General features: G+C 39.0%; 2 protein-coding genes and 1 long non-coding RNA gene across 3 annotated transcripts; all 3 read right to left on the reverse strand.

The window, feature by feature from the left end:
* Window positions 1-6,111: 6,111 nt before the first annotated feature.
* LOC115438993 (uncharacterized) lies at window positions 6,112-31,460 on the reverse strand. Its single transcript, XM_030162887.1, has 3 exons — window positions 31,202-31,460; window positions 18,719-18,770; window positions 6,112-7,502 (listed from the first exon to the last, which is right to left on the reverse strand). The coding sequence occupies exons 2-3, from the start codon at window positions 18,748-18,750 to the stop codon at window positions 6,761-6,763; spliced, it is 774 nt and encodes a 257-aa protein (XP_030018747.1). The 5' UTR covers window positions 18,751-18,770; window positions 31,202-31,460; the 3' UTR covers window positions 6,112-6,760.
* A 9,635-nt stretch (window positions 31,461-41,095) lies between these two features.
* On the reverse strand, window positions 41,096-43,800 carry LOC115438223 (uncharacterized). The gene is made up of 2 exons (XR_003938050.1): window positions 43,136-43,800; window positions 41,096-43,094 (listed from the first exon to the last, which is right to left on the reverse strand). It is a non-coding gene; the product is annotated as an uncharacterized LOC115438223 (long non-coding RNA).
* A 1,940-nt stretch (window positions 43,801-45,740) lies between these two features.
* Window positions 45,741-117,340, reverse strand: nwd2 (NACHT and WD repeat domain containing 2). The gene is given in 9 exon segments (XM_030162519.1): window positions 45,741-50,255; window positions 52,420-53,009; window positions 54,097-54,220; window positions 54,222-54,248; window positions 54,485-54,688; window positions 63,791-63,907; window positions 86,275-86,363; window positions 113,240-113,411; window positions 116,964-117,340. Coding segments are annotated over 9 exon segments (5,235 nt in total). The 5' UTR covers window positions 116,979-117,340; the 3' UTR covers window positions 45,741-46,358.
* Between the last annotated feature and the right edge of the window lie 26,839 nt (window positions 117,341-144,179).

Raw genomic sequence — 144,179 nt, forward strand, 5'->3', positions numbered from 1 at the left:
GGCCCCCCAGGGGAGGCGTGAAGACTTGCCGGGGGTCATGGGATCACTCCTGGGTGTTTTTTTTTCCTTCAGGTTAGAACATGTAGCAGGTGGAACTAATGTTTTAGTGTTGGAGCACCCTGGGCTCATTTTAGGGATGCACAACAAACCAATCTGCTGCCATGGTGATCTGTGACTAAACAGAGTTTTGGTTTGGAGAATAGACGAGGATTTGACTGAAGTGTTTGTGCACAGTTTGTACAGTTTGCACTTTAATGTTCTGAGATGTGCAGTGGAAATGGGCTCACTGCAGCCGCTGACATTGTTCAAATCTGTTACCAAAATTAGTTTGTTGGTCTAAAAAAAGTTACTTTATTGTCAAAGTTGTAAGATAATTGCATATTTCCTATTTTTATTTGGACAAATATTGCCTCGGGGCAGTCTGGTTGAGTTTATTTATATTATTCAAGCGAAAATCGAAGTTATTTTTAATTTGCACAACAAATTATTCAAGGAAAAGCAAAAAGTATGTTTACGATATTGGTGTTTCTTTCAATAAAAGCTGTAATTGCACCACTGTTACAATGCTGGGGTCGAGGGGGGCCTGGAGATTTTTCATCCTCCAGAGGGGGGCCTGACAGAAAAAGACTGAGAACCACTGGTCTAAATGGAGTCTTCATGTAAACAACCCCCCAGCGCTGACTCTGTCCTGTGGACAGGTTAAACCAGCCTGTCCGTCCCTTTGGACCCCTGTACAGTCTGATCCACCTGGTCTGGTCCTCCTGGATCACAGCTCCAGGTGAACACACCTCAGCGCCGCCGTCGTGTCCCAAAGGCAGCGGACCGTCCCATTTGGAGGCGTTTTACCGTACGCGACATGAAAGTGTCGCAGGATGGGTTTGGGGTGGTGTTTGGAACTCCACACATGAATCCAGTGTGACGGAGAACAGATGCAGCAGCTGCAGCAGGAGCTCATTCCACTGATTTGGACCAAAGACTCCAACAAAAGTGGGAGCTCCATCCGACTGAAGGTTCAGGCCTGAAAACGACAACAAGCCTGTAACTGAGACAAAAACGGAGAGCAATTACAGAGACGAGGTGGGGGTGGGGGTGGGGGGGTGTAATGACCCGGTAAACGTCCACAGTCCACCTCCTGCAGAGACACAGGACAGACCGACAGTCCATCAGGAGGGACGGACACAGTTTCCAGGACGCCGTCACAAGCGTCGGCGTCGCAGTAGGAAGTGAAGCCCTGAGGGGTTCATTAGCACCGACTTCAGCTGATGAGATCCAAACGGTCCCACAGAGATCGCATTTATCTGCGAAGACGTCAACAACACCTCCACTTTGACCCCGAACTGAAGACCGACTGGAGAACCAAAACTGGAATTAATGAAATATAAGGTATCTGTGGACGCACAGGGGTCTGGGATCACAAAAAAAATAAGGACTAATGTCAGAATAGAGTTTATTATGGGATACATCTATAATAAATGGTTCTAAATGACTGAAGTGTCCACAGGAGTAGTTCTAGGTCTTTCAGGGTTAAGGTTCATCATAATCAGAGTTAATATGAAGTAAAAACCCCAGAATGAACTGGTTTAAATGGGTGTTTCTGCAGATCTTCAGCTGGTTTCAGTTTAAATGTCACCACCAGGTGTCACTCAAACCCACACACTGACCCTTTAAAACTGACTCACACAAACAAACTCTGTCCAGTTCCATTTCTTTCATACATTCTTTTATTTTACAATACAAATATAATGCGGAGAAATGATTTGGCAGGAAAACTAGCTTAGAAAGGGTTCACTTAGCGCTAACGCACTCTTCCATAAAATATTCCATAAAACATGTGCTTTGTGCGGTCGTCTTCATCCAGCCTCAGTTCGTTCATTTTCAGGGTTCGAACTAACGTCACAGGCCTGACACCCACACAAATACAGTTACCACGGCGACCAGGGCGGAGCCACGGCCCCAGGGGGGTTTGGCCTCGGACACGGCATCAGTAGACGAAGGTCAGGGGTGTCGAACTCAGACCTTCAGACCAGTACCATCTGAACTGGACCGGTTCAAGAAGAACAGGGAAATGAATGAAGTTTATTAAAAACAAAGGGGTGGGGTTACGGGATAATGGGTGGGGTTAGACCCTTTGGTGGGTGGGATTGGACCATTTGGTTTTGGTAGGTGGGACTGGACCCTTTCGTGGGTGGGATCAGATTCTTTGATAGGTGGGACTGGACCCTTTGGTTTTGGTGGGTGGGACCAAACCCTTCGGTGGGTGGGGTCGGACACTTTGGTAGGCGGGGCTAGACCCTTTGGTGGGTGGGGCTTTGGTGTCTGGTTCTGGCCCACAGGCCGTATGTTTGACACCCCTGACGCAGGTCAAACCTTCAGCTTTAATGACACGTCCTTCCAGGCAGACGCCTTCACTTCCTGCTTCGCTAACAGATGACAGTATCTTCTCCTGCTTCGCTAACAGATGACAGTATCTTCTCCTGCTTCGCTAACAGATGACAGTATCTTCTGCTTCGCTAACAGATGACAGTATCTTCTCCTGCTTCGCTAACAGATGACAGTATCTTCTCCTGCTTCGCTAACAGATGACAGTATCTTCTCCTGCTTTGCTAACAGATGACAGTATCTTCTCCTGCTTCGCTAACAGATGCGGCCTCCGTCAGGATCTTTTCATTTCCAGTGATTTCAGGAACAGGGTGTAAACTAATGCTTCTACTTTTACAAACACATTCAGGTTCATGGTGTAAAAATCAGCGCCGACACATGAGAAGAAAACGCTATAAATAGAAGCTCCAGTCTTTGGAATGTTCTGTTGACATCAAACCCAAGAAGAATCCAAGAGACGGTTTTATAAATAACAAGACAACACAGACATAAAAACATAGAAGGTGTAAAAAAACAAAAACCAGGCGATGACCTTTTCATGGAGCGAAGGCGGACGCTGAGGGAAATGTCTGTTCCATACGCAGACAAGCAGCGAGCGGGGGGGTGGGGGGGTGACTAATACCTGGATGAGCTGTGAAGCCAAGGTGAAGCGGTGCAGGGTCCTGGAGGCGGGGTCAGGTCCTGGGGGCGGGGTCAGATCCCACGGCATTTCATTTGCAAACGTCGCCTCCTTCATCACAATAAAAAAATATACACGCTCAAAAATAAATGTTTTTGTCATGGTTGTAAACAGTTCATTTCCTTCTTATTCCGTTAAAAACAGGAGCGGGGTCGATCCGGTCCAAAGTGGGAAAGTCCAGTCGGAACTGGAATTATAGAAAACATCCCAGCAGAAAAAGATTCACATCCTGATTGGTGTGGAAAATATTCAATATAAAATATGGACAAAAGTCTGTGGACGCACTGGGGTCTGGGATCCAAAACAATAAGGACCAATGTTAGAATATAGTTTAATATTATGGGATAGATATCAGTGCATTGGTTCGTTTGGGTTCAATTAATATCTTTGTTTCTGAAATGACTCAGATGGTTTGGACTGAATTATATTCAAGAGGATGGATCTGAGATGAGGAGGACAGAGAGTAAAAAAGACTAAAATAAACAACAAAATGAACAAAACTGAATAAAATAATGAACAAAATAAACAAACAAACAAAAAAACGTCAACAAAATGAACAAAACAATCAAGAAAACGAACAAAATAAACAACAAAATAAACAAAAATGAACAAAATAATGAACAAAAATGGACAAAATAAACCAAACTGAACAAAATAATCCACAAAATTAACGGAACAATTTTAAAAAATGAACAGAAATGGACAAAATGGACAAAAACAAGCAAAATAATTAATGAAATGAACCAAATGGAGAAAAAAAAACAAAATGAACAAAACAATTCAGAAAATCAACAAAATAAACAACAAAATAAACAAAAATGAACAAAATAATCTATAAAATTAATGGAACAATAATTGTTTTTTTTTTTACAGAAATGGACAAAATAAACAAGACTCTGAGATGGTTTGGACTTCAGTTCTAGTCCTAGAGGATGGATCTGAGATGAGGAGGACAGTGAGTAAAAAAGACCAAAATAATCAACAAGTCCAACTCAAAATTAACAACAATGAACAAAATAATCAAAAAAAGGAACAAAATGGAAATAATAATCAATAAAATTAACAAAAATTGAGTAATTAATTAACAAAATGAAATCAACAAAATGAACAAAATAATCAAAAGTTAAAAAAAAAATGAACAAAATAATCAAAAAAGGAACAAAATGGACAAAATAATCAACGAAATTAACAAAAAGTGAGAAATTAATCAACAAAATGAATGTAATAATCAATAAAATGAAAAAATAATCAAAAAAGATTTAAAAAAAAAAAAAAAAGTTGACTAAATGATTTTTAAAAATTAACAGAAATTGACAAAATAACCAACAAAACCGACAAATCAATTTAAATATTGCTGTTTGTAAACTCTGTGGACATAAATATTGGGACACATCATGTCTCCAGCTGTCAGATGTCCTGTTCGTGTCAAGTTCAAGGGTTGATTTTTCTTCCTCAGTCAGATGTGATGACAGTAGATGGTTAGATGTGGAAGAAAATTATTATTTACAGTCAGAGCAGGAAAAATGTTGTAGACATTTAGAGGAAGAACATTTAAAATCAGTCATGGGTTAAAAAAAACAAACAAAATCAATGGTTGGGAGAAATCAAATAAAACATCTTTGTTTCTCAAATTCCTCAGTTGAACCCGAACGAACCAATGCACTGATGTCTATCCCATAATATCCACTTGTATTCTGACATTAGTCCTTATCGTTTCGTCTACCAGACCCCTGTTAGAACACAAACACCTGAATTAGACACGTCCGCAGACTTTTGGACACACAGTGAATTAAATGTTTTTGTGCTTTCACTTTCATTTGACTGATTCATGAAGAGGTTTTTGAAAAAGTGAGTCACAGGTTGAATCGCTTCAGAAAATCCAAGGACGTCGAAGTGAGTCACGACATTTTCCCAGAGTCTGTAGAAAGTCCTTCAACAACGGTTTCCTTCAGACACACCAACGTTTAACGGAAAAAAAAAAGAAAGAGTTCATAATAAAGAGTTCAATCTGATCCAGTGAACTCACAGTTTGAGAAAAATCTGCAGGAAATTCAAGTTCAACTGTTGAAGTGAATCTGAGCTCAGGTTTTTACTGTTGACTTTAGTGTAAATGAAGTTTATGTTTGAACTGTGGACGATAAAGTTCAAACTAACGTGGATGAAATGTCGGTTAAAGTCAGATTCATTGAGCGACTGATGATCAGGTCGATACATTTGGTCGGTTTTCATTTTCATTTTCTAGGTCGTTTTGGTTTTGGTTCAGTTTGAACTCAGGTTTAATCTGATTGAATTTAAGTTTGTGGTGATTCTGTTACGACTGGACAAGAAATCCAATTTGATTCTGATAATTTATAATAATTGCGATTATTGGTCAGTTTCTGCTAAACAAATTTTCTTAAAACAGCAGATTCGTTTTTAATATGTTCCTCTGGTCAGATTTTACAAACAGCTGAAGTAAAGAAAGAGTTTTTGTGAGTCATGTTTCATCCTCACATTTTAGAGAAAAATTTGGCAAAACATTTTTCCAACTCTGTTTTTTTTTTGGTACATTTAATCTTCGCATCCTCGACCTTTATTTGTTTGACTTGTGGATCTTTCGTACTCCACAAGAACAGAGAAACTGGTTTGTTTTCTCAAGGTGGAAAGAACTAGAACGACGTTGGTTCTGTTCAGGACACGTCATACGAGTACAGAACTCCTGGGAAGTCCTCCACTTCACATTAACCACGCCCACTTTGAACTTCTGACCAATCACACAACAGTTGTTGGACACCCCACAGGACGATGAGTTGAGGACGAGCTGGCAGAAAAAACCTGAGGTCATTGTTTGTTCTGGGACGGAACACATTCCTCTGTTCTTGTGGAGTTTGGCAGAACCTTCAAGGTGTTGGAGACTTTTGTCACCAGTTCTTCCTCAGATCTGTCCATCCTCAGTCCTCTCCTCAGTGTCATCAATCTGTTCGTCTGTCATTCCTCAGCTGAATCTCTTCCTCATGCTGAACACTTCCTTAGTTCCATCCACCACAAACATGTGTTTACATTCAGAGCCAGTAGGTCACTCGGGCATCTGAGGGATTTTGTCACGACGTGCATTGTGGGAAACGAAGGCTCGCACAGCCGCCTGACAGCAGCAGCTGGAACAGACACGACTGGAAACGGCAGAAACTCCCTTCCTTCTGTGCATATTCCTCCAGCTGTTTCCACGTTTCTGTTTGTTTCATCCATGTATGGTTGTACCGCCGCTGCCGCTGTCAGGAGGCTGCACGAACCTGCGTTTCCCACAACGCAAGTCGCTACAAAATTCCGAAGATGCCCGAGTGACGTCCCGGGTCAGTTTGTGGTGGATGGAACTGAGAAACTGTTCAGCATGAGGAAGAGACTGAGCTGAGGAACGACAGACAGATGAACAGACCAATGAGACTGAGGAGAGGACTGAGGATGGACAGATCTGAGGACACACTGGTCACAGAAGTCTCCAGCACCTTTAAATCTGCTGCCGACTTCAGGAAGGAGGTCATAAAAGCCTCCGAACATCGACGAGGAAAAGCTCCACCCCTTCATGAATGTGAAAGACCTGAACCCTCCGTCTGAGCGTGGACGTTTGGGTCGAATCCTTTTCCACTCTGTGATGTTTGTAAAGTCTGTTCCGGTTCCTGAACCTCGGCTCCTGATGAGTCTCTGGGTCATGAATGAAGGACGCCGTCATTCAAAGTCCTCTCCGGCCGTGGCGGCCTCCAGAGCGGCCAGGGCTTCGGCCACCATCGAGTCCGTGACGCTCTGCACCTCCTCCTCCTCGTCCTCGCTCTTCGTCACTAAAATGCCGCTCTCCACCGTGGACAGTTCGGGCGTCTTTGGCGGTCGGTGGTTGTCCTTGGTGTCAGCGGAGGACAGGCTGGTGGTGCTGGTGTGGATGTCCACCGACAGGATGCTGCCTTCGTCTCCGGTGTCACAGGGGTACTCCGGGGTCCCGCCCACGCCCTCGTCGGCCGACAGACTTTCGCATCCTGTGACGGAGCCGTCCCAGCCGTTCCTCGTGGTGCGCCGTCCCTGCTCGTTGTACCTCCTGTGGTCCTCGTAGTCCTGGATGTCGGGGTAAACCGGCACCTGGATGGGGTTGGGGTCCTGGGTCACCCATCGCGGCCCCAGGGCTTCGGGCTGGATGATGTAGAGCCCGCCCTCTGCAGGCGGGGCGCTGGCCTGCCTGTGCAGCTCATTGGCCGGCGAATGCAGCCGGTGGTTGACGTGGTTGTTGTCCACTTCCAGTTTGAGGGTGCTGTCGTTGGACTTACTGAAGCCCGGGTTGTGGAAGCCCTGTTTCTGCTTGTGGCCGCTGAGGGGGTCTCCACCGGGGGCCCCTCCCGACAGGTAGTGGGGCTGGTAGAGGGAGCTGCCGGCGGAATCGGACTTCGGACCATCGACGCCCACCGAGGGGTCGTAGATGTAACTGGAAGACAGACGGACACATGGACAAGAGGTTACTATAGCAACGGACAATAAAAACTAGAGGCATGGAGCGTCTGATGGACAGACAGACGTCCGTTCACTGTTAACGCCCATTCATGCTCTGCGTTACAGACACATAAGTACACGGACGGAGCATTCTGTCCACCCTCTACATTCAGGACGTCCATATTTGTGTCCTCTCCTTGGGAACTTTTGAGAAATTTAATTTTTTTAAAAACTGAACAAACTTTGTAGACGTCCCAAAGACGATACAGACAAACAGAACATGTGCATTTTTAATCCCCCTTGGACAAATATCGAGTAAGATTCTGTTGAGCGTTACTGTCCTAGAACTTAGATCAGATGTTCTTTGTGTAAATTTGGTGCCAAAATCTCAATGCATTCTTCAGATAATGCGATTACGTTGTTGAATGTACGGACCGACGATAAAAAGATTACAATATCCCTACGGCCAGAAGTTGTCCAAAGGGTAAAGACTGAAATGAATCTAACCAGTAGATATGTAGGAGAAGATGTTTGAAGAAAATGCTAACAAAGACGACTACGCTGACAAAGACAAACTGCACTACAAAGTGTGTAAATTCCACAGTCCAGGCTGTGGAACTCATGTTAGTGTGGGTTCCACATCCAGACCAACCTGATCTACAGTCCAACTAGAAGCACTCGGAGAGCGCAGACCTCCGCCAAGGCTGATCAGTGGCCCCCCCCCGGGGGGCCCCCCACCCCCAATCACCACCAAAATTAATCATTTCTTCCTTATCCCATTTCCAACAAACCCTGAAAATTTCATCCAAATCTGTCCATAACTTTTTGAGTTATGTCACACACTAACGGACAGACAAACAAACAAACAAACCCTGGCAAAAACAGAACCTCCTTGGCGGAGGCAATAATAACAGCAGAAGAACCCACACAAAAGAACCACTGCAGATTTACTACTGGGTTTGATGGGAAAAAAATTATATGTCTATAAATAATGACCACTTCACATTTTTGTCTTTGTTATAGTGCAAAAAATCCCATTAAATTGTGAAACTCTTTCCATTTCCAAACTCTCCTGTACCAATAAAATGTGACTAACCTGAACAAATGTGCCCAACCTGAAATGTCTGTATTAAATTCAGTCCAGTTTGAACTCTTTTCTTCCTGTTCCTCAGTGTTTAGTGTCTTTGGAGATCTGATCCAGAATGCACATGGACTAATGAGAAGTGGAGGAAGAAGACTGAGAAAATTACACTGATTTTACTGAAGAAATGTCCATTTTTTTCAGGTTATTCACATCTTTTTTGTTTGGGTAGTTTATAAAAGTACGTATTGTCATAATGTAATAGGTGTTTTTTTTTGCACTAAAACAAAGACAAAAGTTGGCAGTTGTCATTCTTTCTGGGTTCTTCTGTTCTTCTTTTCCTGGTTGGGTCCACTGCAGATCAGATCAGACTGAATGTGGAACCTGAAAGAACAGGAGTTTGAGAACCCTGGTTTACATTATTGTTGTTTTTAGTTTAGTGTTTTTTATCTGCTTTTAGAACAGATTTTTATTGTGTTTTCTGTATATTTTTAGTGGATGTTTGGCTGTCAGTTCTATTTTCTGTATTTTCTGCTGCTGCTGTCTGAACCAGGACATTCTGGAAAAGATTGTTTTATTCTCAGCTTTTTGTGGTTAAATAAATGTTAAACTAGAAAAGCACTCAAGGAGAGCTCAGACCCCCGCCAAGGCAGATCAGCCCCACCCCCCCCCCAATCACCACCAAAATTTAATCATTTGTACCTTATGCCAGAATAAACATTTCTGGAAAATTTCACCCAAATCCGTCCATAACTTTTGGAGTTATGTTGCTAACAGACAAACAACTATCACACTTTTGCTACACATGATGAATCCATCTTCAAAATCTTGTAGAACCTGTTTGGAACTTTTTTTTTTTTTTTTTTTTTTTACCAAGCACTCTGACCGTTCACTGTGGAGTTCCACATACATATGTTGAAAATATCCCTACCTCCCTGTGATAAAGAATCTTTTTAAAAATTCCTGGATCCAGACAGTGATCCGGATCATTCCCAAATCTAATTATTTTTTACTCGTCCCATTTTGGACATTTCCTGAAAATTTCATTAAAATCCATCCATAACTTTTTCAGTTATGCTGCTAACTAACCAACAAACAAATCAACAACCAAACCCTGGCAAAAGCAGAACCTCTTTGGTGGAGGTAACAAAAGAAAAGTAAACATTGTGTTACTGCATTTATTCAGTATCTGCAGGTGAAGTCTTTATGGACATTTCAAGGTAAAATGTGAAAATAATCGGTGTTTGTCGTCCATTTTTAGTCTCCTGTCTCCTACCAAACCAGATGAATTAATAATGTGTTTCCACCTCCAGAAAAAGCCTGAGTTCAGAGTCGACTCCCAGGGTTTTAATTGGAGGCGACAGACTGACGGTGCGGACTATTTCAGGGATGCAGGAGTCAGATGTTCAATCGATATAACCCCCCCCACCCCCACATTTACCCAGGAGGACAGTGCACTGAGGTCTGTAAATACCACTGTTACTGGAGGACCATTACCCAGAAGGCACTGGGCCTGGAGGGCTCTGAATGTCAGCTGGATTTAGACACAAATGTCAGAGGAAAAGCTCATATGAACAGTTCACCTGCTGCTCTGACGGCATTCTGACAAAGAAAACGACCAGGATTCAACCGAGAAAAACGGAAGAAAACAACGATTCAACCGAGAAAAACGGAAGAAAACAACCAGGATTCAACTGAGAAAAATAGAAGAAAACAACGACAATTCAACCGAGAAAACAGAAGAAACAACCAGGATTCAACCAAGAAAAATAGAAGAAAACAACCAGGATTCAACGAGAAAAAATAGAAGAAAACAACAGATTCAACTGAGAACAAAAGAAGAAAACCAACAGGATTCAAACTGAGAAAAAAAGAAGAAAACAACGACGATTCAACCGAGAAAACAGAAGAAACAACCAGGATTCAAAAGAAAAATAGAACCAGGATTTGAGAAAAAAGAAAACAACCAGGATTCAACCGAGAAAAAAAAGAAGAAAACAACAGGATTCAACTGAGAAAAAATAGAAGAAAACAACAGGATTCAACGAGAAAAAAACAGAAGAAACACACCAATTCAACTGAGAAAAAAGAAGAAAACAACCAGGATTCAACTGAGAAAAAAAGAAGAAAACAACCAGGATTCAAAAGAAAAAAGAAGAAAACAACGATTCAACTCGAGAAAAATAGAAGAAAACAACCGGATTCAACTGAGAAAATAGAAGGAGAAACAACCAGGATTCAACTGAGAAAAATAGAAGAAACAACGACAATTTCAACCGAAGCAGAAAAACAGAAGAAAACAACCAGGATTCAACTGAGAAAGAAGAAAACAACCAGGATTCAACTGAGAAAAACGGAGAAAACAACGTTCAACGCAAATACAACCAGGATTATTTTTTTGTTTGTTTTGCCTAATTTCACATTCATTGTCCTAAATTTGCACACCAGCGTCCAAACATGATTGTTTTTAAAACGCCCTTTACTCTAATTATTTAGACAATTTAAAGAACATCCGAAATTCTAAAGCAAATACAATCAAAAAACTGTCAAGTGTATAATCTTATTTAATTTGTAGAATTTCCATTTATACCTCGAGCATTTTTATTTTATTTTATTTATTTTTAAAAAATATTTTCACTTACATGTGTTTCTATATATTTAAAATGTAAAACATACTGTGAATTGTGAAATTTTCTATCTTTTTTGATGTATACTATTATGTATATATGCTGTTCAGTTGTTCATTCTTCAAATAAAAAAAAAAAGATTAAACTAAGATAATATCAGATACTGTAGTTAACCCTTTAAGGACCACATTAGAACAGAATGACAACTATTTATGTGGTTTTGACGTGACGGTAAAACTGAACTGTGATCAGTGGAATAATGAGGCAGATTCATCACAATAGTAAACAAGAGGTTCAAATATTAGTAGTTAATAATTAATAATAAATAATTAACCCTTTAAAGACTCCCATTAGAACAGAACTACAGTTATTAATGTTGTTTTTACAACAGAAGTGTTAAAAAATGTTTTGGTTTTTTTTTCCAAATCTTCCTAGTTCTAAACAGACCTTCTTACGTTAAACGTCATCGGTGTAGACACTTGTCACTCAAACATGTCAGACCAATGGGGAAGCACCCGCCCACTGGAGGATGTTGGAGTCCAAAAGTTTTAATTTAAAAACACAAAGAATGTTCAAATGCAATTTTTTTGGGTCTCAATCTTTCTTTTTTTTTTTTTTTTTTTTTTTTTTACATTCAAACACTTTTTTTTTTACTAAATTTTTTTTTGATTGAGGTAAAGTTTTTCTATTGAAAATATTTTTTAAGTGACATTTTTTTAGGATTGATATGGCCCAAATACAAAAAAGAGGACTTCAATCCAAAAAATTCTTTTCAATCTAAAATTAACTCACGCCAATAAAAAAAACCCCAAAACTTTCAATCAAAGAAAAAAAAAGGTTCAAATGCAATTTTTTGGGTCTCAAATATATATTTTTTGCATTCAAATAATTTTTTTTAAATAAACTTTTTTTTTTTTGATTGAAGTGACATTTTTTGGGGATTGAATAATAAAGACACAAATATCCTACCCTATAATATGGCCCAAATATAAAAAAGATGACTTCAATCCAAAACATTATTTCAATCTAAAAATAACACTTCAATAAAAAAAAACAAAAAACCTTTCAATCAAAGAAAAAAAATGTTCAAATGCAATTTTTTGGGTCTCAAATATTATTTTTGCATTCAAAGACTTTTTTCTGTGATTGAAAAGGTTTTTATTTTTAAATTTAAGTGAAGTTTTTTTTTTAATTGAATTTTTTATTTTTATTTTTTTTGGTTAAAGCATCTTTTCTTTGTTTGAATAATAAAGGAACAAATCTACCTCCATATTTTTCCTCTTGTTGCATCTTTTGCATCAACAACAACAACAACAACAACAACAGTATCGACAAATTTAACAAAAAACAACAACAAATGAACCCAGAAAAGCTAAAATAAGGAACAGGGTTAACATGTACTGATACAAATGAACAAAAGAACCAATGAAAGGAACAAAAATGAACGAAAAAACAACAAAATGAGTAAAATCAGATAAACTGAAGTGAACCTGAACAGAATAAATGGGATCATTTTCATGTCAAAGCAGCTGTTTTGCATCGACTCTGTTCAGAGGACGTTCCTCTGATGGGATTCCCTTTAGTCTCACATTCACTTTGCATCTGGAAGAGTTTTCCATGAAGTTTCCGTGTACGTTTGATCCATTAGACGTTTACGACAGAAACACAACAGTTTAATGCAGGGCTGTCAAACTCATTTAGTTCAGGGTCATATTCAGCTGATGTGAAGTGAACAGTCAAATAAGAACAATAATATATAAAGAATGTCAACTCGAAACTTTTCTCTTTGTTTTAGAGTGAAAAACCTAAAATTACATTGTGAAAATATTTACATCTACAAATAATCCTTTAAAAAAAATGTAAATAACATGAACTATGAACAATTTGAAATTCACAAAGAAAACCAAGTGCAAATTTAACCATATTCTGCCTCATCTTCTCATTTCTACATGTGCAGAAGTGGTGCCAGGTACAACAAACCCCGCCCCTCGCACATGATTGGCCCATTAGAAGTAAATGGAAAGATTTGAAACATTCATAAAAATGTGACCTTTGACCTTCTGTTCCTAAAATGGAATGAGATCCATTCTGGGTCACTGGTAATCTATAAACCACATTTGGTCTGAACTCAACCAATAGATCTGCTGCTACATACATGTGAAATTATACCTATTATAAGTAAATGGGAAAAAAAAAAAAAAATCATAAAAACTTGTAGGTGGGAGGGGTAATGACAGCGACAGATGACAGAGAATCTACAAACACAAAACATTTAAGAACAGGCAGAATACGAGGAAAGTCACATTGAACTTTGCTGAAGAAATGACAGGTTATTCACATTTTTTTGGTGAAATGATAGTTTGTAAGTGTTACCATTTCCATGTAATGTTATTTTTTTAAAACAACAACAAAGACCAAATTTGGAGTTGTCATTATCTGATGGTATTGTCCTGGTCTGAGCCACTGGAGACTGAACTGGGCTGAATGTGGAACCTGAACTCAAAGGACTAATAACTGAAGTGTAAGTTTTCCATTTCACACATTTATCCCAGGGCTCAGACTGGACCCTCTGGTGGGCCGGTTTTGGCCCCCGGACCACATGTTTGACACCTGTGGTTTAATGTCTCAGAACCAGAGGCTCCAGAACATCCCAATAACAACAATAATACCGTCTGTGGGTTTTAACAGTTTTATGATTCGAACCCTAATTCTGTTTTTAATATAAACGAACGTGACAGAGTTGAACTGAAATAAAAATAAACCTGGAGCGGTTCATTCAAAACAAAGGCACGAGGAAATGAAAATATGTTTATTAAACAGAAAAAACCCGTTTGTGTCTGTATTCAAATAAACCCGTGTGAGGTGTGATAATCATCAGACAGGTCAGTTGGATATTATGTTAAATAATAATTATTGTTAATATTAGCAGTCTAATTTACAAAGCTAACAGGCTAAGCTACAAAGCTAATCGACTAAAAGGCCCATTTACAAAAGATTAAGAATAGACTATTAAAGGAAAAGTTACAAAGCTAATAGGCTAAACTGTGGGGCCAACAGGTAAAGCTAATAGGCTAAGGTGTAGGCTAAAATGCTAAGTTAAAAAGCTAATGGGCTATGCTACAGGGCTAAGAGGCAAGTTAGAGTGTTACCAGGCTAAGCTACAAAGCTAATGGACTAAAAGACCCTTTTACAAAACTATAGATTAAGAAAAGACTGTTAAAGGAAAGGTTACAAAGCTAACAGGCTAAACTGTGGGGTTAACAGGTAAAGCTAATGGACTAAGGTGTAGGCTAACATGCTAAGTTACAAAGCTAACAGACTAAGCTGTAGGCTACCATGTTAAGTTACGAAGCTAACAGGGTAAGCTATAGGCTAACATGTTAAATTACAAAGCTAATAGGCTAAGGTGTAGGCTAACATGCTAAGCTAACAGATGGCATTAGCTTCCTGCTAAACCAGCTCCACTATATCTTCATCTTTAAAGTTGAAATAATCTTTCGAATATTCGGACTAAAATCAGACTGGACTGTTGTACTAGTTTCAAATGTTTGGATTCTAACTTTGTCAAATGTTTTTGTCAAATCGAAACAAAAAAAACCCTGAAGATATCAGATCCAATCCCAGAATCATAGATGACGGTGGTTTTCGGTGTAAATCCTGAACAAACGTCTGGTTTCTTTCACATGAATAAAGTGTTAAAACTGAACTGAACAGTTTCCAGTGTCATTAAAGGCTGCAGGTTTACGGTTGTTTTTTTAAAACATCCAGACTTTAAAGGGTTAAAGGTGTTTGTGTCGGATCTGGGTCACATGACACTCATTTAGCTCCTGTGTGTGTTTTCTTTTCCTCGCCTCCTCATTTGTTATTCAGAAAAGGAAACCACCACTCGAGGAAGTCACAGATCTGTGGTCAGTCCAAGGTGTGTCCACCTGACAACGCACACAACCAAGAAAAATACACATAGAACTAGAACAGCCAAAAAAAAAAATACAAAATAGAACTAGAACAGCCAAAAAAACAAAATAGAACTAGAACAGCCAAAAAAAACAAAATACAAAATAGAACTAGAACAGCCAAAAAAACAAAATAGAACTAGAACAGCCAAAAAAACAAAATACAAAATAGAACTAGAACAGCCAAAAAAAACAAAAACAAAATAGAACTAGAACAGCCAAAAACACAAAAACAAAATAGAACTAGAACAGCCAAAAAATAAATAAAAAATAGAATGAGAACAGCCCAAAAATAAAAAATAAAAATAGAACTAGAACAGCCAAAAATAAAAAATAAAAATAGAACTAGAACAGCCAAAAAAAAAATACAAAATAGAACTAGAACAGCCAAAAAAAAAAAATACAAAATAGAACTAGAACAGCCAAAAAAAAAAAATAAAAATAACTAGAACAGCCAAAAAAACAAAATAAAAATAGAACTCAGCCAAAAAAACAAATACAAAACAGAACTAGAACAGCCAAAAAACAAAAACAATAGAACTAGAACAGCCAACAAAAATAAATAAAAAATAGAACGAGAACAGCCCAAAATAAAAAATAAAAATAGAACTAGAACAGCCAAAATAAAAATAAAATAGAACTAGACAGCCAAAAAACAAAAACAAAATAGAACTAAACAGCCAAAAAAATAATAAATAAATAAAAATAGAATGAGAACAGCCCAAAATAAAAAAACAATAGAACTAGAACAGCCCAAAAAAAAAAAAAAACAAAATAGAACTAGAACAGCCAAAAAAATAAATAATAAATAATAAAAAAGAACTAAACAGCCCCCCCCAAAAAATAGAACTAGAACAGCCCAAATAAAAAGAATAAAAATAGAACTAGAAATTTAGAATTTACTGTTAATCTGATCATTTTATTTGAAAAATTTCATACACACAAAATAAATATACAAAAACATCCAAATTTTAAAGTCTTTTTGATCGATTTTCAAACTCCATTAGATCTCACATTCCCCCTCTGGTGGTGTTAAACTACACCTGTATGTGCAGCTGTCCTGGGGCAGACTGACTGAAGCCTGGCTGAAAATCCACACCAACGGCCCCTCCCACCAAACATTCAAACCTGGAAAAACTGTGTTTTTAATATTTTGTGGGAAAATAATTCAAGAAAAACTCACTAATTCCAAGGAAGAAAAATATGTAATTACCTCAATTAATGACCTCAAACTCAAACAATAATGGAAAAAAAATGGGAAGAAAATCTATGAGAAAGAAACTTTAATTTACCAGAAATTTACAAGAAAATCTGATAAATCTGAGGAAAACAAAACAAACAAACAAAAAAACAATTTCCCAGAAAATCTCAAACTAACAAGAAAAACAATTCCTGAAAAATGTGTGAATTTTTATATTTTGTGGGAAAATAATTTGAGAAAAACTCATTAATTTCAAGGAAGAAAAATATGTCAAACTTTCCAGGAAAAAAACAAACAAACAAAAAAAACCCAACAACTCAATTTACAGAAGAATGGAACCAGACACTGTGTCATCAACAGGTTTAAGGGTTACAATTTATAAATTATGACTTTTTATCACACTATTAAACATTTATTTTCAAAATAATACACCTTTAATCTCATAAAATTATATTATTTTCATTAAATTCTGAGTTTGTTTTTTTTAAACTATGACTTCTCCAAATGTTATGACTTTAGTCTCATAATATTACAACTTTAATGTCATAATATTACGACTTTAATCTCATAATATTACGACTTTAATCTCATAATATTACGACTTTAATCTCATAACATTACGACTTTAATGTCATAATATTACGACTTTAATCTCATAATATTACGACTTTAATCTCATAATATTACGACTTTAATCTCATAACATTACGACTTTAATCTCATAACATTACGACTTTAATCTCATAATATTACGACTTTAATCTCAATATTATGACTTTAATCTCATAATATTACGACTTTATCTCATAACATTACGACTTTAATGTCATAATATTACGACTTTAATCTCATAATATTACGACTTTAACTCATAATATTACGACTTTAACTCATAATATTATGACTTTAATCTCATAATATACGACTTTAATCTCATAACATTACGACTTTAATGTCATAATATTACGACTTTAATCTCATAATATTACGACTTTAATCTCATAATATACGACTTTAATCTCATAATATTACGACTTTAATCTCATAATATTATGACTTTAATCTCATAATATTACGACTTTAATCTCATAACATTACGACTTTAATCTCATAATATTACGACTTTAATCTCATAATATTACGACTTTAATCTCATAATATTACGACTACTTTAATGTCATAATATTACGACTTTAATGTCATAATTATGACTTTAATCTCATATATTACGACTTAATCTCATAACATTACGACTTTAATGTCATAATATACGACTTTAATCTCATAATATTACGACTTTATGTCATAATATTACGACTTTAATGTCATAATATTATGACTTTAATCTCATAATATTACGACTTTAATCTCATAACATTACGACTTTAATGTCATAATATACGACTTTAATCTCATAATATTATGACTGTAATCCATAATATTACGACTTTAATCTCATAACATTACGACTTTAATGTCATAATATTACGACTTTAATCTCATAATATACGACTTTAATCTCATAACATTACAACTTTAATCTCATAACATTACGACTTAATCTCATAATATACGACTTAATGTCATAATATTACAATTTTAATCTCATAATATTACGACTTTAATCTCATAACATTACAACTTTAATCTCATAACATTACGACTTTAATCTCATAACATTACGACTTTAATCTCATAATATTAGGACTTTAATCTCATAATATTAGGACTTTAATCTTGCAGTATGAGTGTTTTTATTCTTCCGATGTGGCGCTAATCTGCTGTCGTAACAGAGAATATAAAGAACAAGAGAAAATCAGGAAGTTTGTAATAAATCATAACTGGTTGTAGATGTTATTTTCTTTGATTTATATTAGCCTCTTACTGTCTAATTTATTAACGCAAATGCAAATAATGATATTTACACATCAACACTAATAATATTTGCGCTCCATGTCGTTTGGCTGTGACAGTATTTTGAATGTCACAGAATTAACCTCTTTTTTTTTGCACCATATACACGCACTCACTTATTTTATTTTACCTGTTAATGTTTCTGTGTTATTTTAGTTTAATTGTTTATATTAGTCGTGTGAAGGGAACGGTCAAAGGAACCGTTTCATTGGTCAGTTCTGGTGCCGGCCCACCTGTGTGAACCAGAACCAGAACCAGAACCAGAACCAGGACTGAACAGAACCCACTGACAGGAAGTGACAGGAAAAACACAAGAGGATAAAAAGCCAAACAAACTACAGCGTTAAAGACAGAATAAAGCCCAAACAGTCCAATGTAAAGTATGGACGTTCTAGAAAAGACCTCCACCAGAACCTCCGCTCTGCTTCCACTCACCTTTTGATCATCCGACAGCACTGGCACCCCATTTGTCCAGATTATCTTGGACCTGTGGAGGAAAAACTGGGTCAATATTCAAAGAAAACACCTGTAATGTAAATAAAACAGTAGAAACACACAAACCATCCACTGATAAAACGGTTTAACACCTGCTGGTCCACTAAAACTATCAGGACATGCAAATAATTTATGTCAAATACAGTTCTTCATCTTTTCATGGTCATCAGATATGACCATATTTGGACGTTTAGAGGCTCCGTAGTTACCGTGGAAACACCGTCATCTTCTACAACACTGATTCACCAGTAAAACCCATGGAGTTGGATCAATGACAGTGGAGAAACTGAACAAAACTGAAGGAAAAAAATATATAATGTGTAAAAATTAGCAAAAAACTGAGTAAAATAAAGAAGAAAGTAACAAAATAAGCAACAAAATGAACAAAAACAGCTGAAGTAATGAATAAAAGAAACAAAAATGAACAATAAATCAACAAAGTAATAAGTAATATTAACACTATAAGCCACACACTGAAAAAAATTGAGGAAATAAATAAATAAATAAACAAAAATGAAGGGAGATTAATTAAATGGCCAACAAAATGAACCAGAACAGCCAAAGTAATCAATAAAATAAACAAAATGAATAGATGAAAAAAAAAAAAAAAAAATCCGCAACAACAAAAAAATAAGCCACAAACAAAAACTGAGAAATGTGTTGAAATAATTGATGTCAAATACAGTTCTTCATCTTTTCATGGTCATCAGATATGACCATATTTGGACGGTCAGAGGCTCTGTGGTTACCATGGAAACACTGTCATCTTCTCCAGCATTGTTTCACCAGTTAAACCCATGCAGTTGGATCAGTGACAGTGGACGGACACACTGGGGTTCTGTTTATGTGATACCACAGTACAGGTTACAGCTGTAATCTGAGTATTTAACTAACGCAGTCATGGAATACAGACACAATATTAACTTTAGAAAGAAAAGAAATATGACGTGTCATCAGTAAATAAAAGAACCTGCTCTGAAATAATGAACACAAACTGAACTGTGTTTGTACACTCCATCAGAACAGACTGTGTGTGTGTGTGTGTGTGTGTGTGTGTGTATATATAATTTTTCTGTCTGTATATTTGACCTTTTCTGTCTGTATATATTTATCTGTGTGTGTGTGTATATATATTTATATAATTTTTACTTTCTGTGTGTATTTTTATGTTTGTGTGTGTGTGTATATATATATATATATATATATATATATATATCACAGTAGAGATTGAAATCCAGTGGGATTCCTAATCCTACTAGGACAGATAGGAATTTGAGTTTGTCGTAGGACAAACTGAAATCCTACAAGAAATTCGGATCTGAACTAGGGTTACATATGTTTACAACTGTTGTACACTAGTGAGTAGCACATTTAAGTCTTAGAAAAAGTCTTTGAAGAAAATGTACGATGTTAAAGTTGGCATTGTGCTGCCCCCTGGTCTAGATGGTAGGGTTAAAAGTAAAACAAACAACAACATTCTTACAAACCATGATTTTATTCAGAATTTACACAGACTTTGAATCTAATATTCTGTAGCTAAGCTTCAAAGACTTTTTCTAAGACTTAAATGTGCTACTCACTAGTGTACAGTAGTTGTAAACATATGTAACCCTAGTTCAGATCCGAATTTCTTGTAGGATTTCAGTTTGTCCTAGGACAAACTCAAATTCCTATCTGTCCTAGTAGGATTAGGAATCCTACTGGATTTCAATCTCTACTGTGATATATATATATATATATATATATATATATATATATATATATATATATACATATATATATCTATCTATATCTATATGTGTGTGTGTGTGTGTATATTTTTTATTTTTATTTATTTACTTATTTATTCATTTATTTTATTTTCCTGTCTTTGTGTATATTTGGCCTTTTTCTGTCCTGGTGGATTTGCCGTTTCATTTCCAGGTAAATATTTAATCAGCTGTTCTTGAATGGAACTGTCTGGACCAGGACACACGTCTGTCTGTCAGTTTGTTGGTCCTGGTCCTGGTCCTGGTTCTGGTCCTGGTCTGTGTTTGTGTTTGTGTCCTCTGTGTGTTGTTAACAGTCGTCCCTCGCTGAAGACGCTTCAATCCCAGAAGACGAAGGAAGAAACAGTAACAACAGCAGGACCTGACATCACACACACACACACACACACACACACACACACTCAGTATCTGAGTGTGTTTAACCCTTGAACTCCACGGTGCTTCTGTGTGTTTCAGGTTCATTATTTCAGTTTGTGTTTCTTTCCTTCAGTTTGTGTTTTAGGTCCAAACAGGACGAAGAACAGAAAGAGACAAACAGACGAACTGAACTCTGACAGGTCTGGACTCCATCAGGCACTAGAACGAACATCAGAAACAGACTTAGAAGATGAACATCCACACCTGCAGATGTTCACTTCAGTGGGTTTGATGGGTTACTTTTGTTCTTATTTTTGATCATTTTCTTGTTTATTTTGTTCGTTTTCACTCATTGTGGGATTTTTCCCCCTAATTTTAATTCACCTGTTGATTACTTTTGTTTAATTTCTTACATTCATTAAATATTCTGATGATTTTTGTTGATTATTTAGGTTGTTTTTTTTTGCTAATTTTAATTTTTTAATACCTGCTTACATGCAGAAACACAATCAAACAAAACTCAGGCTTTTTTTTTCTAAATCAGTCCAGTTGCTTTTTGACCCCTGTTTAACTCCATAAAGCAGTTACATGGTAAAAAAGAATAAAATAAGCAACAAAATGAACAAAAACAGCCAAACTGATCGATAAAATGAACAAATATAATAATAAAACTACAAAATAATAAGTTACATGAACAAAATAAGCCACAAACTGAACAAAATTGAAGAAAAAATAAAATTAAAAAAACAAAAATGTAGAAAAATAAACAAAATAAATTAAATGAACAAAAAAAAATTAATATAATATTTACAAAATAATAAATAACATGAAAAATATGCAAAAAATGAGCTAAAATAAAGTTTAAAAAAAAAAGAATTTTAGAGTTTTAGTTTTGACTCTTTTATTTTAAATCAGTTCAGCTGCTTTTTGACACCTGTTTAACTCCATACAGCAGTTCCACAGTAAAAACTCAGTAAAAACTCAGTAAAAATAAATAAAAGAAGATCTGGTTCCTGTTATTTTGATTGTGATGCTAATGTAACGGATTAAATCCAGATAAATGTCATGTTTTTGTGGATCTGAACCAGAGGAACCAGGACTCCTCCCCTTCCTCTGGACTCCGTTTACAGACTCGAACATATAAAAATAAATGTAAATAAAGTCCAGATGTATGTTTAGTCTGTTCATGTGAAGGTTTTTACTCCTGTTCCTTCACATGGAACTGAAACAACGGCGTCCATTGATGACGGCGGTGGACGTGACGACCTTTCCGGCTTATTTACCCCTGGAGTCAAACCTTATGACTCTGGAGTCAAATCATGAGAATCACTTCAGAAAAAACTGGAAACACAAGTTTTACTCAGTGACGACGGAAAAACTGATGATGCAGTTTATTTAAGGCGGCGACGCGGTGGATGTGTGTGCGTTCTCAGGTTTAGGTCATAGGATCCAACAGGAATGTGGATGAACGTCCATGGAAACAGGACTGGAGGGCAGAATTAGACACACTTCAGATCTGATTTTACATGAGAAAAGGTTCCACATACTTATGTCATGACTTTATGTAACAGGACAAAAACAACGAAACTGATGAAAACGACCAAAATCACAACAAAAACCGAACAAAAGACTCAAATGTACAGAGTAAAAGAAAAGAAAAGTGGTACGAAATACAAACAAATGATCCAAGACACACAAGAAAAAACCCATTTAAGAGACAAAAAAAAAGATAAAAGAGTAAAGATTTAGGAAGAAAATGATGCAAAACAAACATAAAAGATATTAGTAAAGCATAAAACATGACAAAATAAAACCCATTTAAGAGACATAAGATAAAAACCACATAAAAGATATAAGACAGATCATAAAGGATGTAAGAAAATGAAAACGGTGCAAAATATGAAAATCTACAAATTAAAACAAGACCAAAGTGATGCAAAACACAAAACAGTTCAAGAGACACAAAAAAGGACTGAAGAGACGGAACAAAATGAAACCAAAGTAAAAGAGAAAGATGAGAAAAGATGAAATCTGTAAAAGACACAAAACCAGACAAAAACCATGTCCATGTAGAAGAGCCAAAAACACCAAACACGAAGGAAAGAAGAAGATCAAAACCATGAACTGACACAAATGTTCAGAGAAAAACAAGATGAAAGGGAAAAAAAAACTATAGAAGATACAAAAAGAAACGGATTAATGAGACAAAACACGACAAAGACCATGAACAACTTATAAACAGATACAAACGAAACAAAACATCCAACATATGAAACAGTTAAACAGGAAATATACGAAACATATAAAACGTTTGAAATATATGAAACATATAGAACATATAGAACATATAGAACACATAGAGCATATAGAACATATAGAACACATAGAGCATATAGAACATATAGAACACACAGAACATATAGAGCATATAAAACATATAGAACACATAGAACATATAGAACACATAGAACATATAGAACATATAGAACACATAGAACATATAGAACACATAGAACATATAGAACATATAAAACATATAGAACACATAGAACATATAGAACATATAGAACACATAGAACATATAGAACATATAAAACATATAGAACATATAGAACACATAGAACATATAAAACATATAGAACACATAGAACATATAGAACACATAGAACATATAGAACACATAGAACATATAAAACATATAGAACACATAGAACATATAGAACATATAGAACACATAGAACATATAGAACACATAGAACATATAGAACACATAGAACACATAGAACATATAGAACACATAGAACATATAGAACATATAGAACAAATAGAACATATAGAACATATAGAACATATAGAACATATGAAACATATAGAACACATAGAACATATAGAACATATAGAACACATAGAACACATAGAACACATAGAACATATAAAACATATAGAACACATAGAACATATAGAACATATAGAACACATAGAACATATAGAACATATAGAACAAATAGAACATATAGAACATATAGAACACATAAAACATATAGAACACATAGAACATATAGAACACATAGAACATATAGAACACATAGAACACATAGAACATATAGAACACATAGAACACATAGAACATATAGAACACATAGAACATATAGAACATATAGAACACATAATCCCAGTGGTCTGTGGTTGTAAACAGTCACAACATGAATAAAACGTCTCCAGATGTTTGACCTGAAGATGCAGCGTTCGTTAAATCTCTGGTGGTGCAGTGTTCTATAACACTTCCTGTCACCTGACCTGCTTTAATCCCTTCCTGTCATGTGACTTCCTGTCATGTGACTTCCTGTCATGTGACTTCCTGTCATGTGACTTCCTGTCATGTGACCTGCTCTGGCAGGTGGAGGTCTCTGCTTTGCGTTGGAATGCAGTTGGAGGTTCATTTGCAAAACAAACGCGCTGACGCTGTGGTTCTACAGTTCCCCCCCCCCAGGCCTGGCCTTCTGCTGGCGCTCTGCACACAAACGGCGCCGTCAGACGGGAAGCACCGCCGCCATCTTAGTCGGAACGCCGCCACCTACATCAGCGCTCTGACAAACCAAAGGGATCGGGTTTCACTTTCCACTGAGTCTGTTTGAACAGTCAACAGGTCCACACACCTGAGCAGGTGGGAAAACAGAGGCCACGCCCACTTTACAACCACTACCAAACACCTGAGTCCAGGACCCAGTCCAGGACCGAGTCTAGGACTGAGTCCTAGAGCCCACATTAGAGACCATGAGGACCCGGATCAAGAGCAGACACCTTCAGTTCCAGGAAACGAGTTGAACAAACATTCATTCAAGTATTTTATAAGCTCCGCCTTCATCTGACGCTCAAACACACGTTTATTCAGTTGGATTCATTCGGCTGAAGGTCCGGTCTGTTTGGACACGCCTGTTGAGTTCATTTATGTTTAATTAGTGGGTGTTTCGGTTTAATTTGTAGAGAATTCTGTTCATTTTGTTTGTTTTTTTTAGTTCATTTGTAGTTTTTGTTCATTTCTATTTATTTTTTGTTCATTTCTATTTATTTTTTGTTCATTTCTATTTATTTTTTGTTCATTTCTATTTATTTTTTGTTCATTTCTATTTATTTTTTGTTCATTCTTACTCATGTTGATTATTGAATAAAAACGAACCACACCTTTTTTTGTTTTTCTTTTTTGATAATATTGCTTTCAGAACTAAAAGATTATTGTTATGGGAGTTTTACCATCCATCCACTGTTCCTCCTCTCTCTCTCTCTCTCTCTCTCTCTCTCTCTCTCTCTCTCTCTCTCTCTCTCTCTCTCTCTCTCTCTCTCTCTCTCTCTCTCTCCTCTCTCTCTCTCTCTCCTCTCTCTCTCTCTCTCTCTCTCTCTCTCTCTCTCTCTCTCTAGCTGTTGTTGTGGGTTCTCAGCTGTGGGTTCTAGTTTCAGGTCTAAACACTGAACATTCCGACGCTCTGACAGTAAATACAGGTTCTGTGGAGCTGGAGGAACGTCTGCTCATTAGAACATGGTTCTATCTGATGAGGATCAGACTGAGGTGGAGGAACCAGGGTTTACTGTGCAGAACCTCCTGAACCTCCGACAGAACCGTCCAGGCCGTCGCTCTTCAACCTGTTAGAGGAAAGGTCGACTGACGGCGGCAGGAAGTCCAGAGGATCTTCTGTGGGCGGGACAGTGTGTGTTTATGTGAGTGACGGGACAGTGAGAGGGCAGATCATGTTCATGAGGGCGGCGTGGGCGTGGCCGTGGTGGAGGGAAAGTGGGCCGACCGGTCCGACATCCACCTCAGCGCCTGGGGGTTCTATTCCTGCTTCATATCGTCTGCTCGGACGCCGTACGAGTCGTCACATCTGCCCTCGTATCATCACAAGAACGTGGTATTTCAGACGGAAAGAGTGTACTTATGTTCCCCTGAGTCTATGTTCCCCTGAACCCATGTTCCCCTGAGCCTCTGTTCCCCTGAACCCATGTTCCCCTGAACCCATGTTCCCCTGAGCCTCTGTTCCCCTGAACCCATGTTCCCCTGAACCCATGTTCCCCTGAGCCTCTGTTCCCCTGAACCCATGTTCCCCTGAACCCATGTTCCCCTGAACCCATGTTCCCCTGAACCCATGTTCCCCTGAACCCATGTTCCCCTGAGCCTCTGTTCCCCTGAACCCATGTTCCCCTGAGCCTATGTTCCCCTGAACCCAAGTTCCCCTGAGCCTATGTTGCCCTGAGCCTATGTTCCCAATAACCCATGTTCCCCTGAGCCTATGTTCCCCTGAACCCATGTTCCCCTGAACCTATGTTCCCCTGAGCCTCTGTTCCCCTGAGCCTATGTTCCCAATAACCCATGTTCCCCTGAACCTATGTTTCCCTGAACCCATGTTGCCCTGAACCCATGTTCCCCTGAACCCATGTTCCCCTGAACCTATGTTCCCCTGAACCTATGTTTCCCTGAACCCATGTTCCCCTGAACCCATGTTCCCCTGAGCCTATGTTCCCCTGAACCCATGTTCCCCTGAACCCATGTTCCCCTGAGCCTCTGTTCCCCTGAGCCTCTGTTCCCCTGAGCCTCTGTTCCCCTGAGCCTATGTTCCCAATAACCCATGTTCCCCTGAACCTATGTTTCCCTGAACCCATGTTCCCCTGAACCCATGTTGCCCTGAACCCATGTTGCCCTGAACCCATGTTCCCCTGAACCTATGTTTCCCTGAACCCATGTTCCCCTGAACCCATGTTCCCCTGAACCTATGTTCCCCTGAACCCATGTTCCCCTGAGCCTCTGTTCCCCTGAGCCTATGTTCCCCTGAACCCATGTTCCCAATAACCCATGTTCCCCTGAGCCTCTGTTCCCCTGAGCCTATGTTCCCAATAACCCATGTTCCCCTGAGCCTCTGTTCCCCTGAACCCATGTTCCCCTGAACCCATGTTCCCCTGAACCCATGTTTCCCTGAACCCATGTTCCCCTGAACCCATGTTGCCCTGAACCCATGTTGCCCTGAACCCATGTTCCCCTGAACCTATGTTTCCCTGAACCCATGTTCCCCTGAACCCATGTTCCCCTGAACCTATGTTCCCCTGAACCCATGTTCCCCTGAACCCATGTTCCCCGGGGCCTATGTTCCTTATGCAGTTTAGTAAATTTGCATCTCAAAGACACAACATTTGTCTAAAACACCGCTCAAACCTTATTAAAACACAGCTAAAACACCACTAAGACACTGCTAACACTGAGCTAAAACATGACTAAAACCTTGCTAACATAACTCAACCTCAGCTAACAGATGGCGGTTGGATTTGGTCAGTAGTTCTTCAGGAGTTCCGCTAACTTGAATGAAAGCTAAAGTGTGTCCCTGATGACACGACTGTCTTCAAAGGGTTAACGTGACTCAAACGTTCTCCAGCTCAAACTGAAGTGTTCCGTGTGAAACGCAGCGTCGATAACGGGCTCACTTTGCGTCTCTTATCGTCTGCGAGGCTTTTAAGGACCTGCTGAAATGTCAACAGTCTGTCTGTTAATGTGGCGTTCACGGTCGCTCAGATAACCGTGCGCTGCTGATAACGCCCTGCTTTCCCATAATGCACCTCACTGACCCCAGCGTTCCTGTGGGAGTTCATTCAAACCAGGTCCGACGTCAGACGAACACACGAAACTGGACGAGGACGAAGGTTTGGGTGAAGACGCTCAAAATAAAGGGGGGGGGGGGGAGGCTGTCGTCACGGAGACCAAATTCAAACATCCACATGTGATTGTTTTTACCCAGAATTCAGTGCAAACACACCTGTTGTCCTGACGCTTCCTGGACGATACAGACACAAACCACATGAATATTCAGCAGGTCTGTTTAAAGGTGGATCTGAGGGGTTCAGATTTAAGATGTTTTAGATTTAATTTTAGATTTAAATCTAAAATGTGTGGATTGTTTTCCTGACTCCTGGTTAAAGTGCAGATGTTTGTGCTTGTTGTTGTAGTTTTTTATCGTCTTTCGTCTGTAAATCCTTCTTGTTGGTTTTCTTCCTGTTTTCAGTTTGAACTCCATCCTCCTGTTTGGGTTCATCCACTACATTTGCATCTGCTTTTCCTGCACTGTGGACACCTGGTCCAGTCCACCTGGTCCAGTACACGAGGTCCAGTCCACCTGGTCCAGCCCACCTGGTCCAGTCCACCAGGTCCAGTTCACCAGGTCCAGTCCACCTGGTCCAGCCCACCAGGTCCAGTCCACCAGGTCCAGTCCACCTGGTCCAGCCCACCTGGTCCAGTCCACCAGGTCCAGTCCACCTGGTCCAGTCCACCAGGTCCAGTCCACCAGGTCCAGTCCACCAGGTCCAGTCCACCAGGTCCAGTACACGAGGTCCAGTCCACCTGGTCCAGTCCACCAGGTCCAGTCCACCTGGTCCAGTCCACCAGGTGTGTGCAGACCAAACAGAGCCAGTCCTGTACCTCTGACCCCAGACCAGCTCCTCTGGTCACTCATTAACAAACTGCATTGTGGGAAAAAGAACAAGGAAACAAGAAAGAACCACTGATCCTGGATCTGGATCTGGATCTGGATCTGGATCTGGGTTCAGGACACATTTGTTCTTTACAGTTTCATGTGGACACTGTGTTGTTGTTGTGTGTCTGTTGTGTCTGTTGTTGTGTGTCTGTTGTGTGTCTGTTGTGTCTGTTGTTGTGTGTCTGTTGTGTTGTGTGTCTGTTGTGTGTCTGTTGTTGTGTGTCTGTTGTGTGTCTGTTGTGTCTGTTGTTGTGTGTCTGTTGTGCCTGTTGTTGTGTGTCTGTTGTATGTCTGTTGTGTGTCTGTTGTGTGTCTGTTGTATTGTTGTGTGTCTGTTGTTTTGTTGTGTTTCTGTTGTATGTCTGTTGTGTGTCTGTTGTTGTTGTGTGTCTGTTGTGTGTCTGTTCTTGTGTGTCTGTTGTGTCTATTGTTGTGTGTCTGTTGTGTGTCTGTTGTTGTTGTGTGTCTATTGTTGTTGTCGCTGTGTGTCTGTTGTTGTTGTTGTGTGTCTGTTGTGTTGTGCGTCTATTGTTTTGTTGTGTGTCTGTTGTATGTCTGTTGTTGTGTGTCTGTTGTGTGTCTGTTGTTGTGTGTCTGTTGTTTTGTTGTGTGTCTGTTCTTGTGTGTCTGTTGTTGTTGTGTGTCTGTTGTGTGTCTGTTGTGTGTCTGTTGTTGTGCGTCTGTTGTTTTGTTGTGTGTCTGTTGTATGTCTGTTGTGTGTCTGTTGTTGTGTGTCTGTTGTTTTGTTGTGTGTCTGTTGTGTGTCTGTTGTTTTGTTGTGTGTCTGTTGTGTGTCTGTTGTGTGTCTGTTGCACACATCCTCACCTACTGTTACAGTTTTCAAACCTGTTGTTTTGATCATACATCTGTTTGAATTCTTCCTCCTTTCCTTCTTCACACATAATCGGCTCAAATCCATGACAGTGCCTTAAACAGAACTGATCTAGGATGAACATTTCTATAGAAACAGGAGGAAAACTGACCTGAAAACACAGTGAACACATGAGCTTCTGCGTCTGCGTCTGTGCTGCAGCTCTGGAACCGTTCGTCTGTTCCTTTGATTTGATCATAAATGTGTTTGAATCTGTGTTCGTTCATATTAAATGTGATGAAATGCATTAAATACAAACTGTTTTTGTGTCTTTCATGAATGTTTTTATATAAACAGAAGACAAAATAAAACCATCTGAAAACACAGACTGTGGTTCGTTTGTTGATGAGCTGAACATTATTCAAACATGAACTTAAACGTACTTTTGGACTCGTTCACTTTAGCAGAATTCTAACGCTCTAAAAGGTTTTCTGCATTTTACTGTCAAATAAAATCACATTTATGCAAAAGCCGCGTGTGTCGCTGTTCAAACGACGTTAAAAACAGGATGTAAACCACAACAACAGCCTCAGATTTAACTCTGTTTTAATCTGGATTTCATCTGGTTCATAAACATAAACATTTACATCAAAATAATATAATCAATAAAAGTTTTGTTTCCAAAAATCATGAAAAACACTTAAAATTATTCATTTGGAGACATTTATAACATGAGGAAAAACAAAAACTCAAGTAGTTTTAGTAAAAACAGACGATTTTTGTTTTGTCTTTAACCATTAAAATCATGAATGATCCATAACATTGCGTGCGAGGATTTTTATTTTATTAACATCGATTTAAAACAGTTTAAAGGTTTTTTTCTTGTGGAAAAAAAACTCAACATTTTGCTTCTAAATAAACAGTGTTTTTTCAGTTTTGTTATTTTTAATATTATTTTGAGTCGATTAAACCTGAATTCAACTGATTTGGATTCTGAACTTTAAGGAATAAACATAAAATACAGTTAAAAGTCAAACTTTAACTTCATTTAAGAGTTTTTAGTTGGTTTTAAAGATGAGTTTTTATGGTTTTTGTGTGTTTTTAAGTGGTCGTGTGTTTTTGTACGTTTTTTTTTGTGTGTGTGTGTGTGTGGCTTTTTTAATGTGTTTTGTTCATTTTCGTATGTTTTTTGTGTATTTTTATGTTTTTTGTGTGTATTTTTGTGTGTGTTTATATGTTTTTATGTTTTTTGTATGTTTTCTGTGTATTTTTGTGTATTTTTATGTTTTTTGTGTGTATTTTTGTGTGTGTATTTTGTGTATTTTTATGTTTTTTGTATGTTTTCTGTGTATTTTGTGTATTTTTGTGTGTGTATTTTGTGTATTTTTGTGTGTATTTTGTGTATTTTGTGTATTTTTGTGTATTTTTGTGTGTATTTTGTGTATTTTTGTGTATTTTGTGTATTTTTGTGTGTGTATTTTGTGTATTTTTGTGTATTTTTGTGTGTATTTTGTGTATTTTTGTGTATTTTGTGTATTTTTGTGTGTGTATTTTGTGTATTTTGTGTATTTTTGTGTATTTTTGTGTGTATTTTGTGTATTTTTGTGTATTTTGTGTATTTTTGTGTGTGTATTTTGTGTATTTTTGTGTGTGTATTTTGTGTATTTTGTGTATTTTTGTGTGTTTTTCTGTTCCAGTCCAGTAGTCCAGGTCCTGCTCCGGTTCTCCAGGTGTCCCCAGGGTCCGGACCCCCTGGACCCCCTCAGACCTGCTCCTCAGTCCAGTTCCTGGTCTGTGCTGGTCTCTGTCGTCACCATATGTCAACATTAAAGTCCACCTGTCCCTGGTCCTCGGACCCGGACCCCCTGAACCGGACTTTAAAGTGGTTTATCCGTGTCCAGAGTCCCGCAGGGTCCAGGTCCAGGTCCGGGTCCTGGTCCAGGTCCAGGTCCTGGTCCTGGTCCTGGTCTGGTCTTACCTGTGGTGTTCGTAAAGGTGTGGCTCGTGGCCCAGGTGTGGGAAAAACACGGACTCCCGCGTGCATGGATCCACTTCCGGTCCTTAAAGTCCTCAGAACCGGGTCCTAGTCCGCCCCCCTTTAGCCTCCTGTGCGGGTCTGGGTCCGGGCCGGTCCGGGTCTGCGCTGCGGGTCTGGGAGGCCGGTCCTCCTCCGTCCCATGTCTCCTGTTGAACCCGGTCTGAGATGGAGGCGGACCCGCGTCAAGGTGCACGCGACGAGCGCACTTCCGGTTTAGACTGTCACAATAAGAGCGCGCACAGGTGGGACCGGAAAGGGAGGGGCTAGAAGAGTTGGTTTTATTCATTTGACCCGGTTTGGACCACTTTAGTCCACTTTAGTCCACTTTAGTCCAGTTCAGTTCTACTTTATCAGTGGAAACAGACAAAAAAACTCTAATCAGAGTAAAGATAAAATCCTACAACTCAGATAAAAGTTGACAAATCATTTTTACACTATTTTTTTTTTAACTCTATCTTGTTCTTTTTTTTTTTTTTTTTAATCTTTTTATTTATTAATTTTTGTTTTGTTTAATTTTTTTATTACATGTTTTCTTCAAAGTGCATGCACCGAACTCACTTCTGGTTCAGAGCGCACAGGTGGGACCGGAAAGGGGAGGGGCTAAAAGAGTTAGTTTTATTCATTTGACCCCGTTTGGACCACTTTAGTCCACTTTAGTCCACTTTAGTCCACTTTAGTCCACTTCAGCTTTAAAATATTTTAATTTGTGATGTCTTGCTGTTTATTTTTATACTTTTTTTTTTTACTCTATCTTGTTCTTTTTTGTTTTTGTTTTTTTTTATCTTTTTATTTATTTATATTTGTTTTGTTTAATTTTATATATTACATGTTTTCTTCAAAGTGCATGCACTGAACTCACTTCTGGTTCAGACTTTCACAATAAGAGCGCACAGGTGGGAGCGGATAATTCCTCCTTCATCTGACCTGGTTTGGACCACATTAGTCCACTTTAAACTACTGCAGTCCACCTTAACACTGGACCGTCAAACAAACATTTATACAAAGAGTCGCTGCTAAAACTATTTTCATATAAAAACATGACGTAAAAGACAAAAAAAATGTGATTTTAACTTTTACACTTTTAATCCTGTTGTTTCTTTACAAACGTATGTAGAGTTGGGTTTTATATTTAATTAATGTGATTAATGAACGTTTTGTTTTTCCTGAAGATTATTAAAATGCCTAAAACTTTTTCCTCTGGAGAACGTTTTTAGTTTGAGAAAAGTGACCATATTTGGACATTCAGAGGCTCTTTTGGTGAGTTTTTTGAATGTTTTTTTTGTGTGTTTTTTGTGGTTTTTTTTAATGTGTTTTTGAGTGTTTTTATTGTGTTTTTTATGTTTTGTATGTTTTTCTATGTTTTGTTAGTATTTGTGGTTTTTTTTGTATGTTTTTGTGTGATTTTTTACGTGTTTTGTTTGTTTTTGTGTGGGGTTTTTTGTATGTTTTTATATGTTTTTTGTGTGCTTTTTGTGTGTTTTTTGTATGTTTTTTGTGTTTTTGTGTGTTTTTTGTATGTTTTTTGTGTTTTTGTATGTTTTTGTATGATTTTGTATGTTTTTGTGTGTTTTTGTGTATGTTTTTGTGTGTTTTTTGTATGTTCTTGTATGTTTTTTGTGTTTTTTTTGTATGTTTTTGTGTATTTTTTGTGTGTTTTTGTATGTTTTTTGTGTGTTTTGTGTGTTTTTTTGTATGTTTTTGTGTGTTTTTTGTGTGTTTTTTGTGTTTTTGTGTGTTTTTTGTATGTTTTGTGTGTTTTTTGTGTGTTTTTTGTATGTTTTTGTGTGTTTTTTGTTTGTTTTTGTGTGTTGTTTTATGTGTTTTGTTTGTTTTTGTGTTTTTTGTGTGTTTTTTAAAATGGTTTTTATGTGTTTTGTGCGTTTTTTTTTTGTTTGTTTTTGTGTGTTTTTTGTTTGTTTTTGTGTGTTGTTTTATGTGTTTTGTTTGTTTTTGTGTGTTGTTTTATGTGTTTTGTTTGTTTTTGTGTTTTTTTTGTGTGCTTTGTTTGTTTTTGTGTTTTTTTTGTGTGTTTTTTTTATGTGTTTTATGTGGGTTTTTTTAATGGTTTTATGTGTTTTGTGTGTTTTTTTGTATGTTTTTGTGTGTTTTTTGTATGTTTTTGTGTGTTTTTTGTTTGTTTTTTGTGTTGTTTTATGTGTTTTGTTTTTGTGTGTTTTGTGTGTTTTTGTGTTTTTTGTGTTTATGTGTTTTTTATGTGTTTTGTGTGTTTTTTGTGTGTTTTGTGTATTTATGTGTTTTGTGTGTTTTGTGTGTTTATGTGTTTTGTGTGTTTATGTGTGTTTTGTGTGTTTATGTGTTTTGTGTGTTTTGTGTGTTCTAGTGCAGTTGTTCAGGTTCAGTTTAATTCCTGCTGACCCACTAAAGCTGTCAGTACTTCTTTATAACTGGTGTCAAATACAGTTCTTCATCTTTTCATGGTCATCACATATGACCATATTTGGACATTCAGAGGCTCTGTAGTTAATGTGATCATGTGACTTAATTAAAATCATCCACTGAACCGTTCGACTGAAAGCGTTAAACATTAATTTACAGATTTCTGATGAATAAAAGTGTTTTTTTGGTTTGGTTCAGAGACTCTGGACGTTTTTGTTCGAGTCTGTGAATGAAAAACTTCCCAGAGGACGAAACAGACGACGACGAAGGTTTGGAAAAACCGGTTCTAGTGTTTACAGACCAAGGTTTATTCATGAGGAGGGAACCCGGATCAGCTGTTTATTCAGTAACAGATGAATGACAGAGAGGAGGAGGAGGGGGAGGAGGAGGAGGAGGAGGAGGGGGAGGAGGAAGAGGAGGGAGAGGAGGAGGAAGAGGGGGAGGAGGAAGAGGAGGAGGGGGAGGAGGAAGAGGAGGGGGGAGAGGAGGAGGAAGAGGAGGGGGAGGAGGAGGGGGAGGAGGAAGAGGAGGGGGAGGAGGAAGAGGAGAGGGAGGAGGAGGAGGAGGGGGAGAGGAGGAGGAAGAGGAGGGGGAGGAGGAAGAGGAGGGGGAGGAGGAGGAGGGGGAGGAGGAAGAGGAGGGGGGAGAGGAGGAGGAGGGAGAGGAGGAGGGGGAGGAGGAAGAGGAGGAGGAGGAGGAGGGGGAGGAGGAAGAGGAGGGGGAGGAGGAGGAGGGGGAGGAGGAAGAGGAGGGGGGAGAGGAGGAGGAAGAGGGGGAGGAGGAAGAGGAGGAGGAGGAGGAGGAGGGGGAGGAGAAGAGGAGGAGGAGGAGGAGGGGGAGGAGGAAGAGGAGGGGGGAGAGGAGGAGGAAGAGGGGAGGAGGAAGAGGAGGGGGAGGAGGAGGAGGGAGAGGAGGAGGAGGAGGAGGAGGGGAGGGAGGAGGAAGAGGAGGGGGAGGAGGAAGAGGGGGAGGAGGAGGAGGAGGGGGAGGAGGAAGAGGAGGGGGGAGAGGAGGAGGAAGAGGGGGAGGAGGAAGAGGAGGGGGAGGAGGAGGAGGAGGAGAACAAACAAAACAAATATGAACAAAAAATTGATCAGAAATGAGAAAAAACTGAAGTAAATGAACAGAAATGCATAAAAAACACAAATTCAATCAAAACATTTACAAAAATAACCTGAAAATAAAGTAAATAAGAATAAAAATAATGAATGAATCAAGAAAATTTAACAAAAAACAAAGATAGAAATAATAAATAAATAATAAATAAATAATAATTAGAACGGACCATAAATCGTTGTTTTGTAAATAATCATTGTTTGTAAATAATCGTTGTTTTGTAAATAATTGTTTTGTAAATAATCATTGTTTGTAAATAATCGTTGTTTTGTAAATAATTGTTTTGTAAATAATCATTGTTTGTAAATAATCGTTGTTTTGTAAATAATTGTTTTGTAAATAATCATTGTTTTGTAAATAATCGTTTAGAAATAATTGTTGTTTTGTAAATAATCGTTTTGTAAATCGTTGTTTGTAAATAATCGTTGTTTGTAAATAATCGTTGTTTTTGGAAATAATCGTTTTGGAAATAATCGTTGTTTAGAAATAATTGTTGTTTTGTAAATAATCGTTGTTTTGTAAATCATTGTTTGTAAATGATCATTGTTTGTAAGTAATCGTTGTTTTGTAAATAATCGTTGTTTGGAAATAATCGTTTAGAAATAATTGTTGTTTGTAAATAATCGTTTTGTAAATCATTGTTTGTAAATAATTGTTGTTTTGTAAATAATCATTGTTTTGTAAATAATCGTTGTTTAGAAATAATTGTTGTTTTGTAAATAATCGTTGTTTTGTAAATCATTGTTTGTAAATAATTGTTGTTTTGTAAATAATCATTGTTTTGTAAATAATTGTTGTTTGGAAATAATCATTGTTTTGTAAATAATCATTGTTTTGTAAATAATCGTTGTTTAGAAATAATTGTTGTTTTGTAAATAATCATTGTTTGTAAATAATTGTTGTTTGGAAATAATCATTGTTTTGTAAATAATCATTGTTTTGTAAATAATTGTTGTTTGGAAATAATCATTGTTTTGTAAATAATCATTGTTTTGTAAATAATCGTTGTTTAGAAATAATTGTTGTTTTGTGAATAATCGTTGTTTGTAAATAATCGTTGTTTTGTAAATAATTGTTGTTTTGTAAATAATCGTTGTTTGTAAATAATCATTGTTTTGTAAATAATTGTTGTTTATAAATAATTGTTGTTTTGTAAATAATCGTTGTTTTGTAAATCGTTGTTTGTAAATAATCATTGTTTGTGAATAATCGTTTGTAAATAATCATTGTTTTTGGAAATAATTGTTGTTTGTAAATAATCGTTGTTTTGTAAATCATTGTTTGTAAATAATCATTGTTTTGTAAATAATCGTTGTTTAGAAATAATTGTTGTTTTGTAAATAACCGTTGTTTTGTAAATCGTTGTTTGTAAATAATCATTGTTTGTAAATAATTGTTGTTTTGTAAATAATCGTTGTTTTGTAAATAACCATTGTTTTGTAAATAATCGTTGTTTGTAAATAATCATTGTTTTGTAAATAATCATTTTGGAAATACTCGTTTAGAAATAATTGTTGTTTTGTAAATAATCGTTGTTTTGTAAATCATTGTTTGTAAATAATCGTTGTTTTGTAAATAACCGTTGTTTGTAAATAATCATTTTGTAAATAATCATTTTGTAAATAATCGTTGTTTGTAAATAATCGTTGTTTGTAAATAATCGTTTCGTAAATCATTGTTCGTAAATAATCGTTGTTTGTAAATAATCGTTGTTTTGTAAATAACCGTTGTTTGTAAATAATCGTTGTTTTGTAAATAATCGTTGTTTGTAAATAATCGTTTTGTAAATAATCGTCGTTTGTAAATAATCGTTTTGTAAATAATCGTCGTTTGTAAATAATCATTTTGTAAATAATCATTTTGTAAATAATCATTGTTTGTAAATAAAGCTGTCACATCCTGTTGTTTTCCGTCTCTGTTTGACAGACCAGGGGTCATGTGACGTCCTTGACCTTTGACCTGCTCCGCCCCTGCTGTGACGATGCGGGTGTTCATCTTGGTGGTTGATCATCTTTGGTGGGTCATTCCTTCCGCTCTGTCTTTCATCTCTGCTCAAACAAACGTCCTCATGGGTTCGGACTGAGGCACCGCCGAGGCTTCTGGGAAAAATAAACCAACGACACGAGTCTGAAGGAGACGAAGCCGAGAAACGAAGGCGGTTTGGACCAAAGAGTCGTTTTTATCCGAAACAGGAAATAAAATGTTCAACACTTGTAGGTTCGTACAGTTTATGTTAGTTTAGCTTTTGTCGTCGTTTGTCTGTTGGCGTTAGCTAACGTCATTTCCAAGCTAACGTTATTTCTAAGCTAACGTCTGCAACATCCTGGACACGTTTCTATGGAGACGACTCTGGTCTTTTTCTACAGGAAAATCATCCCGAAAATGTAGCTAATATTAAAAAATAAAAATAAAAAATACACACAAACATAAAGACAAACCTGAAAAAACCCAATAAAATCACAACAGAACAATATAACTTTATTGTCATTATTATAATATAAGGAAATCTTTCTCTGCAGTTACGACAAAAAATAAAATACAGTTCAAATCCAACTCACAATAAATGATAAAAACCCTCTGTTTTTTTTTTTTTCTTTGTTCCTCTTCTGTTCAGTTTCCTTTAATACATAAATATCCAAAGACTGAACGTACATGTGCACGGTTAGGCTCCTTCCTTTTATTTTTACCATTTATTTATTTATTTTTTTCTTTTCTTTTATTTCTTAAAAGTGTGGTTGTCTGTGTACAGACGTGTTAATATCATTATTATTATCATCCATTTTTTACTGGCTTATTTAATTAAATTAGATTACTTCCTTTTTAAAAAAATATTTATTTATTTTTCCATTTTATTTTTTCTTTTATTTCCTAAAAGTGTGGTTGTCTATATGTACCGACGTGTTAATATCATTATTATCCAGTTTTTACAGACTTATTTAATTTATGTATATTACTTCCTTTATATATATATATATATATATATATATATATATATATATATATATATACACATATATATAATATACAGGGTGGGGAAGCCAAATGTACACTGAACATTTAGTTGTTTTTTCTCAGCAGACACTACGTCAGTTGTTTTGAACCCAAACATATACTGATGTCATAATCATACCTAACACTATTATCCATACCTTTTCACAAACTTTTGCCCATATGAGTAATCAGGAAAGCTGTCTTTCAATCCCTGCCTCAGAATATTGTACATTTTGCTTCCCCACCCTGTATATATATATATATATATATATATATATATATATATATATATATTTCCCTCTTTGTATTATGATTATAAATACTGCTTTGTGTGTGTGTGTGTGTGTGTATTTGTGAAATGTTTTCTTTTATTTCCTAAAAGTGTGGTTGTCTATGTGTACAGACGTGTTAATATCATTATTATCCAGTTTTTTTTACACTTATTTAATTTACTTAAATTACTTCCTTAAAAAAAAAAAGTATTTATTTATTTTTCTGTTCTATTCTATTTTCCTTATTTCCAAAGTGTGGTTGTCTGTATGTACAGACGTGTTAATACCATTATTATTATTATCCAGTTTTTACAGACTAATTTAATTTATTACCTCCGCCAAGGAGGTTCTGTTTTTGCCAGGGTTTGTTTGTTTGTTTGTTTGTTTGTTTGTTTGTCTGTCTGTTTGTCTGTCTGTTAGTGTGCAACATAACTCAAAAAGTTATGGACAGATTTGGATGAAATTTTCAGGGTTTGTTGGAAATGGGATAAGGAAGAAATGATTACATTTTGGTGGTGATCGGGGGTGGGGGGGCCCACAGGGGGGGGGGGGGGGGGCCACTGATCAGCCTTGGCGGAGGTCTGCGCTCTCCGAGTGCTTCTAGTTTATTTATATTTCTTTCTTTTTTTTTTTTCTTTTTCTTCCTTTCAGCGATCGTTATTGAGATCCTTTTTCTTCTTGTCAAAAAAAAAAGGGGTGAATGTGCTTTTGTTTCACTGATGTCCTGTGTGATGACGAGTCAGTTCTGAAGAAAAAACTAAATAAAATAAAAAAAAAACATTCTGAACTAAATGTTGTTCTTTGACTCTGTTTCAGACGGTTTTTAGACCTTTAGAATTCTGTGGAATATTTGTGTTAAACTGCTCTGGTTCTAAAGTTATGAATTAAATAGTAGTGGGCGGTCCTTCTGTGACCACGCCCCCTTTATATAAAAACTGAAACATGAAAAAAAACAAAACAGATTAAATGTGTTTTTTTGTTTTAAAACCAGTGGAAGTGTCGCACACACACACACACACACACACACACACACACACACACACACACACACACACGCACACACACACACACACACACCAGGATCTGTTTTTCCCATCATGCTTTGGTGAAACCAGGTCGGGAAAAGGAGGAAACACATGATAAAAAAACCATCAGTTTAATGTTTATCGCATTAGTCACCAGACGCAGTTCCACTTCGTAAAACTTCAGCTTTATCTGCGATTTTCCTGAACAAACATCCAGGTTTATGTGTAAAAGGCTTTTAGTCGCAAAAACACACACTGAACAAACACACTGCAGGAAGTTTATCACATTCATTTATTTTTAAACTCAAGTTAAAGTGTTTAAGTCGTCATCAATTTATCGGACAAAACAGGAAGTAAAAAAAAAAAAAACATAAATGGATAAATAAATAAATAATGAAATAATAATAAAGAAAAATATGAATATGAATAAAAAAAATATGAGTCATGAGCTGAAAATATGTTACCTCTTCTGTCCCTGAACGCACCACGCCCCCCCCTCCTCTTCTGTCCCTGAACGCACCACGCCCCCCCCCCCTCTTCTGTCCCTGAATGCACCACGCCCCCCCCCCCCCTTCTGTCCCTGAACGCACCACGCCCCCCCCCTCCTCCTCTTCTGTCCCTGAACGCACCACGCCCCCCCCCCCCCCCCCCTCTTCTGTCCCTGAACGCACCACGCCCCCCCCCTCCTCCTCTTCTGTAAACACACGCTGTCATTCACAGGTGGAATGTCCACGGCCCCGCCCATGTTGTCATAAGGCCAAGGGGGCGGGACTAAATACACACATGAGGTCACCGCCGCCACAATGAGGGGTGTGGCCACCTATGTCCACAGGAGGTTACCGTGGAGACAGGACACACACACACACACACACACATCAGTTTAAAGGGACACCTGGGAAATTAAAACGGTCGCCCCGGCAACAGGCTGTTATCAACCAATCACAACAGCCGCATGATGTGTTTACGGTGTGTGTTCTATTAGTGTGTGTTCTATTATTGTGTGTTCTATTAGTGTGTGTTCTATTAGTGTGTTCTATTAGTGTGTTCTATTAGTGTGTGTTCTATTAGTGTGTGTTCTATTAGTGTGTGTTCTATTAGTGTGTGTTCTATTAGTGTGTTCTATTAGTGTGTTCTATTAGTGTGTGTTCTATTAGTGTGTGTTCTATTAGTGTGTGTTCTATTAGTGTGTGTTTACGATATGTGTTCTATTAGTGTGTGTTCTATTAGTGTGTGTTCTATTAGTGTGTGTTCTATTAGTGTGTGTTCTGTTAGTGTGTGTTCTATTATTGTGTGTTCTATTATTGTGTGTTCTATTAGTGTGTGTTCTATTATTGTGTGTTCTATTAGTGTGTGTTCTATTATTGTGTGTTCTATTATTGTGTGTTCTATTATTGTGTGTTCTATTAGTGTGTTCTATTAGTGTGTGTTCTATTAGTGTGTGTTCTATTTTTGCGTCGTTTGTTGAAATAAAACACAGATGAATTAATTGAAATGTGATGAAAGACAAAAAAAGTAAAAAGATGAAAATGCGGTAAAATTGTAATAATGAAAGCAACGAAAAAAACACAAAAATACTAGAGCTTGGGGAAAAAAAAAAAAAAGAATTGTTACGAGGAACAACTTAAGGAAAACGACATTAATGACAAAACAAGACAAAAACAAACAAAATGTAACATGAAAAACTAATAAAAAACAGGGTGAAACTAGCGCAACACGACGCAAAAAAACAGAGAAATTATAAACGTATAAACGATAAAATGTAATAAAACGAAACAAATATTGAAAAACAAAGATAAAATGTAATAAAACAATGAAACAAATATCGTGAATAATATCAAATAAAACTGTGGGTGAAATCGGTTTAAAACAGTCTAATGTGTGTTTGTCGTTTTTCCATTTGGTTAACATTTATATGTAAGTTTTATTTACGTAATTTGAGAAATGAATGAAATCCACTGAAAACGTCTTTTATAAAATGAATAAATTTCCACTTTTCCTTTTTCTGGTTTGAGAAAAAACCCGTAAACGTCGGATCAGGAGGCAAAAAGTGAACCATTTTATTACGTTAAAATGTTTCATACAAACAAATGCATACACACTAGTTTCATATTGCTTCAGACATAATCTTCTTTTTCCGTTGAATTTCCAGTTAAACAACTCTGTAACAAAATGTCGGTACAACATTTATGAAAATATAAATCTCTAAACAGGTAAAGTCAGTCGTGACGATACAAAGAATACGATAGAAACATTCAGAACCAGGAGTCATTCAAGTTACTGAACGTACGATAATACGGCTTCCATATGGACACATTCAGAGAAAACTCTAAAACTGGCATTCCAAAGATCCGAACTGTTTTTGTGGTTTTTTTTTTTTTTTTTTTTTTATCGTAAAGAGCACGTTTGTCTATCATCAACAGAATCACAGGAAAACACTGAACCCATTTGGTAACAATAGAATTACAGTACGAGCCTCGGAAAACAAAGAGACGAACGCAACCGGGACTTTGGCCATCACATGAGAGGAGCCAGAATTCGGAAACCCTCCAGTCGGACGGGGTTTACGACGGAGCGTTAGGGCCGCGGAAAAAAAAAACAAAAAACAAAAAAACACTGCTAACTACGAAGAGAACGTCAGAAAATGTCCAGATTAAACCAAGAAGTTTAGCAGAAGAAAGTCAAATATAAAAAGGCTACGTTCAGACTGAAGGGAAATGTGTCCATGTGCGATTTTTTCACCCATATGCGATCTGTTACACTTTAAAAATCAGATTTTTTTGCCCATATGCGATCTGTATCCGATCTGTTACAGTCTGAAAATCCGACATTTTGGCCCAAAGTCAGTCTGTATCTGATCTGTTTGAAAGTTTGAACAGCACTAATCCGATTTTTTTTTTATCCATATGCGATCTGTATCCCATCTGTTAGAGTTTGAAAATCCGATGTTTCGCCCAAATGCGACCTGTATCTGATCTGTTACAGTTTGAAAAGCACTAATCTGATTTTTTTACCCACAAGCGATCTGTATCCGATCTGATAGTTTCAACGGCACTAATCCGATTTTTTTGCCCATATGGGATCTGTATCCGATCTGTTACAGTTTGAACAGCACTAATCCGATTTTTATTTTTACCCATATGCGATCTGTATTCGACAGTTTGAAAATCCGATTTTTTTTTGCCCAGATGTGACCTAATATCCGATCTGTTACCGACAGTTTGAACAGCACTAATCCAATTTTTATGACTTTAATCACAAAAGTACATATTGTTTTCGTTAAATTCTGACTCTTTATTGCACTATTGCAATTTTATTTTCAAAATATTACAACTTTAATCATAAAAGTACGAAATTAGTTTATGTTAAATTATGTGGGTTTTTTTTTTTTTTTAATCTATGACTTCCTTCTCATAATATTACGACTTTATTCTCATAAAATTACAACTCTTTTTGTATCCGACTTTATTCTTATAAAATTAGAGGTTTTATCTGGATATTTTCCGACTTTTTTCAGGTAGTGACTGTTTTTTTGTTGTTACGTGGCCCTAAAACTTCGCCGTATGTTTTAAAGCTCAATGCTGCTACAGGTTTGATCCAAGGGCCCAGGTTAGCGTTAGGGTTAGGATTAGCGTTAGAGTTAGCCTTAGCGTTAGCCTAACCCTAGCCCAGAACAGGTCACCACAGTAAACATACGATCGGATGGGTTAGCCCTTCAACAGTAGATGGACATGTCAGGGTTCGGCTTCTCGTGCCTGGAGGGTGGTTCGTCGGCAGACTTATTACGTTTTTTTGGGTTTTTACGACGGACATGCTAACGTAGCGATGGCGGTTCCTGCAGAGTTCGCCCTGGGATTCGGTTGGATTGTCGCAAACCGGACGTTGTACGCAGTCACTAACGTCGTATGTTGTGTTTCGTCTGTAATTACACCATGCGTAAAAAAAGACACCGAAGCCGATGGAGTCGCATCAGCTGGAGCTTCTGGACCTGGACCTGGACTGAGGGGGGTCAAACATACGGCCCACAACCTGGACCTGGACTGAGGGGGGTCAAACATACGGCCCACAACCTGGACCTGGACTGAGGGGGGTCAAACAAAACCGGCTGGAGCCGACACTGAAGATACGAACAAAAGTGTTGGAGTCGTTTTAGTTCAAATGATGAAAAATAAACTATAAATGATGTTTTAAAGTTTAAGACGTTCAGTCACACGATGAAAATGTTTACATCTATAAATTATCCTTCGCAAAAAAAAAGAAAAACATGAACAACCTGAGATTTGGCAGAATATTAGTACGATTCCACCGATTTATTTATTTATACGAAACATTCAGGTTGCTGATGTTCGTCACTTTTTAATTAAAGGATAGTTTGTAAACGTACATTTGAAACATTTTTATGATTGTTACTTTTTTCACTAAAACTAAAACAAATGTTTGTTTGTCATTATTTATGGTTAATTATCGTGTTCTTTTAGTTTGTGACCCTGAACTGAAATGACCTGGACACTCCAGCTGCTGAACACAAACTAATCTGACACTTAAAAGACTTTTAAGTCTGTTTCAGATCCTGAATCTGACTTCAGCTGAAACCAAAGCCCTGAAAACAGGGGCTCAAACATGTGGACCACGGGCAAAAGCCGGCCCCCCAAAGGGTCTGGTCCAGCCCCCCTAAAGGGTCCGGTCCGGTCCGGCCCATTAAAGGGACGGTCCAGCCCCCCAAAGGGTCCAGTCCGGCCCACTTAAGGGTCCAGTCCAGTCCCCCAATGGGTCCAGTCTGGCCCACTAAAGGGTCCAGTCCAGTCCCCCAAAGGGTCCAGTCCGGCCCATTAAAGGGTCCAGTCCAGTCCCCCAAAGGGTCCAGTCCGGCCCATTAAAGGGTCCAGTCCAGTCCCCCAAAGGGTCCAGTCTGGCCCATTAAAGGGTCCAGTCCAGTCCCCCAAAGGGTCCAGTCCGGCCCCCCAAAGGCTCCGGTCCAGCCTGCTGGATGAACTGCCAGTCCAGGGTGTCCAACTCATTTTAGTTCCAGACCCTAATTGTAAAATTCGACCGCTCTTCTGTGTAATTAAAGGTTTTGTGTTTTTACAGATTATGGATCCACTGTGATCTGTACAAATCTGTGGATCCTTGGTTCTGTTCATATTCAGTTGAGAATCCACAATCGAAAAAAAAATCACTCAATATTTCATTATTCATGTACAAATAAAAAAAAACGTTTTTCATTCTTTCAATTGTTGACACAAATTAAAAATTGGAAATAAACTAATGGACCAAATGTGGGGTTTCATGGTCCGAGAATCTGTTGGTCATTGGATTTTTTAATTTTTTTTTCGGAAACAAAATAAAAACTAGTGGTTAATTTGATTTTCATTTTTAAATCGAAGAATTAAAATTGAATTTCAAGGCGTTTTTCTTTTTCAGTGTCAAAACAGATAAACCAAATTTAAAACATGGATTGATTTTCATTTTTTCTAATAAAGTTTCTACCAGACAGAAAAGGAAAAACGGACCCAAAACAACAGGTTTTTTTTTTTTTCATTTTCTGAGACTGGATGTTTTCATTTTCAAGGAAAAAGCGCTCATGCCTCAGTCACAAAGGTTCTTACCAACGATGGGTTTGTACGAATCTTCCGGTTCTTACAAAATCTGGAGTTCGTAGACATTCGTAGAGGGAGCATGTCTACGATGTCCAGATTTCGTACAAGCCCATTGTACATGAATAATGAAATAAGTAATTTTTTCATTTTCTGATTGTGGATTTTCAGTTGAATATGAAAAGAATGAATGGTACATGAATTTGTACGTTATAATAAATGTGGAAATGATCGATTGAGGCAGGATATTGATAAAATTCTCCTATTTTTCATCAGAAAAATCGGCGGTTTGTGTTGTTCTCATTTTTTTTGTGAGAGGATAGGTTGTAAACGTAAATATTTTCATTATTTAACTTTTTTGCACTGAAAAATACGAAAAAAAGGAGTTCTCATTATTTAAAGCAGTGGTTCCCAATCTTTTGTGGTTCGTGACCCCATTTTAATGTCACAAATTTCAGCTGACCCCAGACATTCAAAACGGAGACTTTTTTCTACTAAAATTAATTTGTTGTTGATCACGTAATAGTTTGCTATACTATGTTGCAAATAAACATTAATTTTAGAGGACTTTTAGGATATATAATGTACATTTTTATAAGTATGTTTTAATTTTTAAGTTTTTTTATTAATTACTAGAAATTTCAGGCGACCCCATTTGAATTCCAGGCGACCCCACGTGGGGTCCTGACCCCAAGGTTGAAAAACACTGATTTAAAGGCTATTATGTTATTATTTTATTGGTCCGGCCCACTCGTGCCCCCCCGACCTAAAATGAGTTTGTTCCCCCCCCGGTCTGAAACGCGTTCACGGTCCTTTCACTTCCTGTGGTTTCTTCGACCGAACATGTGATCAAACTCGGCTAAACCTAAAGCGAGTACTGGTTAAGGCGTGAATGTGTGGTGCTATGCTACACTGTATGCTCCGGAGTGGCGTTCCCCTTAGAACCAACAGCATGAAAATCAACGGAACCGTAGGTTAAAGCGACGCAAATAAAACCGTCCGAAAGAATCGTCGGTCGTTCGTGTCGTCGTCGTTGGAAACCGATCACTTTTAATGCGAGTTTCATGTTAACGGTGTGAATTCTGTGTTTACAAATTCCCTGCATTTTGAATAAATCTTGTAATCTGCACATAGAGAACATCGTAAATTCCAGGCACTCACTTTGATTGCATTAAGCACAACAGAACATTTTTAAGGAGTTGCACAAATTGCAGCAGCCAAAAAGAGATATGTACATATGATCATAGGTCTTCCATTTCGTACAGTACCAACTGATGTTAATACAAACATAAATATAGGTTTTTGTTTTTTTTTTCTCCAAAGAACAACATTATGGCTTCATGTGCACGATGGAACTAAAGATGCGTACGATGGAACTTGGCGAAGGAAACTGGAATGAATACCTTTGTTCTTCAAATGCAAAAGGACACATAACGGTAAACTATAATTAATACCTCACACCACTTACATTTTTTTCCTTCTTTTCAAGATATAATATTTTCTAACAGTCTTCGAATGTAAAACAAACAGTATCGTATGTTGGAAGTAGGTGATACATAATTAGAGTGCAGCGTTTAAACGGTCGGCCCATGAACCGAAGGGCTGACATCTGCAGCTGAATCACGTGGATGTAAACAAGAATCAACTGCGACCCCAGAGATTCCGACGTTTGTCACCTCCTCCTCTTCCTTCCGACCTCCGCCTGTCACTGCAGCAGTTCGGCCTTCTTCGTGGGCGTGGTGCTCTCGGCCTCCCCGGAGTCGGACACGTTGATGGGGCTGTCCCTGGAAAACACCTCCGTCGACTCCCTCCAGATGCAGTCGGCGACGGTCTTAAAGGAATGGTTGCCGCACTTTGGACGCACCTTCTGCGAAGCGTTGTTGACGATCTGTCGGCTGTTGGAGGTGGCGATCTTTATTTTGAGGGCGGCGTCCACGCGGTCCACCACCGTGTAGGTGCCGATGCTGCCGTCCTCAAAGCCGATGATGATGTTTAATGCCCGTTGAGATAGCGACAGGAAGGTTGGCGTCTTGTAAAGAGAGCACGTGCCGATGCTTTTGCCATCCGCGAGGCGCATCACAATCAAGTTGGACACAACGCCGGCGTCATCATCTTCATCGCAGTTCCGGAAGCACACGTACACAAGGTAACGCCCGTCTCTGGACAACTTCTGCCGCCAGATGATACCGGCAGCATGGACGAGCCTCAGCTTCCCGCTATGAAGGTCGAGGACATTAATGTTTTCATCACCCTTGGAGACGATTCCTAGCTTCCCATTTGGTGAGATCTGGAAGTCTTCCAGGTTTTTGAGGAAGTTGGCCGGCAGCTGCACCCGCCTGCAGACGGACTCATCCGCCACGCTCCAGATGAAGACGGTCTCAGTGGAGGTGATGAAGACCACGCAGTCGGGGCAGTCGGGAATGAGCTTGAAGTTGACGATGGTGATGCCATCGTCGCAGACGAACTTCTTAGAAACGCTGCCAGACCACAGGCTGACGGCGAGGAGCTTATTTTTTGACGTCCCTACAAGGAACGTATTGGCCGTGGTGATCAGTGCGCTCTGGAGGGTGACCAAAATGTTGCAGACTTTGTGGCCAGTGGCGAGTCTCCAGACCCTGGAGGCGTTCTGTTCGCAGAGGGACACCACGAACTGGTCGTTGTGGGTAATGAGCAGCTGTGATATTCTCTGTCCGTTAATGCGGAAGATGTTCTCACCAGTGTTGGTTTGCCAGATGTATTGGCTGGACTTGTCGTCTGATGACACCATGAGATCCCCTGAGGAGGTCAGGACACAGTTCTCCACAATACCCTCATGCTTGAAGACCGTTTCGATGAAGCCTGTGCTGAAGTTCCACTTGTGCACAGCCTCTGAACCGTCCATGGTGAAGACGTAGTCCTCTCTTCCAGATAGCTGTAGGGTCTGGATCTTTTTGCCTGTTTTGTCAATGTTGGACATGGCGGTGATGATGTCAATGTCCCAAACTGAAAGGACGCCACTGCTGGCAACGGAAAGCAGCAGATTGTGGTGGACTGATTTAATGAGTTTGACGATAGCTCCTGAGATCTCAATCAGGCTGGCCATGCATTGTCCACTGTCCCTCCTCCACACAAAGATGGAGGATGTGTTCTCCATGGACGCTACGATGCTTTGTCCGTTCTTTGAGAGTACGGCAGCTACGAAACGTTCGGTTCGTTTGGCTTTGAACTTCTCCACCATTTTCCAAACTTTCGTGTCCAGAACCTCAATGCTCCTAGCTTTGCAAATGAGAATAGATCTCTGGTCTTCTGACAACTCGATGCCCACCACTTCGCTGTCATCTCCTCTACAATCATAATCCTCCATCAGCCTTGGGTTGGTGACCTCTTTGGTGTTCCATACCGACAAACTGCCCTCGTTGTCAATCATTACCATCTGACTTAACGTATCCAGAACCAGAATGGACTTGACAAAACCCCCAGAAAACTCAGAGGTCACAGTTGCCAATTTGTCTCCATTTCCCAGATGAAAGATGGATGCAGTGTTCAGGTACTGGCCACAGAAGGCGTACATTCCATCTGGAGAACACTGGACACATGTCACCTCGTACCAGCAGTGGAACTGGTACAGAGGCCAGCCGTAGAGGAGGTCGATCACATTGACATCTTTACTCGCCTCAAGCCAAGCCAAAGCGTGATGCGTGGACAAAGTAAACCCGTTGATGAAGGCCACGCCGCCGGTGATGCCGCCATGCTTTGACCCTTTGATTTCAACCTCTGATAAAAGGCAGGACTTGTGATTATCATAGATAAGCAGCGTGTTTTTGGTTGTGGCCACAACCAGGTACTTCTCATCAGTGGTCAACCTGATTCCCAGAACAACAGACCTGGCTGTGTCAATCTGTCGCAGAAGCTGTCGGCTCTCGACATCCCATGTGCTGACAGATCCGTCTTCCAAGGCTACAAGGACGATGTTTGGGGCTAAAGTGGGCAAGATTTCCACGATCTGCATGTAGCTGGAGCACAGAGGAAGCCTCTCTGGACTGTAGGTGACGTCCATAGAGGAGTGGAGAGGCACAATGGAGCAGTACTTTGGACCATCTTTGTCACACTCCAGGAGGAGGTGTCGCAGCTTGGGGAGGGAGGTGACAACCGGCAGGAGTCGCTGCTGCAGCTCTGCTGACAGCGACGCTGGATTCTTTAACACTTTTACCTTGATACTACGGAGAGTGGTGGCCAGGAACTTCAGCTCTTTCTCTTGGGTGTAGCTGTAAGCGAGGTCAATGTCCGTTAATGCCTTTTCAAACTGGCCGATCTTGATCATCGTGTACAACCAGCTGAAGTTCATGATGACGCCAAACATGAGATCATCGGTACGCCCACTCCTGGTCAGGTGATACACCAGCTCTGTCATCTTCCGGTGGTTGACAAAGAAAATGTCTGGTTCCAGAAGGTTGCACTGGAAGACCCAGGGCTGCTCCGGAGTCTGCCGGTCGTAGGAGTACTTATCGGAGGAGGCTTTTTCATGGGCCTGTTGATGGTGAGGGTTTTTGTGGTGGGAAATGTTCAGGGACGTGAAATGGTTGTTATCGTAAGTAAAGATCTTCTTCCGGCCACCTGACCATGCTCCCAGGAAGTACTCGGCTAAGAGGCTGTGCATTTGATGGACGTCCTCCTCATTACTAAGGTACAACTTCTGGGCGATGAGATGCAGATGCCTATTGGCCCAGACCATTAAGGTGACGTTCCGTACTTGACGTTCCACCAGGTAACCCTCTAGCTCCTCTTTGAGCTTTGCAACCAAGTCATAAGAGATCCTCAGTGGGTTTCTGAGGTATGATGGCACTATGACATCCCCGAGAACTATGTTATCCAGGGACAGAATGTCTTCCAGCTCCACCTCGGTCAACCCAGATTTGGCCATGGTGACATACCCCAGCGCCCTGAAGACGAATCGTTGGCCCAGTTTACTCTCCACAGAGTAGAAGAGCTGCTCGATGCTTTCATGGACTGTGGAACACAAGGACCGGTCATCCACGTCTTTATGAGACCTCCAGTGAACCACCTCTCTGTAGATCAGGTTGACAAACATGGGCAGCGTACACTTGGACAGGGCCTCGTTGACATAAATCTGCTGACCCGAGGTGACCTTCCTCTTCACCCCCAGGAGCTGCTGCTTTAAGGTTTGGCTGCAGACTTTGCGATCCCTCTGGATTAGCTCCGCGTAGAACCCGTCATCATGGATGAGGTGTCTGAGCTTCTGCAGGATGCCGTGTTTATTGGGCAGCGTCGACACTATGATGCGAACCGTTCGAGGCAGGTGAACGGGAAGCCACCACAGCTTGCGAGCGTCATCAGCGTCCGAGAGCTGCTCCAAGGAATCGAGGACGATGACCAGCGGCCGTTGGAACGAAGGTTCCCCCAGAAGGTTGATCAGGAGCTCCCTCATCTCCTGGATCTTGTTAGGCAAGAAGTGAATCAGGCAGCGGTAGTTTATTGCAATCTGTTCACAGATACTCTGGAGGAGGGTTCGCAGGTCGGTGGAGGGTTGGGTGGAACCGATGAAGCGGACGATGACCACCGGGTCGGTCTCTGGACCCATCTCCTGCTGCAGCCACGAGTACGCCTGGAAACACCAAGACATGAAGGACGATTAGAGCAGAATGGAAACCAGCCACAATGCAGAACTGGAACTTTCTGGGAGGTTCGACTTTCATTTGGAGTTTATGCACAAAGGACAAATACTGAGCCTATTAGCCCCGCCCACCCAATACTGAGCCTATTAGTCCCACCCACCCAATACTGAGCCTATTAGCCCCGCCCACCCAATAATGAGCCTATTAGCCCTGCCCACCCAATACTGAGCCTATTAGTCCCACCCACCAAATACTGAGCCTATTAGCCCCGCCCACCATCAGCACATTAGCATTAGTCATCCGCTCCAACAGAAGTGAAAGTTGATGCTTTGTTTGTTGCGTTCACTGGAACTGGAAACTGTCATCAGCAAGGATTAAGGCTGACGATTTAGAAATGATGACTTTTTACCGCACTATTGACAATTTATTTATGTAATATTACGACTTTAATCTCATAAAAGTACGACATTATTTTCGTTGAATTATGATTTTTTTTTAAACTACGACTTTATTCTCAAAACATTATGCCTTTATTCTAACACGCTGTTGTAGAAAAAAAAACATTCAGACTCTGATTTGTTTTGTGGTGAATTAACGTTGGGTTGTTTTTTTTTTTAAGTTATAAACATGAATACAAACAGTAACCTGAAGATGAACCTGATGATGTCGGACTGTGTCTTTAATCATGTGGAATATTCAGTGTTTGTTAATCGTATTCTTAAACTGGTCCGTATATTGAGTGTTTCTTAATCGTCCTAGTCCGTTTATCGCAGACTGTCATTTCTCAGCTGTTTTTCTTCCGTTTATCGCAGACTGTCATTTCTCAGCTGTTTTTCTTCCGTTTATCGCAGACTATCATTTCTCAGCTGTTTTTCTTCCGTTTATCGCAGACTGTCATTTCTCAGCTGTTTTTCTTCCGTTTATCGCAGACTATCATTTCTCAGCTGTTTTTCTTCCGTTTATCGCAGACTATCATTTCTCAGCTGTTTTTCTTCCGTTTACTGCAGACTGTCATTTCTCAGCTGTTTTTCTTCCGTTTATCGCAGACTATCATTTCTCAGCTGTTTTTCTTCCGTTTATCGCAGACTGTCATTTCTCAGCTGTTTTTCTACCGTTTATCGCAGACTGTCATTTCTCAGCTGTTTTTCTTCCGTTTATCGCAGACTGTCATTTCTCAGCTGTTTTTCTACCGTTTATCGCAGACTGTCATTTCTCAGCTGTTTTTCTTCCGTTTATCGCAGACTATCATTTCTCAGCTGTTTTTCTTCCGTTTATCGCAGACTGTCATTTCTCAGCTGTTTTTCTACCGTTTATCGCAGACTGTCATTTCTCAGCTGTTTTTCTTCCGTTTATCGCAGACTGTCATTTCTCAGCTGTTTTTCTTGTGTTCAAACTGCTGCTAAACCTGGTTTTCACCTTCAGGAAACTGGTTTAATGAGGAGAACGGAGCAGATTAGGATCCAAATCAAACACGGTCCTCATCCTGACGGCGTCCTCTGCCTTTCTGACACCGACGGTGAAAAGAAAACAGGCTTTTAGAAAAATGAGGTTTGAAGGAAACTGGTTACAGTCGATTAATGAGCTCCTGTGATCGTCCATGAGATCAGGCAGGTTTAAGACGATGAAGGAGGAGGACTGCAGCAATTCAGCTCAAAGAAATCTAATCACTTATGAAGTCAAAAATAAAAACAAACTGACAACAAAAAAAAAAAAATAAAAAAAAGCACAAATAAAAATACTCACAAATTAAAAAATAAATAAATAAATAAAAAAACTGATTGAAAAACCAAAAAACTCAAATAAAAAAACAAATAAAAAACTCACAAATTAAAAAACAAATAAAAATTTCACAAATACAAAAACACAAATAAAAAACAAATTAAAAAACTCAAGAATTAAAAAAACAAACAAAAAACTCACAAATAAAAAAACGTAAAGCAAAAACTGATGGAAAAGACACACATAAACATCCATCCGTCCGTCCATCCATCCATCCTACGTGTGTGATACTAAGGTTCTACTCGTCTTTTTCAGTTAAACCTTTTTCAAAATAATCGACACCCTGCCCACCCGTCTAACTCCGCCCACCTGTCTAACCCCCTCCGACCTGTCTGACCCCTCCCACCCTCTGGACTCCACCCCCCCGGTCCTCACCTGCTTGGCCACCTCTGCCAGCAGCAGGGTCTTGCCGGTGCAGGGTCCTCCGTAGACCACCATGGGGCTGGTCCTGGCGCCTTTGGACGGCAGCAGGTACTCGTGGACGTAGTCCAGCGTTTCGCTCTTGTACTCGAAGAGCGTGGCGTACGTCTGACACAGCGACAGGTGCTGCAGGGTCTCGTCGTACACGGGGTCGGTCTCGGCGTCGAAGTTCTGCTGGACGGTGGCCTGGATGACGTCCACCATGTCCTCGTAGAACTGTTTGCACAGACCCTCCACGTAGTGACTCTCCACCTCCTGGGAGTAGCCCAGCTTCATGTCGCAGTGCGTCACCGACGAGTACACGCGCAGGTTGGAGGCCGCCACCACCGTGGGGATGAACTCGTCGCGGACCTTCAGCAGGCGTTCGTAGGACTCCTGGTTACGCATGACGCGGTCGCTGCTGACCACGATGTCCATGTAGCGGGACATGTCGGGGAGTTTGGCGAAGCGGTCGAAGTTGGAGATCTTACGGATGTAGCAGACGCATTTCCTGAGGAAGGCCGGAGTCTGTTTCCCCAGAGCGAAGTCCAACTCGTCCTCCAAGGCTGGAACCAGAGAGAAGAGATGTTCCTTTTGTTAATTTATGTTCGATTTGTTGATTATTATGGTCTGTTTGTTACTCATTTTGTTCATTACATTGTAAATTTTTGCTCATTTTGCTGATTTTTACAATTTTTTAAAATAAATTTTGTTGGTTATTTGGGTCATTTTTGTTCATTTTTTCATATTTTGTTGAGGGTTTTTTGTTAATTTATTTTTGATTTGCTGATTATTATTACTATATTTTTTTTGCTAATTTTGTTGATTATTTTGGTCTTTTTTGCTAATTTTATAATTGAATTGTTGATTTTGTTGATTATTTTGTAAATTTTTGCTCATTATTTTGGTCTTTTTTTCTAAAAATTTTGTTGTTATTTGGCTAATTTTTGTTCATTTTTTCATATTCTGTTGAGTTTTTTTTTTTTGGTTAATTTATGTTTAATTTGTTGTTTATTATTTTTTTCACTCATTTTGTTAATTTGCTAATTTTAAAAGTAAATTATTTATTTTGTTCATTATTTAGTTCATTTTTTGTTGATTATTTTGCTCATTTTGTTGATTTTTTTTTTTTTTTACAAATTTTGTTGGTTATTTGGCTAATTTTTGTTTATTTTTTCATATTGTTTTAGTCTTTTTTACTCATTTAATTCATTTTGTTGATTATTGTGTTGATTTGTTTGGTCTTTTTTACTCACTGTCCTCCAACCAAACCATCTGAGCCATTTTAGAAACGAAGATTAACCCAAACTAAACCAAATTAAACCAACCCAAACTGATACCCATAATATAAAACTCTGTTCTGACATTAGTCCTTACTGTTTTGGATCCCAGACCCCTGTTAGAACAGAAACACTTGGATTCATTGTGTCCACATACTTTTGTCCACATGGTGTGTTCATGTCAGCTGATGTTCAAACCAGATGTTTTTACACATTTGTTCAGTTTCAGAGTAAATTTGACACCGTAAACGGAGTTAAAACAGCGTCAGAGGTGAAGATGCTGCTGGTCAAAGCCAGGAGACGGGGAAGGGAAGGGGAGGAGAGGCGGTTCCCGTGGTTACGGAGGTGTTGTTACCGTGGAAACGGGACTGACCGGAGCAGAGGAACTTCTTGGCCTGAGCGTTCTTCATGGTTCCTTTCTCCTGCAGCTGCAGAACCGCCGTCCGGAAGATCCGCTTGATCTCCTCCGACACCGTCCGCCACGCCTTATCGTTCTTGGGTTTTAGCTGCGACGCTGGACTCCATCTGCAGGGGGGGGGCAGAAACAGAGGGGATTATGGGTAAAACAGGAGGAACAAAGGAGGTGTGGATGGAGAAAAAAAAAAGAAAAAAACAAAAAAAGTCAAAATCTGCTGAAACTAAATAATAATAATAATAATAATAATAATAATAATAATAATAATAATAATAATAATGATGATGATGCAATCCCTGGACCAGAAGGACCAGGAGGACCAGGAGCGTCCAGGATCCGGACTCACTGAGTTCTGGTAGTTCTTGAGCATGTGGGCTTTGGGTTTGAGGTAGTATGCGGGCGGTACTGAGTTCTCGTCCCTGCAGTACCACTCCTCCAGGATGTGGGTGTCAAGCCCCGCCTCCACCGCCGCGTCCAGGATCATCTCGAACTCCGCTGACTCCACCTCCCCCGGGACCCGGATACTGCCGTACTTTTCCCCGACCAGACCCTGAGGAGACGGACCACAAGGGGTTAAGGGTTCAGGTGCATGATGGGACGGCACACGGACACAGAGGTCAAAGGGTAAAAAACTGGGAGACCCGGACCAGGACCTGGACCCAGACCTGGACTCGGATCTGGATACAGACTTGGACCCAAACCCAGACCCAGACCCAGATCTAGACCTGGAACCAGACCTGGATACGGACTTGGACCCAAGTCTGGACCTGGACGTGGACCCGGACCCGGACCCAGACCCAGACCCAGACCCAGACCCAGACCCAGACCACCCTTAGACCGTGGACTGTAAGTGCAGATGGACGCTGTCAGAACGTCTCTAACTCCCCCTAGTGGTGGGATGTATTACACACATAAGCCCCGCCCCCTCCATGTTATTTAATGAGACTCCAGTAAATATACACGACCATAAAAACAAAAATAATAAATACAACAGATTCTTTACAAGAGAAAGTACAAGCAGGTAAATAAAATAAGTAAATAAACAAAATAATTCATTAACCTGATCTTATTTTGTAAATCCTCCTGTCAGTTAGCAAACCACTGACGATAGCAAACTGCTAATGTTAGCAAACCACTGACGATAGCAAACTGCTAATGTTAGCAAACTGCTAATTATACCAACCCGATAATATTCGCAAACCACTAACGATAGCAAACTGCTAATGTTAGCAAACTGCTAATTATACCAACCCGATAATATTCGCAAACCACTAACGATAGCAAACTGCTAATGTTAGCAAACTGCTAATTATAGCAACCCGATAATGTTAGCAAACCACTAGTGTTAGCGAACTGCAAATATTAGCAAACTGCTAATGTTAGCAAACCACTAACGTTAGCAAACCACCAATGGTAACAAATCGCCAATGTTAGCAAAGTGCTAATGATAGCAAACCGCCAATGTTAGCAGACCACCAATGTTAGCAGACCACCAATGTTAGCAAACCACTAATGATAGCAAACTGTGAATATTAGCAAACTGCTAATGTTAGCAAACCACTAATGATAGCAAACTGCTAATGAAAGCAAACTGTTAATGTTAGCAAACTGAATCTGAAGTATTATGGGATGGGACTGTGCAGTATTATGGGATGCGACTGTGCAGTATTATGGGATGTGACTGTGCAGTATTATGGGATGGGACTGTGCAGTATTATGGGATGGGACTGTGCAGTATTATGGGATGTGACTGTGCAGTATTATGGGATGCGACTGTGCAGTATTATGGGATGGGACTGTGCAGTATTATGGGATGGGACTTTTCCGTTCCCAGAGGCTGATTCGTTCTGCTGTTCGGCGCCGTTTACCGTCCTGTCAGATCCGGCGGCTGGGCCAAACTCCTGTTGTTGAACGATTAGAAGCAGAAAAACCCGACAGATGGAAGAGTCGCCAATGAAAGGAAACGACGGCATTAATTCAACGTGTGTGTGAGGCTTTGGCGACCACATGGCAGGCTGTGAAATCCCATCTGAGTGTGTTTGGTTTGTGTTGGTTCCATCCTCACGCCGTGGTTTCATTCAGGAGCTGCGTATTCATCCTCATCAGGTGGAACGGGGCCTTTTCAAATGGCGTTTATCGGCCCTACGTGCCGCATGTCAAGCCCCGCCCCGCCCCCTCCTCTTCCTCCTCCTCCTCCTCTCGGCCATAAAAAAGGAAAACCCTCCCATATGTGACCAGCTGATCTTTAGCCCATGCGGCGGCTCCGATGAGCAGGAAAACCACGTCGACTCCTCTGCCCCGTGGTGATGGGGGCGGGAACAGATGCAGAGGACCAATCAGTCAACAGTGGGCGGAGTCTAAACCTGCCACAGCTTTAAAGCTGATCTGCACATTTAGACTAATTTAATCACATTTAAGATGTTTTTGACTAAAGGAGGAAAAATATTAACACTAGTCCCTTTTCCATCAGACATCTGCGCAAAATTTGACCCATATTTACTAAGTATCCTAAAAACAGAAGTGTGTAATGTGGGTTTTTACATTAAAACACAAATGTGCTGATTTGTTTATTTATTAGGGTAGATGAAACGCTTTATTTGTCTTTTCATTTTCATCTTGTTGCTTTTTTTTTTTTTTGCACATTTTTCATATTTTATTTTCATCTATACATTTTTTTCTTTTTGTGTTTCTATATTTTCATCTTGTTGCATATTTTTGATCATTTTCTTTCTGTTGTTACTTCAGAAATGTTTGTTTTGTTGCTTTTTTTGTTTTTATATTATTTTTAATCGTTTTCTATTTTCATTTTATTGTAAAACTTTCATCTTTTTGCACATATTAAAGATTTTACTTTCATCTTATACATGTTTGTCCTGTATCTTTTACACCTTTTGGCTTTATTTGTCTTTAAATTTTCATCTAGTTGCATCTTTTGCAACATTTTCATGTTTTCATTTTTTGCAAAACTCATCTTTTTACACATTTTTAGATTTTCTTTTCATCTTGTTGCACCTTTTATGTCATTTTTGTCTTTTTATGTTTCTAAGTTTTCATCTTTTTGCGTGTATTTTTTATATTTTCTGTTCATGTTGTTGCATCTTTTGTGCAATTTTTGTCTTTTTATGTTTCTAAGTTTTCCTCTTGTTGCATATTTTTATATTTTCCTTTCATCTTGTTGCATCTTTCATGTCATTTTTGTCTTTTTATGTTTCTAAGTTTTCATCTTTTTGCGTGTATTTTTTATATTTTCTGTTCATGTTGTTGCATCTTTTGTGCAATTTTTGTCTTTTTATGTTTCTAAGTTTTCCTCTTGTTGCATATTTTTATATTTTCCTTTCATCTTGTTGCATCTTTCATGTCATTTTTGTCTTTTTATGTTTCTAAGTTTTCATCTTTTTGCACATTTTTTATATTTTCTGTTCATCTTGTTGCATCTTTTGTGCAATTTTTGTCTTTTCATGTTTCTAAGTTTTCATCTTTTTGCACATTTTTCATATTTTCTTTTAATCTTGTTACATCTTGTATGTCATTTTTGTCTTTTTATATTTAGACGGTTTCATCTTTTGCATATTTTTTATATTTTCCTTTCATCTTGTTGCATCTTTTATGTCATTTTTGTCTTTTTATGTTTAATCTTTTTGCACTTTTGTTATATTTTCCTTTCATCTTGATGCATCTTTTATGTCATTTTTGTCCTTTTAAATTTCTAAGTTTGCATCTTTTTGTTTATTTTTTATTTTTTCTGTTCATCTTGTTGCATCTTTTATGCAATTTCTGTCTTTCTATGTTTCTACGTTTTCATCTTGTTACATATTTGGTCATTTTCATGTCATTCTTACTTCAGACATTTTCATTTCATTGTGAATTTCTCATCTTTTTTTGGTCCTTTTCATCTTTTAACACTAATAAAACTGGTGACGCTGGTTGAATATTGGAATATTTGACAGTCGAACGGTGCAGGTGCATGAACCAGAGCAGGATAAACACTAGTCTGAGTGTCGGAGCTGAACATATTTGGAGTTTGTCAGATCTAATCCAGTGCAGCGAGCGGAGGGATTCCCCGGTGAGACTGTGTTTTCCAGAGTTTAGTGGATAAGTAGGTCAGCCTGTTCACTATCTTTAACTGTGATTGATGGAAAAGGTCATGAGTTGGATTCAGGCCAGACATGTTTCCACTGGAGTTAAAGAACACCACTGATATTCACAGGTTTGGACTGAACAGAAAAAAAGAACGGATCTGCCTTCTGGAACACAAACGCAGACTTTAACCCTTTAACCGCTGTGTGTTTGAGGGTCCAAACAGGTGGAAAAACTGAAAAAGACTGAGATAAGAACTGAAGTTGGACAGGTTTGGACTGAAGAAGGCACTAGAACGGACATCAATAAGAGATTTAGGATGAAAAATAATGCAAAAAATGAACTAAAATGAAGCAAGATAGAATAAAATAAGCAACAAGGATTTGAATTTGCAACAAAATAAACAAAAACAGCCAAAGTGATCAATAACATGAACAAAAATGAATAATAAACCAACAAAATAATAAGTAACATGAACAAAATAGGCAAAAACTGAACAAAACTGAAGAAAAAAGGATCAAATACAAAACAAAATGTAGAAAAATGAAGAAAATAAGCAACAAAATAAACAAAAACAGTCAAAGTGATCAATAACATGAACAAAAATAAATAATAAACCAACAAAATAATAAGTAACGAACAATATAGGCAAAAACTGAACAAAACTGAAGAAAAAAGGATCAAATACAAAACAAAATGTAGAAAAATGAAGAAAATAAGCAACAAAATAAACAAAAACAGTCAACGTGATCAATAACATGAACAAAAATAAATAATAAACTAACAAAATAATAAGTAACGAACAAAATAGGCAAAAACTGAACAAAACTGAAGAAAAAAGGATCAAACAAAACAAAATGTAGAAAAATGAAGAAAATAAGCAACAAAATAAACAAAAACAGCCAAAGTGATCAATAACATGAACAAAAATGAATAATAAACCAAAAAAATAAGTAACATGAACAAAATAGGCAAAAACTGAACAAAACTGAAGAAAAAAGGATCAAATACAAAACAAAATGTAGAAAAATGAAAAAAATAAGCAACAAAATAAACAAAAACAGCCAAAGTGATCAATAACATGAACAAAATAAATAATAAACCAACAAAATAATAAGTAACGAACAATATAGGCAAAAACTGAACAAAACTGAAGAAAAAAGGATCAAATACAAAACAAAATGTAGAAAAATGAAGAAAATAAGCAACAAAATAAACAAAAACAGTCAAAGTGATCAATAAAATGAAGAAAAATGAATAATAAACCAATAAAATAATAAATAACATGAACAAAATAAGCAAAAACTGAGCAAAATGTGTAAAAAACAAGCAGAATAAGCAGATGAAAATAATGAAAAATGTGGAAAAAAATGTGCAAAAAATGAACTAAAATGAAGTAAAATAGAATAAAATAAGCAACAAGGATTTGAATTTGCAACAAAATGAAAAAAAAAACCAAAAAACAAAAATCGGACCAATGGTCCTGTATCTTACCGGCCAATTTCAAAGCTTAGGTAAATGTATCCAGATCCATTTATTCTCCCCCAGTTCTGTGTATTTATTCTATTACAGAAATAGTCCATGTTTTGCTCATATTCAATCAGATCTGTAAAAATTCAAATTCACACTTGATATCATTGATACTGATTTATTGGATCAATCCACTTCCTATCTGTTATAATGGGAACATTTTTCAAAGTCGCACCAAATCTAGAATCAGATCTGGATCCAAATAATTTCACTAACTTTTGTTGACATCATCATACAGAAGCTGTAGACCAAGTCTGAAGTCAATTGGAATTGTAGTTTTGGAGAAGAAGACGATTAAAAGTTTTGTAACAGACGACAGACGACGCCACATGACGACAGTAGCTAACAGTCTGTCAGCCGGTAAGCTACGAACAGCCAAAGTGATCAATAAAATGAAGAAAAATGAATAATAAACTGACAAAATAATAAGGAACATGAACAAAATAAGCAAAAACTGAACAAAACTGAAGGAAAAAATGATCAAATAAAAAACAAAATGTAGAAAAATGAATAAAATAAGTGATGACGACGCTGCGTTTGTGGACGGTGCGTTCGAGGGCGTCCAGACGACACCTGTTGAATCCAGGTTAAGTGTGTGTTTAAAGGTGGAGTGGGTTACAGTGTCACAGCTGCAGGGGACTGCAGAACAGGAAGTGACCGGGACAATAGCCCCCCCCCCCGACGCTGTTTTACAGTCAGGTTCAGTTTATCTGACAGGAAAACTGGAAAACGTCAACGTTCAAAAAACCACAGAAAAACACCTGCAGTAGTGAAAACCACCAAGTACACAAGTATCTGTTCTGACTCTCACACCTCTGTTTTATGGTTTGTTTTTTTTTTACATTTTGACACCATTTCCATATTTATGGTTTCATTTTGTTGCAAAGTTTTCATCCTGTTGCAAATTTTTATGTAGTTTTTCATCTTGTTCCATATTTATGTTTTTTTTTTTTTTTGGCAAAATTTTCATTCTGTTACAGAATTTTACATCTCATTCCATATTGTGCTTGGGGGGGGGGGGGGTTTGCAAAATTTTCATCCTGTTGCAAAATTTTATATAGTTTTTCATCTTATTCCATATTTCTGGGGTTTTTTTTTGGCAAAATTTTCATTCTGTTACAGAATTTTACATCTCATTCCATTCTCATTCCGTTTGGGGGGGGGGGTATGTGCAAAATTTTCATCCTGTAGCAAAATTTTACATCATTTTTCATCTTTTTCCATATTTATGGGGTTTTTTGGACAAAATTTTCATTCTGTTAAAGAATTTTACATCTCATTCCATTCTCATTCCGTTTGGGGGGGTTATGTGCAAAATTTTCATCCTGTAGCAAAATTTTACATCATTTTTCATCTTTTTCCATATTTATGGGGTTTTTTGGACAAAATTTTCATTCTGTTAAAGAATTTTACATCTCATTCCTCATTTGTTTGCGGGGAGGGGGGGGGGGTTTGCAAAATTTTCATCCTGTTGCAAAATTTTACATAATTTTTCATCTTGTTCCATATTTATCTTTTTTGGGGGCAACATTTTCATTCTGTTGCAGAATTTTATATCTCATTCCATATTTGTTTGAGTGGGGGGTTGCAAAATTTTCATCCTGTTGCAAAATTTTATATAATTCTTTTTTTTCCTCACTCCATACTTGTTTCTTTAGCATAATTTTACATAAGTTTTCATTTTATTCCGTATTTGTTTCTTTCGCCAAATTTTACAGAATTATTCATCATTATTCTATAATTATTCCATTTTTTTTTTTTACTAAATTTTACAGTTACTTTCATCTCTGCACATTTTCCCTCCCTCCCTCACTCCCTTTCTCTCCCTCTCTCTCTGTCCCTCCCTCCCTCTCTCTCGCTCCCTCCCTCCCTCCCTTGCTCCCTCTCTCTCCCTCTCTGTCTCTCTCTCTCTGTCCCTCCCTCCCTCTCTCTCTCCCTCCCTCTCTCTCGCTCCCTCCCTCGCTCCCTCTCTCTCCCTCTCCATCTCTCTCTCTCTCTCCCTCCCCCCCTCTGTCCCTCCCTCCCTCGCTCCCTCTCTCTCCCTCCCTCGCTCCCTCTCTCTCCCTCTCCATCTCTCTCTCTCTCTCTCTCTCCCTCCCTCCCTCCCTCTCCCCCTCTCCCTCCGTCTCTCCCTCCCTCCCTCTCTCTCTGTCCCCCCCCCCCCCTCCGATGGTGTTTTACTCTCAGGTTAAGTGCACTTTATCTGATGAGCCCACCACGGGGGGATGGGTGGTGGTGGGCGGGGCCTGGGGTGGGGTGGGGGTTGGCCGCCGCCCAGATATTTATCGCAGCTCCAGCCCCGACACACAAATCAATCACTGGTGCCGTCAATCAATCGGGGGAACTCGGCGGCGTCTGCGCTGATATTTGCTGCGTAAGCTCCGGCACGGCGGAGGGAAAGTGATGCGTTCGAAGACACGGCGCCGTTTACGGCGTCGGCGAAAGCGGAGGCGGTGGGTCCGTCTCCAGGTGTGTGGAGGTCATGTGACGCTGCGGTATGTGGAGTAAACCCAGGATCGCATTAGCGCTTACATCATGTGACCTGGATGGAGCGACAGGATCCACCGCTATCTGTTTACATCCAGTAAAACCAGAGCGATGGCGGGAAAACGGGTCGAGGGGACGCTCCGCCCCCAGCGCCGCCGCCACCCCCACTGCCGCCGCCGTGTCCTCCGGGCGTTTACGACTTCCACTGTTTTCTACTCAGTGGAATCTGAAACCGACGCAGACACAACAGAGAAGAGGAAAAAAAACCAGTACCAGTGGTGGCTCATTGTCATGCTTAATCTGCGGGTCATTGACACCATCACCATGCCAACCCCTGCCATCGCCATGGAAACCAGCATCGACAGGTCGGAGGAAAGCCCCCCGCTCGCCCAGGTGTGGAATGTGAGAGAGTCCGTGTTTGACAACAGACGTGACCTTTAAGAAACACGAGGACGGACGACGACGACAGACAACAGGGTGACGGAACCAGGGAGTCCGATCTGACGGAACCAGGACCGGAACCAGAACCAGAACAGAAACTGGAACCGGAACTGGAACTGGAGCCAGAACCAGAACCAGAACCAGAACCAGAAACGGAACTGGAACCAGACCAGAACTGGAACCAGAACCAGAACTGGAACCAGACCAGAACCAGAACTGGAACCAGAACCAGACCAGAACCAGAACTGGAACCAGAAACGGAACTGGAACCAGACCAGAACCAGAACCAGAACTGGAACCAGAACCAGAACCAGAAACGGAACTGGAACCAGACCAAAACCAGAACCAGAACTGGAACCAGAAACGGAACTGGAACCAGACCAGAACCAGAACTGGAACCAGAACCAGACCAGAACCAGAACTGGAACCGGAACTGGAACCAGAACCGGAACTGGAACCAGAACCGGAACTGGAACCAGAACCAGAACCAGAACTGGAACCAGAACCAGAACCAGATCACAAGACAGAGTAGAAGACCGGTAAAACTGGAACTACAGATGGAACCGGAACCACAGATGAACCAGAACCACAGATGAACCAGAACCACAGATGGAACCGGAACCACAGATGAACCAGAACCACAGATGAACCAGAACCACAGATGGAACCGGAACCACAGATGGAACCAGAGCCAGAGATGGACCAGAACCACAGATGGAACCAGAACCACAGATGGAACCAGGACCCAAACCACAGATGTTGAGGGTGAGGTGGAACCCATTCATCTGGTTCTGGTTCAGTTCAGCTAGTATCAGTGACTCCTTCAGTGGTTTATAAATGCGAGAAGATGAAGAGGAGGATGAGGATGCTGTGGTCCTACCCATAATGCACCTCTCTCTGTGACCCCTCCCCTTGTTCCTCCTCCTCATGTTTGTCTGTTTCCATTTTAAAATGATCTAACACCATCAGTAATATGTCCCTCAGAAGGATCCACCAGAACCACCCTCAGAAGGATCCACCAGAACCACCCTCAGAAGGATCCACCAGAACCCCCCTCAGACCCACATCATCAGAACCGGTCCAGATTCTGGTCTAAAACACTGAATGTGACACTTACCACGAAGCAGGGTCCAGCTGAGGTCTTCAGACATTCCTCCAGGAGCTTCATCCGGAGTCTCTGCAGGTCTGGACTGTCCCACTCCTCTGGGTCCACCCCCCAGTACAGGTCCACCACCTGGACGGACACAGGAGGAACCAGTTTGAGACCCACATAAAAAAACAAAAGGTTCTGGAAGCCAAACCATTTTGCTTATTTTTCTACATTTTGTTCAGTTTGTGTCTTATTTTGTTCATGTTCCTTATTATTTTGTTTTTTATTAATCATTTTTCTTCATTTTATCGATCACTTTGACTGTTTTTGTTCATTTTGTTTCAAATTCAAATCCTTGTGAGCTGAAGTCTTTCCTTTAGTGTCGCCACATATTGGTTGATTTTTTTTTTTTCGAAAAGACCCATTAAATACTGAACATATTGAGTCTGTGCAAAAACACACACAGAGAAAGAGTGGAGTGTTTAATCAGCGAAGGGCTTTTCTTTTCTTCAGGGGAATTCGACAGAAACTGACGCCAAGTTTGGGATTTGACCGGAATAAAGGAACAAAAGCGGAACAGCTTCAGTCAGGATCAGTGGAATTAAACTCCACAGTCATCTTCAAACTGATGCCGTTGCTGTTTTCTCCACAAACACCTGCTGAAAAAAAAAAAAAAACACTCTCCACCGGCGGCGTCAAAGCCCAGCGGGAGGAAACACAAAAACACGACGACACACGAACACAACACGATGGAGGGGGGGGTCTCCTCCACACATTTGTTACCAGTGTTGGCAGCTCAGACGACTGGAACAGTAAACACACCATGGGGGGGGCACCTCCCACCAAAAGGATCCCCGTCTGGGTATATACGTCTGAACCGAGGTTATTATCGTTAACGAAAACTAACGAAACGACCAAAACTAGAATTGTAAAAACATTTTCATTAACTGAAATAAATAAAAACTATAATTAAAAGAAAAAACCATAACTAACTGAAACTGTATTGTGTGTTTACAAAAGTAACTGAAACGGATAAAAATTATGGATAAAATTCCCTTCGTTTTCCTCTTTGTCAATGTCAGATTGATATGAAAGCGATTTATTTCGTGCTAGCATTTTTAGCTAGCAGCACCATACGACACTTTTTGCTCCGTCACTTGTGTTCACTTGTGGTTTCCAGTCGTCTTCTGGTCCCCACTCTACCTGGAAACATGGAGACTAAAGCAGCAGAGTCCTGTCTGGGATTGATTTGAATAGGAGCACAGAGAAGAAGAGAAAAGAGACCACTGAACTACAACTGAACTACAACTGAACTACAACTGAACTACAACTGAACTACAACTGAACTACAACTAAACTACCACTGAACTACAACTGAACTACAACTGAACTACAACTGAACTACAACTAAACTACAACTAAACTACAACTGAACTAAAACTAAACTACAACTGAACTACAACTAAACTACCACTGAACTACAACTGAACTACAACTGAACTACAACTAAACTACAACTGAACTACAACTGAACTACAACTGAACTACAACTAAACTACCACTGAACTACAACTGAACTACAACTGAACTACAACTAAACTACAACTGAACTACAACTGAACTACAACTGAACTAAAACTAAACTACAACTAAACTACCACTGAACTACAACTGAACTACAACTAAACTACAACTAAACTACAACTAAACTACCACTGAACTACAACTGAACTACAACTGAACTAAAACTAAACTACAACTAAACTACCACTGAACTACAACTAAAACTACAACTGAACTACAACTAAACTACAACTGAACTACAACTGAGCTACAACTGAACTACAACTGAACTACAACTAAACTACAACTGAACTACAACTAAACTACAACTGAACTACAACTGAACTACAACTAAACTACAACTGAACTACAACTGAACTACAACTAAACTACAACTGAACTGAAACTAAGCATTTAGAAAATAACGAAAACTAATAAAAACTAGTAAACCTGCTCTAAAAATGAATTAAATGAACTGAACTGGGTTTAATATCTCAGTTTTATAATTTCCTCATGTCTCATGTATCTGAGGACTCATGGCAGACTTGCAGCTTGGAAGGATGATTTATCACTAGGGATGGGAATAGAGAACCGGTTCTTTTTGAGAACCGGATCCCAGTAGCTCGATTCCTTGGAATTGTTTGCCTGCTTAACGATTCTGCTCATGGATTCCGCCTCTGTTGCACATGTGCGGTGACGTCACACCTACGCTGCACTGTTTTAGTCAGAACGAAGACAACATGGTGTTGAGGCAGAAACGGTCTAAACAGACCACACCAGGTCCAAACAGACCACACCAGGTCCAAACAGACCACAGCAGGTCCAAACAGACCACAGCAGGTCCAAACAGACCACACCAGGTCTAAACAGACCACAGCAGGTCCAAACAGACCACACCAGGTCTAAACAGACCACACCAGGTCTAAACAGACCACACCAGGTCCAAACAGACCACCAGGTCTAAACAGACCACACCAGGTCTACACAGACCACACCAGGTCTAAACAGACCACACCAGGTCTAAACAGACCATACCAGGTCCAAACAGACCACACCAGGTCCAAACAGACCACACCAGGTCCAAACAGACCACACCAGGTCCAAACAGACCACACCAGGTCTAAACAGACCACAGCAGGTCCAAACAGACCACACCAGGTCCAAACAGACCACAGCAGGTCCAAACAGACCACACCAGGTCCAAACAGACCACAGCAGGTCCAAACAGACCACAGCAGGTCCAAACAGACCACACCAGGTCCAAACAGACCACAGCAGGTCCAAACAGACCACACCAGGTCCAAACAGACCACATCAGGTCTACACAGACCACACCAGGTCCAAACAGACCACACCAGGTCCAAACAGACCACACCAGGTCTAAACAGACCACACCAGGTCCAAACAGACCACAGCAGGTCCAAACAGACCACAGCAGGTCCAAACAGACCACACCAGGTCCAAACAGACCACAGCAGGTCCAAACAGACCACACCAGGTCCAAACAGACCACATCAGGTCTACACAGACCACACCAGGTCCAAACAGACCACACCAGGTCTACACAGACCACACCAGGTCTAAACAGACCACACCAGGTCTAAACAGACCATACCAGGTCCAAACAGGCCACACCAGGTCCAAACAGACCACACCAGGTCTAAACAGACCACACCAGGTCTAAACAGACCATACCAGGTCCAAACAGACCACACCAGGTCCAAACAGACCACACCAGGTCTAAACAGACCACACCAGGTCCAAACAGACCACACCAGGTCCAAACAGACCACACCAGGTCTAAACAGACCACACCAGGTCTAAACAGACCATACCAGGTCCACACAGACCACACCAGGTCCAAACAGACCACACCAGGTCTAAACAGACCACACCAGGTCTAAACAGACCACACCAGGTCTAAACAGACCACACCAGGTCCAAACAGACCACACCAGGTCCAAACAGACCACACCAGGTCCAAACAGACCACACCAGGTCTAAACAGACCACACCAGGTCTAAACAGACCACACCAGGTCTAAACAGACCACACCAGCTATCCCTCCATTCTGTTCAAACATTCGTCCACATGTGAATCATTTACAGGAATGTCATGTATTTGATTCTCTACTTAGCAACGAATGTAGCGGCAGAGTGAACACCGGCCCAGTTCTGGTTCTGGTGTGGGCAACACACGTCGAACCCAAGTACAAGTTTCTGAAGGTAGAGGAAAGGAAATGAGGTGCACAACAACAGGAGATGAGCCGAGTCGAACTGGTTCGACGTAGTGGAAATGCAGCAATAGAGGAATTAGTAAAGAGTCTGGAGTTTCACTGTCACTGCCCCCCCCACCCCCTACCCCCCAAACTGGACCTGGCGTCATCTGTTCTTATTATTAGTTCATACTGTATATGTTCTATTTTCTGTGCAGATGGAAATATAAAAGACAGTTCATGCAAACACACCTGTTTGGACTCTTTTATTCCTTCACCCAGTGAGAATCGATAAGGAATCGGATCAATAAGCAAAATCGATAATGGAATTGGCATGGTTAAATTCTTAATGATTCCCATCCCTATTTATCAGTGCAGTTACCAGAGGAAGACTGGCAGTCTGCATGTGCTTTTGTACACTCCAGTTCCATTAATACGCCTTCGACTCACCCAGTTTAAATGGCTGATGTGAGTTTCTATTACACCAGTAGATCTGAACCAGTATAATAAGAATACACCTGATGTGTGCTCCAAATGTTCAGAATGCAAAGGAACACTGGGTCACTGTATGTGCTATTGTCGACAAACTGCACTGTTCTGGAGGGAAACCAGGGAAATAACTGAAAAACATTATTTCTGAACAAATCATGTTAGACCCAAAGTTATTTCTGTTTGGCATATATCCAGAAAAACATAAATATACAACAAATGAACGGATTTTTACAGACTTCAGTCTACTTATTGCTAAAAAATGCATTTCATTATTTTGGAAAAGAACTCCTAAACCAGCTGTTAGTCAGTGGATGCAGCAGATGCTTTCTACCCTAACACTAGAAAACATGTCCTGTATTCTTCAGGACAAACAGGAGTCATCTGAACATGTTTGGAATCCTTTCATCCTGTATGCTAAGAATCTACATTTACTGGAGGACAATGCAAACATTTGAAAAAGTTGCCACTGTGGCTTCTAAAGGTGGATGCTCAGATTTCTGTATTTTGTATGATTTTTTTTCTTTTTTTTGTAAACATAATAATGTTTATCATTGTAGTCAACAGGTTGCATGGATCTGATATATGCACTGTTTGTTGTTTGTTGTATGTTTGTTAAAACGATAAAAAATTTAAACAAAAACACTGGCAAAAAAAAAACCTAACTGAATTAGAGAGAAAAAGTTCAAACTAAATAAATCTAAACTGAAAAATCCAAAACTATTAGAACCCCCCCCATCACCACCAAAATTTGTTCCTTGTGCCAGCCTCAACGTTTCCTGAAAATTTCCATCTAAATCTCCTCATAACTTTTTGAGTTATCTTGCTAAAAGACAAACAAACAAACCCAGATGAAAACATAACCTCAGAGGCAGAGGTAAAAACAAACAAACAAAAAAACTGAGTAAATACAGTAGAAAATAATCAAATGAGCAACAAAATCAATAAAAACAGCCAAAGTAATGAATAAAAAGAACAAAAATCTATAGTAAATCAACAAAATAATAAGTAATATTAACACTATAAGCCACAAACTGAATAAAAACTAAATAAAAATAAAGAAATAGGCAAGAAAATGTTGAAAAATAAACCAAAATAATCTGAAAATTTAACAAAAATGAAGGGAAATTAATTCAATAGCCAACAAAATTATGTTCCTTGTGCCAGTATCAACATTTCCTGAAAATTTCCATCGATCCGCCATAACTAACCGTCCATAACTTTTTGAGTTATCTTGCACACAGACAGACAGACAAACCAACGCCAGCAAAAACAGAACCTCCTTGGCAGAGGTAAAAATCCAAAACTATTAGAACCTTGGTCTGACCGTCCCAGAATGCCGAGCGGCCGGCTTCATCTTCCCTTTAAAGACAGAACGCCTGACGCCAGGACTGACGGCAGGCCTGGGCTCGAAAACGGCCGCATCGTCTGCCTCAGTCTGCTGGATATCGATTGAGCTGCAGGAGATGGAGGACTTAAATGTAGAGAGTACATCTGGGAGGGGGGTGGGGGGGTGGGGGGGTCTTCCTTCATGCTCCGCTGCTCTCCAGACTTGCTAGCTCAGAGGACTTTTAGCCCTTTATAATGACTGACAGGTTCTGCAGCCTGGCAGAGAACAGCGGAACCAGGACTGTTACAACCCCATTATGGAGAAAGTCCACCTCAGCTCATCAGTCCAATGAAAAGGTAAATTAAAAACATCTGGAATTAAGCACAAAAAAAAAAAAAATCTTGAATTAAGCAAAAAATGTGGGATTAAGAAAAAAAAATCTTGAATTAAGCAAAAAAATCTTTAATGAAGCAAAAAATCTTGAATCAAGCAAAACAGTCTTGAATTAAGCAGAAAAAAAAATCTTGAATTAGGCAAAAAACAATCTTGAATTAAGCAAAAAAAAAAATCTTGAATAAAGAAAAAAAAAATCTTGAATTAAGCAAAAAAAATCTTGAATTAAGAAAAAAAAAATCTTGCTTAAAATCTTGCTTAATTCAAGCAAAAAAAAATCTTTAACTAGAAAAGCACTCAGAGCGCAGACCTCTATGTAGACCTCTTGTAGTTCTAAACTTTTAATGAAACAAATTTAAACTAGACAAAAACATATTTATTTGTTTTAATTTATGTTGTTGAAGTAACTGTACGATCAAATTAAATTAATGAATCCAAAGTTCTTATTGGACGAATGGCTTCTAAAATGTCGTTCTGAAGCCAACAGTTTGCAATGTGGTTGTAGTCATTTTGCTTTTTGGAGTCACGAGTGACTATATTTGGACACAAGAGGTGGAGATGTAGCAGTTCAATGGGTCATAGGTGAGTTAATGCTAATGCTAGCTTACTGACGATGGTAAAAGCCAAATTTTAACTAACACTGTGATACTATTAGTCAAGTTATGGATATTTTATAAGTAAAAATACTACATATAGCTATGATAAAGGATATATTAAGAAAAAAAAACTTGAATAAAGCAAAAAATCTTGAATTAAGAACCCCCCCCCCCCGATCACCACCAAAACTTCATCATTTGTTCCTTGTGCTAGTATCAACATTTCCTGAAGCTTTCATCCAAATCTGTTCATAAGTTTTTGAGTTATCTTGCACACAGACAGACAAACAGACAAACCAACGCCGGCAAAAACAGAACCTCTTTGGTGGAGGTAATTAAGCAAAAAAAACAAAAAAACAAAATCTGCCAATGGAACAAGTGAAAAAGATTTTGTTCAGATTGGTTGAAATCTGATTTTCCAGCTCTATTGTTTATAAATCAGTTCTTTTTTCTGACTGAATGGTTCCTCTGTAGCTGATTCTGTCTGATCAAATAAAACATTGTTTAGTATTTGTGCAGATTTCTGCTGTAATTCAATTCTTCAAGGAAATAATCACTTAAAAAAAAGAAACAAACTAAAAATGTCCTTTTTAACAGTACGGTCATATATGGTCATATATGGAATGGTGATCCTAGTGTTGTATATTATTGGAATCGTATGGACAGATTTTGGCCGATAATGCTCAGATGTTTATGGACAGAACAGCAGGATTGGACATGTATGTATAAGCGTAAACAGTTGAATGTATGCCAACATTGAAATCCCTCCTCCATTCAGACCGCGTCAGCGCTGACACGTCAGGTTTTAAAGGGTTAACTGAACATTCAGAAGCTGTGGGACTGGATTTGGCCGGTTCCTCCGTTTCCTCGTGTCTTTTTGCTTTTTTTTCTTTCATCTCTACTGAGCGTGTGCGTTTGATTACTTTCCCTCCTCTCCTCGTCTTCCTCGCTCTTCCCCTAAACTCCGGCGGCGTGGGGGGGCGTCGGATTACGTAACAGCAGAAGCAGCTTCCGTTAAGCGGCTTTTCCGACGCCCTTGGACGTTTGCGTTTTGCCCGCGGCAGGTCAAGAGCAGGAAAAGAAGAAGGCTTTCCTATTTATTGAATGTTAGAATATTAGGCGGTGGGATGATGGCCAAGACGCCCGAAAGAAAAGGGCACGAAACCAGGCGGAAAAAAACCAGCCACGGGAAAAGACTGAGGCGAAAAACAACAGTAAAAATAGATCCAGAGCCAACGTAAAGACCTCTAAAGCTGTGGACCGCAGGGTGTTTGACAGAGAATATGAGGAAAACTACTACTGTGGTGTAATAATAATAGAGTAAAACTACTACTGTGGTTTAATAATAGAGTAAAACTACTACTGTGGTTTAATAACAGAGTAAAACTACTTCTGTGGTGTAATAATAGAGTAAAACTACTACTGTGGTCTAATAATAGAGTAAAACTACTACTGTGGTTTAATAACAGAGTAAAACTACTACTGTGGTCTAATAATAGAGTAAAACTACTACTGTGGTTTAATAATAGAGTAAAACTACTACTGTGGTTTAATAATAGAGTAAAACTACTACTGTGGTTTAATAATAGAGTAAAACTACTACTGTGGTGTAATAACAGAGTAAAACTACTACTGTGGTGTAATAATAATAGAGTAAAACTACTACTGTGGTTTAATAATAGAGTAAAACTACTACTGTGGTTTAATAATAGAGTAAAACTACTACTGTGGTGTAATAATAATAGAGTAAAACTACTACTGTGGTTTAATAATAGAGTAAAACTACTACTGTGGTTTAATAATAGAGTAAAACTACTACTGTGGTTTAATAATAATAGAGTAAAACTACTACTGTGGTTTAATAATAATAGAGTAAAACTACTACTGTGGTTTAATAACGGAGTAAAACTACTACTGTGGTTTAATAACAGAGTAAAACTACTACTGTGGTCTAATAATAGAGTAAAACTACTACTGTGGTTTAATAATAGAGTAAAATTACTACTGTGGTTTAATAACAGAGTAAAACTACTACTGTGGTTTAATAATAGAGTAAAACTACTACTGTGGTTTAATAACAGAGTAAAACTACTACTGTGGTCTAATAATAGAGTAAAACTACTACTGTGGTTTAATAATAGAGTAAAACTACTACTGTGGTTTAATAACAGAGTAAAACTACTACTGTGGTTTAATAATAGAGTAAAACTACTACTGTGGTCTAATAATAGAGTAAAACTACTACTGTGGTTTAATAATAGAGTAAAACTACTACTGTGGTTTAATAATAATAGAGTAAAACTACTACTGTGGTCTAATAATAATAGAGTAAAACTACTACTGTGGTTTAATAATAATAGAGTAAAACTACTACTGTGGTTTAATAACAGAGTAAAACTACTACTGTGGTCTAATAATAGAGTAAAACTACTACTGTGGTTTAATAATAGAGTAAAACTACTACTGTGGTTTAATAATAGAGTAAAACTACTACTGTGGTTTAATAATAGAGTAAAACTACTACTGTGGTTTAATAATAGAGTAAAACTACTACAGTGGTTTAATAATAATAGAGTAAAACTACTACTGTGGTTTAATAACAGAGTAAAACTACTACTGTGGTTTAATAACAGAGTAAAACTACTACTGTGGTTTAATAACAGAGTAAAACTACTACTGTGGTTTAATAATAGAGTAAAACTACTACTGTGGTTTAATAATAGAGTAAAACTACTACTGTGGTTTAATAATAGAGTAAAACTACTACTGTGGTTTAATAACAGAGTAAAACTACTACTGTGGTTTAATAACAGAGTAAAACTACTACTGTGGTTTAATAATAGAGTAAAACTACTACTGTGGTTTAATAACAGAGTAAAACTACTACTGTGGTTTAATAACAGAGTAAAACTACTACTGTGGTTTAATAATAGAGTAAAACTACTACTGTGGTTTAATAACAGAGTAAAACTACTACTGTGGTTTAATAATAGAGTAAAACTACTACTGTGGTTTAATAATAGAGTAAAACTACTACAGTGGTTTAATAATAATAGAGTAAAACTACTACTGTGGTTTAATAACAGAGTAAAACTACTACTGTGGTTTAATAATAATAGAGTAAAACTACTACTGTGGTTTAATAACAGAGTAAAACTACTACTGTGGTCTAATAACAGAGTAAAACTACTACTGTGGTTTAATAATAGAGTAAAACTACTACTGTGGTTTAATAATAGAGTAAAACTACTACTGTGGTTTAATAACAGAGTAAAACTACTACTGTGGTCTAATAATAGAGTAAAACTACTACTGTGGTTTAATAATAGAGTAAAACTACTACTGTGGTTTAATAATAATAGAGTAAAACTACTACTGTGGTTTAATAACAGAGTAAAACTACTACTGTGGTTTAATAATAATAGAGTAAAACTACTACTGTGGTTTAATAACAGAGTAAAACTACTACTGTGGTTTAATAACGGAGTAAAACTACTACTGTGGTTTAATAATAATAGAGTAAAACTACTACTGTGGTTTAATAATAATAGAGTAAAACTACTACTGTGGTTTAATAATAATAGAGTAAAACTACTACTGTGGTTTAATAACGGAGTAAAACTACTACTGTGGTTTAATAACAGAGTAAAACTACTACTGTGGTTTAATAACGGAGTAAAACTACTACTGTGGTTTAATAACAGAGTAAAACTACTACTGTGGTTTAATAACGGAGTAAAACTACTACTGTGGTTTAATAATAATAGAGTAAAACTACTACTGTGGTTTAATAACAGAGTAAAACTACTACTGTGGTTTAATAACAGAGTAAAACTACTACTGTGGTTTAATAACAGAGTAAAACTACTACTGTGGTTTAATAATAATAGAGTAAAACTACTACTGTGGTTTAATAATAATAGAGTAAAACTACTACTGTGGTTTAATAACAGAGTAAAACTACTACTGTGGTTTAATAACGGAGTAAAACTACTACTGTGGTCTAATAACAGAGTAAAACTACTACTGTGGTTTAATAACAGAGTAAAACTACTACTGTGGTTTAATAATAATAGAGTAAAACTACTACTGTGGTTTAATAATAATAGAGTAAAACTACTACTGTGGTTTAATAATAATAGAGTAAAACTACTACTGTGGTTTAATAATAATAGAGTAAAACTACTACTGTGGTTTAATAACAGAGTAAAACTACTACTGTGGTTTAATAATAATAGAGTAAAACTACTACTGTGGTTTAATAATAATAGAGTAAAACTACTACTGTGGTTTAATAACAGAGTAAAACTACTACTGTGGTTTAATAACAGAGTAAAACTACTACTGTGGTTTAATAACAGAGTAAAACTACTACTGTGGTTTAATAATAATAGAGAAAAACTACTACTGTGGTTTAATAATAATAGAGTAAAACTACTACTGTGGTTTAATAATAATAGAGAAAACTACTACTGTGGTTTAATAACGGAGTAAAACTACCACTGTGGTTTAATAACAGAGTAAAACTACTACTGTGGTTTAATAATAATAGAGTAAAACTACTACTGTGGTTTAATAATAATAGAGTAAAACTACTACTGTGGTTTAATAATAGAGTAAAACTACTACTGTGGTTTAATAACAGAGTAAAACTACTACTGTGGTTTAATAACAGAGTAAAACTACTACTGTGGTTTAATAATAATAGAGTAAAACTACTACTGTGGTTTAATAACAGAGTAAAACTACTACTGTGGTTTAATAATAGAGTAAAACTACTACTGTGGTTTAATAACAGAGTAAAACTACTACTGTGGTTTAATAATAGAGTAAAACTACTACTGTGGTTTAATAATAATAGAGTAAAACTACTACTGTGGTTTAATAACAGAGTAAAACTACTACTGTGGTTTAATAATAATAGAGTAAAACTACTACTGTGGTTTAATAATAATAGAGTAAAACTACTACTGTGGTTTAATAACAGAGTAAAACTACTACTGTGGTTTAATAATAATAGAGTAAAACTACTACTGTGGTTTAATAATAACAGAGTAAAACTACTACTGTGGTTTAATAATAATAGAGTAAAACTACTACTGTGGTTTAATAACAGAGTAAAACTACTACTGTGGTCTAATAATAATAGAGTAAAACTACTACTGTGGTTTAATAATAATAGAGTAAAACTACTACTGTGGTTTAATAACAGAGTAAAACTACTACTGTGGTTTAATAATAGAGTAAAACTACTACTGTGGTTTAATAATAGAGTAAAACTACTACTGTGGTTTAATAATAACAGAGTAAAACTACTACTGTGGTTTAATAACGGAGTAAAACTACTACTGTGGTTTAATAATAATAGAGTAAAACTACTACTGTGGTTTAATAACAGAGTAAAACTACTACTGTGGTCTAATAACAGAGTAAAACTACTACTGTGGTTTAATAACAGAGTAAAACTACTACTGTGGTTTAATAATAGAGTAAAACTACTACTGTGGTTTAATAATAATAGAGTAAAACTACTACTGTGGTTTAATAATAATAGAGTAAAACTACTACTGTGGTTTAATAATAGAGTAAAACTACTACTGTGGTTTAATAACAGAGTAAAACTACTACTGTGGTTTAATAATAATAGAGTAAAACTACTACTGTGGTTTAATAACAGAGTAAAACTACTACAGTGGTTTAATAATAATAGAGTAAAACTACTATTGTGGTTTAATAATAATAGAGTAAAACTACTACTGTGGTTTAATAACAGAGTAAAACTACTACTGTGGTTTAATAATAATAGAGTAAAACTACTACTGTGGTTTAATAATAATAGAGTAAAACTACTACTGTGGTTTAATAATAGAGTAAAACTACTACTGTGGTTTAATAATAATAGAGTAAAACTACTACTGTGGTTTAATAACAGAGTAAAACTACTACTGTGGTTTAATAACGGAGTAAAACTACTACTGTGGTCTAATAACAGAGTAAAACTACTACTGTGGTTTAATAACAGAGTAAAACTACTACTGTGGTTTAATAATAATAGAGTAAAACTACTACTGTGGTCTAATAACAGAGTAAAACTACTACTGTGGTTTAATAACAGAGTAAAACTACGACTGTGGTTTAATAATAATAGAGTAAAACTACTACTGTGGTTTAATAACAGAGTAAAACTACTACTGTGGTTTAATAATAGAGTAAAACTACTACTGTGGTTTAATAATAGAGTAAAACTACTACTGTGGTTTAATAACGGAGTAAAACTACTACTGTGGTTTAATAACGGAGTAAAACTACTACTTTGGTTTAATAACGGAGTAAAACTACTACTTTGGTTTAATAATAGAGTAAAACTACTACTGTGGTTTAATAACAGAGTAAAACTACTACTGTGGTTTAATAATAGAGTAAAACTACTACTGTGGTTTAATAACAGAGTAAAACTACTACTGTGGTTTAATAACGGAGTAAAACTACTACTGTGGTTTCATAATAGAGTAAAACTACTACTGTGGTCTAATAACAGAGTAAAACTACTACTGTGGTTTAATAACAGAGTAAAACTACTACTGTGGTTTAATAACGGAGTAAAACTACTACTGTGGTTTAATAATAGAGTAAAACTACTACTGTGGTCTAATAACAGAGTAAAACTACTACTGTGGTTTAATAACAGAGTAAAACTACTACTGTGGTTTAATAACAGAGTAAAACTACTACTGTGGTTTAATAATAGAGTAAAACTACTACTGTGGTTTAATAATAACAGAGTAAAACTACTACTGTGGTTTAATAATAACAGAGTAAAACTACTACTGTGGTTTAATAATAGAGTAAAACTACTACTGTGGTTTAATAACAGAGTAAAACTACTACTGTGGTTTAATAATAGAGTAAAACTACTACTGTGGTTTAATAACGGAGTAAAACTACTACTGTGGTTTAATAACAGAGTAAAACTACTACTGTGGTTTAATAATAGAGTAAAACTACTACTGTGGTTTAATAATAGAGTAAAACTACTACTGTGGTTTAATAATAACAGAGTAAAACTACTACTGTGGTTTAATAATAACAGAGTAAAACTACTACTGTGGTTTAATAATAGAGTAAAACTACTACTGTGGTTTAATAACAGAGTAAAACTACTACTGTGGTTTAATAACAGAGTAAAACTACTACTGTGGTTTAATAACAGAGTAAAACTACTACTGTGGTTTAATAATTAAATAATAATTATAATAATTATAATTAAAGAAGAATGGGAGAAGTTGTCACCCCAATATTTGAGGAACACTTGCGCAAGTTTCAGGAAGCGTGTGAAGGCAGTTATTGAGAAAGAAGGAGGACACATAGAATAAAAACATTTTCTATTATGGACATTTTCTTGTGGCAAATAAATTCTCATGACTTTCAATAACTGGTCATACACTGTCTTTCAATTCCTGCCTCAAAATATTGTACATTTTGCTTCCCCACCCTGTATGTATATATATATATATATATATATATATATACATATATATATATATATATATACACATATATATACATATATATATATATATATATATATACATATATATATATATATATATATATATATATATATATATATATATATATATATATACACACACACATATATATATATATATACATATATACATATATATATATATATATATATACACACACACATATATATATATATATACATATATACATATACATATATATATACATATACATATATATATACATATATATATACATATATATATACATATATATATACATATACATATATATATATATATATATATAGAGAGAGAGAGAGAGAGAGAGAGATAGATAGATAATTTTCAATGATGAAAATGACAAAAAAGAAGCAGCAAAGATGAAAACTGCAAAAGAGATGTAAAAAGTTGAAAACGACAAAAAAGACAAAATGAGGAAAATGACACAAAGGACACAAGATGAAAACACCACAAAAACATTCGACAAGATGTAATTTATTTTATTTTATGTTTCTTCGTGTACTTTCCGCTGTGCAGTTGTCCTTAAACACATCAGACTGTGGCTGTTCTTCAGTCTTAGTGGTTAGGAACCTAGAGCTGGTGTTCAACACCCCCCCCCCCCCCATACCCCCCCAGGGTTAAATAATTAAAGTTAGCTCTGACAGGTCCTCTGTGTCACTAACCCTGCTCATATCCTACTCTAACATTCGTGTGTTTACAGTCAGTGAGTCTGAGACTGCACTAAAGGCTTTTCCATGTTCAGACGGAAACACCGAGGAAGAAGAAACCAACAGAGCAGAGGAGAACCATGAACGCCTGGGTTACACCAACAGCCTGAAGACCACACCCACCAACAGCCTGAAGACCACACCCACCAACAGCCTGAAGACCACACCCACCATCAGCCTGAACACCACACCCACCAACAGCCTGAAGACCACACCCACCAACAGCCTGAAGACCACACCCACCATCAGCCTGAAGACCACACCCACCATCAGCCTGAAGACCACACCCACCAACAGCCTGAAGACCACACCCACCAACAGCCTGAAGACCACACCCACCATCAGCCTGAACACCACACCCACCAACAGTCTGAAGACCACACCCACCATCAGTCTGAACACCACACCCACCAACAGCCTGAAGACCACACCCACCATCAGCCTGAACACCACACCCACCAACAGCCTGAAGACCACACCCACCATCAGCCTGAACACCACACCCACCAACAGTCTGAAGACCACACCCACCATCAGTCTGAACACCACACCCACCAACAGCCTGAAGACCACACCCACCATTAGTCTGAACACCACACCCACCAACAGTCTGAACACCACACCCACCAACAGTCTGAACGGTTAGACCAGAGTAGAACCATGAACACCTGGGTTACACCATCAGTCTGAAGACCACACCCACCATCAGTCTGAAGACCACACCCACCAACAGTCTGAACGGTTAGACCAGAGTAGAACCATGAACACCTGGGTTACACCATCAGTCTGAAGACCACACCCACCAACAGTCTGAAGACCCCACCCACCAACAGGAAGTAACCACTGAATGTCAACTGGTACTAGACTAGTAAATGTGCTCATCTAATTTGCATATTGTGACATCACAAGGTGGCGGCCATATTGAATTGCATAACTTTTAGTACATTTAACTTTGAACATATTTACATTTTCTGTGTTTTTGTTTTTGATCTTATCTTTAACATGAACTCAGACATCAGTAAAAAGTAAAATATTGTAAGCTTTAGTAAATGTTTATCTAAATTTATTTTATTTTTATTTCAAATATAAAAAAAAAAAAAAACAAAACAAGGAAAACTAAAATTAATTAATTAATTTTTAAAAAACATTCAAAAAGGAGCGGGATGAAGTTCAATTTACATACTCCCGCCCCCTTACATCATCTTTTTTTCTACTGATCACAAAGTTCCAGGTCAGTTCCTCAAAGTAACTTAACAAACCTAACACGTCAAAATAAATTCTAAACAATTCTGTACAAAATGCAAAAATATTACACATATCAAAATAAACTCCAGTTCTGTCCTCATCTGTCCGAACTCAAACTAAAGCAGTTTAGGACCAGGCCTTTAAACTGGATTGACTTCTTCACTTTGACTAAAACCATGGTTTTGGATTAAAGGGGCACATGTCTGCCATCTACTGGTGGGACGTGGTAACAACATGTGGTAACTATCTGGGGTTATTATGGTCTGTTTCAGTCCGGTAATGTTGGTTGTTGCAATATTGTTATGTTGGTGCTTAAAGGGTTAAGTACGAGTTTGTACAGATGTGAGTAAAAACCGACTTTAGGCAGTAGAATTCTGAAGCACTCAACGGCTGCAGAGTAAAAAAAAACAAAACCCAAACCCAGTAAAGCTGAAGCTGAAACACCAGAGCTTCACTGGGTTCAGGAGGTCACCAGTAAACCTGTAAAATCCACACTTAAACCACATGAATCTGCTCTGAACATCAGGACTGAACGGCCTCCAAACGGTCAGAGGTCCATGTTCTGGCATCAGGTCAGGTGCATGATGGGAGTTTAAGGTTGGATTTAAGGTCTGCAGATGGAGATGGAAAGATAAAATAAACACTGACCATCAGAGATGAAAACGACAAAAAAGACGCAACAATATGAAAACGACTAAAAAGATGCAACAAAGATGAAAATGACAAAAAAAGACAAGATAAAAACGACAAAAAAGATGCAACAAGATAAAAATGAAGCAAAAGATCCAACAAAGATGTAAACGACAAAAAAGACGCAACAAGATGAAAAGGACAAAAAACACACAATAAGATAAAAATGAAGCAAAAGAAGCAACAAAGATGAAAATGACACAAAAGACGCAACATGATGAAAACCTCGCAAAAACATTCAACATGTGAATGTCGCAAGTGATGCAACAAAAACAGTGCGTATCACCTTATATCTGATCTGATTTGCGTTGCGCCTTTTCACCGATGCCAGTGTCCGATATTTATCTGTTGTCTTTTTTTTTATTCGTATGTTTTCAGTGTTCGTTCAAAGATAACGTGATAACGAAATGAAAGACTTTAAAAAAAACCACTTCGCTGTTTCTGGAAATCTTGGAATCTTGGAATCTTGGAATCTTCGCTGTTTCTTGTTTCTTGGAATCTTTGAGTTTTCCGTCTTTTTTTTCCTGTTTAAACACCGTTTTGAACCGGTGTAATGATTCTCACTTATACTTTATTATTTCATGACAAGAGGTCAAATATTTGACACCTTTCTGGTTAACAGTGTTTATTTATATTTATATTGAAGCTGAATCAGTTGAATAAAGGAACGTCCATATTAGTGCATGTTCTACTGTTTATTTCCATCTTATTTTTGTGTTTTCGACAGACCTTTACAGTCCAATTAAAGCCTCAGTCGTCATTTCTGTTGATAATCGTCGGTGTCAGTGCACGGTTCATCTTTAACTCGGTGGATAAATCTTTGGACAGATCTTTCCTGCACTGTAAAAAAAATCTATAATTTAACACAATTCTCACTGTTTATTTTACAGATTTTTCCTGTATTTTTACGATACAGGAAAAAATCAATGAAATGACCAAAACAGACTGTAATTTTACATGTCAAATGGAAAATAACATGAAAAAACTGTAACTGTGAATAACCATAAAATTTCCATTTTTTAAAAGAAAATTTTTCTTTTTTTCACACAAAAATACAGTTAAAATACATTTGCAAATGTATCATAATTTCATAAATATTTCTTTTTTTATTGATGAGATTAAACTGTTAATTTAAAGTTTAATACTGTAAAAAAAAAAAAAAAAAAAAACGAGATAAAATTACTGACAGTTAACAGTAACAGAAGTATTTGTTCTGTCAGTTGAACCAGACTTTTTTTAATTGACAAATATCTTGTGTAATTACAGGAGGTTTCATAACAAAAATGTTGAATAAATGTATTTTTGTGAATGTATAACATGTATAAGCACTGATAAACTGTCCAAATACAGTTTTTATCAGTGGATTGGACAACTGAGTCTCACTGAAAATTATTTATATATATATTTATAGGGAATTGGATTGTTTTAATACATGTAAATATTCTTTATTAAACATTAAAAAGTCAAAAAAAAAAAAAAAAAGCTAAATCTCATGTAAAGTTAGGGCAAAAAACTGTATTTTTATTAATGGAAAATAACAGTTTTTTTTATGACATGGTTATTTTCCATTATTTTACAGTATTTTTTTGGCACCCCTGCTGCTGGAATAATACTGATTTTTTACAGGGTTTTTTTTTTTTTTTTTTTTTTTTTACAGTGTATATTTATATTTATATTTATATTGAAGCTGAATCAGTTGAATAAAGGAACGTCCATATTAGTGCATGTTCTACTGTTTATTTCCATCTTATTTTCGTGTTTTCGACAGACCTTTACAGTCCAATTAAAGCCTCATTTGTCATTTCTGCTGATAATCGTCGGTGTCAGTGCACGGTTCGTCTTTATCTCGGTGGATAAATCTTTGGACAGGTCTTTCATTCTACTTCCTGGACATGTCCACCTGTCCTCCTCCTCAAACCCAGATCGTCCCCGGTGTGGGTTTGATGTCGGTCAAACGCCGTCCCGGCCTGGTTTCGCCTTCGTCCCGCTGTGGACGCCGTCTGACTGACGACCGCCGGAACACAATCTCACAACCGCAGCCGGGGAACGTTTCTGATCATTACAGCGTGACGGCCCGAGTTTGGCAACCGTGGAGACGACGACCGGTCGCATCCGCCGGCGTCCACACTCAGTTTAACGAACTGAAGATGGGAGGAAGTGATGGGATCTAAGAAGAGGAGGAGGAGGCTACGAAACTGGACGAGGTTTAAGAAAACGACAAAAAGAGCAGCCATGTTGGTATAATTAACTATTTACATGTAATAAACATCTAAATATGGACCAGTAGAAGGACAGGAACAGGTAGAATGTTTCAAAAATTTATAAAAAAAAAAACAAAAAACAAAAAACTGTGAACAAATTCTGTAGACACTGACCCAAGAAAGACGCAGAAGAAATTAGAAAGGAATGGGACCGATAGTTTAGTCAGAGAAGATAATGTTTGAAGAAACTGCTGATAAAGACGAAGACAAAGAAGATGACAACGACAAAGACGACAATAAAGGAGACAACTACGAAGATGACGACGAAGACAAAGATGACTTTGAAGATGATGAGGAAAGCGATGATGAATATAACTACAAAGACAAAGACAACAACGATGACACAGATGATGACTACTGATGATGATCAAGACGACGAAGACAACAATGAAGGCAAAGATGACGACGAAGACAAAGAAGACGACAAAGATGACGAAGAGAAAGATGAGGACGAAGACGACGATGAAGATGAAGACAAAGACGACGAAGACAAAGATGATGACGAAGATGATGACGAAGACAAAGACGACGAAGACAGAAATGATGAAGATGACGACGAAGACAAAGATGATAACAAAGAAGACGACGAAGACAAAGAAGATGACAAAGACAAAAATGATGACGGAGATGACGACGAAGACAAAGATGATGATGAAGACAAAGATGATGACGAAGATGACAATGAAGACAAAGACGACGAAGACAAAGACGACGATGAAGATGACAAAGAAGATGATGACGAAGACAAAGATGATGATGAAGACAAAGAAGATGACGGCAAAGACAAAGATGATGATGAAGACAAAGAAGATGACGGCAAAGACAAAGATGATGATGAAGATAACGATGAAGACAAAGACAACAAAGACAAAGAAGACGACAAAGACAAAGTTGAAAATGACACAGATGATGATGATGATGAAGACGACGACAACAAAGACAAAGATGAAGGCAATGACAAAAAAGACGACAGACGACCCTGGACACAGGACTTTCCCAGTGTCTCCTGTCCTATTGACCGGTGACATAAACGTCCTCCTTTGACATTTGCTGATATGACGGTCGTTGTGAACTGTGTTTTCAACCGTCAGCATCTGTTCAACATGAACCTGACGACGCCTCAGCCAACGCCGTTAAAGCGTCTGAATCCGCCACCGCCTCCAATCGCTGACTGAAAGAGGACGCCGCCTCGGCCTGGGCCTCAGGGCTGGATTTGAGCGCCTTATCCGTGTGCGCCGATCCCCCTCCATCCCATTAGGGCGCCGTTCTGGTCGGAAACAGAGTCAAGCGATGGGGGACCGAGGAGAACAGGGTTTCATCAGCCTGGTATATGTGTGTCAGCATGAGGAAGACGAAGAGGAGGAGGAAGAGGAGGAGGAAGAGGAGGAGGAGGAGGAGGAGGAGGTGGCGGCTTTGCATTTGTGAGTTACAAACAGAAAAAAAAGACGACAAAAGTAACGATACAGCGTTTGATTTCAGCCCTAAAACGATTCCTAAGCACAACATGAAGTGGAAGCGACAGCGTGCAGTTGTAGCGTTGCACTGATTGTGGTGTGGGTGAGGATGAGGGAGGGGGGAGGGAGGAGGGGGGAGAGCCCAGTAAGTGAGTCACAGTATTAACTTCCAGGCCTCGTGCATCACCATTTCAGCTCACGCTCAGTCACGGCAGAGCTGAATCACCAGACAGACACGTGGCCATGCCAACCCCTGCCAACTTATCGCACATCCAGAGGCTTCGCCGCCGTCTGCCGTCAGCGCCGACCCGCCGACTCCCCGCAGAGGATGTTGGCGGCGGCGCAATCCGCAGGTTTCACGGCGCTAAGACGCTGAAGCGGCTGAAGGTGTGAGACATATGGGAGGTTTTCGCCGTCGACGCTCTGACTCAAAGGAGGCGATCAAACTGTGAAGACGCCGGCGCCGGTTCAAGGCCCGAACGTACGACCTCATATGGAGACGGAGTTAATGATCCACGCTACGTCAATACGAGCGATCGCAACGAGACGGATTCAAAAGGATGTAGAGCGAAGAAACGAAGGGTTTAACGGAGATTTAGTAACAGCAGAGACTGAAGAAGAGGAGACACGAAGAAGAAGGACACAAAGAAGAAGGAGACGAAGAAGAAGAAGAAGGACACAAAGAAGAGGAGACACGAAGAAGAAGAAGGACACAAAGAAGAAGGAGACGAAGAAGAAGAAGAAGAAGAAGAAGGAGACGAAGGAGACGAAGAAGGAGACGAAGAAGAAGAAGAAGGAGACCAAGAAGAAGAAGACCAAGAAGAAGATGAAGAAGAAGAAGAAGGAGACAAAGACGAAGATGAAGAAGAAGAAGAAGGAGACAAAGACGAAGATGAAGAAGAAGGAGATGAAGAAGAAGAAGAAGGAGATGAAGATGGAAATGAAAAGGATGTAAAGAAATGATGAAAACAACATGAATGATGTAACAAGACAAAACCAACGAATGCGATCTGAGAAAATGATGCAAAAGACGCAATATGACACGAAAAAAATGACACAAAAGATGAAAGAAGACAAAACGACACAAAATATTCAAAAACAAAATGAAAAGATTGATTAAAAATTAGGCAGAAAAAATGTATTTAGTTGAATGTAGCTTTAATGTGACAGATGTTTGCGAACCTTCATTCCAGTGAAGGAACGTCTGCCTTCAAACTGAGGTGGAACCGACAGACGGAACCTGAAGTGTACAGTCTGACGGTTTTTAAAGGTGTGTGTTTTCAGACTCGTTCAGGATCGGCGTTCACACGTGGACTTCCTGACCCGGTTCAGGATCCAGGTGCTCCTTCATAAACTGAACCTTCCAGGAACTATCTGTGACCCAGATCTGCTCTGGACTCCAGGGCTCTTCTGGATTTGTTCAACAAACAAATCTCTGATCGTAATCTTTCCATGTACGCCGGCTTCCATTTGCAATGCAAATGAGGGCGGTCAGTGAACGCCACAGGGACAAACAGCGTCTCCAAGACAACAGAGGGAAGCCCCGCCTTATCCACATGTCCACCAATGGAGGTGGACGCCTTATGTCCACCCAGGTCCACCCAGAAACCAGGACCCTGAGACCAGGACCCTGAAACCAGGACCCCAAGACCAGGACCCTGAAACATGGACCCCGAGACCAGGACCCTGAACACAAGACCCCGAGACCAGGACCCTGAAACCAGGACCCTGAGACCAGGACCCTGAAACCAGGACCCTGAGACCAGGACCCTGAAACCAGGACCCCAAGACCAGGACCCTGAAACCAGGACCCCAAGACCAGGACCCTGAAACATGGACCCCAAGACCAGGACCCTGAACACAAGACCCCGAGACCAGGACCCTGAAACCAGGACCCTGAGACCAGGACCCTGAAACCAGGACCCCAAGACCAGGACCCTGAAACATGGACCCCAAGACCAGGACCCTCAAACCGGGACCCTGAAACCAGGACCAGGAACCAAAGGACTTGTTACCTGGAATTCAATCCCATAATTCTCTCGGCAGAAGTCTCGTAGTTTTGGATAAACATGTTCTTTCAGTGCGTTCCTCTCCGCCTCCGTGTCTGAAAAACAGAAAACACAGACAGATGAGAAAACGGAGCGTCTTCACCTGGGACATGAAACGGGGACCTGGGACTAAACCAGGACTAAAGTGTCCATTTGTCGTCTTCATCGTTTTCATGTCATAACTGGTTTAAATTCTTATCTTTGTTTCTAAAATTCCTCACAGATGGTTTGGACTTCATTTATATCAACACTGATTTTGTTCATTTTTTATCCATGACTATCATTTTAAATGTTCTACCTCCAAATTTATTAAATATTTTTCGTGCTATTTTGTGGTCACCCAAAAATCACACAAAAAATAAAAATAAAAAAATCACCAAATATGAGTTAGTCCTTTTGTCCATTTGTGTATGAGTTAGCCAATTATGCTAATGAGAGGCTAATCATAGGAAACTACTGTGAACAGGTGTTGAATTTGAAGAAATGCAGATAACCTACAAACAGTGGAGTCCCTGAACACATCATGGTATGAAATATTACTGATGGGTGGAGATAAAAGTATGAACCCACTGACAGAAATGAACCACTGTTGAATATTAGAACATGGATCTGCTGAACTGAACACGAGAACATTTAGACTCCAAGCACTTCATCAACCAGTCAGGTACTGAACATCCAAACATGTCATTTTTTATCATTTTTAGTGACATTAAGTCATAAAAAATGTTTTTCAAGCTATAATTTTGTGACAGTATTTATCAGAATCTAAATTCCTTGATGAAAACGACTGGACTTCATCCATTTTCTGCGTTAAACTGCTTTCAAACAGGAAATGGCTGAAGTTCAGTCCAACACGTGAGCATCTGTAAAACACACACATCTGCAACAGCTGCTTTTATTTGTGTGAACATGAACTGACTTCTGCTCCAAACACTGGATACAACACAACCTGAACGAGCAGAAACCAGGTAAAACCATCACACTGAAGGACTGAAACAGATGGAAGGCTGTGTGGTTGTCATGGCGATAGAGTCCGTTTGTGGATGTCAAGCCTCAACGCTGAAGCTGAGTGGACCGTTTTAGTGGACCTGGACTAAGACAGACCTGGACTAAGACTGACCTGGACTAAGACAGACCTGGACTAAGACAGACCTGGACTAAGACTGACTGACCTGGACTAAGACTGACAGACCTGGACTAAGACAGACCTGGATTAAGACTGACTGACCTGGACTAAGACTGACCTGGACTAAGACTGACAGACCTGGACTAAGACTGACCTGGACTAAGACAGACCTGGACTAAGACTGACCTGGGCTAAGACAGACCTGGACTAAGACTGACCTGGACTAAGACTGACTGACCTGGACTAAGACTGACAGACCTGGACTAAGACAGACCTGGATTAAGACTGACTGACCTGGACTAAGACTGACCTGGACTAAGACTGACAGACCTGGACTAAGACTGACAGACCTGGGCTAAGACTGATCTGGACTAAGACTGACTGACCTGGACTAAGACAGACCTGGACTAAGACAGACCTGGACTAAGACTGACCTGGACTAAGACTGACCTGGACTAAGACTGACTGACCTGGACTAAGACAGACCTGGACTAAGACTGACCTGGACTAAGACTGATCTGGACTAAGACTGACAGACCTGGACTAAGACTGACCTGGACTAAGACTGATCTGGACTAAGACTGACTGACCTGGACTAAGACAGACCTGGATTAAGACTGACTGACCTGGATTAAGACAGACCTGGACTAAGACTGACTGACCTGGACTAAGACTGACTGACCTGGACTAAGACAGACCTGGACTAAGACAGACCTGGACTAAGACTGACTGACCTGGACTAAGACAGACCTGGACTAAGACTGACTGACCTGGACTAAGACAGACCTGGATTAAGACTGACTGACCTGGACTAAGACAGACCTGGACTAAGACTGACTGACCTGGACTAAGACAGACCTGGACTAAGACTGACCTGGACTAAGACTGACTGACCTGGACTAAGACTGACAGACCTGGACTAAGACAGACCTGGACTAAGACTGACAGACCTGGACTAAGACTGACAGACCTGGACTAAGACAGACCTGGACTAAGACTGACTGACCTGGACTAAGACTGACAGACCTGGACTAAGACAGACCTGGACTAAGACTGACTGACCTGGACTAAGACTGACCTGGATTAAGACTGACCTGGACTAAGACAGACCTGGACTAAGACTGACCTAGACTAAGACTGACAGACCTGGACTAAGACTGACTGACCTGGACTAAGACAGACCTGGACTAAGACTGACTGACCTGGACTAAGACTGACTGACCTGGACTAAGACAGACCTGGACTAAGACTGACTGACCTGGACTAAGACTGACCTGGATTAAGACTGACTGACCTGGACTAAGACAGACCTGGACTAAGACAGACCTGGACTAAGACTGACAGACCTGGACTGAGACTGACAGACCTGGACTAAGACAGACCTGGACTAAGACAGACCAGGCCTCCCTCAGACTCCGCCTCCCTCAGTCTCCATCTCCTTCAGACTCCGCCTCCCTCGGACTCCACCCCCCTCAGTCTCCGCCTCCTTCAGACTCCACCTCCCTCAGACTCCGCCTCCCTCAGACTCCGCCTCCTTCAGACTCCGCCTCCCTTAGACTCCGCCTCCCTCAGACTCCGCCTCCCTCAGACCCCACCTCCCTCAGACTCCACCTCCCTCAGACTCCACCTCCTTCAGACTCCACCTCCTTCCTCCTCTGTTTGTTTGTCTTTGAACGTCGCCTACAGCTGCTGTTTTGTCGGATCTGAGTGAATGTGATAAAACGGTAAAACGACGGCTGGATGATGAAGGAGACGCAGAATCACAGCTCCTGTCTGAGTCTGGACGCTTTGAAGAGACGAGACGAGGAACGGAAAAATGACAAAGACTACCGAGGAAGGAGAAGAAATACAAGAAGAAGAAAAAAACAGCAGAAAAACACACAATGAACCCATTTAAAGACAAAGGGTTTAGAAAAAGAAAAGAACAGAACAGACACACAGGAGATGTGTCCATCTGTCATCCATCCATCCATCATCCAACCTTTTATCATCCAACCATCCCTTCCTCCATCCCTCCCTCCCTCTCCTTTGGTCCAGTGCTGGTGAAGCCTCCCTCCCTCCCTCCTCCCTCCTCCCTCCTTCCCTCTCTCCACCCCCCCTTCAGTCCAGTGCTGGTGATCCCTCCATCCTCTTCCTGTCTGGAGGAGCTGGTGCTGACACATGCTGTTGGACCCAGTGGGATCATGGGGGTCGGCGTGGCGCTGATCCTATCGGACAGTCCCAGAGCCGGCGGCCTGTTGTCGTGTCCCACTTTCACTGTCCTCAAACGCTTACTGTAATGTCTTCGGACAGGCCCCGAGTCTCTCCGCCCTGTTTCCTCTGAAGGGCGTGGACGGACGGACGGACGGCGAGTTAAAAACAGAACGCGACCACGAGGCGGACGGCGGTCGGACGGAGGCATCGCCGCGTCATACATACGCGTCACGGGCAGAGGAGCTCGCAAATCCAGGCTGACGGATCGGCCTCCCGTCTATCTTTAGTAAGGCTTCGGGCGGCGACTGAGCATGTGTCCGCCCACAGCGACTCCAGCGAAATGTCACATCAAAACTCCAGTAACGGGATGAAAACGGGATGAACGGCAGCTGCATCAGAGGACGAGAGGGTCAGAGGAGACGGGAAAAAGGACCAAAAAGAGGACCAAAAAGAGGACCAAAAAGGACCAAAACCAGTACAGCCATGATGTTAGACAAAAGAAACCGATAATCAATGATCAATGAGAGGGTCAGAAGAGACGGGAAAAAGGACCGAAAAGAGGACCGAAAAGAGGACCAAAAAGAGGACCAAAAAGGACCAAAATGAGGACCAAAAAGGACCAAAAAGAGGACCAAAAAGGACCAAAATGAGGACCAAAAAGAGGACCAAAAAGGACCAAAAAGAGGACCAAAAAGAGGACCAAAAAGGACCAAAATGAGGACCAAAAAGGACCGAAACCAGTACAGCCATGATATTAGACAAAAGAAACCGATAATCAATGATCAATGAGAGGGTCAGAAGAGACGGGAAAAAGGACCGAAAAGAGGACCAAAAAGAGGACCAAAAAGAGGACCAAAAAGGACCAAAATGAGGACCAAAAAGGACCAAAAAGAGGACCAAAAAGGACCAAAATGAGGACCAAAAAGAGGACCAAAAAGGACCAAAAAGAGGACCAAAAAGAGGACCAAAAAGGACCAAAAGCACCACTGCCATGATATTAGACAGAAACCGATAATCAATGATCAGTATCAATGAAAAAATGTATGTTTTCCATTACGACGCAGCATTTTCTGACCTGACAGCTGAAAATAAATAGAAGTTCAATAAGAATGAGTAAGAAATCATTAATATGATCAAAAAATGAACAAAAATAAGGATCACACATCTACGGAAGAGGATTAGGCCCACTGGGAAAAAAATTAAATAGAATTAAGGTTCAATATATATTTTTTATGTTTATTCTGAAAAAAAAGTCTGAATTCTGGGGAAAAAAAAGCCACAGTTCTGGGAAAAAAGTCTGAGATTTAAGTCAGAATTCTGACTTTTTTTTTTTTTTGCAGAATTCTGACTTTTTTCTCAGAACAATAATAAAAAAAAATATATTGGAGCTTAATCTTATTTACTGCTCCTCCTGCTCCTGATTTTCATTTCCCTTTAAACTGTGCTGTTGGTCCACACCTCTGCCTCTGCTGTTCCTCCTCCTCCTCCTCTTCTTCCTCCTGCTCCTCCTCCTGTGATCAGTCCAGTTTAATTGGTTGAATAAACTGGTTTTATTTACTGATTCCCTGTCTGCCCTCAGGCGCTCTGCTCTGACTAATGCCTTTAATTTGAAAACATGTGTTTCTAACCACGAACCATCAGTCTGTCCACTGTCATCCACAGACTGAGCAACGGGTCTGAACCGGGTCTGAACCGTGCCAGAACCACAGTAGAACCACGCCAGAACCACAGCAGAACCACTGCAAAACCACAGCAGAACCATGCCAGAACCACAGCCAAACCACAGCAGAACCACTGCAGGACCACACCAGAGCCACAGCAGAACCACACCAGAACCACAGCCAAACCACAGCAGAACCATGCCAGAACCACAGCCGAACCACAGCAGAACCACAGCAGAACCACTACAAAACCACAGCAGAACCATGCCAGAACCACAGCCGAACCACAGCAGAACCATGCCAGAACCACAGCCGAACCACAGCAGAACCACAACAAAACCACAGCAGAACCATGCCAGAACCACAGCCGAACCACAGCAGAACCATGCCACAACCACAGCCGAACCACAGCAGAACCACTGCAGAACCACACCAGAACCACTGCAGAACCATGCCAGAACCACAGCTGAACCACAGCAGAACCACTGCAGGACCACACCAGAGCCACAGCAGAACCACACCAGAACCACAGCTGAACCACACCAGAACCACTGCAGAACCATGCCAGAACCACAGCCGAACCACAGCAGAACCACTGCAGAACCATGCCAGAACCACAGCCGAACCACAGCCGAACCACAGCAGAACCATGCCAGAACCACAGCCGAACCACAGCCGAACCACTGCAGAACCACTGCAGGACCACACCAGAGCCACAGCAGAACCACAGCAGAACCACTGCAAAACCACGACAGGACCACACCAGAGCCACAGCAGAACCATGCCAGAACCACAGCCAAACCACAGCCGAACCACAGCAGAACCACAGCAGAACCACACCAGAGCATCACCAGAACCACACCAGAACCACAGCCGAACCACACCAGAACCACTGCAGGACCACACCAGAACCACTGCAAAACCATACCAGAGCCACACCAGAACCACTGCAGAACCACACCAGAACCACTGCAGGACCACACCAGAACCACAGCAGAACCATGCCAGAATCACAGCCGAACCACAGCAGAACCACACCAGAGCATCACCAGAACCACACCAGAACCACACCAGAACCACTGCAGAACCATACCAGAGCCACACCAGAACCACTGCAGAACCACACCAGAACCACCTTGCCTTGACATGATGATGCATGTGCAAATAATCCAGCAGTACAACAGAAACACAACTAAAAACATTTATAAAGGTCTGATGGATGGACGACACATGGATGTTTTTTAAATTTTTTCATACTGAGTAAATGGTTAAATTTTTGCGTATATTTAAATAAATCATAGGTTGGTTAAAGTGTCTCCACAGACACACCAGGGGTTAAAGGGTTTAATTCTACATCCAAAATCAACAGTGAAGGAAGTCAGTGTTAAATTCAGCTCCATCTACTCGGCGTCTGCCTTCGAACCTGAATAAATTAAACATGTGACTGATAATAACTGACTAATGTGGGCCAGCTGTTATTTTTATCCGGACACTGGTCTCCTCATGAACCTCAGGTTGACATCACCCTGTGAACATGCATCATCACAGTCACTGAACAAATCCGGACTGAATGACCTGGAAGACGCTGAAGGCCCACAGCGTCTGTGGAACCACCCATCCACAAAGGCCAGATGTTCCACAGCCTACAGGTTCTGAACGCCACACACTCAAACAACGGCTACGAAAACCACCTCAAAGACAATAGAAGGGGGACCGGATTGGACCGGGTCGAGAGAGAGCCCGCCTCCTACGACCCCGTGTATGTTGGATTCAATCGGCGCCAAAGCCACGCTAACATGCACCATGAAGTTCAACGACTAACATCTGTCTTTACAGCTGTCGCCTCCGAAGCCACTTGAGGGTTTTTCTCAGTTTAGCATACGCACTTGTACATTCACAACACATCATTCAAGGTCCAATTATTAGAAGAGCCTTGAGAAGACGAAGAAGCTGTGTGAGAGACGTAACCATGGACACCAGAAAAGAGATGCTCGACAGTCGACTGTATCTGCTCAGATCAGCCTTTACAGGACTCCTACAGCAGACTGGATCACAGCTTTGACCGCAGTTTGAACACAAATAACATGTTCAGCTCAGAAGAAGGGATGTAACGATTACCAGTATAATGATAAACCACGGTAAAATTGCAGATGGTTAGTTTTACCGTTTAGATTCTAATTATCATGATAACCGTGTTTGATTAACATACTTTTCTGGAGAAAACGCCTATGGAAAGATCTGCTTTAATGTCAAATATTGGAGTACAGTTTTAATTTATTACAATTTTTATTTTCTATACCTAATGTTTGGAACCAATATTCACTTTTAAGTCTTTGATATGGTTCATTAAGCATCTGTGTGTCATATATGCAATAAATTATATACATTTTTCAAATCAAATGTTATATCGGCAAAAATGTGCTCACAGCTCTTCTGTGTCTGTGTTCATATTAAATCAGTCTCAGTGAATCCAAAGGAACTTTGTGTTGGTAAATGACAGTTGTTCAAATGGACAGGATTTCAGTTCTGTTCAACATGTTGATGCTCATATGAACTATGTTTTCAGCTCAAAAATGAACCATTTCAGCACAATTAATGCTATATTTTCATGTCACAAATGGACAAGTTCTATTTGAACTGAATTTCTCTGAAAAACAAATCTTCTATTCTTTTAGATTCCCCAGTTTTTCTTCCCAGATTCTCTCCTCCATATCACATGTTTTATTTGTACAGGTTCAATCTGGAGTATGGTGCTGATCCATCCTGCTTCTGTTCCACCAATACATACATGAAGAATGACACACAGCACTGTTTACATCAACAGTTTTACAATAAGAAGCATTTTTATACAGAAAGAACAATTCTATAGTGTTCTTTCCTCTTTAGTCTGATGCTAAACTATCCAATAAATAATAGTGCTCCTAGTTTTTGCACAGGGATCATTAGTGTAAACGCTGACATGGCTGCAGAGCATCAGTATGATGGGATCCACAACAACCATGTCACATCCGTCCACTGACACATTTAGTGTTTTTGTGTCAGCTGGGATTGTTTTAGATCCACAATACCAACATTTATGAAGAAGAGCACAATTAGCAACAGTAAGTCTATATGCTTGGTTCTTGGGTATTAGGTTGAGGTTAAAGTCTTTTTTTCCTCAGATGTTTGAGGTCCTGAGGCCTGGATGATATTCCACTCATAAACCTGTTATCGGAGCGGAACAGCTGCGGAAACAGACATTAACGAGCAGCAGATCCTGATGATCAGGTGTTAATGAAGTTACCGGTGATGAGCCAGTTTCTCAGTTAAGAGACGATGTGACGCCGCTGCCAGCTGTGAGTGTCATACGCAGTAGTGACGGTTGTGTGAAATCCTGAATACAATCAGTGACACATGAACGGCCTTATATGAGGTTTCAGACCTGTCTGAGTCACATGAACAGATGCAGATGATTCTGATGGACATTCCAGGAGATGTTTGGATGATTTTCTGTGAGGTTTTCAGGATTCAACAGTCTATTAATTTGAAGAAAAGCCTGAGAAACTAGAAAATTGTTTGCAAAATTTTGTGGGTGTCATGTAATTAGTGCAAAATCTAGGGCACAAATATGGCAGAATTCATGTTAAATTTCCTGTACAATCCCATTTTTATTAAATCTAGTTGAAATTAAGACAGTTAACAACATAAATAAGTAACTCAGAACACAAATAACATTCACAAATCCTAAGTTTGAAACAATTTTTCAGGAAATTAGAGAAAAAAAGCCAAGTTATGTGTGTTTTTCCATCATTGTTGTGCAAAGATTTGTTTCATTGTCGTCATGGTTTCAGACTATGCAACTTAGATGTAGTATTACGTACAATAACATACGACCTGAACTAATGACTGATTATCCTTATTTGGGTTTTACAATGAAACTGGGCTTATTTCAGTATCTGACAGTTTTCCATCTGTTTAGACCCAATAATAAAAGGTAAATGTAGACAGATTTCCCCCGAGGATGGACCTAATGATGACCTCAGAGAAATGCAAAAAAATGATCCTCCTGCTCTGATCCATCCCATAATTAATGAATTTATAATAATAATAATAATAATAATAATACATTTTATTTACAGGCGTCTTTCTTGGCACTCTAGGACAAAGTACAGTAAAACAGGAGAATATAAAACAAGCTCTAAAACAGAGTAAAAAAAATAAAAGGCAGGTTCAAAATTAGACATATAATCAAATATCGGGTTGAAAAATAGGACCCAAATATGGACCTAAAATCTCCCTAGGTGTCAGTGCATTAGATGTGTAAACATGCGTAAATGCTCTTCTATAGACTCCAAATACAGACTCTGTGTTCAACGTGTGGATCCCAGTGGTTTTTCTAATCCACACATGTGGGTTTTTCATCAATCTCAGTCTCATTCCAGGTTTGGTGTGGAACCCATCGTGTCCACAACAGCCGCAACAGCGGCAATTTTTGTGAAACACTCTGTCTTGAATAATCAGGTAAAATTCCCAAAATGCACCTGTCAGAGACTAAAAAGTGCATAATTTTCGTGTCCTTTTAACTGTTAAAAGTGGATTTATGTATTAAATATAATGTAAAATAATATAAAAATGTGTTTTATCTGAAAAACAGTTTCTCCAAAACCTGCTTCATAACATTCGTCTACATCTGGTTTTAATTTTCAGCCCCATTTACATCTTCCAACAGTTACAGCTCTCTTAAGGGTAGGACATTTCGTACCATATTTCAAGGTTTACTCAGTGTCGTACAGTGGCGGCTGCTCGTCTTTCAGACAGGGAAGCTCATTGTCGGCTTTCATCAAAAAAATTGTGAAGTTATTTAAACATAAATTCAGTCCTCCGTTCCTTTTAAGAAAATGCTCAGTGACCTTATCGTACACAGTAGGCGTCTTTTCCAGGGACTGGACCAGTGTGGTCTGAATGTCCAGCAGAGCTGGGCTGCTCAGACGGCCTTGGCCCAGTGTGGTCCAGGTGTAGGACTGAAGCCTTTTAACCTAGAGAAGCTCCTTTTACACCTGCCCATGGAGCTGACACTGTTGAACTAGTGACAACAGTTTGTACAGCTGAGGCACTGCACTGTCCAATTCCACATCTTTTAGAAAAATCAAGAAATCCCACAGTTTTCCCTGTTCCCCTGTAAGTCCTCATTCAAATACAGGACAAGAGTCTGGAATGCCTCTTCTGGAAAGTGTCCACTTTGCTTTATAGCTATTTCACTCCGACCTAGCCAACAGTATGATTAATTTAACTATCTACAAAACGATATTAAACTTCAACAAGAAATGATTAAATTATGTAACAGAAACAAGAACATATTGAAATTATGTTAAATTGAAACAAGGAAGTCCAGTGGTTGTGTTTTCTTTCAGGTCAGTAAATGAACAGTTCATTTGTTTGTGTGATTTCACAGCAGAATGTGTGACGGTATTAAACTGAACTGTGTCAGTGAAGGAGCAGATCTGAAAACAGCTGTCAATCAAACTGGATTCAGCCTGTGGACCCATCGTCCAATCAGCACGTGGAAGCTCAGCGTCCGGCCCGGCCGAGCTCCGCCCACAGCTCCATTCACCCCAAAAGACGCCGAGCGTCCGGGGGCGGGACAACACGGTGTCATTTATCCAATGATCGTCCAGTTTAGAGTCAGTTTCCAGCAGTTCCACTCAGTCCCATTGAAGTGCATGGACGCTGAGCGTCTACGGACAAATGCACTGAGCAGAGATGGAGGAGAAAACACAGACACGGGAATGGAGGAGAAGTGAACAACATCCAGTCCACTGATCTGGGATCAAACTGATTCTGAACCAACTGGTCTGAGAGATGAACGTGTTCCAACACATTTGGAGTCAATGAAATGAAAACAACTGAACAGATTTGAGCATTTAATGGGAGTCATTTTAGGAGAAGCTGAGCTTCCACTGCAGTCTGACACTAAACACCTGTGGTGTCGTAGTATTTTCCACGTGTGTTTTTTGATGCTTGATGGACACTCAGTTAAGGTCTGATCTACCCAGAAGACCAGATGTGTTCAGTAAATGAACATGCATGTCAAATGAACCAGATCCTCTGCGTAGTTCCTTAAACCGGAGCAGATTGTGGTTTTAATTCACTCTCATGCACCGTTCATCCTTTAAGGCTTCGGTCTCTGGCGTCTGTTTAAAAATGAAGTTCGCGAACGTCGATAAACAACTGCGATCAGACCAAACCAGACTCCGCCACGCAGTTCCTTATCTGTCATCTGATGCAACAGCCGCTCCTCTTCTTTTTTCCATCATTTACATTGTCAGATCCGCTGTTGTTATTGCATCTGTTTTACCTTCCATCTCGCTGCCACATCATTACATTTTATTTTCCTCACTACCACTTTTTAATCTCAGCCACTGTCAGTTTTTTTGGGGACAGTAAATCTTTCCGCTCTGCGTTTTCTCTCCCTTGTCTTTTGATATGATGCAGAGAAGTGTATTATATTCCAAGGAGAGCTCGTGTCGGGGAGTCGTCTTGTATATTCTTGTCGTTGCGAACCAAAGTAGCTGCTTTAAATTCATGAGAACGTCTTTAAAATATCTTGTTTTACAATAGAAGCCGGTGCAGTCTGTTTGAGTCCATGAATAACCTATCACAACTACTGATGTCAACATGCTCTTAGTCTGAAAACACATTTACCAAGAATCCTGTCGTTGAATTGAACTGAGGCCAGGCATGAGTTGCATTAGTGTGCTTTAACCCTTTAAAACCTGCTGTATCATATGTGCTACGCTAGGTTCTGACACCTCTACCAAATCAACAAGATCAATACTTCCACTAACCCCTAGTGGTCTGAGCCTGTTTTGTCAGTTTTTCAGTCCTTTTGATTTTACCTTTATATATTACATAAACAAATGTTTACTATACCCATGTTTGGGATCTGTTTTTTCAGCACAACTTCATCTATCTGATCTGTCCATTATTTTTTCACTTTAACCTACTATGTCAACACAGCACATTCATTCACTCTTGTCTTTTTCTTTTTCTATTGTGACATGAATCTCCTGAATTTCCACCTTAACCCTTAAAGATGCAAACAGCCGCTGTCAACCAAAAGCATCTACATTTTTATATTATTTAATAACTTTGGACCCACTAATCCTATCAATACATGTCAATAATTGGTGTAAAATGCACTTTTATCTCAATTATTGATAGGATAAAATGTAGAAAAAAACTTGTAAAATGAGAGTAGGAAAATAATAATACGAAGAAAAAGAACAAAACCAACAAAAAATTTAGCAAAAATATTGATTAAAAAAAAAGAACAAAACTGAATAAAAATTTAACAAAATAATGAAAAAAACTGAGAAAACCAAAAAAAAAAAAATTAAGCAAAATAATGAAAGAAATGAACAAAACCGAATGATGAAAAAAATGAAAGAAACGAATGAAATCGAGCAAAATAATGAAAAAAAATTAACAAAACTGAATGAAATCGAGCAAAATAATGACAAAAATGAACAAAACTGAACGAAAATCGAGCAAAATTATGAAAAAAATTAACAAAACTGAACAAAAATCGAGCAAAATAATGACAAAAATTAACAAAACCGATATGTGCAGATGTCGTAACTAGTTATAAAACGTAACAAATTAAGCAGGAATTCAAACAGGTTGTAGAAATCCACTGGATTTTTGTCCAAATCAACAATAAAGATAGTTTAGCAGCAGCTGGAGGGTTCAAATTCAAACCGTTTGAACTATTAGGGTCCAAATACACAAAGAAATGAACCACAGACTAAGAAAAGTGGGTTTAGACAAATATGAACCATTTAAAAACCTGTTCTATTTGACATGATACATGCTTTCTGCCCCCTGGTGGTTCATCATCCCACTGCACACAGTTTTTCACCTTTTTCAGTGTGGCCGCTATCATTAAATCATCCACACTGTAAAAAATGCCCCACTTGAAACCACAAAAATAATCCCTAAAATGAGGTTAAAATTGTCTATTTCAAGCCAAAAAATCTGCCAATGGGTAATGGGTACCAAATTTGATAGTGCAGATATAAAAGGCACTGCATAAAAACACCCAGTGTATCAAATGTGATACAAAAATATACTGTAAACAAAATGATACAGCAAAATGTTTTATTTGGATATTGTTAAAAGGGCTAATTAACATCTCAAGTAGGCCTGTGTATCAACAAGAATCCAGTGATACAATATAAATCCCAATACTAGGATCGCAATATGATATATCATGATAGTGTTAAAAAGGCAATTTTTTGTTTGTTTCTTTTTTTTAAATGATTATTTCCTTGAAAAATTGAATTACAGCAGAAATCTGCATAAATACTAAACACATTTGTATTTGATCCCAACAGGATCTAATGTTCTATCATAAAATGTTCAAACTGTGTTCAAACTGAAATTCTGTTTTCCAGACATTCCAGTTTCAGATCCTGTTCAAATGTTCAGATTCTATTAGTTCACAACTCACATCAGAACAGGATTGGAGTTCAATCCAAACAAAGGAACGAACATTACTTAATAAAAGAGTGTGAAATAAAAATAAATAAAATATGAACAAAAAGAAAAACAAAAATGAACCTCTACAGTATCTGCATTTGAATAAATACCTAAAAATATCCATACAGTACTTTTTAATATCGATACAGTATTATGAAATGAAATATCACAATATATTGCACAACTGATATTTTCTTACAGCCCTAATCTCAACTCCAAAAAGTGTGAATTTTGTGTTTGGTTTTTGATGGGTCAGGTTTTACAGGGTTAAAAAGAAAATAAGAAAACACTCCTAAATGAATATATCAGTGTTTTTCAACCTTGGGGTCGGGACCCCATGTGGGGTGACCTGGAATTCAAATGGGGTCACCTGAAATTTCTAGTAATTGATAAAAAATAACAACTTACAAATAAAAATTTACATTATACAGTTTAAATGTTGCCTAAAATTAACGTTTATTTGCAACATAGTATAGCAAACTATTACACGATCAAAAACAAATTAATTTTAGCCAAAACAAATGTCTCCGTTTTGAATGTCTGGAGTCACTGGAAATTTGCGACGTTAAAATGGGGTCAGGAGCTCAAAAAGGTTGGAACCGGTGGAATGTATCCTTAAAAACAGAAGGAAAGCCTTGTAATTATCCTTATTAAACCAAACACCAGAGTCTCAGCAGGGCTCTGGATGTGCGTATAAAGTCCAATTCCCATTGGTGCTAAACCTTCTGCTGCGTACACCGCTTTTCTGGAGGTTAATTATGTTCGTTACGAGCTGATAATCACCGTGTAATTTAACTCCGGTGGATCTGCCGGCATGTTTGCTATCGCTGCCATCGTTCCCTCGTGACATATTTTTACGGTGTTCCGTCAAACGTCTCGGACGCCCGGGGGGGGGGGGGTGCAGCTGCTGTATTTGTCGTAGGAACGTCCTGGGGGAGGAGGCGCCGATCCACAGCGTTCATCAAACTCAGAACGGTCACGACAACACGCTGCCGGAGCACCGACTCTCCAGGAGGAAGGAGGAGACGCTCCCATCAGGGTTTGATCTAGGATTAGAGCTGATGATGCATCTGAATGTACAAAACTGAAGGAGACGCAGGGAGAAACTGAAGGAGACGCAGGGAGAAGGTGAAGGAGACACAAGTAGAAACTGAACTGAAGGAGACGAAGGTAGAAACTGAAGGAGACGCAGGTAGAAACTGAAGGAGACGCAGGTAGAAACTGAAGGAGACGAAGGGAGAAACTGAAGGAGACGCAGGGAGAAGGTGAAGGAGACACAAGTAGAAACTGAACTGAAGGAGACGCAGGTAGAAACTGAAGGAGACGAAGGTAGAAACTGAAGGAGACGCAGGTAGAAACTGAAGGAGACGCAGGGAGAAACTGAAGGAGACGCAGGTAGAAACTGAAGGAGACGAAGGGAGAAGGTGAAGGAGACACAAGTAGAAACTGAACTGAAGGAGACGAAGGTAGAAACTGAAGGAGACGCAGGTAGAAACTGAAGGAGACGCAGGTAGAAACTGAAGGAGACGAAGGGAGAAACTGAAGGAGACGCAGGGAGAAGGTGAAGGAGACACAAGTAGAAACTGAACTGAAGGAGACGCAGGTAGAAACTGAAGGAGATGAAGGTAGAAACTGAAGGAGACGCAGGTAGAAACTGAAGGAGACGCAGGTAGAAACTGAAGGAGACGCAGGGAGAAACTGAAGGAGACGCAGGTAGAAACTGAAGGAGACGAAGGGTAGAAACTGAAGGAGACGCAGGTAGAAACTGAAGGAGACGAAGGGTAGAAACTGAAGGAGACGCAGGTAGAAACTGAAGGAGACGAAGGGTAGAAACTGAAGGAGACGCAGGTAGAAACTGAAGGAGACGCAGGTAGAAACTGAAGGAGACGCAGGGAGAAACTGAAGGAGACGCAGGTAGAAACCACACCAGGAAACATCTGGACACTTTCAGCTTGTGTTTGGAAAATGTCCGTAGTTTTATCTTGTTTTTAGCTTCTCTCTGTAAAATTTTCATAATGTTTGAGTTATTTTTTTGCTCCTCTTTGTACAAATTTGTGCAGTCTCTGCAAATGTGCAATAATTGTAGCTCATTTTTAGCTTCTCTTTGTCAAATTAGCGTCATTTTTAGCATGTTTCAGTAAAAACTTGTAGCGTCTTTAGATGGGTTTTAGCGTCTCCAGGTAAAATTGCACAGCCTTTAACTTTAACTGTAGTTGCTAGTTTCTCTCTATGAAGGATGCACCATGTTGACCTTCTCTCTGTAAAATGTTGGTGATTTCTAGCTTACTGTTACCATCTCCTGGTAAAATTTCCATAATTTTTAGCTTTTTTTGCTTCTTTCTGCAAAATTGACATAGCTTTAAGCTCATTTTTAAGCTTGTCAGTAGTATTTGCACATACGTTAGCTTATTTTAGCTTTTCTCAGCAAATTAGCGTAATTTTTTTATTCTTTCTGTAAAGATTGTGTACTCCGTAGCCTGTTTTTAGCTTCTTTCAGTAAAAACTTGCAGTGTCTTTAGATTGGTTTTAGCTTCTTTCTGGAAAAACTGCAGCATTTATAGTATATTTATAGTATTTCCTGGTAAAAATGCACAGTCTGTGACTTTAAGTAGCTTCCATTTATGAAGGATGCACCATTTTTAGCTTCTCTCTGTAAAATGTCTGTGATTTCTATCTTACTTTTAACATCTCCTTGAACAATCTGTCTAATTTTTTAAGTTTCTCAGTAGTATTTGTTCATACCTTAGCTTGTTTTTAGCTTTTCTCATCAAATTAGCATAATTTTTAGATTGTTTCCGTAAAGACTGTGCACTCTGTAGCTTGTTTTTAGCTTCTTTCAGTACAAATTGGGTCATCTTCAGATTGGTTTGCAAATAATTTAAACCAACATAATACACATAAACCAGTCACAGTAAATGTGGAGTTTGACTGGAAACACTGTTATAATCCTGAAATATTTCTGACTATAAATCCAACACTACTTTAGTATTACTGTTATTCGTTTCCATCCGTTCTCCTGCTGCCGTTCCAGACCAACCCTGGATGACACGGTGCATCTTAAAGCTCGTCTACTGCGAACATCGTCATAAAACCCGATGCTTCGCGGCCCCTGAGAACCAATTTATTGGACAAAAGCCGCTCTTGATACCGTCTCTCCACCTGTCATCTCGTCCTGGATACGACTCCCACTCTCATTTGTTTTCTTTTCACCAAAACGAGCGTCTGATTAGAGGGAGATTTCGAACAGACAGAGCGAGCCTGAACCGAACGGAGGGAAGACAAAACCAAACGCCGACAGTGGGAATAATCAGATGTAATGTAATTAGCGTCCTCCGTGCTGACATATTACTGACGCTGCGTTGGAGGGTTAGACGATTTCACGCCTGGCTTCCCGTAGGCCTGCGCGTCTTTATCAACTTCCAACAGCTTAAGTGGTCGCTCGCGTGCAGATGGCGGCCTACGGCGGTGGGCGGGCGGGCGGCGGCCCCCGAGGCGAAGGCGGTGAGGTAATGGAGTCGTCGGCTGCGGTAGCGTAGACCTCCATAAACACAGCGGTATTGACGGATGAGACGGGCCCATAATGCATTGGGCGCAGGCACACACATAAATCAGGGGGGGCTTTTCTTTTGGTTTGTTGCTGCTGCCGTGGCCACTGGCAACAACAGATAGAAAAAAAAAGGGTTTAATTGATCGGCCGCAGCCGCACACTCACAAAGATTCATCCACCTGAGCCAAGAACCCAGTGATTCATGAAGACGGTGGAAGCAGAATGTAAATCCACTCAAATTAGTGGTGTGGTTTACAGTTTGGCATAAGCGATAGAAGACCTTCATACTCTGCACATCACTGCTGCATTATGGGTGGAGCGTCCAAACACTGGGCTTCCATCTGCACCTCCATCAAAGACCTGTCATTCAATATACTGTATTTTATTAACCCTTTAACCGCTGACATGTTCTGTCTGTTTCAGGTTCATTATTTCTGCTGTATGTGTTTGTGTTCCGTTTCCTCAGTGCTTTTGTTTAACTGTGTGTTTTAGGGTCAAAACAGGTGGAAGAACAGAATAAGGTTCAACAGGGGTGTCAAACATACGGCCCACGGACCCAAACAGGCCGCCAAGGGGTCCAATCCAGAACCAGGTACTAAAATTACACTGAAGGACCGAACAATTATGGGTGTTAAAATTATTTCAGTTCAGGTTGCACAGCCTGGACGCTGACTAATTCCTGGAAAACTAGGACTGACTCTTGTGCTCCTCTACAGCAGCCACATTATCCAACACTGTATGTTAGCAATAAAACAGAGTCTGCTAACATCAATACCAGAATTGTTTCCAACACAAGAACACAGACTTCCTGCAAACACCTGAAAATCTGACATTTAAACCCAGGGGTGTCAAACATATGGCCCGTGGGCCAAAACCGGCCCACCAAAAGGTCCAATCGGGCCCACGGAAGGAATTTGTAAAATGCATACATTTCACTTCAGATATTAACAATCAGTGATGTTAAAATCATTTCAGTTCAGGTTCCACAGTGTGGACACTGACTAATTCCTGGAAAACTAGGACTGACTCTTGTGCTCCTCTACAGCAGCCACATTATCCAACACTGTATGTTAGCAATAAAACAGAGTCCGCAAATGTCGGCTACCATAGTTGTTTCCAACACAAGAACACAGACTTCCTGCAAACACCTGAAAATCTGACATTTGAACCCAAGGGAGTCAAACCGTCTTGATTATTTTGTTCATTTTCACTCACTTTCTTACATTTATGAAACATTCTGAAATCTTGCTGCTTTTTGTTGATTGTTCAGCATTTTTTTGATAATTTAAATTTCTTAATATCTGGTTAAACTCCAAAAAGCAGTTACAGTCAAAACTCAGTAAAAACAGTAACATTATGATTTGTTAAATTTCTTACAGTTTTTAAATATCCTGATAACCTTTGTTGATGGTTTTGCTTTTTTTGCTTTTTATAATTTTTTTTTTTTTTTATACCTGCTTAAATCAAGAATAACAGAGAAAGACAAAGAGAGGAACTGAAGTTTGACAGGTTTGGACTAAATAAGGCACTAGAGTGAACATTAATAGGAGATTTAGGATGTTGAACATCAACTGTCGACTGAACACACCTGGAATTTAGGTTTGTTGGTTAATTTTTTGCTCATTTTGTTGATTTTGGTTCATATTTGTTCATTTCTGTCATTCTGTTCATTATTTTTGCATTTTTTTTTTAAAATCATTTTCTTGATTAATTTGTTCATTTTTACTCATTGTGGGTTTTCTTTTTTGCTCATTTTCATTCACATGTTGATGATTTTTGTTTAATTTGTTACATTTTTAAAATATTTTGATAATATTTTGAATTTGGTTCCATTAGATTTAGTTTTGGGCTCTTTTTTTCTAAATCAGTCCAGCTGCATTTTGACACCTGTTTAACTCTATACAGCAGTCCCACGGTAAAAAAAAAAAAAAAAAGACTAAAATAAGCAACAAATGAACAAAAACAGCCAAAGCGATCAATAAAATGAACAAAAATGAATAATAAACCAACAAAATAAATAACATGAAAAAATATGCAAAAAATTAACAAAAATTAATTTTTTTTTTTTAATTTAAAAAAAAAGAAAAATTATAAAATAAGCAACAAAGGTTTGAATTTGGTCCCAGTAGTTTATGTTCATTATTTATATGTTGATTTCAGTTGTTGGTTTCTCATAAAGTGAAGGTTTTTCAGGGGGCGGGACTTATATCAGCTGATTAAACACCGTCGTCTTCTTCTTCTTGCTCCAAACCCTGGTATTGTATCTGCCTTTAACGTCTATGCTTGACCTCTTTTATGCTCCACCGTTTATGTTGTTGTCACATGTTTTCGTCGTTTGGGTGAACATGGCGACACAAACACCAAACAGGAAGTGGACGAACGCTGTGGGAGACGATCAAAGGCCAATTATACACGGAGATAACTAATGACACTTCCACTTAATAAACTGATTATCTGGTCCGTTGAATGTTTTTGTGATAAAGTGAACTGACACAGGTGTTAATGAGGACAAAGGAAGGTGACGTGAACCTCGGAAAGAAGGGAATAAGGAGGATTTTGATTGTACGAGTGGAAAAGATAAGGCTTTTTTCAAGGATTTGGCTCCTTTGAAAGGATTATCCTTATCAGAACGAAGCCTGAACGAATGGATGAACTCATCAAAGGCACCGTGGACGACTGTCTTTGGATGGAATTATACGACTGCAGTCAAAACGCCGGCTTTTACTGATGGGAAAGGAAATAAAAGAAGACAATAATGAGGACGGTGGTGTCCAAGGACCCATGTTTAATGTTGGAGGAAATGAACAAAAGTTACAACAGCGCATTAGGGCCTCGTACGAAAATAAAAACACTGTCACTATGAGAAGAGAGTCATAAAATATCAAGACAAAACGCTGAATTTTATGAGAATAACGTTGAATACAAAAAGAGCCATAGTTTTATGAGAATAAAGTCATCATATTTGGAGAAAATAGCCATAATATTATGAGAACTGGGCCCAAATTCCAATACCTGTTTCATAATTTATTCATTTTTTACTTCATTTTAGTCCATTTTTTCTGCATATTTCTTTCACATTATTTATTATTTTGCTTTTTTGGCTTATTTTGTTTATTTTCTTACTTTTTGACACCTGGTTGAACTCCATAAAGCAGTTCCATGGTCAAAACTGTAACAGTTAGCATGCTAGCTACAGTTAGCAGCTGTTAACTCATTTGCTTTTTTTTTTTTAATATATAGCTTAACTCACTTTATTAAAACGGTGTATTAGGGCCACGTAAGAAAATAAAAACACTGTCACTATGAGAATAAAGTCATAAAATATTAAGATAAAACCTGTTATTTTATGAGAATAAAGTCAAATACACAAAGAGTCATAATTTTACAAGAATTGGGCCCAAATTCAAATACCTGTTCCATATTCTATAAATTTTTTTTACTTTATTTTGGTACATTTTCTGCATATTTCTTAACGTTATTTATTACTTTGTAAATATTTAATTCATTTTTGTTAATTTTTTTGCTTATTTTGTTTATTTTCTACTTTTTGACACCTGGTTGAACTCCATAAGGCAGTTCCACGGTCAAAACTATTACAGTAAGCATGCTAGCTACTGTTAGCAGCTGTTAACTCATTTGCTTTTTTTTTTATAGCTTAACTCACTTTATCACGACAGCGTATTAGAGCCACATAAGAAAATAAAAACACTTCTTTCTACGAGAATAAAGTCATAAAATATCAATATAAAACCCGTAATTTTGTGAAAATAAAGTCGTAGTTCAAAAAAATAATGTCGTAATTTAAAAACAGGTTTATGAATATCCTAATTTCCAGAATATAGTGGTACCCACTAGTCTGATAATAGAGAACTGGAACACTCTATGAGGTTCAACTTTCATTTGGGGTTTAAGCACAAAGGACAAATACTGAGACTATTAGCCCCGCCCACCAAATACTGAGCCTATTAGCCCCGCCCACCATCAACACATTACCATTAGTCGTCCACTCCAACAGAAGTAAAAGTTGATGCTTCACTTGTTGTGTTCGCTGGAACTGGAAACTGTCAGTTTTTTTGTTCTTTTTATCATTTTTATTTTTACTTACAAAATCAAGAAATTTCAAGTCACCAGAAATAATACTAAAAAACCAATAAGCAAAAACCAAACAAACAAAAATAAAGACAATAGCCACGAGGGGAAAAAAAAACCCCGAAAACAAATAAATAATCGATGACAATAGACAAAAATCATGCGAGAAAAAAACAACGCACATGTTTTGGTCGGTAACTGCAGGCGTGCGTCAGTGCGTCCCCCCCCCAGCTGAACCGTACACATGCACCCACCCCCCCGCCATTACACACCACCACACCAACAGATCAGTTCCACAGGAAACCCTGGTGAACCGCAGTGTGAACACACACACAAACCTTATAATGCACACAGATAATACACCCATTAAAATGGTGCATGTATGTGAGTCATGACGTCACACTGGTTTATCATCCAGCAGCAACTACACATACTGCACCACTGACATGTTTTTGAACATGTAATCCTACTAAATAAGCCTCATTATCATGAAAAAATGTAATTTGAAATGACGGATAATAATGTGTTCTGACGGAATTTTTACAACCCTGTCCGTCAAAATGACCGACAATAAAAATGTCTGCTTCAACCTCTGGTGACCACGCATGGAAGTGGTCTGGGTCAGATTTAGGACCGCATATGAAAGTGGTCCGGGTCAGATTTAGGACCGCATATGAAAGTGGTCCGGGTCAGATTTAGGACCGCATATGAAAGTGGTCCGGGTCAGATTCATGCTGTTCAGACCGTCTGTCACAGATCAGATCCAGGTCACATATGGACCACCTGTGTCTTCAACTGAACGTAGCCTTCTTCTACTTCCACACATTTGTAGATGTACAGCCGGTAACAATGCATTATGTAAAAACAGAGCGTTATGTAAGAACTCAGCAAAACGTAACAAATTCTCACTTCATTATTATGTAATAAGGCGGCGTTTGGGTCTGAGTGTAACTAACAATATGATAGTAGAAGAAGAAAATGGAGGATCATTTACTATTAGTAGTGTTTTTTTAATAGATATGGACTGATGTGACGTCCACGTGCAGAGACATAAAAGGCGGTGAAACCTGCAGAGACGACAGAAACAAACCAACGTCCATCTTCATTTATTATCTGTGTGTGAGTGACTCATTATTTTAGGGAGAAAACTGAAGCTTCAGAAGCAAAAGTGCGTTTTTTAGGTGGAATCATCATTACACAACAAACATTTATCTGTTATTAACACATGGATGTGGAGTTTTTACATAAAATGTGTTACAACCACAAGTGGCATTAATTTCATCTGTATTCTTTTATTTTATTCATCCTAATACACACAATACCTAGCATTAGTATTATTAGCATTAGATCTGATCATTTTCAGTGACATGAACTGGAGTTTTCATGTGGATGAAACAAAAACACCTGAGTAAATATATATGCTTTCACACCTGGATACATAAGTGACATTAATTTCATCTGTATTCTTTTATTTTACCCATCCTAATACAGACAGTACCTAGCATTAGCATTGTTAGCATTAGATCTGGTCATTTTCAGTGACACAAACTGGAGTTTTCGTGTGGATAAAACACAAAACGCATGAGAAAATATGTTTTTATAGAAAGCTGGATATATAAGTGGCATTAATTCCATCTGTATTATTTTATTTTACTCCTCCTAATACACATAGTACCTAGCATTAGCATGAGAGCTAATAGATTTCAATGACATAAACTGGAGTTTTCATGTGGATGAAACACAAAAACACGAGTAAATATATATATTTTAACACCTGGATACATAAGTGGCATTAATTTAGTCTGTATTATTTTATTTTTCCCATCCTAATACACACAGTACCTGGCATTAGCATTATTAGCATCAGATCTAATAATTTTAAGTTAAATAAACTGGAGTTTTCATGTGGATGAAACACAAAAACACATGAGAAATTATATGTTTTTAAAGATACTTGGATGTATAAGTACCATTCATTTTATTTGTATTATTTTATTTTACTCATCCTAATACACATAGCATTTAGCATTAACATTAGTATTAGCATTATTAGCATTAGACCTAATAGTTTTCAGTGACATAAACTAAATGTAAATTTCCCTATGGGGTGAATAAAGTATCTATCTATCTATCTATAAACTGGAGTTTTCGTGTGGATGAAACAAAAACATGTGAGTAAATATATGTTTTTCCAGATTCTACTTGTACAAATGACATTGTAAACAGTGTGGGCGGGGCCCCCTAGTGCCCTCTAGTGCCCCCTAGCGCCCCCTGGCTTCAGCGGTGTGACTGCGGTCAAACTCCACTAATGTGAATATTTGACAGGATATAAACATGTGAGGTGAGTCTGATCACCGCTGATCACACGTGGATGTCTGAGTTCATGGCGGACGCTTTATTCCTCACGTAGGCCGCCGTCGCTTCGCTGCGAACGCCGTCTCATAATTACCCGTTTCCGAAGCTCAAGCTGAGACGTGTGCGTTTTTCCGTTTGTGCCGACGGCGTGGAGGGAAGTGACTGGGAAAAGCCCCTGGTGGTTTTTCCATCCCGGTGCAGATTGGAGCGTTAAACCCCTGCTGTGACGGGACTGACTCAGCTACAGGTGGCTAAACAAGGCCGGGCCGGAACGCCGCCGCCATCGCCCAGGTCGAAGCGCTCGTTTGTGTGGTGTGTTATGGACCCATTTGCTGACAAAGGGAGGTGAACGTCAGCAGCAGCAGCGGTGTATGTGTGCTTCTCCTAGCCTACTCCACTTCCCTGGCCTTGTTTACCCCCGTCGTGGGCCTATTTTTACCCGGTACCCAGAGGGCATATTCAAATCCAGAGCTGCACATGGGAGTCTCCCTCGCCCCCCCCACTGCCTCGCTCTGCTCACACCATGCCACCACAGCAATCTGTTGTTTGGATGAGTTACTGGAATGAATACTACACCCGTTCGCTCTGGTCGTCTCCTCTGCTCTGAAACCTAATATGTGCTCTGCATCGGATCCAGACCAGAACCAGAACCAGAACCAGAACCAGATCTGATCTTTACGCGGACCTCAGCTAGGGATGGAACCATATGAAAATTTCATATCATGGTTATTGTGACCAAAATTATCACGGTTATCATTATTATCGCAGGATTGTTGAAATTGTGCTTAAAATGTTCAAAAAATACTAATACACACACTGAAATAATTTAATAAGTTGTATTTTGAAAAAAAAAATAAATAAATAAATAAAATAATAGTCACAATGTCCCTTCTGTGTCAGAAACATTCCAATATTAACCCTTAGTGGTCTGAGTCTATTCTGTCTGTTTTTCAGTCCTTTTGATTTGGCCTTTATATACTATAGAAACAAATGTTTACTATACCCATGTTTGGATCTGTTTTTTCAGCACAACTTCATCTATATCATCTGTCTATTATTTTTTCACTTTAACCTACTATAAAAACATAAAAGGACAAAAAATATATAAAATCTGATTTGAAAAATGTATATAATTTATTGCATAAATAACACACAGATGCTTAACGAACCTTTTCACAGACTTTAAAAGTAAATATTGGTTCCAAATATTAGGTATAGAAAATTAAAATTGTAATAAATTCAAACTATACTCAAATATTTGACATAAAAGCAGATCTGTACGTAGGCGTTTTCTCCGGAAAAGTGCAGTAATCAATCACGGTTATCATGATAATTACAATTTAAACAGTAATACTAACTGTCGGCAATTTTACCGCAGTTTATCATTATACCGGTAATGGTTACATCCCTAACTTCAGCAGATACAGGCTGTTACCACAGTGTACGAACGGTCACAAAAACACCCGTTCTACCTCATCCATGTAGTAGATGTTTGACGATAAAGACGCGTTAAAACCATCTTTTATGTGATGAATATGAACGCAGATCTTCTTTATTTAATTGAATTCAATCTAAATGAACTAATTCAACTCTAGATCACTGACTCAGATACAACAGGTGTGTTTACGTCGTATCGTCTGTTGTTTCGTATTTTGTCTTTTATGTCATTTCTCGTCTTGTTCGTAGTTTTTATCGTTATACATGTACATATGGTGTGTTTTTGCAGTTTTTGTCTCTTTTTTGGTCTAATATAATTCCTCTGCCTGGTGTCTTCAGCTTTCGTTCCATCACCCTTTGAACTGTGATGACATTATTTTACATTTATCGCATCAAAATAAATCTAAATGAACTAATTAAACTCTAAATCACAGATGACAGGTGTGTTTATGTTGTATTGTTATTTGCTTCATTTTTGTCATTGACACCATTTCTTATCTTGTTCATAATTTTTGTCTTTTTATATAGATATACAGTATATGAATAATATGGACTAAATCACAGCTGTTTTTGCATTTTTACAACATTTTCTGCCTATTTCTTGGTCTCTGATGAATAGTTTCAACTTTCGTTCAATCACCCTTTGAACTGCGATTACATTATTTTACATTTATTGCATCTTTAAAAGCATTAAATCAAAATAAATCTAAATGAACTAATTAAACTCTAAATCACCCAATCTGAGACAATGTGTGTTTGTGTTGTTGTATTCTTTTATGCCATTTGTCCTTTTTTAATCTTGCTATATCCATATATATTTAGATAGATAGAACAATGGTTAGATAGAACAATAGATGGTACTGAACGTATACAGCACCTTTTCTCCACCTTCATGGTGCCCAAAGTGCTTTACAGTTCCTCACATTCCTCCATCCACACACTCTCATACACCAGTAGGCGGCTGCTGCCACGCAAAGCACGGCCACACTCTACTGGAGACTTTTAGGGTTCAGTGTCTTGCTCAAGGACACTTCAACACGTGGAGCCAGGATTCAAACCGCCAACCCTTCAGTCATTGGACGACCCACTCTACCAACTGAGGCATAGAACAATAGAACTTTAGATCAATAGAACGATAGAAGGAAAGACAGAACAATAGATAGAATGATAGAAGGAAAGAACAATAGATAGATAGATAGATAGATAGATAGATAGATAGATAGATAGATAGATAGATAGATAGATAGATAGATAGATAGATAGATAGATAGATAGATAGATAGATAGATAGATAGATAGATAGAACAAAAGACAGACCAAGAGAACAGAACGATAGAACGACAGACAGAACGAAAGACAGAGCAACAGAACGATAGAATGACAGAACGAAAGACAGAATGATAGAGCGATAGAACGATAGATAGAACAATAGAATGATAGATAGATAGAATGATAGATAGATAGAACAATAGATAGAACGATAGAACGATAGATAGATAGAACGATAGAACGATAGAACGATAGATAGAACGATAGATAGAACGATAGATAGATAGATAGATAGATAGATAGATAGATAGATAGATAGATAGATAGATAGATAGATAGATAGATAGATAGATAGATAGATAGATAGATAGATAGATAGATAGATAGATTTCCACAGCAGTAAAAACACACAGAACCAACATGAGAGACGCAAGGTAAGAAGTAATAAAAAAAGAATAAAAGATATTTGAAGACAGATAGATATTGGTGTTTTTTCACCTCTTTTTCGTTCTTTTGTGACTCTTTTGTCTGTCTGTCTGTCTGTCTGTCTTCTTCCACTTCCATTGCCCTTTGACCTTTATCCTGACACTGATGGTCATGTGACAGCAGTATTTAAACTGCTGCTGCTGCTGCAGATGCTCACATCCTTTAACCCTGGGGGTCACAGCGGTGCGTGGGTACACCGGGTGTGGGGGTGGAAGTGGGTGGATGGGGGCTGATGGGGGTGCTGTCACTCACCGTCGGGGTTGGCGCAGATGAAGACCCTGACGCTGCGGCCGGTGGGGACGTGTTGCGGCGGCAGGGCCTGGATGTTACCGCTGAGCGCCGCCCTGCGCAGCGCCGACTCCCGCGGGCACGGCTGCCGGCTGCCCACACCCGACGGCCACATGGGGGGGGACTTCCAGCGTGGCTGTTACACACACACAGAGGGAGGAGGGGGAGGAGGGGGGGTGTTAGCACGGCCAAGGGCGCACACACACACACACACACACACACACACACACAGCACATGGACACACAAGCATGTTTGAGTCCCCTGATCCACACACACACACACACACACACACGGGCTAAAGCCAGGAGGTTCTGATGGGTTTAACCTGGTTCTGGTTTCATGTAGACCAGCCCAGTCAAACTCAGGGGTCAGTTTGATCTAGACCAGTAAAAAACAGCACAATCATCTATAATAATCATCCACATTTGTCTCGTTCAGTGTGAAAAAAGTCAAATGACACGATGAAAACGTGCAAAACCTGAACAAACATATACAACACAGGTGTCAAACATGCGGCCCAGGGGCCAAATCTGGCCCGCCAAAGGGTCCAGTCTGGGCCTTGGGATGAATTCATGAAATGCAAAAATTACACTGAAGATATGAACCCTTTTAGTTCAGGTTCCACATTCAGACCAATTTAATCTGCAGTGGGTCGGATCAGTCAAATACTATCAGAATAACCAATAAATACTCACAACTCCACATTTTTCTCTTCGTAAATGTAAAAATTTCCATGTCCTTTTACTGTATTTACACTAAAACAAACATTTCACAAAAACACACATAACTTCAACAGATATAAACATTTTGAAAAGTCTGAAGTGTAATTTTAACAATATTCTGCCTGTTATTAAATGTTTAGTGTATTTGTAGATCCACTGTGATTGTACATTATAATTTACATGTTTATATGATAAACTGAGGCAGAATATTATTAAAATTGCACTTAGTTTTCTTAAATGTCAGTTTGTTCATGTTATTCACATTGTTCTAAAGGATAGTTGGTAGATGTAAACATTTTCGTCACATTTTACTTTTTTCACTCTAAAACATAGAAAAAACTTTGCAGTTGACATTATTTATATATTTTCATGTTATTATTTTACTGGTCCGGCCCACTGCAGATCAAATTTGGCTGAATTTGAAACTGAACTAAAATGAGTTTGACAGCCCTGATATACAACTTAAAATCTATTTTAAAAAAAAATTGCAATTTACTAACATAACTCCACATTTTTCTTTGATTTTGTGCCAAAAAAGTGTGATTTCAACAATTTTATGCTACAGGATATTATTAAATTATTCACTTATTTTTCTTTTAAAATAAAAGCTGAATAATCTAAAACCATAAATCTGAAAAGTCTTAAGGATAGTTCATTAATGTAAACAATTTCATCATGTAATTTTACTGTTTTTACACTAAAACATAGAACATTGTTGTTGGTGCCATCATTAATAGGTTCTTTTTGCTGTTATTTTACTAGTCCCATCCACCTTTCCATCATATTCTGTCGGGTGGAAACCTCGTAAGTCCATTTTTGGTCTTTTTTTTTTTCTTCATAAAACAATTCTATTGGTCAGTCTTCACGTTGGTCTGACGGTTTTAGAAACAGTCAACCAATGAAACATGTTGAAAACAACCTGTGACTACATCTGTGAACTCCACTCATTTATTTAGAATTAACATGGTTTTTCCAGTTTCCTGAAAATAACCGTTTTGGACAGAAGAGGTTTCTACGGAAGCGTATTGCATTCACACAAAAAAATAAAATTCGGCTGTGTTTTTCCGAATCAACGAGATAATTATCTCATAATTACAAGAAAAAAATAAGTTTAAAAAAATTGGCTCTGTTTTTCTGAATTAACAAGATACTGTTTTCTGAAAAAATTTAAATTTGGCTCAGTTTTTCCAAATTAACGACATAATTATCTCGTTAATTTGGGAAAACGGAGCCGAATTTATTTTTCTGGGTGAATGAAATACGCTTCCGTAGGTTTCCACCCAACAGTGACGATATTGAGCAGTAGGTGACCCCCTTGGTTGTTAATATCTACAGCGTAATTTTCTAATTTGTCAAATCCACCCCGTGGGCCGGACTGGACCCTTTAGCGGGCCGGTTTGGGTCCTCAGGCCGTATGTTTGACGCCCCCCGATCCAAATGGGTTGAACTGGTTCTGAGTTCATTTACAGGAAATGATGCTCTGGACTTAAATCAGACCAAAGTGCTGAAACACACAGCTGCTTGGATTAAAAAACCCAAATGTGCATGAAACAGATAAGTGATGGATGTGAGTCCAGGTTAAAGCCGAACCACAAACACACACACACACACACGGGTTAAAGACAGGAGGTTCTGATGGGTTTAACCTGGTTCAGGTTTCATCTAGACCAGCCCAGTCAAACTCAGGGGTCAGTTTGATCTAATGGGGTCCAGACCAGTAAAAGAACAGCACAATAATCTGGAAATAATCATCCACATTTGTCTCTTTTAGTGTGAAAAAAGTCAAATGACACGATGACAATGTGAAAAACCTGAACGAACATGACATTTATTAGGAAAAATAAGTGCAATTTACTAATAACTCCACATTTTTCTTTGATTTTGTCAAAAAAGTGTGATTTCCACAATATTTTTCTGCAGAATATTATTAAATCATTCACTTATTTTTCTTTTAAAATAAAAGCTGAATAATCTAAAACCATAAATGTGAAATGTCTTAATGATAGTTTGTAAATGTAAACTAATGACAGCACTATAATCTGGAAATAATCATCCAGATTTGTCTCTTTTAGTGTGAAAAAAGTCAAATGACACGATGAAAATGTGAAAAATCTGAACAAACATATACAACTTGACATTTATTAAGAAAATTAAGTGCAATTTACTAAAAACTCCACATTTTTCTTTGATTTTGTGCCAAATAAAGTGTGATTTCCACAATCGTATGCTGCAGGATATCATTCAATTATTCACTTCTTTTTCCTTTAAAATAAAAACTGAATAATCTAAAACCATGAATCTAAAACGCCTTAAGGATAATTCGTAAATGTAAACAATTTCATCATGAAATTTTACTGTTGGATGTGAGTCCAGGTTAAAGCCGAACCTCACACACACTCACACACACACACACACACACACACACCAGTCAAACTCAGATGGATGAGCCTCATCTGCTCCAAACACAGGATGCTTTCTTTCTCAGTGTGTGTGTGTGTGATTGCATTCATGTGCTAGTGTTATAATAATAGGATATTACGCACAGCCTACTACCGTCATGGTGCATGCGTAATTTGTGTACATGTCCTTGGACGCATTCATGAATTTTCATGCCACTGTGGGACAAACAGACAAACACAACCAGACGATACAAAAGTCGGAATAGACGAGCAAAGGCAAGCATCCGCCGTGTTCCCACCCCAGAGAAGATGCTTTACAGGCGAATAACCCTAAGACGGTTATTCCCCGCAGATGGAGGAGGGAGCCGCTGGTTTTCCGGAGTTGGTGTGTCCTGAAAGCAGGCTTTCAAAGACGGAAAACCGGCAAAAACACACGGAAAAAACCGGGCAAAAGTTGGGTAGTCCACTACTACAGGTCTACATGAAATCCACTGAACACACAGCTACTGGGGTCCGATCCGCATCCGCCGGACCGGAGACACATCAGGACACTTCTGGGTGCTCACATTCATTCGCTTCATTTCGTGGCTTCGGTAAAAATCCAAGCGTCGACGACGGTAACCGGAGGCTCCACACCGCCCATCACAGCCGCCGTGGCCGAGACACGACGCCGGGACGCGGGCAAACGGACGCCGTCAGTCGGAGCGCTCCCTCTGGCATCCTGTCCGTCCGAGCCGCCGGAGCTCTGAGCCGGGAACCGGAGCCGGAGCGCGTGAAGCCGGACACCGCGGATCCGCAGCGCCGGCGCGGACCTCCACAATACAACAACCGGGGAAGAGCCCGAACAAAGCCCCGCTCCATGCGACGGTTCCGACAGCCGAGAGCCGAGTCCGAGCCGTGAACACAGCCCGGGTTAAATACCAGCCCCCCCCGGTTACCGACGCAGATCCGGCTGCGTCCGCGTCCACGGTACTCACTGTCAACGGAGGCTTTTACTGTGAAAGGGCCACGGCGCGTCCGGTCCCGCAGACAGTGTCTGACTTGACGGAGGTCAAGCAGGAGGTCTGAGGAGGTCTGAGGCTCCCCTCCTCCGTCCGCCTCCGTTTGGGTGTCTGTGTGTCCTCCGTGGACGCACCGGTGCCCGGTCTGTAAAAAACATCACAACCGGCGCCATGTCAGCAAATAAGGACGGCGATGACGTCAGCAGGCTGCGACACAAGCTAACCTGTGGAGCCGCATTAACAGCGCTAATGCTACCGGGATGTTTTTCACTCAATAAATTACGTTTATTCACGTATACAAACTACATTTAACTATTTTTTGTCCAAAGTTAGCCCAAGCACCAATATTCCCTCATTTTGAAGAAAATTATAGGCAGCTGTTAGCATCACCAAACAAACCCAAACATCAACAGGCTGTGACTAAAGCTAACCTGTATCGCTAATGCTACCGGGATGTTTTTCACTCGATAAGTTATGATTATTCACACACAAACTACATTTAACTAAATATTTTTAGGGTTTTTTGCCCAAAGTTAGCCCAAGCATCAATATTTCTTCATTTTGAATTAATTATAGGCAGCTGTTAGCATTACTAAACACACCCAAACATCAGCAGGCTAAAACACATGCTAACCTGTACCACTAGTGCTACCAGGATGTTTTTCAAAGAATAACTTTTGTTTTTTCAAACACACAAACTACACTTAACTAAATATTTTTGTTCTTTTCTCCAACGTTAGCCCAAGTGCCAATATTCCCTCATTGTGAATACATGATAGCTAGCTGTTAGCATCACCAAATACACCCAAACATCAACAGGCTGAGACACATGCTAACCTGTATCGCTAATGCTACTGAGATGTTTTTCACATAATAATGTAAGTTTATTCACTCACAAAAACTACATTTAACTGAATATTTTAGTATTTTTCTCCAAAGTTAGCCCAAGTACCAGCATTTCATTGTTTTAAATTAATTATAGGCACTGTTAGCATCACCAAACATACCCAAACCGTGGCCATTTTCTTCTTTTGTGAATACACTGTCATCAAAACCATAACTGTGTTTAATTCATAGAAACGTAGAAAATCTGACACATTGCTGTCACTCCACTGGAAACTGAAAAATCTGGATGGACCAGACCATTTGTGAGTTAGCTCATTAGCTACATTAGACAACAGCTAACAATAGCATTAACATTAACCACATCTTACTTAACTATTCTAGTGCTAAACTGGGACAGTTGTGAATAAATTATGAAATATCTACCTGACTTGTAGCTTGAAACACATGCCAGAATTAATTTGTGCCCAAAGTCAACCCAAGCATCCTTTAGTTTAATTTTATCTGTTTTATGTAACAGCTAGCATCACATACTAATACAGCAGCATTTTTCCTCTGGTGTGACTTGTGTATTCACAGACATACGACTGTCTTTAACTCATCTGAAAGAAAAGAAGATCTGACAAACCACTGTCACTTCACTGCATACAGACAGCAGACCGTATGTAAAGTAAAATAACATATTGTAGCCCATTAAATACACTGGACAACAGCTAACATTAGCATCCAACCCTGTCTAAAATAACAATTATGGAGATAAAATGGGACAGCTGTTAATTAGATATGAAATGTGTAATTAATTTGGTGTTTTCTCACCTGACCAAGCGCTGGAAAAACTCCCCAGAATATTTTTTTTTGTGTGTTTTATGTAATGCTAACGGACAGTACTGTTAGCTAGCATTGGTTGAATGCTAACATTAGTTTGAAACACGTTCATCATCCAGATTTTCATTACTATCATTTCAGTTGGTGATTAAATAATAACTGTTTTTATATAACAGATTTTTCCACCACCAGAGTCAGCCTAAACACCCTCTGTCATCAGTTGGAATAAATTGTAGGTGACAGTTAGTGTCATCAGACGTACTCACACGGTGGCCGTTCTTCTCTGGTTTCAACGTGTTATTATCAAAAACATAACAGTGTTTTACAACAAATAAAATCTGATAAATCCCTCACTTCACTGCACACTGAATCTATGGACCAATGTCAGACCATATATCAAATAAAACAATATATTTTAGCCCATTAGTGACTCTTGACAACAGCTAACATTAGCATTTAACCTCATGTTAGCTAATAATTGTGTTAAATTGGGACAGGAGCTAATTAATTATGAAACATCTCATTAATTTGTTTCTTGAAACACAATTCTGAATTAATTTATGTGTTAGTTAACACTAATAAACAGTAATGTTAGCTAGCATTGGTTGAATGCTACCTTTAGCTTTAAAACACAGACTAATATCATCCAGATTTCCACTGTTACCTTTTCAGTTGCCAATTAAGAGGGAAACGGTCAAATAATCAATGACTATCACTGAATATTTGAGTGTATTTTAGACTGTATTTCAAATTTAAAAAGCATATTTATAGCCCATTAGGTATGCTAGTCAACAACTATCGTTAGCGCTGAACCATGCTTACCTTTGCTAACACTACTCTACTTAATTAACTTTTCATGTAATGAAGACCTTGGAATACTTACCACAATTAATTTTTAAAAAATATTATATAACACAATTAAACAATAATGTTGGCAATGATTGGTTGAATGGTCACATTAGCTTTTGGCTAACCATCGGAGGTATGCTGTGCTATTTAAAAACATGATCTGTCATCATCCACATCTGACATTTTCAGTGAAATTATTTGATCAGATTTTCATTAATTCTACGACTTAAACACAATAATATGACAGAATGTTTGAAATGAATTTAATACATTTAAAATAGTTTCATGTGGGTGTCAGATGAATATTGTTTCCAGTTGAACCTAAAGGATCCTGAGGCTAAGTTTGGTGAAAATACAGACTGAAAAGAAGACAGACTTGATATTATTGTTTTATAGTAATACACTGAGCCTCTTACACCACAGACATATGGTCTAAATATGAGCTTATTAAAGACACTGGTCAGTTACTGTTCGAAAAACACCAGAGTGGTGTTCAGACTAACATCTGCAGAAACTGTTCTACTTTAGTAAAGGAACATGGACATGGAGCTATGGAGCTATGGCTCCCACTGAGTGTCCTATACCTGAGATTAGGAGGAGGAGGAGGAGGGGGGGGAGAAGGAGGAGGAAGAGGAGGAGGAGGAGGAGGAAGTAGAGGAGGAGGAGAAGGAGGAGGAGGAGGAGGAAGAGGAGGAGGAGGAGGAGGGGGGGGGGGGAGAAGGAGGAGGAAGAGGAGGAGGAGGAGGAAGAGGAGGAGAAGGAGGAGGAGGAAGAGGAGGAGGAGGAGGAGGAGGAGGAAGAAGAGGAGGAGGAGGAGGAGAAGGAAGAGGAGAGGGAAGAGGAGGGGGAGGAAGAGGAGGAGAAGGAGGAGGGGGAGGAAGAGGAGGAGAAGGAGGAGAAGGAAGAGGAGAGGGAAGAGGAGGAGAACGAGGAGGAGGAAGAGGAGGAGAAGGAGGAGGAGAAGGAAGAGGAGGGGGAGGAAGAGGAGGAGGAGGAAGAGGAGGAGAAGGAGGAGGAGGAAGAGGAGGAGAAGGAGGAGGAGGAAAAGGAGAAGGAGGAGGAGGAAAAGGAGGAGGAGGGGGAGGAGGTGTGTTTGAATGAATTGCTTTGTGGCTAACTGTCCCAGTGCTGTGCAGTCTGTGGTTATTGGTGCTGAAGTTTAAGTGCATTGGATTTGTACTAAATGGAATTGATTACTGTGCTGTTCTTGTGAGGGGAAACGCTGAACCATATATTTTTCGCCCTCAGTCTCAGTGTTTAGCAGCAGCAGCAGCAGCAGCAGCATTTCTGTGAATGTGATGAAGAGCGTCTGTCGTCTGAAGCCTTAAAGTTCAGCCCCTGCACTAATGCTTTAACTGTGGAACAGAAGAACAGGCCCACACTGAGGGTCTGCATGGAAGAACCCATCTGATGGACCCTCCACTGAGGGTCTGCATGGAAGAACCCATCTGATGGACCCTCCACTGAGGGTCTGCATGGAAGAACCCATCTGATGGACCCTCCACTGAGGGTCTGCATGGAAGAACCCATCTGATGGACCCTCCACTGAGGCTCTGCATGGAAGAACCCATCTGATGGACCCTCCACTGAGGCTCTGGATGGAAGAACCCATCTGATGGACCCTCCACTGAGGCTCTGGATGGAAGAACCCATCTGATGGACCCTCCACTGAGGGTCTGCATGGAAGAACCCATCTGATGGACCCTCCACTGAGGGTCTGCATGGAAGAACCCATCTGATGGACCCTCCACTGAGGGTCTGCATGGAAGAACCCATCTGATGGACCCTCCACTGAGGCTCTGCATGGAAGAACCCATCTGATGGACCCTCCACTGAGGCTCTGGATGGAAGAACCCATCTGATGGACCCTCCACTGAGGCTCTGGATGGAAGAACCCATCTGATGGACCCTCCACTGAGGGTCTGCATGGAAGAACCCATCTGATGGACCCTCCACTGAGGGTCTGCATGGAAGAACCCATCTGATGGACCCTCCACTGAGGGTCTGCATGGAAGAACCCATCTGATGGACCCTCCACTGAGGCTCTGGATGGAAGAACCCATCTGATGGTCCATCAGATGGGATTCTTCCATCTGACCCACCAAAACGACACTTCTCCATCACATGGACGTGCTCACATACATTATATGTTCTCCAGGGTCTCAGTGAACATCTGCTTCAGACATTAAATGTGTTAAATCTGACATATTTTAATCAGATGGATCAGAAACAGATGAGCTGAGGGCTGTTTTCCAGGTGGATGATGGTGTGTTCTAACACATGGACGTTGGTTCATGTCTGTTTATCCAGCAGAAGTGTAAATGTTCCACTGGTAGAACCTGTCCAGTCCATGTGCTGTCATGTGCAGACAGAGTTTGAACTAGATCTGACTCGAACATTCCTTTGAATTAAACTCATTCTATCATTAATTCACAGAATTTCATATTTTGTCCAAAAGCTGTCTGTGAAACTCCAACCAGCCACCTTTAGGACTGCATCAGTCTGTTTCAGTGACTCAGGTGTGGTTCAGTTGAACTACTCAGCCTCAGAGCTGTTACAGAACATCACTTCTGCAATATGTCACGATATTTGATTTCACAATACTGTATCAATATTAAAAAGTACTGTATGGATATTTGTAGGTATTTATTCAAATGCAGATATTATGGAGGTTCAATTTTGTTTTTGTTTTGTTTTTGTGTTTATATTTATTTATTATTATTTAACGCTCTTTAATTAAATAATGTTACTTTCTTTGTTGGATTGAACTCCAATCCTGTTCTGATGTTAGTTGTGAACTAATAGAATCTGAACATCTGAACAGGATCTGAAACTGGAATGTCTGGAAAACAGAATGTCAGTTTGAACAGTTGGAACATTTATGATAGAACATTAGATCCTGTTGGGATCAAACACAAATGTGTTTAGGATTTGTGCAGATTTATGATGGAATTCAATTCTTCAAGGAAATAATCATTTAAAAAAAAAGAAACAAACAAAACATTGCCTTTTTAACAGTATCGTGACATATCATATCGTGACCCTTGTTTTGTGACTTGTGTCATACCCCCAGGTTCTTGCCAGTACACACCCTCACTTGGCCTTTGACCTGTAGACCAGTGTAATTATGAGTGCTGTCAGCAGTTGGTCCTCATTCTGAATAATTCGTACCATTAATCAGCAGCTGATATTCAAACAGTAGAAATAATAAGCCCCGCCCATTTCCAGACCTGTAAAAGATCCGTCACTAATACAACAGGCTGTAAATCTGGCTGCTCTTTCACATTTCTTCCACCACATTCAGGCTCCGGTAACGCTGCATACACAATGATATTCAAATCACAGCCTTGTTCCACATTTTACAGTCTGCGGAGCACAATACCAGGACGCCAAATGGCAAATGGAACACAGTCTTTACATCACATTCATAATGAGGCCCCGGCTGACGAACTGTCTGTGCTGCTGCAGGTCCTGCAGAAGGTTCCAGGGCTGAGCGTCCCCCCACCCACACATTTAAGGCAGCCTTCAGGGGCCGCAGCCCACACCAGAACCGACCTGAACCTCCGGAAGAGCCCGGGGGACCGGAGCCCGCCCCCCCACGGCGTTCTGACCTTTCTTTACTCGATTGTTCCGCTCTCCGTCGCAAATCCCCGATCGGTTAATCACGAGCGCACCTGGACCGGATTAACGGACCGCCGCCGTCGGAGGGATGTGATGTTCAGCCCCGAGACGAAGCTGACGGCGACTGGAAACAGGAAAACCGAACGTCTGTGGCGTGTTCGTCCAAGTTCTGATAGGTCTGGATTTTTTTGGTTTGTTTGTTTGTTTGTTTGTTTGTTAGCAAGATAACTCAAAAACTTATGGACGGATTTTCAGGAAATTTTCTGGAAATGTTGATACTGGCACAAGGAAGAAATGATTACATTTTGGTGCTGATCGGGGGGGGGGCACTGATCTGCCTCGATGGAGGTCTGTGCTCTCTGAGTGCTTTTCTAGTTCATTCTACTTTACTTTTATTTAGTTTTGATTTTTTTTCTCTAATTCCGTTTGTTTTAATTAGTTTTTAGAGCAGGTTTGCTAGTTTTTATGAGTTTTCTTTTTTTTTTTTCTAAATGCTTAGTTTTAGTTTAGTTTTAGTATAATTTTAGTTTTGTCGTATGTATCTAAAAATTTGACCTTTGACCTACTTTTCCCAAAATGGAATCACATCTCTTCTGGGTCAGTGGTCATCTGTAAACCAAGTTAGGCCTGAATTCAACCAATAGTTTCACTGTTCAAGTGAAAACAAACAAACAAACGGAACCAAATACAGAACCCCTCCCCTCCCCTCCCCTCCCCTCCAGGGGGTGGTGGTGGTGGTGGTGGTGGGGTAATAAAAGTAACCCTCTGGAACAGGGTGGAGGAAGCCTCTGTGACAGTTTCTACTTCACTTTTCAGCTCATTAACTGAAATGTGAAGTGAAGGACGCTGAAGGAGCCGTGGTCGTACAGGAGGGCATTGTGGGTAATCTCAGCAGACGCTTTTGACTGATGAGGTTCAGACGAAGACCTGATGATCTGCATCCAGGTCTCCTTTGTCGTGTCCTTGAACCTGGAGCACATGCTACCCCCCCCCCCCACTGTGACCCCACTTTCTTTCTGTCCTACAGCGTTCAGGTCCAGGATGACCTCCTTCAGACTCAGAACCTCCACACACTCAGCTGGTATCTGGTTGGTTTTCATCGTGTGATTTCTGATTTAGTGATTTATTCTGAACATGCAGTGAAATTTAACATATACGCGAACAAGCAAAACATGCATAATAATACAAATACCAACAATTAGAACAATCTTAGACAGAAGAACAGCACAATGGTTCCATTTACATCCTGTTAACATGGTCTTCAAAATGTCCTGAATGTTTATTGTAATCGTACGACAGCGTATTAACCTTTATGAGTCCTAACCTGGTAATATTTAACCTCATCTGTAATGGATGGATGGATGGATGATGGATGGATGGATGATGGACTGATGGATGGATGATGGATGGATGATGGACTGATGGATGGATGGATGGATGATGGACTGATGGATGGATGGATGGATGATGGACTGATGGATGGATGGATGGATGGATGGATGGATGATGGACTGATGGATGGATGGATGGATGGATGGATGATGGACTGATGGATGTTTGTTGGATGGATGGATGGATGATGGACGGATGATGGATGATAGATGGACTGATGGATGGATCCAATCCTTTACTGGTCGTTCAAATGTCTCTAATTAAAGTTCGTTAAAGTATCTTTTTTTCTGATGCTTTCGTGTATATTTTGTCATTTTATTGTTATTGTTCTATTTTCTTGTTTTCTATTTGTATCATTTCTGAAGTGACTTTACCATTTTTCCGACTCTTTTCGTCCTTCTTTTATTATTCCTATCATTAACATTCCTCCACACTCAGTTCAATGACCTGGAAAAACTCAGTGTTTGTTTCATGTGTGGGTTTTTTCATCTTTCTGCTTCACTAACATTCATTCTCAGTCTTTAAACTGAACGTTAACATCATTTTTCTTGCTGCTATTTTTGCTCCAATGGCAGAAGAATCCGTAAAAATGCATATTTACGTAAACAGTTAGAGACACCATTATCATTCAATGTAACTGTTTTCCAGGCTGTGAATCTTCACCTGCGTGGATGGAAATCACCAAATGGAACCGGGTCAAACTCCACTTCCACAGTTTTGTACATGAATCATTTCCTGTTTGGCCGGAACGTTGACACAAACAGACAAAAAAACCTGCAATATCTGAGTTTATATTATATACATGTCATCTAAAAGTGTGTGGATCTGTTGAATTCAGGTGTAGCTTCAAAAATCACCTAAAAACCACCCAAAAACTCATTAAAAAAACACCTAAAACAACTTAAAAAAAACACCTTAAAACAACATAAAAAAGCACCCAAACTCATCCAAAAACCATGTTAAAACAACTAAAAAAAAAACACCTTAAAAAACCACCCAAAACTCGCCCAAAAACCACCTAAAAACAACCTTAAAACAACCTCAAAAAACACCTAAAAAACACCCAAAACTCACCCAAAAACCACCTTAAAACAACCTAAAAAAACACCTAAAAAAACACCCAAAACTCACCCAAAAACCACCTTAAAACAACCTAAAAAAAACACCTAAAAAACACCCAAAACTCACCCAAAAACCACCTTAAAACAACCTCAAAAAACACCCAAAACTCACCTTAAAACAACCTTAAAACAACCTAAAAAACACCTAAAAAACACCCAAAACTCACCCAAAAACCACCTTAAAACAACCTTAAAACAACCTAAAAAAACACCTAAAAAACACCCAAAACTCACCCAAAAACCACCTTAAAACAACCTTAAAACAACCTAAAAAAAACACCTAAAAAACACCCAAAACTCACCCAAAAACCACCTAAAAACAACCTTAAAACAACCTCAAAAAACACCCAAAACTCACCTTAAAACAACCTTAAAACAACCTAAAAAAAACACCTAAAAAACACCCAAAACTCACCCAAAAACCACCTTAAAACAACCTAAAAAAAACACCTAAAAAACACCCAAAACTCACCCAAAAACCACCTTAAAACAACCTAAAAAAAACACCTAAAAAACACCCAAACTCACCCAAAAACGACCTTAAAACAACCTTAAAACAACACCTAAAAAACACCCAAAACTCACCCAAAAACCACCTAAAAACAACCTTAAAACAACCTCAAAAAACACCCAAAACTCACCTTAAAACAACCTTAAAACAACCTAAAAAAAACCACCTAAAAAACACCCAAAACTCACCTTAAAACAACCTTAAAACAACCTAAAAAAAACACCTAAAAAACACCCAAAACTCACCCAAAAACCACCTTAAAACAACCTAAAAAAAAACACCTAAAAAACACCCAAAACTCACCCAAAAACCACCTAAAAACAACCTTAAAACAACCTAAAAAAAACACCTAAAAAACACCCAAAACTCACCCAAAAACCACCTAAAAACAACCTTAAAACAACCTAAAAAAAAAACACCTAAAAAACACCCAAAACTCACCCAAAAACCACCTAAAAACAACCTTAAAACAACCTAAAAAAAACACTTAAAAACACCCAAAACTCACCCAAAAACCACCTTAAAACAACCTAAAAAAAACACCTAAAAAACACCCAAAACTCACCCAAAAACCACCTTAAAACAACCTAAAAAAAACACCTAAAAAACACCCAAAACTCACCCAAAAACCACCTTAAAACAACCTAAAAAAAACACCTAAAAAACACCCAAAAACCACCCAAAAACCAGTAAAAACCACTTCAAAACCACCCAAACCTGAGTTCGTAAACCCAGTTAGATGACAGGATCTGTCCATCCGTCTGTGGACCTGCTGAATCCAGGTGTTTTTGGTTTTTTCTACCAGGGGTCTGGGATCCAAACCCATCCTCTACTTCTATATTTTCTTGGTTGTTTCCACATGAGCTGTCATCCTTTTTTCAGATGTTCTCAGCTGAAGGTAGTGGTTGGTTCTGTGGTTGGACTTCAGTCGTTTCCCTGGACTATGGGATGTCCTCCATTTGCATGTAGCGTCACTGATGGGAATAAAAGAGTGTTCATTCAGACGGTTCCTGTTCTGGTGCAGTGGTCCTCCAGTGTTCATTCAGATGGTTCCTGTTCTGGTGCAGTGGTCCTCCAGCAGCAGCTCCCACTTCCACACAAAACACTTCTGTCATGTGTTGCATAATTTATGTGTGGAACGGCGGCGGGAACACGGCGGCGCTAACATGTCATATGCACCAGGCGATGGCTTTAGGACAGGAAGTCACGCAACAGCAGGGGATTGTGGGTAAAGATGGACGACGTACAGGAGACGAGCGGACGTCTGCAGAAGGATGAATAATAGAAGCCATGGAGATCCAAACAGAGGAAGTACCCGAGGTTCCACTAGAACAAAGGAGAGAGGGAGATGGAAATGTACCAGAGAACACTGGAAACGGGAACACCGAAATGTCGCAAAAAAACGGAAAGACTGAAATGTCGCAAAAAAACGGAAAGACTGAAATGTCGCAAAAAACAAACACTGAAATGTATCAAAAACCGGAAACGCCAAAACGTCACAAAAACCGGAAACATGAAATGTTGCAAAAACCGAAATGAAATGTCACAAAAACTGGAAACACTGAAATGTCGCCAAAACTGTCAAAGATCGCAGAAAAGTTTTTCCGCTCTCATGAGGTGGTGTTGTCCTGCTCATGTGGTCCCGGTGGTTTTGCTCGGTCCAAACGTCTCCCCCAGAAACAGTTTCATGAAAAACTAAAAAATCGTCTGTTTTTACCAGATAATTATCTCGTTAATTCGTAAAAACAGTCTAATAACACGAACAGAATGCTGCCTCCGTCTGTGTCTTTAACGTAGCTTTTATCACTGTCGTTTATTTCGTTAATCTCCTCACATTACTCCTCCTCCTCCTCGTACCTTCTGCGCTGAACTGTGAATGTCCCACTGACAGAAGTGGTATCAGTGCGGGTGTATCAGATTACTTTTACGAGTACGAGTACACACTGAGTATCAGACCCAGTACCTTTCGCTGGTGTGGGTATCAGTGCATGTGTAGTTTTAGTTCCGATAAATCGTGGGTGCAGTTGTTTCTGAACTCAGACCAGTTTCAGAGTTTGATGTTGACTGATGAAAACGTTCCCCTGAACCGACGCCTCGTTTCCACGGTAACGTGAAACCACCACTTCAAACGTCAGATGGAGTAAACCGACTGTTCAGACGGTGACAGCGAAAACATCTGTGGACGCCGCTGGAACCACAGGACGCGTCCACGTCCGTTCGTCCTCCAGATGTTTGTTCGACAGATGTGGCGGCGGTGGCGTCTTCCACGTGGATGCGCTCCGGTCCAGCCCGTCCTCAGGAGGCGGGAATACGACACGGAGCAGATAATGGAACAGAAACCGCCGTTATTACCCGGGAACGGACGCGGCGGCGGCGAAGACGGCCGAGACGCCATCTGGATTCAGCTCACGGCCGGCGGTCACATGGGGTTTGACGGACGTGGTCGTCCATGTCTGAGTCCGCCTCATCATCTGAGCCTCTTTGTAAACATTCCGGCTCACGGCGGCGGCGGCGGAGCTTTGAGCCTCATGAATTCAGACGAGGGTCAAAGGTCATAATAACAGGAAGCACGGTGCATGTAAAGGACCGAAGAGGACGGAGACGAGGAAACGCCAACAGAAGAAAGAAGGAGAAGAGGCAGAGGGTTCTGTGGGCAGGGGTCAGTAAAGGTTGACCTTTGACCTCAGACCAAAGAAAAACACTGAATATTTACACAAAACACCAACATGTACGAGTGTTTCCAACAGGAAGTGAACGCAGCGTCTACTGAGGTTTAACATGGACGTCCAGCAGAGCTGAGCCATTTATCTGGTTATTTTCTTCATTACTGTTTATTTTATTGGTTACTTTGTTCATTATTGTTTATTTTACTGTTTATTTTATTGATTATTATTAATTTTTTGGTATTTTATTCATTCTTGTTCATTTTCTTGTTTTTTTTTTTTCATTATTGTTTATTTTCTTGGTTATTTTGTTGATTATTGTTCATTTTATTGATTTTGTTCATTATTATTAATTTTCTTTATTTTGTTCATTATTATTCATTTTTTTGATTATTTTGTTCATTATTATTAATTTTCTTTGTTATTTTGTTCATTATTGTTCATTGTCTTGATTATTTTGTCCATTTCTTGACTCACTGGTTCATTCCGTTCAGTATTTGACGTCAAATCCAAATCTACTAAATAAATTCCATCTTATATTTTACATTTTCTGACATAAAACTCTAATGTGTTCATTCATCTTTAGTGGTAAAACAGACATGACTACAGTTCAGAATGATTTTCACATCTGTTCAGTATCATTTTTCCATTTCATAAATTCATCCCATTTCTCTGTATTTTCTTATTTGACTCCTTGTTTGTTTGTTTGTTTGTTTGTTTGTTTGTTTGTTCTGTCATGGTTTCCTACAGTCACCCTCTCCTTCTCCTCTGGACCTAAAAGTACAAACTCTCATGTGAACGTCTACATTTTTTTTAACCAACTCTTCTTCTGTCAAAACACTGCAGAGCATCTGAGGTGAAGCAGCGAAGCAAGAAACAAACCAGAGGAGAAAAAAAAAAAAAACAGAGAACGACGGATTCACAGGAAAAACAAGTTCAACAGCAGCAGAACAAGCTGGGTTCCACCGACGAAGACGCAAAGAAAACAAGCATCCACTCATATGTAATAATAATAATAATAATAATAATAATAATAATAATAATACATCACATTTAAATTGTGATTTTTTTGACACTCAAAGATGCTTCACAGAGTAAAAAAAAATAATATCCTGACTTACATCAAATCATTCATTTTTATCTATTTTACTGGATTCAACCAAAAGGTTAAATGTTATTATTCCTGTATGTAAATTCAGTTTGTTTTATCCATAATACACACAGCACCTAGCATTAGCATTAGCACTTTAGGAGCAATGAGGTGATTCTTTGACGCCCCCCCCCCAAAAAAAAAACAAAACAAAACAAAAAAAACATGTAATCTTTACCATCATGTGGTTAATACATCCTATAATCTGTTTTCCTTTTCCTGTCGGATATTTTTATTTTCTTGTCTCAAAGTGTAAAGTTTAATGATGTGCCAAGGAGTTCTAAAAAGAACAAAAATCAAATGTACTAGAGTAAAAATAAGAGAAAAAAAATATCATTACATCATATCATTCATTTTTATCTATTTTACTGGATTCAATCCAAAGGTTAAAGGTTAAACTGTATTTATTATCCCTGTATGTAAATTCAATCTGTTTTACCCATAACACACACAGCACCTAGCATTAGCATTAGCATTAACACTTTAGAAGCAGTGAGACGATTCTTTTTTTTTTTTTAAATGTAATCTATTCTGTCATGTGATCAAAACATGTTATAATATTTTTTTTTCCTGACAGATATTTTTATGTTCTTGACCAAAAGTGTGAATATGTGTGTTTTAGATTGTAGATAAAAAGTAGTTTCAGTTCATTTTTATTTGAACATGAAATGTAGCATAAAATGTATTGGAATAAAAATAAGTGAAAAATAATGACTTACATCAAATCATCAAATTTTGTCTATTTTACTGGATTCAAATAAAAGGTTAAATTGTCTTTATTATCAAATAAAAAGTAAATTCAGTTTCTGTTTTACCCATTATACACACAAAACCTAGCATTAGCATTAGCATTGGCGATAAGCGTTTTAGAAGCATTGAGATGATTCTTTCATTCAAAAAATTAAATCTATCATGTGGTCAGTACATGTTGTGAAATATTTTTTTTCCTGACAGATATTTTTATATTTTTGTCCAAAAGTGTCAAGTTTGACGATGTTCTAGAGAAAGTCTCAAATGAACAAAAATCAAACATATTGGAGTAAAAATAAGTGAAAAAATATCATCAAATCATTAATTAGTTTAATTTAATCTAAAATTTTAAAGGTTGAACCCTCTTTATTATTCTATTTTTATAATTCAGTCTCTTTTTTTATCCATAATACACACAGCAGCTCGCATTAGCATTAGCATTAGCATTAGAAACAAAAATGGGACCATTTGCAGGTGTTGGATTTAATAAAACATTAAACATCAGCTCATTTACAGCTGACCACATGTTTAAATATTCACAAATGTAAGTTAACATATTGTGCACAAATGTTCTGTCATGTTTTAGGTTTTACACCAGTTGATTCTGCGAAAATGAACAATTTTACAATTTTACACAGGATCATATTTTATATTTTTTACAGCCATGAGAATACTGCATCAGGTATCAGGTCCGATACTCAGCATGTGTACTTGTACTCGTACTCGTAAAAGTACTCTGATACAATAATTGGTGTAAAATACAGTTCATCTTTTCATGGTCATCAGATATGACCATATATGGATGTTCAGAGGCTCCATAGTTACCGTGGAAACACCGTCATCTTCTACAACATTGATTCACCAGGAAAACCCTTGGAGTTGGATCAGCGACAGTGGATGAAATGAACAGAAATGAAGAAAAAAATGTACAAAATGATAAATAATGTGGAAAAAATAAGCTAAAAGTTACTCAAAGTAAGAAATAAATAAATAAATAAAATAAGCAACAAAACTAAATGAAAATGAAGAAAAAAATGCATAAAATGATAAATAATGTGAAAAAATAAGCAAAAAAACTCAGTAAAAAAAGTAAAAGTAAGAAAATAAGAAACTGAACAAAATTTAAGAAAAAAATAATGAAATCAACAAGAAAATGTTGAAAAATAAAACAAAATAATCAAAATTTTTTTTACAAAAATGAAGGAAAATTAATTAAATAGCCAACAAAATGAACCAGAACAGGAAAAGCAATCAATAATCAATCAAATGAAATAAATAAATAAATAAAAATAATAATAATAATCAGCAACAAGAACAAAATAATCCACAAACTGAACAAAACTGAAGAAACATGTTGAAATAACTGGTGTAAAATACAGTTCTTCATCTTTTCAGGTGAATCTGGACGATTTGACAGAACGATGCAAACGTTCACTTAGAGGCAAAAACGCACTGGTTGGATTTTGGCGGTCAGAGGTCAAAGGTCAGAGGTCGTGTGTCCTTTTTGCAGCTGGTTAACCTCCGTTCGTTCAGACCCTCTGAACGTGGGTTTAAATGTTTCCTGGTGTCGTTCACAGATCAGAAGTGTCTCCACATGGACGCCTGAGGCTGGATTTGAACCGAGGTTGGAGACTCATTAGTCCTCATTAAGGCGGCGGCGGCGGCGGCGGCGGCTCCGTCTTAATAACCCGCCTCACTCCCACCGTCGGCGTCTCCGTTAAAAAGCCTCTAATTAACGTCCGCATCCCGGTCTGATCCGAATCCGCCGGGACCGGCCTTCGCCTCCTCTCGTCTGTCGGCGGATCCTCCTCCGGCGTTCACCTGACGTCTGTTACCGTGGCGATGAGCGGCGTCCACGTCAGCGCGACTGTCAGCAGAGCAGGATAATTGTACAGGAGAAGCAGATGGTTCTGGGAAGATCTGACAGAAGCAGAACCTCTAAGGTTCTGACTGAGACGATGAAGTGAGGAGGAGGATCAGGCAAAGGATTCTGGGAAACGGCCAAGATGGAGGATCCAGAAAGAGACGGAGACACGAAGGCTGGAACGACTACAGAGAAGACGAGGAGAAAGGAGGACGACGAGGACAACACTGGAATGTGGACAACACTGAGACCAGGACAACACTGAGACCAGGACAACACTGAGACGTGGACAACACTGAGACGTGGACAACACTGAGACGTGGACAACACTGAGACCAGGACAACACTGAGACGTGGACAACACTGAGACGTGGACAACACTGAGACCAGGACAACACTGAGACGTGAACACTGAGACCAGGACAACACTGAGACCAGGACAACACTGAGACCAGGACAACACTGAGACCAGGACAACACTGAGACGTGGACAACACTGAGACCAGGACAACACTGAGACCAGGACAACACTGAGACCAGGACAACACTGAGACGTGGACAACACTGAGACCAGGACAACACTGAGACCAGGACAACACTGAGACGTGGACAACACTGAGACCAGGACAACACTGAGACGTGGACAACACTGAGACCAGGACAACACTGGAATGAGGACAACACTGAGACGTGGACGTACATTCAGACACCACGTCCAACTGAGGAAATAAACACAAAAAAATGGACCGAGACGTTAATTTTCTACTGAAAATTAAAAGAATCATAAAAGTTGAAGAAGAATCACAGGTTTGTCTCAATACGTGGACATTATGCGTGGACGAGGCGGGACCACCGAGGCGGGACCACCGAGGCGGGACCACCGAGGCGGGACCACCGAGGCGGGACACTGACTTAATGAGTTCCCATTGGATGCCGTCGTCCTGGCGTCCACTCAGATTCCTCTGTACGCGTTCCCTGGTTACCGTCGGATTAGTGCCCGTTGTCCGTCCGATTAGCGTAGCTTAGCGTTAGCTGCCAAGTCCCAGAACAGAAGGGAGAAGAATGATCCAGTGAAGAACAGATGAAGGTTTGTTCTGTTCTTATATAAACACTGGAACAGCTGGAGTTTGTTTACAGCGAATGAAAGAAAACAAAGGCAAATAAAAACAAAACATGATTAAAGAGGATTAACGACACCGTGGACTTACACCATGACATCACAGATGACATCACAGATGACATCACAGACTAATTTACTGATTGATTAACTGATCATTTATTTTGAAGATTTAAGGTTCATGATATTAAAATAAAATTTGTTTTTCTTGCACGTTTACTTAAATCTTCAAGAATCTGTCATTTTTTTCTTCTGACTTTATCTCCAACAATATTTGAGTATTTTTCTCGTAAACATATAAACTATATTTTGCAAAAATTTCCTTCATCCATCACAAAGAAAATATTCAATGTTTTACTTAAGTTTTGTAGAGTTAAACATAGATTTATATATATATTTTTAAACTGTCATCTTTAATCACAGAAAATTCAACTTTTTTCCTCATAAATTTAGGATTTAATAATCTCAGAAAACTGACTTTTTCCACTTTTTTGTTATCGGAAATTAAAAACTTTAATTTGAGAAAAACGGGATTCTTTTTACATTTTTTCTTGTACATTTTTTTCTAATAAAATAAACATTAAAAGGTTGTGTGGTCACGAAGCTAAAACTTAATATTGAAGAATTGTAACGTTTGTCGCATTTCAACGACGTAAAGGTCGGATAAATGCGACCTGGACGTTCAGACTGAAGTCACATTGAAAAATATCAGATACGGATCAGATTTAGGACCACATATGAAAGTGGTCCTCAGTCTGTGTGTTCTAGTTCTATACTCAGATGCGCCTCAGTGTAAACAGATCCTCAGTCTGTGTGTTCTAGTTCTATACTCAGATGCGCCTCAGTATAAACAGATCCTCAGTCTGTGTGTTCTAGTTCTATACTCAGATGCGCCTCAGTGTAAACAGGTCCTCAGTCTGTGTGTTCTAGTTCTATACTCAGATGCGCCTCAGTGTAAACAGGTCCTCAGTCTGTGTGTTCTAGTTCTATACTCAGATGCGCCTCAGTGTAAACAGGTCCTCAGTCTGTGTGTTCTAGTTCTATACTCAGATGCGCCTCAGTGTAAACAGGTCCTCAGTCTGTGTGTTCTAGTTCTATACTCAGATGCGCCTCAGTATAAACAGGTCCTCAGTCTGTGTGTTCTAGTTCTATACTCAGATGCGCCTCAGTGTAAACAGGTCCTCAGTCTGTGTGTTCTAGTTCTATACTCAGATGCGCCTCAGTGTAAACAGGTCCTCAGTCTGTGTGTTCTAGTTCTATACTCAGATGCGCCTCAGTATAAACAGATCCTCAGTCTGTGTGTTCTAGTTCTATACTCAGATGCGCCTCAGTGTAAACAGGTCCTCAGTCTGTGTTCTAGTTCTATACTCAGATGCGCCTCAGTGTAAACAGGTCCTCAGTCTGTGTGTTCTAGTTCTATACTCAGATGCGCCTCAGTGTAAACAGGTCCTCAGTCTGTGTGTTCTAGTTCTATACTCAGATGCGCCTCAGTATAAACAGGTCCTCAGTCTGTGTGTTCTAGTTCTATACTCAGATGCACCTCAGTGTAAACAGGTCCTCAGTCTGTGTGTTCTAGTTCTATACTCAGATGCGCCTCAGTGTAAACAGGTCCTCAGTCTGTGTGTTCTAGTTCTATACTCAGATGCGCCTCAGTGTAAACAGGTCCTCAGTCTGTGTGTTCTAGTTCTATACTCAGATGCGCCTCAGTGTAAACAGATCCTCAGTCTGTGTGTTCTAGTTCTATACTCAGATGCACCTCAGTGTAAACAGGTCCTCAGTCTGTGTGTTCTAGTTCTATACTCAGATGCGCCTCAGTGTAAACAGGTCCTCAGTCTGTGTGTTCTAGTTCTATACTCAGATGCGCCTCAGTGTAAACAGGTCCTCAGTCTGTGTGTTCTAGTTCTATACTCAGATGCGCCTCAGTATAAACAGGTCCTCAGTCTGTGTGTTCTAGTTCTATACTCAGATGCGCCTCAGTGTAAACAGATCCTCAGTCTGTGTGTTCTAGTTCTATACTCAGAATCCGTTTGGACTCGACACATAATGAACAGATGAAAAAAATCGTCTTTAATACGAAACAAATTAATGACATGAATAAATTCCATCGGAGCCTGAATTCTCTGATGGACGCTGAAAGTGTTTTTGTCCCAGAGGAAATTAACCCTTGGACGTGTAATTAGAAATAAGACTGAATTATGTTTTATCATCAGCGAACGGGGAACACATATGAACACATATGAAACAGAAAACAGCAGCGGTTCAAAGAACGAGGGAAGAACAGAAACCCTCAGATAATAACAACAAACTGCATTTACAGGTTTTTACTTACAGGGTTTTCATTTCATGGTGACAAAAACTAACATATTTCATTTTTTTCCTGGAAAATTTCCATGTTTTTTGACATATATTTATCATTTAAATTTTTTTTTTTTTTTTAATTGCACCTTTCTTTGTAACTTTTATTTTCCAGCTTCATAATGTACTTGTCTTTTTTTGTAGAATACTTATGACTCGTTTTTGAGAATTTTACTTTTTTCCTTCACAATTTTATGACAATAATTTCTTTTGTGGTAATTGTTTTTTCATACATTTATAACTTTTCACATGAATTTGGATTCTTTTATAAAATCAGAATATTGTAGAATTTGTCATAAATAAATGAGTTTTTTCTTGTGTATCTACTACTTTAATCTAAAAGAATTCTGGGTTTTTGGGATTGTTTTGTTTTCTCTGTTTTTTCTTTTGAAACTTTAACCTCAGAATTTACTAATTTTCACGACTTGATCTCAGAATATATTTGGATTTTTCTTGTAAATTTATCAGATTTTTGTTGAAAATTTTAAGAATTTTACTTCTTTCCTTCACATTTTTATGACGATTATTTCTTTTCTGATAATTCTTTTTTCTCATACATTTACAACTTTTTAATCGACATGAATGCGTATTCTTTTATAATATCAGAATATTTGAGTATTTGTCATAAATTGTGAAATTTTCTTGTGTGTCTACTACTTATAGAAAATGTGTTTTTTAATCTCAGAATATTATAAGGTTTTGTTTGTCTCACAAATTTGGGATTTTTCTTTTAAACTTTCTTTTGAAACTTTAAACCTCAAAATGTACTAATTTTCACTACTTAATCTCAGAATATGTTTGGATTTTTCTGGTAAATTTATAAGATTTTTGTTGAAAATTTTGAGAATTTTACTTCTTTCCTTCACCATTTTATATATGACTTGAATTTCTTCTGTGGTAATTCTTTTTTCTCATGCATTTATAACTTTTTTAATCAACATCAATGTGGATTCTTTTATAAAATCAGAATATTGTCGTATTTGTCATAAATAAATGGACTTTTTTCTTGTGTATCTACTGCTTTAATGTCAAAGAATTCTTGGTTTTTGGGTTTGTTTTGTTTTCTGTTTTATTTTTCTTTTGAAACTTTAACCTCAGAATTTCCTCATTGTCACGACTTGATCTCAGAATAAATTCGGATTTTTCTTGTAAATCTTTAAGATTTTTGTTGAAATTCTTTTTTTCATACATTTACAACTTTTTAATCGACTTGAATGTGGATTCTTTTATAATATCAGAATATTTGAGTATTTGTCATAAATTCTGAATTTTTCTAGTGCATCTACTACTTATGGAAATTGTTTTTTTGTTTTGTTTTGTTTTTACCTCAGAGAATATTATAAGTTTTTTGGTTTTGTTTTGTCTGTGTTATTTTTCTTCTGAAACTTTAACCTCAGAATTTCCTCATTTTCAGTACTTGATCTCAGAATATCTTTGGATTTTTCGGGTAAATTTCCATCTCAAACACTTTTATTTCCTTTCATTTGTTCCGTTTCCATCTCCTTTTTGAACCCATTCAACAGAATCGCAGCCTGTATTTGTGACCGCAGTCGGACGCTGTTCGACCTCAGTCTGGTGGATTGAACTGATAAGAAAAGCCGTCAGCTGCAGCTTCAGCCCGTTGCCGTGGCGACATGTCTTCAGTGTAGAGCGGCGCGTGGCCTCGGGTATCTGCGGTCCGAGCGTTCGTGTGTTCATCGTATGTTTTTAACAGACTCGACAGCTTCACTTATGTCTGAGGAGGTGGAAGCAGAGCAGGTTTAGGTGGAACACCAAACATCTGAGGGAGGATCCAGAGCTTCAGCACATGCACAGAAGAAAAGCAGAGAGCAGGTGCATCCACTGGGAAAGAGTCAACCAAACATTCTGTTCTGTGTTCATGAACATGTGGAATTCATGGAACATCCAGCAGGAAATAAGAACCACAAACAGAAATACTGAGACATTAAAGCAAAGAACACATTTTAAAAACTCATCCTGATTAAACTGAATCCAGCTCCAGTCACACGTCGTTAACCAGACTCCAGTTCCATGGGTTTAATTAATGTCGACTGATCAACCTTTAACATGTCAGAAACATCTGGCCACGCCCCTCCTGGGTGGGGCTAACATCTGTTGGTTGTAATGTGGTGTTTGACTGACACACACACACACACACACACACACACACACACACACACATATATATATCTCCACAGATCTAAAACCACCTCAGTATGTTTTATCTCATTAAGGATCTTCCTCCTCCTCCTTTTCTTCTTCCTCCTCTTCCTCCTCCTTTTCTTCTTCTGCCTCCTCCTCCTCCTGCTCTTCCTCCTCCTTTTCTTCTTCCTCCTCTTCCTCCTCCTCCTCTTCTTCCTCCTCCTCCTTTTCCTCTTCCTCCTCTTCTTCCTCCTCTTCTTCTTCTTCTTCCTCCTCCTCCTCTTCCTCTTCCTCTTCTTCTTCTTCTTCCTCCTCCTCCTTTTCTTCTTCCTCCTCTTCCTCCTCCTTTTCTTCTTCTGCCTCCTCCTCCTCCTGCTCTTCCTCCTCCTTTTCTTCTTCCTCCTCTTCCTCCTCCTCCTCTTCTTCCTCCTCCTCCTTTTCCTCTTCCTCCTCTTCTTCCTCCTCTTCTTCTTCTTCTTCCTCCTCCTCCTCTTCCTCCTCCTCTTCTTCTTCTTCTTCCTCCTCCTCCTTTTCTTCTTCCTCCTCTTCCTCCTCCTCTTCTTCTTCCTTCTCCTCCTTTTCCTCTTCCTCCTCTTCTTCCTCCTCCTCCTCTTCCTCCTCTTCTTCCTCCTCCTCTTCTTCTCCATGCTTCAGTAACTTCTGCAGCGTCTTCAAATTAGTCGGCGTTTCCGTGGAAACTGTTAAATATTCACATTTGCAGCGCTGTTTGGGTTTAACTCTGTTTTATGTTTGGTCCTCATGAATAAAAGGATGAAGGTCACGTTTAGATTGTTTTTATTTATTCCTTCTGTTTGACTCATTATCAACATTAACGAAGCCACAGACGCTCGCTCGCTCGTTCGTTCGCTGCTGTTTAATCTCCTCATTTATGCTTAAACATCACTTCAGTTTCACTGAGTGTTGAACAGACTCTTTATTTACTCTGACACTCAATATTCATCCTCTTTTTTAGTCGTAGTTTGTGTTTTTTTGTGTGTTTGTCGACTGTTGTTATGAAGTTTAGTGTCGTTATCATTAAATCTATGTTTTAAATCTGATTTAATTTACAAATGCACATGAATATGACATTAATGTGTTCCATTAAATGACTGAATAAGTGTTTTTGTTCCAGTCAGAGTTGGATCTATCTAATAAATGATGCTAATGTGACATTTTCTTTATTAGTTCAATTAAACTTTGTTAGCTTACGTAAAATAATAATAATAATACAAACACTACCAGAATTAAATTAATAATAATAATAATAATAATAATAATAATAATAATCAGATCATTAAATAACCTGAGGCTGCAGCTGTGAATGATGCCTCAAAAGTTGGGAATGTTTATTAAAAAAATCACTTATTACCTTATTTGGTCATTTCCTCCCCCCGTCTGACTGAACATTAGCATGCTAGGCTAACTACCCACAAAAGGTGTGGAGTTTTTCACTTGTTGGTTATGTTTCTCATTAATACTTGTGTTTTTTAAATTTGTTTTTAGCTTTTTTTTTTTTTTTTTTTCCTTTTTTTTCTCAAAAATTTTGAAGTTTTGCACTGGCTTTTTGCATCAATTTATTTATTTCTTTATTTTGCACATTTCAGCTTGCCTAGTTCAAATTTTGGGAGGTTTTATTTTACTTGTTTATGTCTTTTTGATATTTGTGAAACTTAAACATTTTAGAGGGAAGCTAAGTTTTTTTTTTTCTTCTTACCAGTTTTTGGCATCTCTCTTTAATATTTGTGGATATTGAAGCCTTTTTTTTTAGCTTCTCTAATTTTTTTTTTTTTTTTTAGTTTTTCACAAATTTGTAGCATTTGTCTTTAATATTTGTGGAATTTTTTTTTTTAGTTTCTCTCTATTTTTTATTTAGTTTTTCACAAATTTTTAGTGTCTGTCTTTAATATTTGTGGAATTTCATTTTTTTTTTAGCTTCTCCCTAAAATTTTTGGAGTTTTTTCACAAATTTTTAGCATCTGTCTTTAAAATTTGAGAATTTGTTTTGTTAGCTTCTCTCTAATTTTTATTTTTATTTTTATTTTTTTTAGTTTTTCCACAAATTTTCAGCATCCGTCTTTAATATTTGTGGCATTGTAGACTTTTTTTTTTTTTTTAGCTTCTCTAAAATTTTGGGAGTTTTTCCACTAGTTTTTAGCGTCTATCTTTAATACTTGTGGCATTGTGTTTTGTGTCTAGCTCAATTTTTATTTATTTATTTCTTATTTTTAACGTGTCTCTTTAATGTTTGTGTAATATTTAGCTTTTTTTTTTTATCTTCTATCTAAAATCTTTGAAATTTTTCACTAGTTTTTAGCATCTGTATTTTAGAGTTGTAGAACTTGAACCTTTTTTTTTCTTTAAAATTTGGGAAGTTTTTCACATGTTTAAGTCTCTCATTAATATTTGATTTTTTTTAAATTTCTTTTTAGCTTTTTTTTTTTTTTTTAAATCTTATTTCTCAAATATTTTTGACGTTTTTCACTGGTTTTTTGCATCTATTTAATTATTTTATTCTTTTATTTTTTATTTTTTTGCACATTTCAGCTTGTCTAGTTCAAATTTTGGGAGGTTTTGTTTTGCTTGTTTATGTGTTTTTAATATTTGTGAAACTTAAAAATTCTACAGTGAAGCTGAAAAAAAAGCTTAGTTTTTGTTTTTTGTTTTTTTTTTACCAGTTTTAGCATCTCTCTTTAATATTTGTGAAATTTTAAGCTTTTTTTTTTTTTTTTAAATCTTTTTTCTCAAAAATTTGTGGAGTTTTTCACTTGTTGAAGTCTCTCATTAATATCTGTGTCGTTTTTCGGTTGTTTTTTCCTTTTCTGTACTGAATGAACTCGGTGCAGAGCTGCTGTTTTCTGCTCATAAAGGCTGAAACTGGTCGATTCTTTTCTGTAAAAACACTGGACGCTGTCAGACGGACAAACCTTCACTAACTCCGCCCTCTTCGCTCTAAACCCGTTCACGTCCAATAACAGGAGCACAAACCCCAGCGCCTCCACATCGTATTCCCTCGCCCACGGGAAACGGCGAGCGTTTCCATGGAAACATCAATATGAGTGACAGCTGATAGGTGTGATGATGGGATCAGGACAGTTCAGCTGTTTTCAACAGATTCAACCCTGACGGACTAACGGGAGCCTGGGAAACATGTGTTCAAACACACACACACACAAAATACACACATAGAAAAAAATACACAAATATATAAGGATTTACACCTGAAAGGATGATGTTCATTTATTTATCAGATAAATTCACCCTGGATTCCAACAGAAGTGTCTAATAATAATAACAGGAATTCTATAAACGAGTTAAAAATTAAATTAATTTATTAAATAATTCAGTAAAATTTGATCAGAGGCTGAACTCAGATTTGTTCGATATGTGTGAAAATCTGACTTTCTTTTATCCCTATTAGTAATAATAATATTCAGCAGTAATTTATGAAAGTACATGTATACTATATAAACTGTATATTAAAAAAACTATATAAAGAAGTATATAAAGTATATATAAAAAGCTACATAAAGAACTATATAAAGTAAACTATATAAACTATATATAGAAAAAAACTACAGAACTGTGTAAATTATACTGTACAAATTATACATATTAAACTACCTACAGAACTATGTAGATAGAGAACTAATAATATTTCTACAGACTGAGTGATAACATTTATGTTTGTACTGATTTAATAAATAACCCCTGGAAAAAAATCCACAATTAATGTTTAATTTCTTTGATTTCATGTTTTTTTTTCCAACCATATTCTGTCTTCATTGAACATGTCTTCTATATTCGTTTAGTCTGTTTAATCCTGAAAACAGGTTTGTCGGTTCATTTCCAGCTGTTTATGGTTAAATGACTCTAAATGTCAGTTTATTTTCAGACATTATTTCAGATTCTTTCGTCATCAGGTTTGTGACGGTGCTGCTAACCTGGATAATTAAATACTGGAATCTCCTCTTGTGGGACGAATAAAGGCATCATATTTTATCTTATATTGTAGTTATTTCCACATTGCCTCGACCAGTTGCCCACTAGATTTGTACAATCTGTGCTGGGCAGGTTGTCAGCCCAGCTCACTCACTCAGTTCATAGTTCAGTCCAGTCTGGAACATTCCCAGGGCCTTGAAAACTGCAGTCATTAGAACAGTAGTCCTGATGCCACAGTCTGAACAGCTGTGGGCCCAGATCCTATCAGCTGTTCTCAGCTCCAGTCCTTCAGACAGTTGTTTCCCAACAGTTCTGTGACTTCCTTCTGTTGAACTGCTTCGATGGTTTCAGGTCCAATCACAGACTAGACTGCTCTGACCAACGTGACCAATGACATCCATCTGAACACAGACCCAGGTCCAGTACCAGTCCGAGTCCTGCTGGATCTGAGCGCTGTATTGGACACGGTCCATCATGTGATCCTGTTCCAGAGGTTAGAGGACTGGGTAGGCATATGTGGTCCTGCCCTGACATGGTTCCAGTCCTACCTTGAGGACAGGAAGTATTTGGCTCAAATCAGAAACTGTGTGTCAAACTGCGTGGCAGTGACCTGTGGGGTCCCCCAGGGGTCCATCCTGGGACCCCTCTTGTTCAGTCTCTACATGTTGCCCCTGGGTCAGTTCATACACAGTACGAACGTGTCCTACCACAACTATGCAGACGACACTCAGATTTACATCTGTCTGACAGCAGCTGAACATGGGCCCTAACCCTGACCCTGACCCTGACCCTAACCCTGACCCTGACCCTAACCCTGACCCTGACCCTGACCCTAACCCTGACCCTAACCCTGACCCTGACCCTGACCCTAACCCTGACCCTGACCCTAACCCTGACCCTGACCCTGACCCTGACCCTAACCCTGACCCTAACCCTGACCCTGACCCTGACCCTAACCCTGACCCTGACCCTAACCCTGACCCTGACCCTAACCCTAACCCTGACCCTAACCCTGACCCTGACCCTGACCCTAACCCTGACCCTGACCCTGACCCTGACCCTAACCCTGACCCTGACCCTGACCCTAACCCTGACCCTGACCCTGACCCTGACCCTAACCCGAACCCTCCAACAGATAACTGTGTGGATGCTAAACTACTTTTTCCAGCTAAACTCAGTCCAGACTGAACTCATTGTCTTTGTTCCACAAAAACCCAGATCCAGTCTCAGCAGTCATCTGGAATCTGTTCCTCTAAAAGCTAAAAACCAGGATCTAAATCTAGGGCTAATACTGGACTCAGACCTAAACTTTAACAGACTCCTTACATCAATGACATCATCAGCCTTTGACCATCTCAAAAACACTGGTAGAACCACAGGTTTAAACCGGTCTAAACCAGACTCAGACTGATCCACGCATTTATCTGGACCAGGTTAGACTACTGGACCAGCCTTCTGACTGGACTGTAAACCAGCTGAAGACTGCTGCAGAACATCCAGAACACTGCTGCTGGGGTCCAGACTAGAACCAGGAAGGACCACCATATTAGTCCTGGTCCAGGTCTGTGCATTGGGGTCCAGACTAGAACCAGGAAAGACCACCATATTAGTCCTGGTCCAGGTCTGTGCACTGGCTTCC

The sequence above is a fragment of the Sphaeramia orbicularis genome, chromosome 18 (genome assembly GCF_902148855.1).
Source record: "Sphaeramia orbicularis chromosome 18, fSphaOr1.1, whole genome shotgun sequence".
Classification (NCBI taxonomy): Eukaryota; Metazoa; Chordata; class Actinopteri; order Kurtiformes; family Apogonidae; genus Sphaeramia; species Sphaeramia orbicularis.

What these genes read in the sequence shown, in the direction of transcription:
- LOC115438993 (XM_030162887.1), bottom strand. Translation starts at nt 18,750, where the DNA reads ATGGGGTGCCAGTGCTGTCGGATGATCAAAAG. An exon ending in TGCTGTCGGATGATCAAAAG is followed by an intron (nt 7,503 to 18,718) that starts GTGAGTGGAAGC and finishes TCTGTCTTCCAG; the next exon opens with TTACATCTACGACCCCTCGG.